Raw genomic sequence first — 144179 nt, 5'->3', positions numbered from 1 at the left:
TTAATAAACGAACAAGCATGATTCGCTGAGCGACTTTGTTTTATTAAATGTCTGAAAAATGACTTCGATAAAACAAGTATATTAATAAAATGGCATTTTTTATTGTTTGACTGAGTCAGTGATTGATTGATTGAATAAATGAATGATTGATTGATTGATTGACTGACTGACTGGATGAATAAATGAATGATTGAATGAACTAATGAATGAATGAATGAATGAATGAATGAATGAATGAATGAATGAATGAATGAATGAATGAATGAATGAATGAATGAATGAATGAATGAATGAATGAATGAATGAATGAATGAATGAATGAATGAATGAATTAATGAATGAATGAATGAATCGATCGATCGATCGATCGATTAATTGATTGATTGATTGTTGATCTCAGTCATTTTGTTTGACTGAATGAATGAGCGATTAAATTGATTGAATAGATGCGTGAATATGTCATTTGACTGAATGGTTTATTGTTAAAATATATAATATGAATGATCGATCGATCGGTCAATATTTTGATTGATTGAATGATTATGTGTATTGTTCTTCTTTGAACGTTAAGCAGTGATTATGAACGTTTTTCTTTTTGGTTAATGTAAAATTGAATGCCTCAATATGAAATTGTTTCGATACGCATGGAATGTTTGACAAGTACCCGCTAATTTTATTAATCCGTTACCGTGATTAATTATCTCATGCCAGTGTTGTTTCAACGACACGTGTTGATTAAGTGTCAACTCAAACATCCCGAGTCGGGGTGTCAACGCTTGGCACGATAGACTTGTGTATTCCCTAAACGTCAATATATAAGCTCATGTTCTACTGCAAAACAAATCATATTCATCTTGCAATAGCTTCATACCTATTGAAGAAGATACATTTCAAAATGCGATCACTCGACAAGCGTTTCTCTCTGACGGAAGCTGAAGGGCGTTTTCAGAAGGCCTGCGACCAGATTGTTCTGCTGAACCACCGTCTCGGCGAAGTTCAGAAGCGCTACAAGATGGCCAAAAGAAGCAACAACAAGGCATTTCGCTACAATCTGCGACTGAAGCTTGCTGTCATCGAAGGTGTGCGCAACATGTACTACGACTTCGCCTACAGCAAAGCCGACCGCGTTGCTGAGCTTCGACGTGAGCTTTTCGACGAATCCGTCGAAATCGTCTCCGGATCTGACTCAGAATATTCTTCTGATGACCTGGAGTAGACACTGGATATAAATCCATAGTCGTTTTCCACAAAACGGCCCTTTTCAGAGCCAATCACATAACCCGAAAGGAGTTACCTTACAAATTGTCACATTCAAATCCAACATTAGCCCAGCACAAATCTGGCCCACATACACAACTTTTTATTCATCTAAATAAAGCCGAAATACGCCAAACCATGACCGACTGACTGATGAAGTATCAATACATGTTGACTGATGAAGTATCAATACATGTTCACTCCATAATGGACCATACTTACTAACTTAATAAACGAACAAGCATGATTCGCTGAGCGACTTTGTTTTATTAAATGTCTGAAAAATGACTTCGATGAAACAAGGTGGCCTTAGATCACACAAATATTTACTGTTCAGTTATTAGTTCATAGTTTTACTCATTTCAGCTCAGGTTATTGATAAAACTTATTAGTAGGTTGATATAGCAAATACAACTTATGCGAAGGAATGAATGTATTTCTGATATATGATCTCAACAGAAACAAACAAAAAATCACTTACACCGTTTTGGCTTTGCTTTCGGTTACAATAAAACTCTGGCAGTATTTCAAATTTTGCGGTAAAAAGTAAAAATGCAGTTTTTCATGAAACTGACAATCTCTTAAAAAAGATATACTCTCTCACAAATAAATTGATACTTGCAGTATTTCGTTCAGTAAAAAATCTACAGTAATTACGGTAGGACACAAACGTGTGCACTAATTTGTGTGTAATAGCATCCGGATCTTGGTCAACGAGGGGCAGATAACTGTGGTATTGATGCCATTTGTGTTGACTGTTTCTTTTATACTTTCACTTTCGGGAACAATTTGGCGGTGACAAAAAGTATCATTTGGATTTATTTTCAAGTTGATAATGATATTGAAATCATTGTTTTCTTTGCTCGAATTTTCTTCCTTTAACTTATAATAGCCCTTTTACAAAAGTAAAATTATGATTGAATTATTTCCCCTGGAGTAGCATCCGGGTAATTTTATATATATGTTATATATGTACAGGGACGTAGCTAGGCATGCTCCAGTACGCTAATGCGTACACATTATTAAGGTTCCCGCGAAATGGCCAGTAAAAAAGTCCAACGTCAGGGGATATCGGTCCCGCTCCAACCCTATATATCACATTGGGACCAGAATATAGAAGTTCCTTTACTTTTTTTCACCGCTTTCAAGAGTGCGGGTGTACATTTCAAAATGTTTCAGGTACGCCCCTAACGTCTGCTTTCGCCGATGTTGTATATATAAATATCACAAGTACGAAAATACCGATCTGCAGAAGGATATTTGCCCCAATCAGAGTGGCAATAAGTGGCATTTGGCTTTCATTGTGTTCAGTTCTTTTGCCAGGCTGTCATAGTATTTTATCAAAGATTTCCCATTGAAGTTGAGTATTAAAGGGGACATATTTGTGCCTTTTCGACCAACCCCTGCAAAATCATCATGCTATCTCTTCATATTATGTTTGTCAAACACTGACTTTCTTTAAACTGCATCTTCATGTGTTGTGGTCATTGAAAACACTATGTGCAGGAACCGGAGTTTTCCAGTCTCGGCCTGTAACGATAATGCACCAGTCAATTGTAACCACACACCCCGGTCCGGGGAATAGCGGGAACTTTGACTTTCGGTCCAGCCAACCCCGGCTAAAATCCCCGCCCTGCGGGTACGAACAGATGGAAAAATCTCCACCAAATGCCCTTACACCACAGGGACCGCTATATTTAAAGCGAGGACAAAACCGCCGCACTCACCCGGCACTGCGGGGCCACTTGAAAGGTAAAAACACGGCCCATTTCCCCGGCTATCCCCGGTATACCCCCGACCGTGGTTGCAATTGACTGGTGCATAAAATGGCAACACATTTCGATCTAAATACCCATAGAAATTTTAGAACATTTACTACATAAATTGTTCTTGTAATACAAATTTTTAACTTTTTTTAAGAACTGAATAACTCGAACGATTTCTGAATGATACATTTATGCTTTATAAGACTAGAACGCCAACACAGACACCAAGACTATGACTCAATTAATAACTGATCTGGAAATATAACTGCATGTGCTAGTACAATAAAGCAATATGCTATTTACAAATACAGGCATAACATGTTATGTATACATTTGTTTTTACTTCAATAATATTTTGATATAATTTAAATATAAAACAAATTGGAGGATTATTCCTAAATTGCGATTAAACCTTGCTGAAGAAGTGGTGAGGAATCAAATGATGCCCATAAAATGTTGAAGACGTCATCGGATTGTCTGTCATCCTGAGACATAGCAGCCCATAGAGGGACCACATGAAATGTGGTAATAACCGAGGAGGGCGCCTCTATGTCCCGAATGGAAGAAATTATATATAAAGAGTATCTTTTACATTGTAATTATTGAATTATAGAGGACGTAGTTTCCTACACTCAACCTGATATTATAAACATAGCAACTACTGGGATGTTCTTCCAACGTTTTTGCCAGATTTGTTTTTCATGGAAATAAACTAGTATAGTTAACACAACTAGAACTGAATGCGATTTGTATCCCGGAACGCCGCCCTAATAGGAAATGGCAGAGAAATATTTAGAAATCCCACCTAAAATGACAATGATGGGGATAGAGTAATGGTTCTAGGACACTGCACTTCACTCATTGTGCGTTACTATTGAAATTCAAGTGTTCAAGTTATATCCGGAAAAGAAAAAAATAACTAAGGACAATAACACTTCTATTTGCTAAATAGAGTCATGGTATAGTCAACTGCAATTTTTCTCTGTGTGCTTTACCATCATATGTAGTTTAAACACATATTATAAAGTAGTTTTCAAGTTATGCCTCAGACAAAGAAAAGGTAACAAAGGGCAATACTCTGTAGTTTGCTAAAATATGGTTATGTTTCTTGTTCACTGCACTTCATCTCTTTGGGCTTGTATGAAGTTTGAATAAATTCAATCCAATAGTTTTTGAGTTATTGTCCAGACAAAACAACACAACAAAGCGCAAAAAACAGTAATTTGCTTCAATTAATTATGGTTATGGTTCTACACTTATTCTCATTGTGCTTTACCATTGTATGAAGGATTAAGCTGTGTGAAGTTAGCTAAACATACGACATTGGACATTGGACATTCAAAAGCGAAAGTCGTGCTAGCACGACATTGGACATTGGACATTCAAAATCGAATGTTGTGCTGGCACGACATTGGGCATTGCACATTCAAAAATGATTGTCGTGCCAGCACAACATTGGACATTGGGCATTCAAAAATGAATTTCGTGCCAGCACGACATTGGACATTGGACATTCAAAAATGAAAGTCGTGCTGGCACATTCAAATTAATGCATGACATGGTTTATGAATGAATGTTTTCCACCGACTTTAAATAAATTTGGATGGCATGCAATTTTCGGAATTATTTTTTTTGAGATATTGTCTTATTTCTTTTTAAAAGGGTTATAAATCACAAAAGCAATGAACCATTGTAAAATTTATTAACACCAAGAGAGCATTGTCATTACGATTCCATCGCAATATTTGAAACTTAAGCATGATTCAGATAGATATGATGTCACATATGCAGAGAAAGATTCAAATGAATATACTTATGAATGGTCGTGGATTATATGTAGACAATCAGTGATAATGCTTTCAAAATGGAATATTCTTAATAAGCTTAATTGTTTACACACCACTGCTACACGTCCAGTACCATTTATAAACGAAGTGAAGATAATTATATTCACAGTATATCATGACATATGGAAAATATACACATGCATTGATTATTCCAAGTATAAATGTAATCGTTCCTACATCTATTTTATCTGGTTTTACCTATTCTAACACGAAATATTGTCAATGAGTCGATTAAGTAACCTTTTACTGCCTGTCGACTTATTTTTTATCGACTCAATTAGTCGAACATGCTACGCCGTCTTCATTTCGTCAAGTTTATATGAAATAATGTGTTTGATAAACCATTTTGAAATTCATAAGTCGACAGTATTACACAAAGCGTTTTATAATCAATCGCATCGACATTAAACAATTCCAAATGACATCTTCATCACATACGACAGAAGTTCTTATAGGTTTTACAGAATATACAATTTATACATGTAAAATGTGACACCAGAGCCATTGGAAATGGCATCTCGGACAAATCTGACAATTTGAATAACAAATGAGAAACTGGTTGAAAGGAAACAAAGCGCAAATAATTATATAAACCCAAAAAATGCCTACGAAGGAAGCACGACTTTCACTTTTAAATGTCCAATATCGTGCTAGCACGACATTTATTTTTGAAATTCCAATGTCCAATGTCGTGCTGGCACGACATTCATTTTGACAGAACAACTTTCACTTTTGAAAGTCCAATGTCCAATGTCGTGACAGCACAACATTCATTTTTGACAGAACAACTTTCACTTTTGAATGTCCAATGTCCAATGTCGTGGCAGCACAACATCCGATTTTGAATGTCCAATGTCCAATGTCGTGTTAGCACGACTTTCAGTTTTGAATGTCCAATGTCCAATGTCGTGCCAGCACAACATTCGATCTTGAATGTCCAATGTCCAATGTCGTGCCAGCACAACATTCGATCTTGAATGTCCAACGTCCAATGTCGTGCCAGTACAACATTCGATCTTCAATGTCCAATGTCCAATGTCGTGCTAGCACGACATTCATTTTTGAAATTCCAATGTCCAATGTTCAATGTCGTGATGGCACGACATTCATTTTTGAAATTCCAATGTCGTGCTAGCATGACTTTCACTTTTAAATGTCCAATGTCATGCCAGCACAACATTCGATATTGAATGTCCAATGTCCAATGTCGTGTTAGCACGACTTTCAATTTTGAATGTCCAATGTCGTGCCAGCACAACATTCGTTTTTTAATGTCCAATGTCCAATGACATATAAGCACGACTTTCAATTTTGAATGTCCAATGTCCAATATCGTGCCAGCACAACATTCGATCTTGAATGTCCAATGTCCAATGTCGTGCCAGCACAACATTCGATTTTGAATGTCCAATGTCGTGCTAGCACGACATTCATTTTTGAAATTCCAATGTCACATGTCCAATGTCGTGCTGGCACGACATTCATTTTTTTGAATGTCCAATGTCGTGTTAGCACGACTTTCAATTTTGAATGTCCAATGTCCAATGTCGTGCCAGCACAACATTCGATTTTGAATGTCCAATGTCGTGCCAGCACAACATTCGATTTTGAATGTCCGATGTCCAATGTCGTGCCAGCACAACATTCGATTTTGAATGGACAAATAACAAACTGTCATAATTGGAGATTACTTGGTAAGTGTGAATAATTAAAGCCGTTTGTTTATGTTTTGGATTGAAGGACATTTTTTGTCCAAGCTAATCATTGAAACGCACACGGACGCCGATGACATCCTCGGAAAATTCGACAACATTGAAAGTTACGTGACGATAAATTTCTTAACACTGCATGTAGAAAACAATCCGGCATAACATACTTGTTTTAACCAGTAAATTTGACACAAATAATTCATTTTTATTTCACTTTATTTTTCAATATTACATATTGTTTAACGACGAAACAAGACCATTCAATGGCAGAAGTCAGTGTCGGACATAATTCAAACTGAAATGTGTTCGGACTGATGATATTTGTTTTTGAAATTCGGATTTGTCGAATGTTCGTTATCTCGACTTTTTTTCCCTAGGTCCCGACAAAATCGACATAACGAGTTTCGACTGAATATACGAATACTTGTTTTCTGTGTGTTTTTCACAAAATACAAAGTTCCAATGTTTTCTAGAGACTGACTAACATAGTATAAATAACTGCACATTATACAGATCTATTTTGCAATTTTGTAATTAACTTCTATGTTTTAAAGGACTTGCTTTTAGTCAGTGTTGTCCGATTCTTGAAAGTTTTGTATGCCCTTTCGTAATCATCAATAAAATTCACTGTATATTCTTCTTCAGTTTTGAGCGACTTGATATCTTCATCTGGAATTTTAAACACTCCTTCTATTTCGCTGTCATCACCTGCTAGGAATTCATCAATGTCAACGACTCCATCAGGAAGTACGTTCGTCGATTGCTCTTCTTCCTTCTTTGACCTTTTCTTATTTCTTATTGAACTCTTTTTCACCGACATGGCGGATGAAGCATCAACCTTCGAAACCCATGGTTCCATCAGATTTCTGAAGGAAGAATTTGAAGGACGAGAGTTGCCGAGTATTGGATACATTGGGTTGGTTGAATTATTGCCACCCGGGTAGGGAATCAATTCAGATGCTTGTAATGGTAAGTTAGATAAATGAACGAGCGTTTCTTGTCCATTGTCACGAGAGCATTTAGTTTTTTCCGAAGTTAATTGTCTCAATGACATAGCAGACTTGGGCCTTTCTGGTATGGTTTTCGAGCCCATTGTTTCGGTCAGTTTATTTGGAGTCCTTGATCTCCTTGTTAACAGCTGCTTTTCGGTGAAATTGTCCGTACTGGTATACAGTGAACTTACGGTTGGTGTCTTTGATCTTTGTTGAAACGAACTAGCCGATGGTAAACTCGGTCTAGTACCGTATGTCGAAACTACGAATGGTTTGTTTGTTCCATGTTTAACCATATTGGAAGAGAACACTTCGATTTGTGGTCGATGTTTAGTGTTACCATTTAGGAAATTTTCTTTCTGTTTAAAAACAGCCTTCGCGGGCTCAAAAAACATCCTATCATCTAGATATTCGGTTCTTGGTGTTGGAGTTTTAGAGCGAGGACGCACTGGCTGTCGATCTGCCAGGTTTGTGCTAGGTGTTGGCGTCTTTGAACGAGGTTTATCCAAAGTGGAACGTTGGCCTCCGTTGGCAAAGGTCCGTGGTTGGAGAGGATTTAATTTAAGACGTGTTGTTTCTATTTGTTTGTCTTTTACTGAAAACGATTTAGATCTATTCTCAAACAGTATATGTCTATTTTTCTGCGCAGACTCTGTATCGTTCCCTCGCTCAGTTACCGGTGTTTGGTATTCAGATGTTTGGTATTGAGATGTTTTGTCTTCGAAGTGCCGGATGTTTGGAGTTGGCGTCTTAGATCGAGGTTGAAGAAATGCTTGTTTGAACTCCGCATTATGGGGTGTTGGTGTTTTAGACCTGAAAGTAGCTCCAGCAGATGGATCTTTCAGTTTTTGTAGTTGGTTTAGGTGCATTCCAGCTAGTTTACCGCTTTTTACTTTTTTCGTGAGTTTCTCTGCTGTTGACTCTTTTGTGTCATTGAATTGAAAGGGTTCTCCAATTGTATTCTCTTTAGGTTCTTTCAAAGGTCTTGGACTTCTTTCGTATAGTGTATAACATTTCTTTACATTGTCTCCTTCATTATAATGTATTTGTTTGAAATCATTGACAATCTCTGTCGCTGAAGTTGTAGATTCTTCCCATGTCCTGTGTTCTTTAATAATGCCAGTCGTCAGTTTTGAAGTAAGACTTAAAACTGTCTTTGAACTCTTGTCGCTGGCAACGGGCTGCTTTCTTTCCACAAACCAACGATTATCATATCTTACATTCACTTTAGGGGTTATCGTTGACTGTGTTGGACTGACTGGCCTTAACGTGTTTGCACCTGATTTGGCAGTTGCATGATAGCTAGAATTTGTACCCACTGACTCTGGTTTTGACATTCGAAGTCCTAAAGACGACTTTGGTCTTGGTAAATTCCTTGAAGGCTCAGCTGTTTTGTAAGTAGGCATATTTGAACAATACTCTTCCTTTACATGCGTCGGTGCTATGTACATGTCATCGTGAGCACAAAGACGGGGATAATTAAAACTTCCGAGTTTACCACCTGGTGTTGGCGCAGATATTATCCTTTTTGATTCAGTCGTGTCAGTTGAACGAGATGTGTCAGCTTTAAACCGACCTTGAGCATGTGTGATTTCCGTTTGCAGAACACATGAAGGCGAAACATCACTTTGATGTTCTGTGTTTATCTCGGTCCCATCTAATGTTCGTTTGATTTCCGTTTCCGAAGAATATGAAGGCGATGCAATGCTTTTATTTACGGTGTTCGTCTTAGTGCCATATGAAGTTTTATAGACATGAGTTGTCACAGGGCTATTCAGTGTATTACTCTTAAGATTTTTCGGACTACATGTATCATGTTCAGTAGTATTTACGTTTGCAAAAGAACGACTCTGTGCCTGGTCTTCATCGAATTGAATATCTAAACACTTTAATTTGTGTTCATTAGGAGCTATACTTTGGGTATTGTTTTCTATCTCCATAACAAAGCAATCGATGTTATCTTTGTTATCGCAGTCTTCATTTAATTCCGTTGTGTTGCCCTTTACTGTGAAGATAGAATCAGCATTATCAAGCTTATTCAGTAGTTTAACTTCTGTGTTTCTTCGTTGCTCTAATACACGTTCGTGCATATTTGTATCATCATTTGCTAGTTCAATAGGAGTATCTCTTTCAATATGCTTTGCAGTTTCTCTTGCACAAACGTTATGTTTTAAACAGACGTTGTTTTCTTTCGTTTTGGAGGTTGTATTTTTACTTTCAGCTAGGTTTGAAGACAGAATGTCAACTTTATAACTGTTGCTAATGTTATCTGTAAAATCAACAATATTACTTTGGATGCATTCCTCTTTTGATGAAAACGTAAAGGTTTCGTTCAGGTTTGCTTTACCAAGTTTGCTTTCTCCGGGCAAGGAATTCTTTGTTTTATTAACCTGCCCCGATGTATCTTCGAATGCACTCTCACTACAACCGATTTTCTCATCTGAGCTAGTGTCTTCATGATCATTGTTACTATAACGGTCTGGTACATTTAAGGTGGGATTGAGTGTGTTGTTTGCAATTTGAACATCGGGCTTCTGGTGTTGTAGATAACATGCAGGAATAGTTTCATATGAATCCGGAATGGTTGTTTTAAGAATTCCTTTCATTGGCATTGCGTTTGGATTGAACATTGATTCAAATACGTCAACTGTGTGCCTTCTTGGCTGTCTTAAAGACTGATATTTTCGTTTTCGTCTGTTTGGCTGCACATTATGGTTCCGTCTATTAAAGCTGTCCATTTCCGTCAACGAAAATGAGCGATTTAAGTTAGCCTTTCTTGGTGTTATATTTAGTTCTTCTCCATTATCCAATATAACATCATCGCTGTTACCTTGATCCTGTTTGTGTTTTGAATTATCGTTCTTGGCAACTTCATTCACTTTCATGTCACTGTTTGCTTTTCGATACTCACATTTAAATGACGATGATGCCAATGGCCCGTCTCTTTTCGGCAAAATCTCATCATCCAAGTTTACACACTGGTGTATTGATGTTTGCTGTATTGTTTGTATGAGTTCGGCTCCGGAAGGAATGTTTCTTCGAGACACTTTTAATAACTCAACATTTTGTTCGGCCTCCGCGAGTTCGTTGAACAAATGCTCGCGTAAATTTTGTCGTTGGAATCGCCTAACATTAGCTTTGATAAATTCTCGTGATGATTTTGAAAGAGTGCTGGAGTTGTCATCCGAAGTTGAACAATCATTGCCAGAAATGTCTGCCGTCCTGCCACTTACATCTGAATACAAATCATGTTGTTCACTTTTGAACGAAGAATCTATATCACTCTCACTTTTGTCACTGCTTGTTGAGGATACGTGTTTAAGGTTTGGACTATGTTTGTGATTATGAGCTGTCGAATCTGCACTTTTTTGCATATGTCCCAATTTTGTCGCTATACTTTTCTTCTTTATCTTTCTTTGCATCCTTTTGTTATCGGGTTCAGTATTTTCTTTTAACTCGTTTTCTTTCTGTGCTTGAGTAAGGGCAACAACTAATCTTTCTATTCCCTTCTCTTCTTCATCAGACCTGAACATGTTTTCTTTAGCTTTATGTGTATTAATGGAATTCACATCTTTGACTCTGCGATCATGGGAGAATTTGCTGCTTTCAGAAACAAGTAGCGCCGAGTCTCTGTCACTCTCAGAGAGTGGTCTTGAATGCGGCTCTACATTGTTCTGTTTGAGTATTCGAACCCCTGTGCTTGGTACGGCCAGGAAATATTCAAATGTTTGTTGCGTTGCCGTCCCGTTGTTCAGCTCATTGCGGAGACGTCTGCTGGCCTCACCAGTTGGCAATGGTTTAACCACTCGTTTTTGTCTCCTGTAAAGAAAGCTCTCATTTATGTTCTACGTTTTTCAAAAATGTTTCTTATTCTCAATGTGGAAACTCTAGTTTTTTTAAACATAATCACATAGCTCAAACAAGTGCTTACTTTTTCTTCCAGCGGCAGACAATCAGCGTTACTATAGCCATCACAACAATGAACAATGAGCATGCGAGTACGTATATAGACCAGACTGGAAGTACGATCGTGCCGTTTGCAGCGGCTTGCGCCCGGGGGCTGACTGTTGTAGTAGCTGAAAAATCAATTGAAACAATTGCGGTGTTAAGAATTAATTTTCATTGCCCTTATTTTTGTAATTCTTTCAATGAAACAAAAGTTAGTTTGACATAATTATAAGCATTGTTTATAGTATCATATTAATAGAAACGTTGTAAACATTTTTTTCCCTTTATATAAATATTGATAAAAGAAAACATACATGCCATAAAATGCAAACACGAATATCCACTTTAAGTCACATATACGGCTACTTTTAAAAATATGTTTTGCTAATGAGAGCAAGATAAACAGATTTGTGGCCTGTTTTCCTGTCGTTATTAACACAGTTTTTCTTTTGTCCTACGTTGTTATAATTGCTATTGGGAAAGTTTTGGAAACAATTATCAGATAATTCGAAAGGAAGGCTACTGTGTAAGCAATAGTTCACGAGGTAACTTGTATAGTTTACTACAATTTATATCTATTTTCTCTTGAAATTGTTTAACAATCGTATCCATAGGGTAGTTATTTTGATGTCACCTTTGTTCTTACACATAATAATATTACAAATTGTACGCTAAACAAGCAAAGATAAGTATCAAATAACAAAAAAATAAAAACGATTTTGCGTTGATGCGAATAAGTTTTCAACCAGTTATGCATAAACAGTCGAAACCCGTTTGCTCGAACTCGTTTGGCTCGAAATCCTCGTTGGCTCTAACTAGATGTTAAGGGCCGATTTCTTTATACTGAAGGTAAACCATCCCGCTTGGCTCGATTTTTCTTAGGCTTTAAGTATTTTTGCTGGTCCCTGTGAGTTCGAGCCAACGGGGTTCGACTGTATGTGCACCTCTAAGGGTGTCATAATTAAAGTACAAGTCTCCTTTATTACGTTTTTTTCTATAAATTTGAACAGCAACTCAAGCGAATGCCAAACAGTCATCCTTTTTCTGAGTTATGCTTCTAATAAGTAGCAAGTTGCTTTGCATGTGGTTATCGCTATAGTGAACATAGTACCTGAGACAAATAACAAACTGAGTTTCATGACAATGTTTTCAACATTTTAAAGTTGTCAACAAGCTTTGTACAACAATGACAGCGACAACAAAGCTGGCAGTAGGAATCCCAGTACAGACAATCGACAATGTCAGTGACGACAGCCCTGGTAGTAGGAGTCCCAGGACAGACCGTCGACAATGTCAGCGACGACAAAGCTGGCAGTAGGAGTCCCAGTACAGACAATCGACGATGTCAGCGACGACAAAGCTGGCAGTAGGAGTCCCAGTACAGACAATCGACAATGTCAGCGACGACAAAGCTGGTAGTAGGAGTCCCAGGACAGACAATCGACAATGTCAGCGATGACAAAGCTGGTAGTTCGAGTCCCAGGACAGACAAATGACCATGTCAGTGACGACAGCCCTGGTAGTAGCAGTTCCAGGACAAACTGACGACCTAAATGTCGGTTTTACGGAAGAACTCTTCATGTAAATGTCCGTTTCATGAAAGGACTTTTCATTTTAAGTAGCTAAATATCCGGTTAACGAGGGGAATCTTCACATTAAGACTTCAATGGTGCCACAAACAACTACATTGATATTGCACTTTTTATTTCATTACATATTTTGAATATATTCTCAACAATAATTCAACATAATCAACATTTTATATACAGAGACAATATGTAAAATGTTCACATAGTCCATAAACTATTGGTGATAAAAAATGAAGTTAATTCTTGGGTAAATATCTTTGTTCATTGGACAGTAAAAATAGTCAAGTTAAGCTTAAGATCAAATATCGTTGTGATGATGATGATGATGATGATGATGATGATGATGATGATGATGCATAAAAGTATAAATACAAGAAACATTGCATAAAATGTAAACTACAACCAATTTTGGCAAAGTCTGCTCGATTGGTACAAAATTGATTTTGTACTAAAAAAAGATAAAAATTAAGCATTATGTATAGCAAAAAAAGAAATGATCATGAAATACCCGTCATCGTTTCTTGTGAATGAGTAAAAACATACATAAACCTGAAAGATCTGATGCATCAAAACCAAGTTTACAATACACACAAGGATGAGATTTCAACCAATTAAATGTAAAATAATTGTGAAACTTGTATGATAATGAAGTTACTAAATTAAACCACTCTTACCAAGATTATGTTATAGTCCAAAAGATCATCACAATTTCTCTACCCAGAGCCCTATAAGAGAATAACACACTGTCTCACAAATCTGGGGTCGGGAATGTACCAGTAGTTAATTGGAAGTTAATTTGCACAATTGTTAGTTTTTAATAATGATAACATAGTGTGATTTTTTAAAACAAGAGCACTGCCTGCGAGTGCTGAAAGCTCGTCTGATTTTATCCTTTTACAATTTATTTATTTCATATATGATATTGAACAGTTGATAGTGAACAGGTATTCCAAAGTTTGAAAGCGATAACTTTTATAGTTTGCTTGTAAGTGACCCAAGCACAAAACTTAAAAAATCAGACTACCTAGCTAAAAATTACAAATTCCAAAAATACTTAAATATCCAATCAGCCTCCACCTACCCTTCCAAATGTGTGACTAAAAAACCTGTTTGATATATTGGAGGCATTATCCATTTACTAGGACAATGTGATTTTTTTTTAAATCAATCCAACAAAAATTGAAGAAGTTATGTCCAATTCTCAAAATCAACCAAAATCCATCAAAATTCATGTTTTTACCCCAAAAAAACAGGTGAGACTCAGCATCTGTGAAGAAGGGTATTAGATGAACAAATTCCTGAAGTGACAGCTTTGATAGTTACCATGTAAGTGACCTAATCGCAAAACTTAACTTGAAAAATCAGACAAGCTAAAAATTTAAAAGTCCATAAGTACTAATCAAACAAAGTTGACTTGAACAAGACTGTCGCAAAGAATAGTAAGTCTACATGGGGTAAATTAAGTATCTGTTTTTTAAAAGACAAAAATAGCTTACAGTATTTAAAAAAGATTCCTGCATGATTATGTCACAAACTCTTACAAAATAAAAAAAAAACCATCTGAATGCATAAGAATATAATTACAAACAACCTACAGAAAACCATGGAAGAAAATATAGCACCAACAATACAGCACAACCTTTCTGAGGTGACATGTGACAAAGTCTCCAGGGGACATAACTCCGCATATTGTACATATTCATTTAGATTTTAGTACGGTACAATATATGTGGCAACCTGCCTGGAGCCATCGAGGAGAAAGTTTATCAGACATGTAAGAAAGCCTAACATCACTCTTACCAGCTAAAAAGCTTTCACAACCAGCCTGAAAAATGTCATAAAACATTGGTAGATTTTTTTTTTTCAAAATGATTTAAATAACTTTCTTCAAAACTTGAGACATCAGTTTTAACCATGACAAAAAGTTATATGCAAAATTGGCAGTTTCAGTAACAGATATCAAAAAGTCTATCAAGCATTATACATGTATTGATCTTATCATTGCAAGGAAAAAACCATCACAGCAGACTTATAAGCTTTGAATTATTTACATGTTTTGATTTTATAGTTCATCTTCCCCTCTCTCTGTTTTTCAAGCACAATATCTGTGTCTATTCATGTGTTGATATGATTATATGTAAACAGGAAACAACACATGTGCACATACATGTTTATCTTAAATAGAAACCTTTCATGATTTAGAGATAAAAATAATGTAAGATGGAAACAACTGTATGTGTATGAAACAAACATAAACTGCCAATTGACGTTGCAACAATTAAAAAACAGTAATAATATCCTTTTGCCATTTATAAAATATCAATGATAAAATAATGATTAATAAATAAAACAATGAATGCAAAGTCAGATCTATTTAAAGCCAAAAATACAGAAAACTGTTTTACATATAGACATTAAAGTATAAGAAAAAATCAACAACAAAAAGCCTTAAAGCGCTGTTTTCTCCTAGAAAATATTCTTTGAATTTCCAAAATAACAATTACCTACAAACAGACTTTCAAAATAACAAATTATTATATAACCTACAAATAGACAGTGTCTCAGTGGTCCAGAGCACGACAATATATCTCATATTTCATTGGCTTGGGTTTTCCTTAATTATATTCATCGTCTATAAATAGCTCCCAATTAATACATGTGCCATCAGTTACCAAAGAACATTATCATGGTCGTTACCGAGAAAAATTCAATGACATCATTTCCGATTAACTATTTCCAGCATCACATTGAAAATCATTGAAAATGACATCAATTAAAAAAATACTACTATTGGCGCGCTTTCTTCCTTCATTATAAATAATTAAAGCTTACATTTTTTATCTGAGTGTTCATAATGAATTATGGATATAAAACTACCTTTGTCATGTAATAAAACAGTTGACTAGGAAGCCATATGATAACCTCTGATATTCACTGATTGCATGGGCTGTGCCTCAGTTTATACCGGTATCACTTTCTACCAGTGAGAATATCAGATCATTTTCAATGACTTCCTAGTGAATAATATTGCACAGTATAGTTGTTGTTATTGTTGATAGTTATGTAATTGAAAACTGTTATACATTATGATTTTCATGAACATAAGCTAATGAAGTTTTAAAATGTTACAATACTGTCTTTAAATTGAAAAATCAACTGTCTTCGAAGTCACAGAAATGTCTGATAGAACCATAAAAATTTATTGTTTTAATACAGTGACGTGCACAAAAAGGCAAACATAAAACAATTTATTAGATTCATAACTGCAGAGCAAGCAATGTTAACTATGTACACAATAATCTCTGCATATCAGTAAAGTAAACAAGAGATTAGGAGGAGAACATATTGCAACGCCCCACCCTACGTATAGTTCAACACATTTGGGCTAAGTATAACATTGTACCAACAACATGCTGCATATGGACAGCAGGTAGATGTTCTACATCATGTTTTGAAAGGTATAAACTCCTTCAAAAATCAATAAAATCTTTTGTATTTAAGTACCGTATTATACTATGTATAGAACGCTAGCATAGATAGGACGCAGGCATTTTTTTTTAAAAACCCTTAATACAAACGATAGGATGCAGCGGAAAAATGCCAAAATCGGAGCCAAAAAGTTTAGGTTGGTGAGGCATTTACAACATATTTTGTCACTGCTCAGAGAATTTCGGCCTGAAATACTCAAGATTTTTTTTAAAACCTAAAACATAAGATAGGACCCAGGCAATTTTTTCCCAAACATAGAAATGTGCGTCCTATACATAGTATAATATGGTACAATGCAAATCTTGTACAAACAAGATACCAAGATGGTAACATAAATGAGGCAATCTACGAGAAAAACTTCAAAAAGTATTTTTTTTAATATATCTTAATATGACAAGATATCTTGATTAAATGCACTTGTCTATCCATATGCTGCACAGTATTGTTATCACAGTATTGTAATGTTTAACTGTACATGTAAACAGATTCATGTATTACACAGGTTCAGTGTTAGAGGGTACGGGACGTAACTCCTTCTTGTTTTATATGGAGTTCTGTCGGTCAAATAGCCCTCAAATATGTATTTTACTTATATATCAAGTATATTCTATACACACACTTCACATAGTCATACTTCTATGTTTTTAAAACCAGTAATTATCCTATAGGCATTCATTACCATATGAATAGTCTCGTTATTTAAATATAAATAATATAAACAATTTCATTCAAATTTGTCATAAATGCTGAAATTTAATGTAAATGTAGATTAATTTGCAACAACAGATGTTGAAACTGCAAAAGATATTTATTTAGCTGATATTTTATTTAGCTGATATTTAATAATAAATAGATTAAACTTAATGAGTTGTGGAAGAGAGCATATAAATGAATTTTGTGTATATTGAACCTGTTATTTAACACAGACCTTTCCTTAACATCGTACAGAATACTGTACAAATCATTAGCCCTAACATAAATAAGATGCCATTTCACGTTCCAAGCTGAAAGCACTAGTTTACCCATAATAGTTAGTCAAACTTCTGTCGCCAATATCACTGCGTAATGTACACGTCGCAAAGTCTCGACTATGCATAGGATTAAATCTCACAACCTCAATACGATCAAGTGAGTCTGTGCGGTCCAACGTAGGAACCTCTATGTGGTTCGATGGGATGGTGTGATTTTCGTGCACAGGCTCTGACACATCAAGCTTTGCCCTCGACTTCCGTTTATTGATTATGGCAAGTCTTATTATCACAAGGAAGAGAAGAGAGATAACTCCAAATGCCACCCCTAGCACTAAATACAGCAATGCTTTCTCTTTGTTCTCTGTAAAGAAGGAAAAATAATCCAAGTCAATAACACATATAGCCTGTATCTAAAATAATCGGCTTATTTCTTGTATTTTGTATAGATATATCCTACAGGCATAGCATACCAACAGTGAGATATTATTCCAATATTTTGTTGATAATCTCAGGTGACAGGCGATACTGTTGTTCACTCATAACACAAAATAATAAGAGATGACCTCTCGCCCAAGAGCTCAATAGTTCAGGCCCTGCTATAAGCATGTTCACATTGCCATTAAAAAATGACACCATAAGTGTAGCTAATAAGACATTGTTTCATGTTACTGAAAATCGAAATGCAGTGCCGATCATGTGACATGTTTTTATGGTCACGGGTATCTTCGTTTTTTGGTGTTTTTTTTAGTAAAACATATTTGATATTGTGCTCAAAACTGATCATACAAAATTTAACTATATGGCCAACGCTCAATGTGATTCATATCTCCTCATACAATACCTAACTGGCAATCAAGCTAAATGAGATAAGTGTCGACTGGCAGCCAATCTCATTAAAATCAGATCCCCAATACAGGCTTCACGACGTTACGTAATGAAATGAAGTGAACGTCACAATATGATTTTAACGAGATTGACAGGCAGCAAGATTACCTCTCATGAAGTTGAATGTGTTGATCCAGTCTGTGAGAAGGCCCACGGCAGACGGTCCATTTGGGCTTCGAGACTTGGTCTTATTCATGCATGGTGTAGTAGTCTTCCCTGAAATTTTTTAGAACAAATCTCAATTTCAGATATTAAAAACAGCAATAACACTTATAACTTGAGGGTCTGTTTTTTATATTTTAAAGACGTTTTTTTTGTTTATAGAATTTGCTTTAAGACCTATTTACATCCACAAAACATATGCGCAAATCTACAAACAACATCAGAACAAAAATCAATGACAGCCAAACTCTTTGTCTTTCTGAACTATTCATCAGAAGTATTTTTATAGTGAGTTAACAATGCCAACTTTCCCTTACCGGGTTCAAGATTGCTGCCTCTTGAAAGACTGTCTTCAAACTTGCCCCCATGTTTATCCCCATGCGTGTCCTTACTCTTCCCGATCACTGGGTCCCCCGGATACCGGTCACTGGGGTGGCGCTGAATGTCATTGTTCTCACTCGTTGCTGCGTCTGAAATGGTTCATGGTTCATCATGCATAATCATAACAAACAATTTTTGTCAATGCAGTTGAGCAATCAAATGGTGGTTAACCCCCCTCCCCGCCCCCCAAGTGAAATCCTCTGTTTTAAGGCGGTAACATGTACATTTATTGGTAATGGTATTCTTGTTTGTTGTTGGTAATGGTATTCTTGTGTGTTGTCAAGTGTGCCTCTTATTTTGCTTGATGTGTGATAAATAAGGGATTATAACAGATAAAATATCTCAATCATGAAACTTAAGTTTGACTATGAGGGATTCAGGCCAAAAGCAGGGTAAAGGGGCAAAGACCCTGTTGACCATTTATAAACATATCCATAGCATCTTTAATGAAAATATCCAATAAGAACTAACACATTAACTGTAGAATTGTCTGTATTTGCAAGCTCTCAATCCAGATTTCAGCTATCAATAATAGCATTACGAAAAATACATTTTAGCAGCACAACTACCTGCCGGGAAGACATCGTCTATCCGCTGTGAGGTGGTTGTATGAGGCCCTGGTTTGTTGTTGGATGATGAGGACTCAATAAGGGCAGGGGGAATGTGGTCGCTATGCTCCGTAACACTACCCCCTTCATTCTTACCCCCATCTTTCTTCTTGTGCTTTCTGTTACTCTTTAGCACCTGTTTTGGAACTGAAATATATCATTTGTTTTGTGTTATTATTGCAAAAATAACCTCTTGTATCAAATCAAACTTCCCTTAATATAAACTATACACACACCAAGCTGTTGTTCATGATTCACAATTAACCAACAATAAATCTTTCTAAATCAAAACTACACTTACAGTTATTCCTAATTAAAAATTAATTACTTCATAAAAGGCTAAACAGGACTCATAGCTAAAAACTTATGTGTGGCATAAACTCAAAGTGAAAACAAAAACAATTGTAAATCACTCATTTTATCATCAAAAATGTCATTTATATTTTGAATTAGCTTGATAATGGAATTTTTTATTAAGGAAATATGTCATCTCAAGATAAACTTCAATGAAGACAATATGAATATACCACTAGAATACTCTCAATATTGGACTACAAGAGGGCCTGAACTTTGTCAATCTGTATTGAAACTGTAAAATATGTACCTACATCACTGTAAATCTCGGAGTTTATGGCTTTCACCCGGAGGTTAATCTATACAATGCATTTTAATTGCTCATTAGGAGCAATTTTGTTTAAATGTTTACATGGCAGGTAAAATCTAACCTCGTAAACTTAGGCAAGTAAAACCATTAAACCTATAATACCCTATATCTGTTCCTAACCTGATATTCACATTTTCCTGATAAAAATGTCTGTCCTTTAAGAACAAGCATACCACAACAAGCCATGAGATTCACATCAACATATCTTTTTAAATACTTTTACATGTTCTGAATATCTGAAGTAGAAGAAATTGAATTGTAATCTAGCTTTTCACCTCATCAATTTTTAGAGTTTATAAATTGCCATCAATGTCCTTTTATCTTTTGTTGCTGCAATAAAACTTGGAAATAAAAGCCAAATTAACCATGAATTATGGCCAAGGTTAGGTAAAATACTTAACTCTCTCTCACTCCATGCAAAGTTGACTTTCAAGTAAAGGAAATAAATAAGGAGGTCAACCTTCTTTGAAATTCCTGTTATTGGTCATAAAAGCTGCCTCAACAGACCAAGGGAATTCGTGTGTTCACAGTAAAGGCTGTTTTATTACCAATCATTGCAAAGATTCTAACCTTACCAGAGGTTTGATAACGATTTTCATGTCTACTTTGAAGGAAAAATCACAATACAAAGCCTTCTTACAATGCTAGTAATTATGTAATTGATTAAATGAGAATTTTCTTGGAAAATGACATCAACTGTATAATCAATACTGAACTCACTGCTGACTAAGTCAAAATGATTCAACATCATACTTTCTGTGCAGAAATTGGAATTTTACACTAGAGAGTGATTCTTCCTCAAACACAGCTATATGTATAATACCATGTAACGTAACACATGTGTAAACTACACAGCTATATGTATAATACTATATAACGAACCACATGTGTAAACTACACAGCTATATGTATAATACTATATAATGTACCACATGTGTAAATTACACAGCTATATGTATAATACTATATAACGTACCACATGTGTAAACTACATTGAGGTATTTGTTGACTCCTTTCGGGCATGGGTTCCCGAAAACGTATTCTTCTGCGTATATGGTGCATGACTTCCGCCCGTGACATATCTGTTTTAGCTCACTAACAGCTGTTTTGGATCGGCATGCTAAAAAATGAATTAATAAAGGTGATAGTTGAGCTTGTAGGAAATAAAACTTGAAGAAATAAATAGGGTCCCCGAAGACCATGGAACTGTAAATCAGTCTCATAAAGCCATGGAATTGCAAATCAGTCTCATAAATTCATGGAAATGTAAATCAGTCACGTAAAGCCAAGGAAATGTAAATCAGTCTCGTAGTCATGGAAATGCAAATCAGTCATGTTAAGCCATGGAAATGCAAATCAATCTCATAAAGCCATGGAAATGTAAATAAGTAATGTAAAGCCATGGAACTGGAAATCAGTCATGTCAAGCCATGGAAATGTTAATCAGTCATGTAAAGCCATGGAAATGTAAATCAGTCATGTAAAGCCATGGAAAAGCAAATCAGTCAAATAAAGCCATGGAAATGCTTATCAGTCTTGTCAAGTGATGGAAACATAAATAAGTCTCCTAATGTCATGGAAATGTAAATCAGTCTCGTAAAGTCATGGAAATGGAAATAAGTCTCATAATGTCATGAAATGTAAATCAGTCTAGTAAATGGATGGAAACATAAATCAGTCTCCTAAAGTCATGGAAATGGAAATCAGTCTCATAAAGTCATGGAAATGGAAATCAGTCATGTAAAGCCGTGGAAATGTAAATCAGTCTCGTAAAGTCATGGAAATGTAAATCAGTCTCATAAAGTCATGGAAACGAAAACTCATGGAAATGTAAATCAGTCTCGTAAAGTCATGGAAATGTAAATCAGTCACATACAGCCATGGAGATGTATATAAGGCATGTCAAGCCATTGAAATGCAAATCAGTCTCATAAAGCCATGGAAATGTTAATCAGTCTTGTCAAGCCATGGTATAGGAAATCAGTCACGTAAAGCCATGGAAATGCTTATCAGTCTTGTCAAGTGATGGAAATATAAATAAGTCTCCTAATGTCATGGAAATGTAAATCAGTCTTATTGTCATAGTGAACATGACTTTGTGTACCAAGTTTCAAGGCCAACATAAGTGTTTGCATGCTTGTGTCACAAATGACAAAACAATGACAATACCTATATTTTTTTCTGAAGTAATGATATCAAAAATACTGAAATTAATAACAATATCATTAGTATATATTTCTGCATAAATTATGATAATGTATGTAATTAAAATGGCCTTTTCTTTTCATTTCAATATATCCATTTGACATTTTTGCCATTACATAATTCATCATAATTACATTATAAATCATTTTCTAAAACTGGCCACATATGACGACCGTATCATCACCCTTCAGCAAAATTATTACAAAGTGTAATACATACAAGGAATAAAACATCTACAACAAAAACATTCATTTAATATAGTTTTAATGAAACACGCCAAGGGCATTGGCATGAAAATTGACTTCTCTTGATGTTATTATATCATTGTTTTTTAAACAATCTGAAAAGCACAGAAAGTGGATGCCAAAGTTCATTAGTGTCTCCATGAATTACCTGAAGCCTGATTGACCATTTAACACATGTGCATGTTATCACTGGCAACTTGTGTTTACATATTCAATTAAATATTTTAGTTTTATTTTAGTTTAATGGTTTTGCATGCCTACATCACCAAGATTATCACAATAACCTTTTTCTTTAAAAAATATATAAGCTAAAAAAGTACCCAGCTGCTTGAGATTAACACTGTAGTCTACTTTACATGTAGGTTCACTCAAAAAAATGCCTAACAGTTGCACTTTTACCAATTCTCAGACAAAATTAGGCTGACTGACTTGTAAATTGGCAGTGCCAGACCTAATCTTAAACAATTTATTGTTCTGCTGTCACTTGTAGTTCTGGTTTCTTGTCTCGTTATATGCCGTATGATTTTAAACACTTTTTTATCAATATGTGGCTGTAAAGTGTGGGGTTGAGCATTCACAAACCTGTTTTAACCCCAGTGAGTTCATACTAAGATTTCACTGACCATTTCATGGCGGTTACCCCAACATTTACTTATTATGATATTTCAATGTGTGATGTTAGTTGTCTTGTGATGTTGTGTGTCTTTGGTTTAGTGCTTGTTTAGCCTTGATCTTTGTACACTTATACTATGTTGGTTAAAACAAGATTTCAACTAATCTGTTGCTGTAGTTTTCATTGTATGATTACATTGATTTGTTTTTCCACAATAATGTTATACTTTTCAAATTTCAAATATATACTGACTAGTTTGAATTGCTGAGGTATTTCTGAGTAGCTCTGGGCACTTGAGGTCACCGACGGATGCGCGGCCAAACATTCCTGTCGAGATTGCGATACGTGTAGACCTGCTACATCGCAACTCCAACTGATCGCCCTCACACACTGTCTCGCTTGAAAACTCATCTGAAATATATATTGGTCAACGTTGCCAATGATATCTAAACAAGATTTCTCAATGAGCAGAATTCTACAAACCTAAACAGCTTCATCTATAACAATCACAAACACTTGTAGATGTAAAATACTGATATTATTATTATTATTCAACAAACATCCCATGAAAATGTCAATGTATGATGAAATAAGGCCATTTTTTTATTAATTGGTAAACAGATTTTTTTGAAAAAATGTTGGACGGGTGGTGCAAAAAAAAACCCCAAAACCAAAAGATCAAAATAACAACAAAAAGGGAAGACATGTTCATAGAATGAATATTGATATGTTCAAATGCTCACTTTGTCATGCTCATATGTTTGGCTTTATAGTCCAATTTTCTCTCCTACCAATTTCAAATTCAAATTAATGTAATCATCAAACATGTGAACTCTACCGGCTTAAATTTTTAAATTCTATTGAACCAAAACTACCGCTTTTGAGACCTAAATCTACCTCTCTGCCATTGCAAAAGGTTCACATGAATGGTAATCATTATATAAGCATTTTATACACTTCCACCTTATAATAGTCTCACATTTTAAGACAATATTATTACAAACATTCAGTTTTACGGTCGCTTTTTGTTGATGTTTTTTTTTGAAGCACATCCTGACTGCAAGAGTTTTCCTATTAGCAACACTATTTCCACATATCAACATTACAATGAATATCCTGCGTCTCCTCATTGCTGGGCACTACTTCTTCTCAGCAGAAAAAGCATAATGTAACAAATTTCACTGACTCAATTATATATATTAAATGGAATATGAAATGTAAATAATAAAAATGACTTTCTGTTCAGTAATGAATTTGTTGAAGTTAAGATATTTCTCTGCAGCTTTAACAAAATTTAAGTTACCACAGATTTTGATTACTTGAATAGTAGTTTCCATATAATTTGTTTAACAATGTATGCCCCCAAACACAGGACAATATAATTTATCAATTACTATGGTTTATATGTGATTTGTTACGATTGATACAGACATCAGCCTTGATATCAGTAATTCCAGAAAAATAGTTTAAATGCAGAGAATTAATTTTTTTGTACGATCTCAGCTCAATTCGATTGAGGCCGCCATTTTGAAAACAAGTTTTAAAACTGTATCCTTATTTTGCAAAGGAACTGGAAACAGGTTTTACATTATTCATGTGCGCAAAAAACGAACTGATTTACTTTTTTCAATATTTAAAAAAAAAAAAAACCTTTTTTTGTTTGTTTTGGACTTCTCGAAAATATTGGGCGGTGGATCCGTTAACCAACTTATTAAAAAAAAGGCCTAGAGTCTCTTCCTGCAATTGAGCTACAAATTAATCATTATTTCAAGAAGTGACATGAATCACTAATGTAAATGTTCATTACAAATATCCCCTCTGAGCTTTCACATCCCTGTGTAACAAGAGACACTTGATGTGGACAACTAATTATGCATACAAACTTTCAAACAAGAATAGTTCACACAATAAAAGTATCAAATTTACCAATATTAAAATGACAAAACTGCATGCATTGCTACCTGATGATAAATAGGAGAGTGCATGTAAAGGCTTTCAATAGGGCATATTGTCAAACTATAGATCATTTATCAAGTACATAAAAAAAGATGTTAACATTTATTCGCACTCACACCTTTTTGAATTAAGAAAAACATTGAAACCAGATGCAGGTGCTCGAACATTTTCATCAGTAATATATAGGGAAATAACTGGTCAAATAAAGTTTATAAAGTTATGGGTCTTGCATGACATGTGTGTATTGTCATAGTGCTACTGTTCATGTATATGTATTTTTATGCTTTTAAAGATAAAATATGGCAAACATTTAAGATTTTATAAAATGACGATGACGAAGCCTCAATGACAGATATCATAAACATGATAAAAAAAACTTTAAGAGATGACTTTCAGTATTTGAATGATATACAGCATGAATGTTTTTGACAAACAACCACCATTAGTCAATGGTAAGTCTAGTCAGAGGAAGAAAATCATTGGAACACGTAGTACTTACTGGGCCTACACTTATATGCGACCTCAAGGTATTTGCGTGTGCCAGGACACGGATCCTGCTCAAATGTCTTGGTGCTGGCCACCAGGCTACATGACTGTCGGTCCTGACATGCATCCAAGATCACCTGAAAAGTATACATGTATTTGTGAAAATTGATTAAGCATTGGCGTGCACTTAGGGTTGGTTTCTACATTCCTACCGATCCAGTAGCGCTATCTGATCAATAAATACTCATCCACGTTTGTTGTCATTGCATATTGGCTATTATCAAAATACAATTTTCTGCCTCAGTGCATGTCAAACACCAATTAATAAGTACATTGCTACTATAATATAATATTTTAAAGTAAAATAAAATAAATAGAAATAAACCATTTACAGGGACTCTAATTTTCTAGAATACCTGCCAGTAGGTAGTTTATTATTATGTTCTAATTTATCGCAAAACAAAATTGAAAAACATCTTTTCATGACGTTGATTTAGAAGTCTTTCAATGGCCCTAGATTACAAGATGTACTGATTGGTTCCACAGACTTATATTAAATGATAAAATGCAGAGCTTCATGCACTTGACATTGAAGTAGTTCTAGTGTATACATCACCATGAATTACATAATTCTCCATGAAGCTTTCATTCCCTATCTACATATCAGGGGGTATTATCATTTCCTGGTCATGAAGGACCAAGGAAGGAGATTATATATCAGCACTTACTTTGTACTCACTGCCAATAAAATGCACTTTTTGCATAAGCCAAGAAGACCATGAGTTTGTATTTAGGATAACCTTCAACAGATTGTGTACTTTGATCATTTATAGTTTATATACTGATTAATTTCAGCCCCATTGTGAAGACAGCTGGAAGCGAATAATAAAAATATATGAATCACTCCTGTGTCTGTTCCTGCATTACTCAGAAACCAGAACTGGTGATGAGAAAGTACCCCTGATGGGAATTGAACCCATGACCTGTGGGGGGAGGGGGAGAGGGGGACACCTATACCACTAGACCACTCTCATCATTACTTACCCTTCTTTGATCATTAATTTATGTTGTTTGGAAATACCTATTCAAGGCTATATATAACTATACACACCCACAATTTGTGATTCCAAAATAAATCATTATAACAGACAGAGTAATATGTATAAAGTGCTATGGCAACAAATAAAATCATGTGACAGATAAAACAAAGAGCACCACATGGAAACCAAGATTTACCTGTCTTTCAGGCCCCAATTTCTCGAAACTTCTTAAGTCCCTTATAACAGGATTAAGCTAATCTCACTATTTTTGTTGTTCTATAAAATGTGTTATATTTTCTTCTTCAAGATTTTTTAGAAATTATGTAGGAATAATCTATATGATTATCAGAATAAACCATTTTTCATTTATCAAAATCCATTTTTAGTATGTATTTTGGCTAATTGAAATAAGCGACTTAAGCCTGTTAAGCTTAAGAACTTTCGAGAAATTGGGGCCAGATGATCAAGGGGAGTAACTCTAGAAGTGTATTAGACTGATAGGACTATATCACAGAATTATGGCATTATTTATATGATTATAAAGTTTCATGTAAATATCTTTGGATGACAACATTATTTTTACACCAACAACAACTACAACATCAACAATGGTAAAATAAATAAATGACAACAACAATATTTGTGTTGAACACAAAGACATTTTTCTCTGCAAATTCTATAACCATCTGTGGAGTGTTTTTTTTTCTTTAATAAAAACAAGCACCATGATTAGCAGGAAGATGGGGCAATTAATTTCCTGGATCTCAATTATCTAGGATGAGAACTAATAAACAATGTTCTAACAGGATCTAATCTGCTGGCACCTGGCTAAGGATGCTTCCACTTTCCCTGCATTGCAGATAAATCTGGTCCAACTTCACTGACTTGTTCAGGAATGATTGCTAATGTTTCAAGTGTACTTCAGAAATTTTGAAATCGAAATTGAAGTGCCCATTTCTGAGAATGTATTTCTGAATGCAGTCTTCAAATAAATCATAAGACTATAAATTATTATGTGTATTGATGAATTAAGTAAAGAAGGCCATAATTATAACTGACAGCCTTATTATCATAATTATCTTATGATAATGATCAACTAATAGATCATGTCCATATTGTTTGTATATCTGGTAACGGTAATGTTAACAAGACACTATACAACTTTGATATAAGATTCACATTTCTAGGAACAAAATCTGCAAGTAATTTCGATGTATTAATTGAATATGCTAACAAACTACCAATGAAAACTGCCAATCAAATTAGATGTTAATAAACAGTATCATACAAATATATAAAGCATTGGAGAAAATTTGACATGAAAACCTTTATATGTAACAGGATGATAAAGGAAAGAAATGCAGTCCTGAAAAGTAGTTTGAGTATGATTGGATTCAAGCCAAAAGCAAGATTAGGGGCATAGACCCCTGCTGAAATTGTTATCAAAGCCAAGTTTTGTACACATTTTGAGGTGCTTCTTACTATTATAATTGCATATATGGAACGAAGAAAACAAAACATAAAATAGTCTGATATTGAAAGCTTTCACTCCTGATTGCGGGATAAAACCTGAAATATTATCACCCCTGAATTGTGTAATGCAATGATACATTGGGAGACAGACCTGACTTCAATGATACTTTTAAATCCTGTATAAATCTGTTTACAGAAAGTATCATGTATCACAATGTGACTTATTTTATTATCCATTAATGCCACAAATTTACTCAGGTTTACATTCAATTAGACTAATATAAATATTTATACAGTAATAAATACCTACCCATGATAAGATAACTCTGACAATCCAGTGTCCATAGCAGGAAGGAGCGGTCATTATTCCTCGTAAATCCAGGAATAAGTCATTCACTGATAACACACGCTGGTACATCCATATTTTATCAAATATCAAAATACTCAAATTGAACAGATTAATTTGAAACCAAATGTCAGGATCAGTATGTTAATCCTAGGACTTTAATAAGTATCCCTGTATAGCCCCGCTTATCAGCTATTAAATTACTTTAGAAATGACCTTGAACCGCTGCTTTACATTTTCCTTTTTCCAAGGGATTTTCATTCATTCTGATTTACACAAATAAATTCCAAAGATGCCTATTCAGGATAAAAAGCTGAAACCGTCAATAGTAACTTATCTTCAGCTTATCACAACTTAAAACACCTTGAAAATGAGCTGTTTTTAAAAAAATCATGAATATCAAGACCCTGAATCCCAAGAGACCATCCCCTATTTTTCTGAAACCCCATCCTGTAACAGAATGCTTGTGTGTTGTGAATGATGACCTGGGTTAAGTGCAGAGCAATTACTGTAATTTACCCCTGTACAGTGAGTCCATTATGAATAATACATGAAAAATGGAGCCACAGGATGTAAAACAGTGATTCCAGCTGGACAATGTTTCACAGATGTCAAAATACAAATGTAATGTATATCAGGAATTGACCATTAAATTTCATCAAAGATAAGAAACACTTAATCCTGTGAAGTCCACTAAGTTCAAGCAAAGAAACACCATGAACAACCCTTATCATAAAATATTCCAAAACATAGAACATGTCACTGTATAGAATCCTGAGTTCCTCAAGTGTACCAAATCACAGCAGGAAATGGACGGCTATGCACTTGTGATATTGACCCCTACAGTAGTGCACCATTAAATCCTGGGTCATAAACAACAGTCATAAACAACATTAACAATCTGCTGCCCTGCACCAACTGTACCACTTGTGAGGAAGTATGGCTCAGCTGATGGTGTGAAGATGGGCTGGGGGGAAATGTGGCTTCAAGCATCAACTATCTCCTCCCATCTGCCCCATATCAGAACATGCAGCTATTGTAGGGAGGGCAGGATGTGCCTCATTATCAATACAGAATAACATAACACCAATAAACATCCTCATATCACAACTTGCACTCAAATGATCAACATCTCATGGTTAACATTCCCAGAATACACTGATACATCACTGACATGAAACTGCTCCTGGCACTTTTTTTTACATGGAATCTAATCAGACATAATTTCCAACAAACATACACAGGTAAATCAATTGCAATTCACATAATTTGAATAACAATATTATAATGGTTTTTGATAGTAATAAGTTTAAAGGTTCAAGCACAGAACATGAAGTGGGACAGATTGATCCACTGTCACTGACTACAAGACTGAAGCACCCATTGAGGACCGCCTCCTGTCTGCCACCTGTGATAGACTATAACTGGAATCAGAAGTTGTGTGCCAAGACTTTTCAATCAATCTAATGAGATCAAATGATATGATTTGTGCCAGTTCTGTCAGAAACTATCAGCTATATCATTCTGCTAATTGAATTTCCTGTATTTGATGTGTTCATCTTGATGGAAAACTTTCAATTAATGGTCAGCTTATAATGGGCATCAGTCCCCATCATTCTATATAATGATTTCAATATTGCTAATTAAACAAACATTGAAAAGACATGAAATAGATTTCAACCATTTCTAGTATAGGAATTCTACATGCAAAGGATTAGAAAATTATACTACAAATACTGGTAAATGAAGAAACATACAGACAGTTTAAACATCCTGTAGATTTGCCTGGGTGAAACTCTCATTAAACCAATGTCCATCAATACCAGGCTGTAATGAGATTCAAGATGTAGCTGTCATCAAATGCAGCAAAACAAAGCCCATCTTCTGACAAGTCATTAGCACAAACCAGACAGCAGAAACACCATAAGTCCTCCCATGAATATAAGCATAAGAAGAAAGGAAGAATCGATATAACTGTAGTATCCTTAAATTTCTCTGCCACAACTTCAATCCCAAGCTTTATATTCAAATTTGAGACTACATTAATGCGGAAATGTGACATGATGACAGCCTGGAGGAAGCGGCGGATGCACATACATCATCCATGTGTTACACTTCAGACAACAACCATTTGTTTATATACTAAAAGACTATGAGAGTCTGGAATCGTCTTGACATTAACAGCAGTACCTCCTGGAGCAACACTGTCTAACACGGTATGACAAACGTTAACACTGTAGTGGTGACAAGGGCCAAGCTTTCGTACAAAACTGTCCAAATTTATACAATTGTTTAACTTTAAACCGTTCTTTTTTGATTAAAATTGTTTTACTTGCTCAATGTGTCAAATTAGAGCTTTATATTCTATTTGAGATGCAAGGAGTGCATGTTATGTGAAAACACAAGCATTGCATGATGGGCGTTGGTTGTCAAGTGTTGTATGCTCACATGCTCACAACTTTCACAAAATCCTGTCCCTCTGTCACTCAACCTCCCTGACCTTGATGACCTGTTCATAGTGACAACCAGCCTCGTCTCCATGGCTGCATGTATTATGGGGTTTGTACTACATTTTTGTAATTTGTATGCTGCAATACTTTAATTACTTATAATGCGTTGATGGTTTGTTTCATCCATTAAATAGAAAGGCATCACATATGGAAAGACACATTTAAACACATACAAATTAATTATAAGAATATTTTTTGGTAACATCAAAGTAATTGTCTAACTATCCCTTCTAAGATTGGTATTTTTTATAACAAAATATTCAATCAGTACAAGTTAAGAAAGATTTAGTTACTTAAATTGAAGTGGTACCAAATGAAATCATGGCTTAACCTGATGTTTTGGGGCAACAAATGACCCTTTGACAGAGAAACCTTTTATCAGTTAAATGGCCAAACCTGTATTTGAACAAGTCCTACATCAAAGACGTGGACAGAAAACATATCACTTTTTAATAGAGGAATTACTAATAGTTCTTACTTGGGATGAAACATTATATCCCATGAACAAACTGTGACAAAAAAGTAATTTGAATTCTTGAATTAATCAAGAGGTTTAAACACTCTCGTTACCAGTATCGAAAATGACAAGTGATCATGAATAAATTAAGCCCAAGCAAAATTGTAGTTAATAGTCTCTCCATCTTGGACCTTGAAAAGATTACATTATACTGAACATTCAACAATAAATATTGAATTCATCCACAAACAAAAAAACTGAAAAGATATTATATTAAAAAAAAAATCTTATAAAAACGTCACCATCAGATGACACTCATTTACATTCCTCAATCAACCAGTGAACTAACAATCAACAATCATTCAACAAGAGAAATGGGTGTGTATATATTGTCACTGTTAACATGGTTACTTAGTTTCATGTAATATTGAGTTAAGACCTGAAGGTGAATGTAACATGTATTCCCATTCCTGTTTCCATCTATCTATTCGGAAACCATCATAAAATCATCAATTACTTTTTTGAGCCATTACCTTGAGCGATGTCGTGGCCATGCAATTTGTGTCCTCTAACACTGCACCGGTTCCGCCCCTCCTTCCGATGCCTGGGTCGTCATTCTGCACATTGCTAGGACACATACGTGAGCTTGGCACCTGACGTCCGTACTGCGCGAACTGGATACTGACAAGCAAGCCAGGCGGACATGACATCTTCATGGACTCACCGTCACAACTCATCTCATTGAACGTGGTCAACGTGCTCGATAATAAACCTGAAAAACAGAGTGAACATCGGCATAAGACAGGAAGATCAACTACTCATTGTTGCTTGACAACTAGGGATGTGCATATTATAAAAAAAAATGCAATATGGATCAGAAGTGATCAATAAATAGTTGCAATCATATCCATATCTTATGTTGTGATATATGACACAATTGTGCCCCTTCTGAATGCATTTCAATTGTTCGTCATCACTATATCCTAGATGATGTTTGTCATAAATAACAAAACAGCAATTTTTTGTATAAAGTAAATGTTTTATAAATAGTAAAATGTTTCAACAATTATACTTGTCACTAAAGTATTATTAAAGATAAACATGTCACAAAAATTGCCAGCAATGGTGAATAAATACATACACTTTACAATAATCACTACCATCAATGGCAATCGATATCATATTTACAGGATTTACTTTCAAAATAGAAAGTGGAATGACAATTTGTTCATGAAATATAAATTATCTTCAATACTTTGTCTTTTTTTCCTTTTCAAACAAAATATATATATAGCAATATTTACTGCAATACGCTGATGAAATATCTTGAGATCATTCCATATACTTTTCATACCTATCCCTTAGTAATGGACAACTGAGAGTAAAGCACTGTTTCATCAAAGTATATATGACACAGTTTAAAACAAGACATGATGTGATCCTGAGGACATTATATGAATTTACTTTAAATAATGCTTTTAATTTTTAAAACTTTACACAAAGGAATACATTTTAGGAACTGGACAGTAGTTTCACATGCCGATTATTCATTGATGTGGGTGGAGAATTTACTCCAATACTACAGCTACAAGCACAAGCACAACCACAATAACCACAAATAGCTCACATTAAACCACAAATGATTCTGTGGGAAAATTTCTTAACCTTTACCTCATGTTACCTTATGTCAAACCGAGCTAATTTACATTTTAATATTGTAATATTATTCTTTCGGTATCACCATGCATATCTTCTTTTTAACAACTGTAAGTGTTCAGATTCACACAATCATCTAGTGCAAATTTGAATGAGGCTAATTCATCTTTTACTTCAAAACAAATTACCTTTAAAGTTACTTATAATAAAGATGTTTTACATTATCTGAAATTAATGGGGTCATTAGGCGTAAAAATATGATTGTTTCAAGCTTCCCGACCCTATTTTTTGCCCCAAACCTAGACCTTTCTGTTGCCTTTTGTTTTGTTTTTTATCATTTGTTTGATTTTTATTCTTTTACAAGTTAAAAACGAAGTGTTTTGGGCTTATAACAATACCAGTCATGCCAGTACTGATTGTTTAGATGTTCTAAAGCATATCATTTCTAGTTTTTGGCAACAGAAAAATCTCAAGAAACAATTTGCCTATCAAATAACAATAAGAAATATAACAATCCCATCCAACCTACCCTAAGTTTCGAGGGGGGGGGGGGGCATGCAACTTGAAATAAACCTATTATTTTATAACGCCTGATGTGTGAACATAATAATGTTTTGGTATTTTCAGACTGGGTTCAATTAAAAAATGTAAATTGAATGCATGAAAGATGTTAAAAACGAGCTGGGACATTGAGGTGTCACTTTATAATGACTAAGAAAAAAAGCGAATTCGAAATACCGATGACAAACACCTAAATTTATGCATGAAATTCAATATTTCTGTAAACACTGAACAGAATATGTTACAATCAAATGCATGGGAAAACAAATTGTTACATAGATCTTGGCTCAGACCTTGATAGTTTGATTTGCGTTACCTGACCGACTTACAAAAAAAACACCGCAATCCAAAAGATTTTTTAGTCTCTCAAATCTTCTGATCATTTTTTTCTTTCATTTTTTATTAACAGAAATAAGATCTTTGAGAGTTAAAAAACACAAATGCAAAAAAGCACCGCAAAATGAGTGTCTGGTAGCACCAAACAAACTACTTTTTGATTGTGGCCTCATGAATATTTTTTTTTAAAGTGTACTTTAGATCAGGAGTACTTCATCATTACCAAGAAAACAAAACTGAATCAAGGTTGAAAATGAAATACAGCATGAAGAACAAAACTTCTTTTCTTCAGAAATCTTAAACCGAAGCACTCCAAGATAGCCTTAAATCATCACTGAAACTACTGCAAACAGTTTGTAACTAATGTTACATGAGTTTGTGGCATTTGGTGACCCGGGTCTTTCAAGTTTAATACCAACAAATCTTACATCAAACAAAATATCTTAGCTTTATGCAACCCATGTGTAAACAATACGAAAATGCTGAACTTGAGTCCAATTTAAATTTCGCTCAATGACAGCTGTCTTTTCTTTCAATCCTAAGCAGACAACATTCAGCGGAATATCAACAATCTCTTTTCAATTAAAATGCTATCTTCTACAGCACATAACAAGATCTATGTTCTACCATTAACAACGCAAGCATTAAAGGGTTTCAGTTACACAAAATGAGATCCTCAAATAGGGAAGAGATATATTTGGTAAATTAAGCAGAAACTCAAATGGGGCGCTAAGATCCTCAATGGTTTTAAGGATGACTCAAATTCCTAGTATGGGCAATATACATTGAAATATCATTTGTCAATGTCAAATAAAATTTGAATTTAAATATTTGACTTCTAAACTAGAAAAAAAATCTATCAATCAGGTGCTTGACTTACATACCATAAGGCCAGGGGATTATTATTTTTATTTTTGTTGTTGTAAAAAAAAGTATATTGAATCTAACTAATCTTACCCATCCAGTTATCATGGTCTGATGAAATTTTTGACTATATTTTCCACTATCTCTACCAGGGCTGTTCAATAAAGCTCCACCAAAACAACCATCGTCAATTAGAACACAATAATTTAAAAAAAATATGGTAGTTGATATAATTTTCTAGGTGATTGGTAAGGTGACAAGACACAATGAGTCAATATGAAAATTATCTGACCAATGAAGATGGGCAGCTGACTGCTCCTTAAAATGTCCACAGTTGGTGGAAGCCGAAATCAGCAGCTGTTGAACAGGTTTAAAATCACCAAGCACTGTGGTTGCTTGTTTTAGATGTTGAATCATCTTGATGGTTTGTCAGTGATCCAATGGTAATTTATATAGTTGTCTATTGGTTACCTGGAAGCACTGTTGCCGAGGTTGACAGACAGTGTTATTAAACTGCTTGACAAGACTGTGCAGCCAGCAACCACTCTAGCTCATAAACAACAGGTGCCAGAATTGTCTACCTCCATCCTTAGTAGCATACAATTATTGCCAAAGGGTTGGCAAAATCATGAAGCAGCAAAAAGCTTAAACTGACCAAAATGCCAGGGCACACATGCACTAGCTTATTAGCTTTTTCAGACTCCTAAAAACCTCTTAAAGACCACGATGGGCGGAAATTGGTCATTCCTTCTGTGTGACTTAATTGGCCCTAAATGCCAAAATAAATTATAGGAACGTTACAAGACATATAAAAGACTTGTATAATTTCTATTAACATCATTATACAAAGTTTGCATTCTGTACGACCATTTATGGTTAAAGAACTGTGTCGCCAAGATGTGTTTCAAAATGACAAGATATTAGTACCACTTTTCCATTATTTTTCCCCCCATGCTATTCAACAATATTCAATGAGCGATAATTGTAAGATGTTCAAATATCTTCCCATTTCACCCTTAATAACTGGTTTGAAAGCGTTGAAACCTTGAAATGGAAAAAAAATCGCAATGTTTACTTAATGTCGGTAATCCATACCAGCTTTTTTGTATCCCACTGTTCATGTCACCTTTTTTCATTACTTTAGGTTCAAATAACTTACGGTTTTCTCAAATTACATCATAAAAATGTACTTGCAAATAAGGCTCAATACTAAATATTTCTTTCTATTGTATACAAAATGGACAGTTCAGAGTTCAGTCATTGTCAATAAAATCAAAAGATGTGTAGCTGCATATGGCCTTGAACATTGACTTGTAATGTTCATAAGTGGTTTCATATAATATGCGTAGTGACAGTTCCCAAAACTGTACTCATCAGACAAGAAGTCTCCTCTTCCTTTCTTAAAGCCCATATTTTAGTTGATGGAAACATCACTGCAGGCATACCGTCTCTGTGACCTAGTGATTAAGGCATCTGCCTACGGAGCGGGTGGTCGGGAGTTCGATCCCTGGGCCTCGTCATAACGAAAGACGATGAAAGTTGGTACAAGTAGCTCCCTTGCCTGGTGCTCGGCATTTAAAAGGTAGTGCTTGGAAATGTGGTGTACTCAGTACTGGTTTAACCCAGGAAAGTTGTATCCCGTGTATCGGTGCTTTACAGCGAGCACAATATTAAAGAACCATGAGGTTTCTTCGCAAGGAGCTAGAGTATCACACCCAGATCTCTTGTATCCCTTCCAATGTCTGGATTTGACTGCGATTATTGCCGTCACTCCTATCTCCTGTCACTTAAGTTATGGCATTAAATCACAATTTAAGTCGTAATAAACTCAAATAACAAACAAACATTTAGGCATAGCCTGGTCAGCATCTTCTTTTAATAACATCACAGACCACCAACTCAGTGCAGACGAACACATGAACATTCATTGTTAAAAACAAACACAGCCTTTACTGTTTGATGGGGGTGGGGGAGGGGGTGTTGTTAGGTTACAATAATTATCAAGGATCAAATCATTACATTGTATATGAGTAAGAACTTGTCTTCAACCACTCAGCCTTTTCTTATATCATGACTATGTGTTACAGATAGTATCAGGATTGACACAATGACAAAAGTGCTGATACAATATGTGTCTCACAGAACAGACTTTTTGCCTATAACAGGTTACGAGCAATTAACCATTGGTATATTGTTTCAAAGATTATCAGAGGGTCACAGAGACATACAAGCCAGCTGTATTGGTGTCAACAGTCACAGATTACCCAAAAGTCATCTGGTTTGGCAAAAGAAGTTTATTTCATTCTAATTAACTAATGGCCGTCACTCAAAACTGCCAAACAACACCGCAGGTCAAGTCCTAAATACTAATCATAAATGCTTCCTTCACGAACACAGTGTGAATACAAGCCACAGTGACCCTAGAGAAGAACTTGTACACAGTCACATCAAGATGGTAGGGGACAGCAAATAAGGCTATCAAAATCTATTAGAATGAGCCTAAACAATGCTATGGAAGAGATACACACTTGTCACAAACCAAACCCAACCTGTTCTGCAAATAAAGCATGAAAACGTAGGCCAATGATTTCACAACAACCAAAAAAACATGTCAAGAGCTAGAGGGAATAATTATAGTCATGCAGGCAGGAGGTGTGATTAATGGAGCAGCCACCTGGAAACCCTCGGCTCTTCTTACAGACCACCCTGGAAATATGAGTCTTCTGTAATCTCATAAGAGACTGAGGGGAATGCCCATGTTTACCCATGCCTCACCTATTAAAAGAAGTCTAAATAAAACTGGGACTTGATTCTTATTTTATGTCATAATTTAGGATAATTGTATGGCAGCAAAAAAAAAAAAAAAAAAAAAAAAAAAAAATATTAATGAATTACTGATAATTAATTATTGCAGTACATAGGTAAAGCGACAATACGATCTAGTCAACAAAATAACATTAAGTATTATATAACTGTCACTATAACAGCTACAAACTGTCAATCAAAAACATTTTTATATGAACTATCTCCTGAAGCACACATACATTTTTGTCCTATTGTATTAACAACTAATGTTTCACCTACAGCCCGCCTTTTGGAATTTGGCATAACCAAAAAAATCATAACAACATGTATATGAAATCAAAACGTAACAGTTTCTGCTTGAAGTACAGAGGCATGTGATCAAATTATTCCGCTGTTAAATTTAGGGCCATTAATAAATTGAATTAAATTATTTCTGTAAATATGATATTCAATAGAGACCTAACTGGTCTAACATAATTATATTACTGTTCATTTTTAAAACATTCTAACCTGAAACACTTCTTATTTTTATAAAGCAGATTAAAAAAAAATGTGGATGTTCAATTGTATATGCCAAAGATAATGATTGGAGGGGCGGTGTTGGCCAAGGGGGATTCAACTCCATCAAGGCAGGGGCACGGATGGTAGAGCAGAGATTCAACACCATCAAGGGAGCTAGGGGCTGTGATGCTGAGAGGGGCTTCAACTCCATCAAGGGAGGGGCTGTGATGGAATTAAGAGCGGGCATTCAACTCCATCAAGGAAGGTGGAGGGATGGTAGAGTGGGGATTCAACTCCACCAAGGGAGGCGCAGGGATGGCCTTGTGGGGATTCAACTCCATCAGAAGAGGGACATGGGAGGCGGAAGGGGGTTTAACTCCATCAAGGGAGGGGCTGGGATGGTAGAGCGGGGATTCAACACCATCAAGGGAGGGGCTGGGATGGTAAAGCGGGAATTCAACTCCATCAAGGGAGAGGCAGGGATGAGAGAGCAGTGATTCAACTCCATCAAGGGAGGAGCAGGGATGGTAGAGCAGTGATTCAACTCCATCAAGGGAGGAGCAGGGATGGTAGAGCAGGAATTCAACACCACCAAGGGAGGGGCAGGGATGGTAAAGCAGGAATTCAACACCACCAAGGGAGGGGCAGGGATGGTAGAGTGGGGATTCAACTCCACCAACGGAGGGGCAGGGATGGTAGAGCAGGATTCAACACCATCAAGGGAGGGGCAGGGATGGTAAAGCAGGAATTCAACACCACCAAGGGAGGGGCAGGGATGGTAGAGTGGGGATTCAACTCCACCAACGGAGGGGCAGGGATGGCCTAGTTGGGATTCAACTCCCAACAAAGAATGGGCATGGATGGTAGAGCAGGAATTAAACTCTATCAAGGGAAGGACATCGGAGACTGAGGGGGGATTCAACACCATCAAGGGAGGGGCAGGGATGGCTGAGAGGGGATTGAATACCATCAAGGGAAGGGCAGGGATGCTTGAGGGGGATTCAACCCCATCAACGGAGAGGCAGGGATGGAAGAGCAGGGATTCAACTCCATCCAGGAAGGGGCAGGGATAGTAGAGCAGGGATTCAACTCCATCAAGGGAGGGGCAAGCAAGGCTAACAGGGGATTCAACTACACCAAGAAAGAGGCAGGAATGCTGAGAGCCGATTCAGCTCCATCAAGGGAAGGACAGGGATGGTAGAGTGGGGATTCAACTCCACAAGGGAGGGGCAGGGATGGTAAAGGGGGATTCAACTCCATCAAGGGAGGGGCAAAAAGTGCTAACAGTGGATTCAGCTCCGTCAAGGAAAGGGCAGGGATGGTAGAGTGGGGATTGAACTCCACCAAGGGAGGGGCAGGAATGGTAGAGTGGGGGTTCAACTCCATCAAGGGAGGGGCAGTAACGGTGGAGCGGGGATTCAACTCCATCAAGGGAAGGGCAGGGATGGTAGAGCAGGGATTCAACTCCATCAAGGGAGGGGCAGGAATGGTAGAGCGGGGATTCAACTCCATCAAGGGAGGAGCTGGGATGGTAGAGCGGGGATTCAACTCCATCAAGGGAGGGGCAGGGATGGTAGAGCGGGGAATCAACACCATCAAGGAAGGGGCAGGGACGGTAGAGCGGGGATTCAACTCCATCAAGGGAGGGGCAGGGATGGTAGAGCGGGGATTCAACTCCATCAAGGGAGGGGCAGGGATGGTAGAGTGGTGATTCAACTCCATCAAGGGAGGGGCAGGGATGGTCGAGTGGGGATTCAACTCCACCAAGGGAGGGGCAGGGATGGTAGAGTGGGCATTCTACTCCATCAGAAGAGGGACATAGGCGGCTGAGGGGGGTTCAACTCCATCAAGAAAGGAAAATGGGATGCTGAGGGGGATTCAACACCATCAAAGGATGGGCAGGGATGGCAGAGCATGGGATTCAACTTCATTAAAAGAGGGGAATCGATGGGTGAGGGGGATTCAACTCCATCAAGGGAGCGGCAGGGATGCTGAAAGGGGATACAACTCCATCAAGGGAGCTGCAGGGATGCTGAGGGGGGATTCAACACAATCAAGGGAGGTACAGAGATGGCAAGGGGAATTCAACTCCATCAAGGGAGTGGCAGGGATTGTAGAGCAGGGATTGAACTCCATCAAGGGAGAGACATGGGAGACTGAGGGGGGATTCAACACCATCAAGGGAGGGGCAGCAATGGCTGAGAAGGATTCAACTCCATCAAGAGAGGGGCAGGGGTGGCTGAGGGGGAATTGAACTCCATCAAGGGAGAGACATGGCAGACTGAGGGGGATTTAACCCCATCAAGGGAGGAGCAGGGATGGCTGAGAGGGATTCAACTCCATCACAGGAGGGGCAGGGATTGCTGAGAAGGAATAAACTCCATCATGGGAGGGGCAAGGATGGCTGAGAGGGATTCAACTCCTTCAAGGGAGGGGCAGGGACGGCTAAGAGGGATTCATCTCCATCACAGGAGGAGAATGGATAAGATTATTAAGTCTAAGGAGATTCAACTCTATCACAGGAGGGGCAAGAATGGCTAACAGGGATTCAACTCCATCACGGGAGGGGAATGGATTGTTCAGTCTCAGGAGATTTGTTCAACTCCACCAAGGAAGGAGCAGGGATATTGATAGAGGATTTAATTCCATCAAGGGAGTGGCAGGGATGGCTGAGAGCAAATTCAACTCCATCAAGGGAGCAGCAGGGATGCTGAGAGCGGATACATTACTCCATCAAGGGAGTGGCAGGGTTGCTGAGAGGGTCCATCAAGGGAGCGGCAGGAATGGCTGAGAGGGGATACAACTCCATCAAGGGAGCAGCAGGGATGCTGAGAGGGGATTCAACTCCATCAAGGGAGCGGCAGAGATGCTGAGAGGGGATTTATTGGATGGTGCAGGTGATTTAACTAAATAACTGTATTATCTAAAATTTATAAAAAAATCTTGCACCTATTTGTTTTAATCATCCATATGCTTCCATGTTCTGAATGGTCGATAGCAATGCTAGCCTTAGTTTTTGCCTAATTAAAGCATTTGAAAGATGGAATGGGTAATTTTATGAGCATTAATTTTATTTAATATTTTATTGGGATGAAATCTTTAAGTGATCTTTGGCCTTTATCTGTATATTATTACTATATTTCTTACAAAATATTTGTCATACTTGAGCAAAATAATGTCAAAGAGCTTGTATCAAACATTAATGGCTGTCCACATGTTTACATTTGATATAACCAGATAATTATGATATAACATTCAGTTGTGTCAACAATCTGACCACAGAGACCACAGACCTCACACATCACATTCCTTATATGGGGGAACTACCACCATTTGGCCTTTAGAGGGAATATCGAGCGGATGCTAGGAATTGGTTCACTCTGCCAAGAGAATTAAAGCAAAAAGCAGTTCTCGATCTGTACAGTACTGTCTCACACATTGGATAACATTATTGAAGGATAAAACATATGAATCTCATTGTTGGATTTGTTGTGAAACACTTTAAACAAGTTCACAAAATTATCTCTCTCTGTTGATTCATTTTATGTTTGTATTTCCCTCTATCAACAATTGACCAAGTCCATTGAATGGGTCATATTATAAACAGGCAGCAGTTTACCCAGGTTTTCACCCCTGAGTCTCCATCAAGGAGTCTCTGAATCAACTGGACTTTCCATTTAACTATCCACTGAACAGGCTCTTGAAGCCCAAAATACAAACAAAGGCACATGCCACTAATGACAAAGTCAATATTTTGGATTTGAGACAAAGCAATTATTATTGAATTATAACAAGAATTTCTGTTTGCTTTACAAAATCCAAGGCCACCTGCATCTAGAGCAACACAACAACTGATGCTGGCTGGAAATATTCAACAAATGATTTAAATCATCCAGTTTTAGATCACTGTCATCAATCAGAGTAAAGAAAAAGATTGTCAGTAAAACCTGCAAAATACTACACCAGGGCCTGAAGGACCATGTTCATAAAGTGTCATTTCAACTTGGTAATTTTTTTTTCGATTTTTTTACAACAATTTTCTTAAATACCGGGTTCTATCATTAAATTTATTCAAATGCCTTTATTATTTGGACTTTTTTTGCTTCATGTCATGCTTTGGTGTGAAAATATTATAACTTTTCATTGAATTCAACTAGGGAAAAAGCAGTTTTTCATTAAGTTAAGTCCTTCACTATGATTGCAGCTTTACGAATACAGCCGAAAACAATTCTAAGAGACTAGTATACATCTTATCAAACAATACATTCTACATAGTAACAATACACTGCAAATAAATCATTGCAAAGAGCAACCTTGCATATGACACAAACAACAATGAAACAATGGAGAAGTTGGTGTAAGTCATCAGCTGTCATGACTGACAGAGGCATGGTCACGCCAGCCAGCAGCCCGGTCACGGTAACATCATACGCATTTCACCTTACAAGGTTATATATACAGGGAATCTTCACTTACAAATTGTTATAGTCTACACAATGACACCATTGTTCTGGCATTATCCGCTTTTAGATTTAAAAATAATTGTATGATATTACGTGGTTTTTTGAAAAGAGTAATTAAGCAAAATGACATTTTGTAGCCCTTCAATCTGCTTGCTGTCCATTCGCCAGTATCTATTCTCCTGCTAACCTGCAAGCTGCCCACTGCCAGCCTGTGCCAGTGTGTGACATGCTGACAGATCGCATGGTCAGATCACATGGACAGGATCACATGATCACCACCAACTGTCATTACACCCTAAGCCCACCATCTTGCTCCACTTCAAAGACTCCCGATGTAAGGGGACACCAGTTGCTAATGGACCGGGTTTTATCACATCATAATGCAGGACCTCTGACTAATAACAGTCCAATGATAAAGTCCTTCCTTAATGGAATTATTCATTTGCTGTTACTGCTATCCTATTCATGATAAAATTTGTCCAAATTTGTCAAATTAAACAAAATCTAGCATCAAAGGGGTTGATTTTTCAGTAACTAGCAAGAGAAAACTTTAAGTTAATTGTGATTACTGATAAAATGACAATAAAATTCACTGTATTTTTTTTTTTTTTACTCTAAGTGTTCTAGTCATGAATTACCACTGCATATTGTTCCAACTTAAATACTTATCGAGTTAATGCCCCTTGGTCAAAAGGTGCAAGTTACCTCCCCTGTGTAAAACTTTTCTTAACTACAGCCTTTAAAATAACATTATTGAAATTAATACAACTGTAACATTTTATTTCCAATTCAAAACAGCCAATAACAACTTTATCATATGATTACCCGCACCTAATGTCATTGAAAAGCAAAAATGATCATGAAAAGCAAGATTTAGATTTTTAAGATAGCACAAGATTAAAAGAACCTGTTATCTGTGAACAAATCCGATTGTAATATTTGTTGCTTTTAATCTTGGTCTACAATCTCATATTACCATAAAAGGTTACATCTATTAACATTTTTATCCTGGCAGGAAAAATGGTTGCGAAAAAAACAACTGCTTTTTGTATTAAGTTTCCCCGTCTGTCAACTGTGTCGGACAGTTACAAAATATAAGACAATGACGTGTAATAGGAACACAGTGACCAGACAGCGCCAGTAGGGACAATTAGATACACGTTGATTGCATTCGAAATTGGCCATTTTTGCATCAAAGTGCATTTATTTAAAGAAATTGAACATATTTGAATACATTTCAGAGTTTAAGTTCTCAACAAGCATTACATAATTATATTTAATTGTCATTCAAATCATCAAATATTTGATAAGAAGGCAAATCAATTCTGAAAAACACCTTCTTTAGTACGACAGTAATAAAAAGACAAAAAACACTTTCATTTCCCATCCATTTGCATTTATATGTGTACAGAAACGGCAATATTAAACTCCTGTTTGCTTTGATACCAGTTTACCATCTTAATTCTCACTAAAGAAAACCTCCAGGTTATATTTATACAGCAAAAACCAAAAGGTTTTCTACAATTTAATGGTGAGAATATCGTTAACAAATACCTTAACGTTCAATTGATAATGATGCAATGGTAATTTATGGGATGCATGTTGCATATCTCCTAACAAAATCAATGAGGTAAGGGAAGGGAAATGTGAAAGATAATAATGTGCAAGCTATATAAAGTATATTTTTGCAATATTTGAATAAAATATGATGAATGACCGAAGTATTATTTCAAACATATTAAAATGTCCCCTAAAACCGCAGAATTAAACAAGAGCTCAACGGAAGGAGCGCCAACATTTTTCAGTGTTTTTCTCCATCAATCAAGAGCAATTGACTCAACTGTCATAAAGGCCTGAGAGTTATCAACCTTGCTAAATATGGGTACATTGCCATATAATGGCAACGTTTTTTTTAAAAAACAACAAACGAAACCAAGGCTATCACGATACCGTGATGTTTTTTTAATTGCAATGAGAAAACTGCATAACATTTTTATAACTTCCGAAGTGAAAACCACCTTAATTCATATGTAGCATACTGGTATATTGCCTGAATCTGCTATCAACTGTATCATATTTTGGGTGGAACAAATGACAGAAACCTGAGACATACATTTGTTCAAAACTGGAGGGATAAGAAATTAGGTCCCTGCTTCAAGATCTTTGATGGACTTACCATTATGTTATTCATATTTTCAATCTGATTCAAAAGTAGCATTAGCACTTTGGAAAGTTATTCTTATAAGGTAGAAATACCTCTCCAATACCAGCACGGGATTACAATGAACAAGCAGCATTCTTATCTAAGTAATGACCTTTCGATTTTACATACTTGAAAGTCATCATAAATGATAGAGTTCCTCTGGCATTGACTTTCCTTCCATGATGTGTGATATATCACAGTTAATATTGATTTACCACCAGGAAAGGTTGAAATTAAATCGTTTAAAGATCAAATGGGTCATGCCCGTCAACAGTGACAAAATCGGGAAATTCGACAGGCTTGGCATAAGTTATCAAGGTTTCGCAATCAAACTGAGCCTTTTGGCTGCAGTTTTGACAACTTTTTGATAATAAACAGTGGTAATGTAAGAAATCAATGCCAGATTAAATGTCTTAAGTGCTAACAGGCACGCACATAATTCAAAATTGTACAGGGTATCAAAGTTCAGTGAAAAACATTCAAATTTCCCAACCTACCACATCTATAAATGTTGATGTTGTTTTGTTTTTTTGTCATTTGTTGTTTTAGAATATAAATATCAAGACAATCGGTCAATTAAACAAAACTCTTATGATAATATGATTCAGTTTGTACATTAACAATCTTGGTAAATTACTTGGTAAAAACTGTTTCCCTTTTAAGGCAGAATTTCTTTCTGATTTGTCCCATGAAGCTTCAGCAAAAATACAAACATTAAGTTATCTATTTGAAGTCTTGGCATGCAATCACATGATGTTGTTTATTCAAATTTTCCCATGAAAAAGCCAGGCAATTTTAGTATTTGAAGAATTCAATTTCTCATTTTAAATAAAAAACCTATCCTGCAGTTGACAGCTCTCGTTGAGAAAAACCCCATGGAGTCCAGGTAAATTACTTTACACACAAATGCCCCTCCAGCCTGTAAACTTATACTCATCTTAACAACCTGTCCAAGCAAACAAAACATAACCCTCAAACAGCTTGCACTGAATTATCTATTAAAGTGCATTTCTCAACCCTGTCTTCCATGAATTATGAGAGAAAACTCGGATACAGCCTGTTTTTGCAATTTTTCTGGTGCAACAACAAAATCCTCCATCTCCAGGATGTTTACAAGTTTATATGAAACCTCTGTCTATAAGTAAGTCGGGTAATAAAAACTGGGGGAATTTTTCAATACAAATAAACATAAAAAATATCAGATAATTATATAAACAGTCATTGCCCTTACTTACTAACAGATTTAAAAGTGTGCTGTAATTTAAAAATTTGTGGTTTCGTGCAATATAAAAACTTAATTTTGATTATCATAGAGGAATAAACGTAGGTAAAAACTTCTTTGAATATGGTATGGAAATAGGGGGTGGGGGTCTAAATAGTCCCGACGTTATAATGTTGTTATGACAATATATGAGCATGATACTAAAAGGTCACTTGCGATACATAATTTTTTTACATTACAGTATAAAATTATGTTTGTTTTACCAACTGAACTTGCAATACCACTCAGAAATAATCAGGTCCAATATTTCATAAAGGAACAAAAATAAATATTAACACTCGGAGTACACTCTGCAGATCATAAATTTAATGGGATGTTTTATATCACACCACTCAAGACATTCAATAAGAACTGATATTGAAATTATCTCATGAAAGAACAAATACATTAAGTGATGTATTTTATTTTCAAAAGAGATTTAAAGCGTTCTTTCCAAACTGAACACCTGTTCTCATTTCAAAACAGGGACATTCATGGCTTGATAAGTATCGTTACTTTATCTTTAAGTCACACCATGTCCCATTATGTATTTTTTTTAACTAAAATTTAATCCACCAACATTACCCAAATTTCAATTTGACTTTACAGTTATGTTGAATAATTGTTCTAAATATTTGAGAGATCACTGCGATCTGTGACCAATACAGACCGAGCATTCTTTCCAGCCTGTCCGTTGTCAAAACTCTTAATCCTGATGTCTTTACTCCATGGAAAATTCTAATGTTGACAAGCATATGATTAAGCTATTTCATGAATTTTGTTTGCTAATATGTTAAGTTCACACGCGCAAAATGCCTGCGCAAAATGCACGGATAATTTATAAAGCCCTCATGATGGCTGAAGTTAACCATCAAATCATCAGAAATTCATTATATGAAAATGTGTTATACAAATATCTTAAAATTGTATCAATAATTCATTTCCATTTTTAATATTTACAAATTAATGACACGCATGAATCTGTTTAAAACTAAATGATCCAGAAATTAGTGATACTTATATTTCCACTGCATTGCATTTCTGGAGTCCATCAGAGGCCAAATACATCAAGAATTCATAAGAAGGGGGATATGAAATAGCAATGAACTTAAATTAGATCATTTTGATAAAGAATGAATGTGTTTATTAAATCATATTATGACAGTAAAATTCTGTTCAATGATCAAAGAAAGGAGACCACCATCTTGCCCTTATAAAAAACATTATGTTCACCTTTGCCATTGAAATTTCATTACGGGCAAAAAAGCTCTGCCTCAATGTAACATAAAAGGAAATTAAAAACTATAAATAATGAATGCAGGTAGACATTACATTTTTATGATTAAAGTCAGATTCTTTTTAAAATTACAATGAAATTTCTTTTGAAGCATATTATCTTTGGAATAACTATAATTGACGTTTAGTCGAGACCCGTAAAATGATAGTTTAGGGTTCAGTAACATTGTCTGTGACAGTCTAAGATTTTTAAGGCGATTGCTTTTTTTCAAATACACTAACAGTATACATGTCATTATGAACTATTATCTTCCATCAAAGGCATAATGGGAGGTGACATTCATTATAACTGGTCATTCCTTACAAGGAAAGATACCAAACCCACTGGCCATTAAATTTCTGAGGTCTTTTGTGGCTTAGTAGCTTATTTTATGAAGCAAAATTCTTTACGTCATCTTGAGTTTACTAAATAAAACTTAATCGAGAGTGATTATCATCAAAATCATTTCTTTTATTAAGTTCAAAAAATCATAAGCATGTAAATCTTGCACATATTATACCAACACAGACAATTGGGCTGTTTTAAGGGACTCAGTTGTGAGAAATTGGGGCTTCGTCAAATTCAGTCATGGTCAAGCGGCTCAAGCCAGTTTAGGTTGAAAAAATATGGTCAATTAGTCTTTCTGGCAATTTGAAATTACCAGTACAGTATAGTAACAGTCTAGAAATCATACCATATGTTTTCCTTCATAAAAATGCTGATCAAAATCATGTTTTATAGGACACATGCATCAATATCCATACAAGCTGACCAGCCCAAGGCAGGCCTAATTAATTTCATTACATGTACAAGGATGTCATCACTTTACAATGCTGTAGGTTGTACAATATACAATTATCTTGTAATTGATAGCATGACTATAAAACATATCAATTTGTCAGTCATTTAATGTAATGGCAATGTAAACAAATATCGCCTTTACAACAAATTTGACACCTGCCCTCTAGCCCTTTGATCATGCCGACAAATACCGTCTCCATCAACGTGCATGGCCAATATCTATACTGGTAAAATTATGTTTAGAAATGTTAAATATTTGATCATTTTAACGCAAAATTATAATAGTTAATACAATATTTTATCTTACCTGAATTAGCTGCAGAGAAGTGAACAAAAATGGCAATCAAGGTGAGGAATACTCCGCTGTCCTTCCCCCATGAGTGGGGCATGTTTACACATTGGAAGAGTTACACTTCTGGGGATCGGACCAATTTATATATCTAATTTTCAGTACAGAAACAAAACCGTCACGAAACCTTGAAATCCAATTCATTCTGCACATTTAACACAAAATGTCACACCTGTTAATCCATTTACCGGTAATTAAAAGAGGCAGTGTAACGTCAGTAATTAGTGTTTAACCACACAGCACCATTCATGAATTTGACATGTCCGAAATGTCGCGTAGTATACAACTGGCTTTTCGCTTTGATTGACATCACGTGTTATTTACATTCTTTAGAGGGCGGAGCTTAGTGTTTACGCGCGTAAATATTTGAATTACAGTGCAGTTCATACAGGCAATTCTAACTTATGAGTTGCTTGAATTACATTAACCTTTTCTTTTGCAATATATATATTGCAAAAGAAAAGGTTAATGTAATTCAAGCTATAATTGCTATAACCCTTTTCTTAACAACAACAACAACAACAACAACAAAACTTTTTTGTTCAAGACATTAAGAATATACTGTAAGTCTTTAAATCAAAGCATAAAACTGTGATAGAATCTAATGAAACTTGTTGAATTAATATAAACAATCAATTGAACTTTTTTTAATCAATTGTATTTCATTTTCAAGTATTTAAGAGTGAAAACAAAAATAAATATGTAAGGCTTTAAAAAATAATGTTTGTTTCAAATTACCCGACTGACTCTATTTTTCTTTGATCCTACACTTTTTTCAGAATTGTGAATTTTTGTACTTTCCTAAAAATGTGTATTTTTGAGTGAACATGTTAAAATTTTACCTTTTTTTCATCTAAAATTTTCTATAACAGTGATTTAATAGGATTATTAGTACTGTGTTTTGATCCAGGAGGTTGTTTTCGACTCGAAGAAGTATTTTTTTACAAACCTTGTTAGACGGTCAAGTGTTAAATGGTTTAAATTTAAACACTATATTTTGTACTTTCTGATGGAACCTTTTCAAGTCATGGTAAAAAGCTTAAACAGTAGAAAAGCGGTGCCTTCTATAAAATTCAAAATGTTGCATATCTTGAAAAAACTCAATGGGAGATGACTTGCTTACCGTTAATATGCGATTTTAGTGGGGTTTGCTTTTTTATTTTGATTCAAGTCAAATCATCACAAATAAGAATAGAAAAATATTGTCCAATGACCTATGAATACAAGAACATTTTAATTTAGATATTATTAGTGGAAAGGTTTCAAATAAAGCAAAACAAAACAATATACACATGGTTATTGCATTTGGAACTCCATTGAATGAAAGTCAAGGTCACTGTTACTAAGATGACCACCACCACCCCACCCATAAAAAACAGAATGTTGACATAAAACATATTTGTCTCCCTTCTAATTTGAAAAAAAAAACAATATTGGGCATATCTTAAAAATGAGTTTGTTTATATAACGATGATAATAATTATTAAAGGGCCTTTTTCAATATAGCAGGAAAATCCCTATTGGGACCCATTGAATTAAGGTCAATATCATTGTCACTAGAAAAGACACTACTTTTTCCTTCAGTTTCATACAGATCATATATCTTCAATAAGGAATGTTCCATTCTGACAGGCTACCAAACTTGTTCTACATAGTATGCCTCTTAACAATTCCATTAAGTTTGGTAATCATAAATAAGAATTGATTGATTAAGCAGGGATCTGAATGACCTTGCAGCTGAAGGGCTTAAAGATGCACTATTACTCCCAAATAAGATTTACCACAATTAATGATATTGTTTAATATTCCAAAAAGGATGAACAAATGTCGAAAACAATGGTTCTTATGAAGGATACCAAGTTTAATTTGAAAAAAATGAGCATAAAACACGGTGTTTCTCCCTAATGAGACTAAAGTAGACCATAGTAAATTTTTTAGCATTCACCAATCATTTAATATTTTTGCGCTTTCTGCTATAAGATACACGGCTACAATCTTGTTATCGGTTATTAATATTTTCCATAAACACATTATTTAGTAAGTAGTTAAATGTTTATCAGTCAAAATTGATGTTTGTTATACATGTTTATGTATTGATTTTGAATAAGAGTGTCACTAACTATTTCAGCGAGCGGTTTGGGTGCCGCTTTTGGTCCCTTATGGGGACAAAGGGGGCAGGCACCATGTGAAAGAAGTAAAACTGGCTGTTTAGATGCCTGTTTGAAGGCTCTCCTGTTAATACTAACAACTAACAAATTAACAAGCCAAAGTAACCAGTTAACTTTTTTTATCAGTTTAAAACGAATGTTTTTTTAATTTTATTTTTGGTCAATGGAGCCACCAGAACCATGAAAATCTGCCAACAAATCACAGCCCTAATGTATGGAAGCATACATGGTAAATTCGGTCAATAAAAAGGTTGTAACACCTGGATGGAGGTTGTTTATTGAAAGCAGTTTTAACACTGTGACAACATTTTAATCAGGATTGGTAAAGGAATGCTCAGGTTAGATAGCGGTCAAAGAGATTTGGCCAATTCATCGGCTGAAAACAAACTTCTGCTAAAAACTTTTATTTATTATATAATAACATGATACATTTTATCAATACAGATCTATACATTAAACAAACTATCTTTATCCAAGTATATATCACAATATACAGAAATAATACATTAAACATAATTATAAGAAAAATTAATTTACATTAAAAGCAAACAGAGTAATTTTTTATAATCAATGAACAGTATCTACATGATAACCTCTCAATTTGGGTAACTTCAATTGAAATAAACAACCACATCTTTACCATGATATTAGTTACTAGTCATTATTTCACTATGTAGGTAAATTTGGTACCAAGTATCATTATTCACTTTAATATAACGTTACACTGTAACCCATTTATTTGAACTATAATGCAGACTGTTACACCAAACAGCCAAAAAAACATGCAGAAGAAAGTAGAAACACATGAATACAGTCAAAACTTCAACAATGAAGGACAAGTAAATCACAACAGCAGAATCAAAGAACATGTCTTACAGGTAATGCCCTCAACATCTATGTTTCCTTTTGTTTTTATAAATTCAATCCACTGTCTGTGTAGTTTTTAAATGTATCCATCATTGATTCCATAGTGCAACAAAATCTTAATTAAATCCAATACAGGAAAATAGAAAATGGGAAATTTACAAAATGTTTTAAAAATTGAGAAAAACAGTTTCAAAAAATATAATTTAGCATGCAAAACTTTGTGGTAACAAGGCTTTGTAAAAATTGTAATAATAAATACTTTAAGCAAATATATTTCATTAGTTTGCTGATAACAATCAAACCACTTCACAGCATGCAATGTCGCAGACACTTAATTGTGTTCAATGTTCATAATTTAATATCTATTGCACCACAAACAGCACTTCCATATTTACTACCAGTAATTTCTTTCTGACGACACCTACCGGTAAAACAGCAATGCCCAACAATATAAGTATAAAAGTGTTACCAGTATAGGTGGGAAAGTCCATGCTGCATTCACAGCAGTCAGTACTGGAGTTTCCCCAAGTTCTCGGCTATGCAGAGAGCCGGAGTGTCAGATTTCTCCCTCCATCTGATTGGGTAACACATGATTGATACTTTTTTTTTGCGAACCTTTAACTTTAAATTTTTGAAGATTTTTGATGTTGGTAACAGTTTTTGCACATATTACCAAAACACATTCAAGTCATTGTCTACTAATGTCATGACACAACATTATTTGATGTCACAGTTTATGTCAAACAGTTGCAAAGAATATCACTATCTTTACAGCCTTTGAATATTTTTGCAATATTTTTTTCTTATGCCCCCACTTTTGGGGAGGGGGGATATAGATTTGCCCTTGTCAGTCAGCGCGTCCATCTGTGATTCTGTCCGTAAGTATTATGCGAACTTGTGTCATTCAAAACTCCCAAACTATTTGACCTAGAGTCTTGGAACCTCAGGAGAATGTTGTTGAGATGACGAAGTTGTACATTTGGGGTTTTGTTTGCAGCTGCACATAGTAAGGGGAGAGTTATGGTCCTTCATTTACTAAAAATTGACATTTTCGAACTATTCTGTTTCCAATAAAATGTGAGTGACTGAATAATTTCTATGGATAGACTTTCAGTTTGGTTGGAAATAGATTTGAAATGGTGTGAATATTTCCTCGGTCACGTAAGGCAAGTGGGGGGGGGGACCGGAGTCCTATGGACACATTTTTAGTTTTATAATTATGGCTTGTTGTTGCATGTCACTCATCTCACATAGGGGTTGTGAGGGGTTCAAGCACTAGTCATATGACCAGAAACAGTGTTCTAAAGGTCTGATATGCAAGAAAACCGCAGCAAATACTCCGCTATTATTATTAATTGGAACACAACTCAATCTTATTCTTCCTAGATGAAACGTAAGTTGCCTACGATCTGTTGGGTTGGTGTCTGTTGGTTACTATGACACCCTTCTGCCTTTGAACCATCGACTGCCTATGGGCCAACAGTTCAGCAGATGACACAGGCTGAGCATCACTGCTCATCTGCTGTATAGGTGGGTGTAACCCAGGTTGGCCCCGCCTCCTCACCGCAGCAACACGTGGCGACATCATCATAACTTGTGGACTCTGCACATGTGGAGGCTGAGGAGGTGCAGGGGCTATTTTCACCTCAATACTGGAGAGTATTTTGGAGGTGCTTGACTGAAGCTGCTGTTTGGTAGGTAGGGATTTTTTCTCCTCACTCTGGTCATCAATGTCGGGTACGACTTGAAGTGTGCCCACGGGAGCATTCATAGCCCGCCTGCAAGGTAGGAAAAATAAATGCTAGAAAATCCCTTGCAAAATAAAGTATAATATAGTTGAGCTTATTATTTTGAACTGTACTTATTTTTATCTTATAACACAACATTTTGTGACTGTCAAATCATTTTATTTTTTTGCAAATACATATCGAGTGGTGAAGGGAAATAATTCTCAGTGACATTTAAAGCAGAACTTGTTCTACCAGAGAATAAAATAAAGATTCTTTAACTTTGTACAAAGCCAGCACAGCCATATTAATTGAAGCATAAATGAAAATATGAATTTAAGAGCTCTTTACCATCTGGCAATAATGGTTGACAGTTGGTCGAGGACTTGGGTTGCCGAAAGCCGCTGCCGGGGGTTCATCAGCAGTAATCGGTGCACCACTGCCTTTGTGTCCTCTGACACGCGCATGTCACTGGAACAAACACAAATAACAGAAATTATGAGAAAATTTCAAACATCAAGAAACAAGGCATTGCACAAGAAAAATATTAAAACCATGGCTCTTAACTGGTATCACATAAAAGACATAGTCATAGGGCGAAATTAAGAAATTGAATTATGTGTTATTACACTTTTATTTTAGCTTAGTGTTTTTATTTGATAACAGTCAAACTTAACAAGACAAAAAGTTAACACAATAAGCAAAATGAAAGAACATATTGCAAGAACATATATGCTCCTACTAAAACAAATATTACTTTGGTATTTTGAAGTCTGCTGCCTTGATCTTCCTAAAGAGTTCTTGTGGCACGCTGTCGTAGAAGGGGAACTGGCCGTACAGCATGGTAAACAACACAACACCCAGAGCCCACATGTCACTGGGCTTACCAAGGTACGGGGAACCTGAAATACAGAGGGGAACCATGAGATGGTTGGTTTTAATGACAGCATGGTAAACAACACAATACCCAGGGCCCACATGTCACTGGGCTTACCAAGGTACGGGGAACCTGAAATACAGAGGGGAACCATGAGATGGTTGGTTTTAATGACAGCATGGTAAACAACACAACACCCAGGGCCCACATGTCACTGGGCTTACCAAGGTACGGGGAACCTGAAATACAGAGGGGAACCATGAGATGGTTGGTTTTAATGACAGCATGGTAAACAACACAACACCCAGGGCCCACATGTCACTGGGCTTACCAAGGTACGGGAACCTGAAATACAGAGGGGAACCATGAGATGGTTGGTTTTAATGACAGCATGGTTAACAACACAACACACAGGGACTACATGTCACTGGGCTTACCAAGGTACGGGGAACCTGAAATACAGAGGGGAACCATGAGATGGTTGGTTTTAATGACAGCATGGTAAACAACACAACACCCAGGGCCCACATGTCACTGGGCTTACCAAGGTACGGGAACCTGAAATACAGAGGGGAACCATGAGATGGTTGGTTTTAATGACAGCATGGTTAACAACACAACACACAGGGACTACATGTCACTGGGCTAACTTAGGTACAAGGAACCTGAACTACAGGGGTGATAGGGGATCCATGTGATGGTTGGCTTTAATGACAGCATGGTAAACAACACAACATCAAGGGCCAACAAATTACTGGGCTTAGAGACCCTGTCAAACAATGTGGCGGGATATAGTGTTTTATTTGAAAAGCCAGCAACCTGTAAGGTATCTGTTGATAGCTAATACTTAGTACATAAATAAATAAAATTCTTTTGAAATTGTTTCCAAAGTCATTTATATTCATTTCAAGGTATTTACTGCTGTTTTGATGCAGATATCCTTGCAGAAGACAATCTTTACAACTGCACAATAGTCTGTAGTTAAAAGCTCTCAATCCTTATTTCAGGATTAATCCTAAACTTTAGAACCCCTGCTTTTTAGGCAAACCTGTTTTTGAACTAGATCAAACACAGTCACATGCTTGGGTTAAAGATATTTTAAGCCAAGAAATATAACTTATCCCCTGAATTAGATGTAAGGCTATTCTGTAATCAGACTTGCCTTTCTTGTGCTATTTGGATTATGTAATTATACAGTACATGTATATTACTGCCTTAGGAATTAATGCCATTACATACCACTGAGGACGTCAGGGCTTATGTACGCGGGGCTACCTCGCTGGTCCAGGAGAAGGTCATTCTCAGACACAAGATGCTTGCCCAGACAGAAGTTTGTGATTGTGATACGCCGGCTACGCTTGTTCAGGACCATGTTACCCAGCTTTAGGTCTCGGTGAACTATGTTTTTCTGTATAACAGTTTGCAATAGTTATTACTAAATACAAATTAATTAAGAACTTAACACTTAATTATGAGATAATGAATATATATGAAAATATATAATGAGTTTTGGAGCGAAGTATTATAACTATAATATAATTTGATAACCTTCTTACTCCATTTGTATATACATACACAGAAAAGAGTTAAATATTTCTGACAGTTAAAAGTCTCTCAAACAGAAACTGTTTATTGTGAAATTGCCAAAACAATTGACATGCTGAAAATGTAATTATAACTCTGTGAGAAATATCCAGTTGCCAAGATCATTGCTAAGGCTTTTACATGAGTTATGATTGTATACCATTTGTAGCATTCAGTCTTGCAAAAATTGAGTATTATGGGATAGATTTGACTTTGCCAGTTTGAGAATTTGATGCTGGTTTAAAAACCAGAATCAGTTTGTACAAAGTAAAATTATGGTGCATTTTTTTATTTTTCCATCAATATGATATACATAGCCTTCATAATTATATTTGACAGATGCTTTAATACCTGAATAAAGCTGTATTAAATATATTATTAAATATTAGATGATCAGTTGTTACCTTATGGAGACACTCGACCACCCGTACGATGTCATAGAAGATAACAATAGCTTCCTTCTCTGACAACTTCTTCTCCTTGATCACATAATGCTGCAGGTTTATGAGGTCACTGTTCTGGTCGCTGAACTCGTGCGGAATGAGACAGTCAAGCACAAGACAAAGGCGTTTACGACGACGTCCAGTGAATTCAGTCTTCCCGCCACCGCCATCATGCTCCTTCTCCTCCCAAGCCTCATCCTGAAACATGGACAACCATTATGACGACATACAATTATACAATTTAACAACAAACTAGACTGAAGGACTAGAAAATAATCAGAGAATAAATTATCGAAAAAAAACAACACAGCTTGAGTATACAATTATGAAAATAAACAAACATTTTTATAAGTAATATTGTTCAAATATATACCAAATAAAATTGATAATTAAAAGTGGACCTCAACAGGAAAATAATGTCAAATGACAAGTAATTCAAACTTTCTTTACTTTTCCGAAACATATCTTATGATAATCATTTGAATGCACCACGTGTTCACGGCTTTACCTTGAAGAGCCCATGGTGATGCACAACGCCATCTTGGTGTCGCAGCAGACACAGCAGGCTATACTCTGTGTGTATAAGCATCTTCCCCTGTCGATCGTCTGTACGCTCACGACCCCCATTCTCCAGAGTTAAGATCTGAAGGAAGCAAGTTTTAAGCAAAGCCTAAAAACCATTGAAATGCCAGTTAGCAGCACTTGATTAAGATTTAATTCTATAATGATGAAGTATAACCTATCATATTACACACATACTCATTAGTCATGTTAATCAGGAGATAGGGGATTAAATAGACCAGGGTATGGATCCAGGCATTACCTTGAGCGTGTAGAATTTGTCTGTTCCGTCCTTTCTGGCCAGGCACTGCACAATACTTTTCACTGGGGAGGAGCCCAGACGTGGACCTGTAACAAACCAACAAAATGTACATATACCGTTATACAAATGAAAATGCAAGACAATTAGGTGAACTTTTCCAGTCCAAGAGAGTTTAAGAAAGATCAGTGATATAAATACATGACATCATGTTTTCTCCACCTTCACTTACTAAAACAATACTTTTATGCCTTTATTAGTTTGCCTTGAAATGTGTAGTATGTGGAATTTTCACCCACCTAAAAGGTAAGGTCCTGCTCGTTTGATCCCACCTGGAGTTGGAGGCCTTAACTCCACCATTCCATCTTTCTCTTCCCCCAATCTAACCCCATCGCCCCCTCGATGGGGTCGCTTTAAAGGGTTCTCCTCACCTAACGCATCTGCTGGGGCTTTCCTGTGTACAGGGACCGAAAGACTTCGGGAAGGTCCTGCCCCATTGGACGCCCTAGTTCCTGAAGCAAACCTTATGAGAGGGAAAGATTTATCTGTGGGTTTTGTGGCTGAAACACCCTTTGCAGTATTTGAAGCACCAACAAAAGAGTCTGTGCTCACAACCCGTTTCTTTGCACCATAATTTACTATACCAATCTGTTCATCACGTAACAAAGACAATTGTCTTTGCACTGATTGAAGTTCTTGTTCCATCTTTTGTTGAATTATTAAGTTTTGTGTAAATGGGTTTGGGATTTGTAGACTTCTTTCAGACTCATGAGTCCTTGACCCCAAACTCAGTGGGGGTGTAGTGGTGGTGTGTCCCTGAGTTCTCAGTGGTGGAAACAGTTCCAACATTGGAATCTCATTGTCCACAAAGTAATCTGTGCTGGTAAATGGGAACGCAGCACCATTGTCAATACATAGAGGACTCGGAACAGGGCTGGATGAGGTGAACACAGTATCACTATTACTGAACACAGGCACCTGATAATCTACTGGAGTACTTGTTCGTGCGGCACCTTCTACACGCAGTGAACCCACGTCATACGGTTGGCGGTGCCTACTTACATGTAATGAGCTGTTGTTAATGTTGTTGAACTGATTTTCTGACATCAGAGTGGCTGGAACAGATTTAGGCCTGATAACATTCTGTTTTACAGATTCTGAAGATAAAACACTATGTGATCGTTTCATGCATGGTATAAGTCTTGCTGAGCCTTGATTAGACGCTGCTTGGGAATCCGGTATATCTGGTTGATGGATGTTGTTCAATGAAGGGGTGTCATTTTGTGCCACTCTCTGTCGAGACTTAACCTGTGTATATCTTAGTGTTCTCTGCCAATCACTGTTGCCATCGTTCAAGTTGGAAGAAACACCCTCGCTACTGTTGGGTAGGCCTTGCCCGTGTCCTGAGGCCAAGGCTGATAGAAGATATGGCTGATGCAAATGGATGCGGCCATGTCTACCAGTAGAACTGTGGTCACCAGGAGTGGTGTGGAAACTGGATCCTGTCACTGTCAAGCATACAAAATATCTTGTCATTAGAATTATTTCAAAGACTGCTCTCAGTGAGAAAACTAAGGGTATGACAGCTCCAAAAGCTAAATGCTGTAAACCTGTAAACTTCTTACAAGAAGTGAACAATTCACACTTTGTTATTTAGTGTAATTAATACCAGTGATGCTGTTGAACAATTTTACATAGGTCCTTAAACTGAGATATTTATCAGTGATAATTATATCCCAATTAGGCAAACTAGCCATATGATACATATAGTAGATATACATAGTATGAAGGCTATGAAAACTTATTATAAAAGGCAAATAAAATCCACATGACTTTGTATACACATATCGCAACTTTAATTTTGGTCTAAATAGATTAAAATAATATTATAATATATAAAAATAATTTGAAGGAGTATGATTTTATTAAAATCTTTTAAAATGCAAACCATGTGCTTGTTGTCCAGTTCTTGCAATGCACGGCCTTCTCTGTTCAGCAGTTGGTGCCTTCTCCTGGCCTCCCTCAGCAGACCCAGTACCTGACTTCTTCATGGGGACATTATTACAAGACCATACTCTGACCGAACTGTAAAAACAATAGTCCACTTTATGAAATTTACATTTAACAGAAAACATACATATAATGCAGAGATATTTCAATGAAATATTTGGAAGAGGCCAGGCCTTTTCATTTTGGGAAATTTTAATGCATTAATGGTTTCAATTGGGAATATTTAATGTGTACATGCTTTAATCCCATTTACCGGTATATATAATCCCTGATTTCACAATCTTACTGTAACATATATATATATATATCAGGGCCTTTTCTATAGTACCCACGGGTCCGACTATCGGACCCATTTCCAAAGCAAAATATAGATATTTTTCCCAAACTTCAGAAAAAATCCCAATCCAAATATTTTTTTAGAAATTCTTTTTACCTGTACTGGTTCATTTTCAACATCCTAATAAATCATGTGAGGTGAAGTTTTTTTGGTAATTGAACTCAGAAATCATTTATTTTTATCATTATCTTAGATCTGAAATATGAAATATCATCTGTCATGATTTATTGCAATAGAAATTTACACCCCAAGAATTGATATTTCAGCCATTGTGGGTCTTTTAAAGGGATTAATAAACATTTACTAAATCATGTCTTAATTCGCAGGAGACTAGAAAGCTTTTTTTTTATAACTAAAATTTCCCAATATCAGCATTTTTCCCGACGCAAAATTTCCCAAAATGTCTAGGGTCTTTTTCCCAAAATGGGCAGACAAAGCCCTGTTTATATATATAATAATTGAAAATTGATTAGAAACAAACTCAGCACAAAAAAAGGTTCCATGAATATATTTATGAACAAGAATGACAACTGTCATGAAATACGACCATCCAAATTTAAGGACCAAGTTTTGTGATACATGTAAGTACTGGTAGTTGAATATTAACCATTTTTTTTTAAAAAGGCAGACACTGTAAAGACAGTTTTTGCCTATTCAAGGGTCATAATTCTGGAGTGATTTAGGTGAACAGCTGGTTTTCGAACCTGACCAGATATTCTTCCCATACACATTCTGATCAAATTTGGTGAGGATTGGACAAAAGCTTCTAAGGTAATCAAACAAGACCAATTTTAGGTCATTCATATTATTCAAGGGCGATTACTCTTGAGTGATTAAAGCGATATGGCTGGTCAACTACCGTGTCAAAGATATTATTCCCATACACATTCTGACCAAATTTAGTGAGGATTGGACAAAGGCTTCTTAAGTTATTCATCAAGTAAGAATCAAAAATGTGTAAGCCAATGTTCAATCATATAGTATGGAAATCTGTAGGTAATCAAATTTTACAGCTCTATGTATATATATATAGGCAGTAAGTAGTAAATATGTATATATATATATATATATATATATATATATATATATATATACATATTTACTACTTGAAGGAATGTTAATAGAGGTTTGAAAATTGCCATCGGCATTGTCAATATTTATCTCAGGTTGAGCTGGACGGCTAGTAGTTATTGCCGCAGCAAGCAGTGAATTATTTTTTAATCCCTTTGGACAGATTTTTTTCTGATTTTTCCACAATAAAACTTTCTATTGTGCAGCACTTTTCCTAGTGTGGATCCCTTTCACAATCAAAATACCATTACCTTAGCCTGGGTGTATGAATGCAAAAAGGGAACCATATGTTATTTGGTTGAAATCAATAAAGAAATCTGAATGCAGTATTTTCAAAAAATTGTACTATTTATTTTTCCGGGTTCTTGGTACTGGAAGATGATATTATGTGGCTCTGATTTTGGATATTTTTTTGTCCAACTGGGATAAATACCGTATAATTGGGTTTGGGAATGAGTCCCATTGTCAAACCAGTCTTGATAATCAGACCTATGGGAGAAAAAAAACCATGGTCAAATTTCAGTCCTAAAATGGGCTCAAAATATATCCCTTCAATGTGAACCACGAAATGCAAGTGTAACTCACGCCTTAAAGTTTATATAAACTAACTGCTAACATGTCTATTTTTATTTGCCGGTTAACATTAAAAATCCTTAAAGGCTATTCAGGACAACCATACAAAGTACTGGTAGTAAAAGTGTCAAATCCACATCAGCAAGAACACTACCACATCATGTTACCAGGTTTACTTTAATGGTGTTAAGAATAAAATGCATGAACGCCTGGATAAGCTCAAATGGTTAATTAAGGGGCAGAGTATAGTGTTTGTGGGCAAGAACCCACTGTCTAGTGTGGATAGGGGAGCAAGACAAATCGGCCCCTTACCAAATCGGCCTACTACCAAATCGGCCCCTAAGACGTTTCGGCCCTGCCATTTCGTCCCCTTAATTAAAATGACTCGAGACGTTTCGGCCCCTTAGTGATTTTCAATAGAGACATTTCGGCCCCTTAATTTTATTTTATTTTTTATCTTGAGTATAAAGAAAAACATTGTAGGTCGTCTTATAAATGTCAATGAGATCTGTAAATAAGTTGTAAATAAAATCTTTAAATTTAAAAATAGACAGATATGCATGAAAAATATTGATATGACTGATATAAAAATATGATTAAAATCTAAATAACTATTAACCCTGATTTTTAATATAAAATGTTAGAAAATCTAAGAAATTTTATTTGTTGTAACTGTTAATTATTAATTGATCATTAAAGACTTCAAAGAAAATTTGTCTTTAAACCATGCGTTCTTTTTTGCAAGGCAAACTGTTAGTGTTGTGGGTGTGAAAAAGACATTCAAAGACGTCTGAATGAATAATTGTCTTTAATTTGTTAATGTTATTTAGAGTTGATTGAAGAAGATTTGAGTAATATAAACAACGTAAGTATATATATTAAATCGTTTCTAAAAGTGGGTACCATTTGTTTTAAACGTGTTGCGTTTTTTAAAAATGCCTTTACATTTCAACCATTAATTTGTTATCTATGTGGTATACTATTGCTCCAGAATAATTATTAATTATTATTTTTGACAATTAGTGTTTTATCTAAACATAATTAGGAAATAATGTTTGTTTTATAGATATGAATTGCAAACAAGATACAACTTGATAGTTCAAATGCATTTTAAAAAGAGTAAAACAATATATACGTAATAAAAAAGTGAAATAATATTCTGTTTGAGGTGCGAAGAGATAATTGGTAATAATCTTTAAGTGTGAGAATTAGCGGTTGGGAAAGTCGGAGCAAACCTTGTAGACGTATTTATAAGCTTGTAAACACAAAGTGTCACAATTTCAACGCCTGATACCTCTGTGGAATGTGACAATTCGCCAAAAGACCGTCTGTCTAAAATCACCGTTTAAGCCAGTATGGTTTTGCATACGTATTCAATATAAGATTAATAATAGTTGTTTTTTTCATCCTTATATATACCTGATTTGAATATAAATAACTGAATTTCATAAAATTTATAACTTATATTGAGAGCGTTACAGGGACATCAACGCCAGGATCATGGATGAGTGGGACTCATACGATTCGCATAAGGTCACCTGCGAGGAGTTCCTGAAAAATGTTGATGCCATCTACGGCGGGCGATAGGTGTTTGGTCAAGACTGATGTTAGACAATGGACATGTCATTATACATAGTTATGTATATTATTTAAAGATTATTTAAAAAAAAAATGAAGTTTAAACATTTCTTCTTCAACTCTATTTCGTCTTATAAAAATATCTCGTGAATAAATCTTTACATGTTTTCAAGTGTACAGATATTTTCTTTAAATCTATTTTTATCTATATCTTTGTATGCATGTATATAGCTTTGTCTCTTAAAATAAAAAAATAAAAAAATACATGTTTTTTACTTATATTTAGAAATAAAATAAAAATATGTTTTCAAGTGTACAGATATTTTCTTTAAATCTATTTTTATCTATACCTTTGTATGCATGTATATAGCTTTGTCTATTAAAAAAATAAAATGAAATTACATGTTTTTTACTTAAACAATGTATTTAGATATAAAAATAAGGGCCGAAACGTCTCGGTAATCAGGGGCCGAAACGTCTACGGGATGGGGACGATTTGGTAAGGGGCCGAAAAGGTAACCGTTTGAGCTAGGGGCCGATTTGGTAAGGGGCCGATTTGTCTGGTAGCCGTGGATAGCAGCTAGTGTTCTTTGAGCCCCGCAACTAGTAGTTTTACTCCTGAATGTGTTGATGGCCATTGGATGGCCATTAGACATCTGGAATAATGAGTTGTTATTAATGTCACAATGTCAATTCCAGATTTCTACGCATGAAATTTGTGACATTGTCAAAACAATCTTAAATGTGCTAACTGAGCTAACCGGGCTTCTGCCAATAACCGCCGCCACCTTTAAAGTAAACATGGAAAGAAAGGTGTGCCCAGTGTAGGGCTCGAACCCATGACAGCACAAACACTAGCTCTAACCAACTGAGCGGCTGGTTCTTACCACACACTACAGTTATCTAAACTACAGGCTGGTTGCTGTACATGTTAAAATAGAAAATCAGAATCAAGTAAACGAGTAAAATATACTGTACTCAAACAAAAAGCAATACTGTACTCAAACAAAAAGCACTAAGTTTTTGTAATAAATATCTATTTTTCACTACCTTTTCCAATATTCCAATGTACATTTCAACAAAATCTATCAAATTTTGACAGATCTTACCCGGAAATGATCCGAGACGGTAGAGTGTTTGCACATTGCTTGATTAATCAATTATAAAATATGGAATTTCATTGATTTTGAGCATGATTTTCGATAAATGTATGAGAGTATTAAAAATGATTGTAGGAATAAAATCAAAATTTTGATTTTGTATGAAATACTTGTCTTCCATTTATTTCAGTTATGCTTTAATCGACTAAAATTTCAATGTCATCAAGCGTCTGTTACATCTAGATGAAATAAGAAGAATGCAATCGACTAAAATCAGCAAATTAACCCCGGCATTATTGCCACTGATTAGTTAGTATCTTAAACCTTTGGTTTCTTTTCTAACAGTTTACAATGTTCACATTTATTAAGACACAGCGTTAAAGCATAAGTATTATAATACGGAATGCAATATATTTTCGCGACTATTCATGTTAGTTTAGGTTATAGACAACTAAATAATGTTCTTATACATATTCTATGCTAAATAGACTGATTTGCATTCGAAATAACACTGATTTCAAGAGTTTCACGTCCCTCAACATCATATATGGGACATAATCCACCTCAATGTCCGTCAACGAGTCTTCTGAAGATATTTTTACTATGGCAGACTCGTGACGTCCACTAGCCCAGCAAAAAATAGCGAACAATCCTTGCGCAGAGAATCCCTGCGCCCACAATTTTGAAAATATCTCGGCTATGAATTCAAATTTCTACGAAAATATTATTGCATTTTATTAAACACATATTTATTTTAATTTATGTCGTTATGCCAAAAAACATGTTCAGATATTAGTCCACCTAAATGACCGTCAACCAGTCTTTTGACAATTTTTAGACTATGGCAGACTGGTGACGTCCACCATCCCAGCAAAAAGTAGCAAACGGGCCTTGCGCAGAGGATCCTCGCGGCCACAATTTTTAAATTATCTTTGTTATAAATTCAAATTTCTACGAAAATATCATTGCCTACTATCAAACACACATTTATTTATGTCATTATGCCAAAAAAACATGTTCAGATACCATAATGCACTTACATGCATCGATTGTATCCATTAATCTGTAAATCTAGGACAAATCTGACAGGTTGTGTACATGTATGAAACGGGGTAGAGGATTTAGAATATTTTGGTCGTTAATAGGCTCGGTTAAATAACACTATTAAAATGCAACCATTTCAATGCGCTGAACGCTAACGTGTTTGATGGGTCAAGTTGGGAGAAGTTGATGATGATGATGTTCGTGATGATGATGATGATGATGATGATGATGATGATTAGGTATCACCATTTTTGAACACTGTTGCGTTGCTCTGCACAATACATAGAAAAGGGAGGATAACTGTGACTGCGCACAGGGTTAACCATCATTGACGGATAGGTACAAATTTATTCGATAAAAATCAACATGTATAAAAATGGTGGCCTGCTACGCTCATTTCGTGACCCAGAGTATATTTATGTGAAAATAACGACTCTAAAGACAAATCCAACCCAGTTAAGATCACTGTCAGGTACATTTCGAACAATTATATCATTATTATTCAACATCGATGCATAATATTACTATATATTGTTTCGTCCAGTGTTAAATGGTAGAGAGTTGTAGCGTTACAGGGATACACATGAAATGTCAAAATAATAAAAAAGTATCCCTGATCGCTCATTATTGTAGCTAGTTCAGATATGATAAAATCTTACATTTGTTGATTGTTTATCAAGTATCCCGATATCTGTAAATCAGGGACAAATCTGACTGGTTGTGTACATGTATAAGATGGTATTCGTGACTCTAATGACAAATTCAATCCAGTTTAGATCACTGCTGGTATATATTGAACAATTTTGTGATTATTATTCAACATCGATGCATAATATTACAATAAATTATTTCACCCGGGGTGTTAAATGATAGAGAGTTGTTGTGTTGAAATGTCAAAATAAAAAAGTATCCCTGATCGCTCATTATAGTAGCTAATATGGGCAGCCTGGGCGGTGTTGATTGAATTCAGTTTGAAAGAAAAACAACACCACCATTGTTGAGTATTGTATCTTCTTTTTTTGACAAACGGATATAGTTATTGTACAAAAAATAAGTGGATTTTGGTACGTTTAATAACATGCATCTGCTATTTACATGAAGAGGTTGCTCATTTATAGATGTTGCAGATGTTGGGCACTAAAATCATAAAATTATCGCAGTTGCAAAGTTTTATCTTTGTTAATCTTGTAGATTCCCTAGTCAATTGGCTGTAGTGATCCTGTTAAAATATAGGTGTCTCGGGTCCCTGGGTTACTGCTAGTGTCTAGCCTGCAAACCATGCTTTAATTCCCTGTCATGTGTTAATTAAAAGAAGAAAAAAATGCATGTAACACTGATAAGTTACTTCCAAATCGGGGTAATGTGCCCTTAAGGTAATATTAAACTAATACTTGAATTAACTGCTAAAATCTGCTTACAGACATATAACTTGTAAAAATAGAGAGACAAAAACATGAGGTGCTATATATTCCAGGATAATAAATCCGAATGAGTGTGTATTTTTGTTGAGTTTATATGTTTTTTTAACAAAAAAAGATATCCTACATGTGAATTATAAAAAATAAGTCACTTCTTTTAACAAAAAGTGGTGACCATTGTTTAAAAACCAATTATATCAAGAACATTTTCAGATAGAAAAAACAGCAGAACAGACCTAATAAGCAGAAATTGCTCCGAAGCTATGGTGCATCTGCTCTATACAACTACACGAAACTTTCCAGTACCAGGTTGTGAAAGGGAAAACTGAGATTCTGAGGAATTAACATTTATATTAAACTACATGCAAACAATTAAAACTGCCCTGATTTCCTAGTGTTAGAGCGTCCACTTTAGGAGCAGGAGGTCCAAGGTTCAATCCCTGGCCATGTCACACCAAGATGTTATAAATTATACCATAGCTTCCTTGATGTTTGATGTTTGAGTAGTACTTGGAATGTTTGAGTTCCAAGTACTAGGTTAATGCAGGAAAATTGTCATTGCTTAACAAAGGGCATGTTTCAAGAACCAAATCAAAACAAAATAAGGGTATCTCACCCAGATCATCTTGTATCACACTCTGTTTCTTAAATTCTGCTGTCCTTTTAAGAAAAACTTGTCTACATCAAGGGGTTTCACATTGACAGAAGATAGCGATCTTGAAGAAAATGGCATGTATGGAAATGAAAACACCCTGGTTGTTTTAACTTGCATATCGGTGTATATTCAGGTGATGGCTGCTTGTGTCCACGCCGCTGCTACCAGTCACACAGAATCCGAAGCCAGACCCTTGAACGTCATAGAACTTCTCCATTGAACGCAGACAAAGAAAAATATGTACCAGAAACATTGCAAAATGTTGATAAAAGACCTCCAAATGCAAAATTTTTGTGCGTTTAATTTTAGATTTGAACTATCTTAAAAGATAAAGCACAATATTGAACACTACTAAACATTTTACTTTGTTTTGCATTATATTAATGTTCATACAATTAAAAATTAGTTCCAAACATAGTATTATAACAAATTGTTTCTGTGTTTTGCATAAAATTATAAATTCTGCCTATAATTTGTTATAATTATGCCCAAAGACCCAAGATCATTTGTCAAATAACTTTATATTTTATAAGGGAGCAAAATCCGGAGTTCTTGCCAAGACCAGACTGGGCTTACCGAGATCGGCTCTGTGAGATGCTAGAAAGACGAGACATGTACAGCCGGCGACGTAACATCATTATACCCGAGTTCTATGTTGGTAAGCATGCAGTGCAAAACTAGAAGTAATTTACCCCCGGTATGTGTTTATGTTAAAGGTGATATATACGTTGTATAACCCTCCTCAAAGATTTAAGAATAATTATTTTGAATAAAGTCTTTCTTTGTACTTTTGTTGCAAAGTAATTAAATCAAATGTTGAAAGGCAATGAAGAAACTGTTCAACCCATGTAAAAAAAAAATTAATACATTTTGTTTATGATCCTATTTCAGGCAGCGTTCTGGCAGTAACAGTTGCAGACAAGAATGAGCCAGGCAAGTCGTCCCGGTTTCTGGGCATCTGTATACATAGAGATGATCCAGGCCTTCACCACAAGATCATCCTCAGAAATATCATTGATGGACAAGGCAAGAAAAACTTTGAAATTTGTCGAACTGATTTAGAACTTTTAGAAATAGTATTAATAGTTATTCCATAAAAATATGATTTTCGAAAAGAAATATTCTGTACATTTTTTTCAAATTTATGGGATAAAGTTCAGAAATGATACTGTATTATACTGTGTAAAGGATATTTCTTGTGGAGGTTCAGAGGGGGCAAGACCATTCTACTTCAAAATCACACATATTCTCGCCTAGTTTGTAATATAATCAGTAAAGAAACGGAAAGTCAATAGATGCTGACCACCATATTTATGAAGTTTAATGTGATAAGTTCCAATACTTTTAGGAGCCTTATGGGGCACACATTTCAGACCATGTCAAAATCCAAAACTGTTGTAGGACCTGGTGAAATGTCTAACTAAACTTCCAATGAGGACCAACATTCCTATGAAGTTGCACGAGTGTATATGCAATACATTTTTAGCTAAATGCAAAACAAGATAGTCCAGTGATCTATGGTATTAAGCTTTTTTCCCTGAGTTTTCACCTGTTTTTTTGACTGCGTCCTGTCTATGCTAGCATCCTATACACAGTATAATACAGTAAAAACAAATAATGGAATGTCTTTAACCGTTGAACAAAAAGTATGGTTTATTTATTTATTTGAATGCTATGACTTATATTAAGTATGTCTCATATTGATGAAGAGGAATGTTTGTCATCAGGTATTGAGGTGATGTATGAGATCTACAGCCCAGTTATCCAAAAAATTGAGGTTATCCGACTTGAAAAGCGACTTGACAAAGAGCTCTTCTACCTGCGTGACTGCCCGCATGAGTTTTCATATTTCCCCCAGGATATGGAGCCTGCTATTATTCACAAGGGCATGGATGTCCCTGTCAACCAACTCAAGGTCAGTTTATTGTGTCGCGTTCAAAGTATCACTTTGTCCAGCAGCTATGTTTCTGTTTGTGTCACAATTTTGTTTATATAGTAACTTTGAATGACACATTGGTGATGGTGAGTAAATGACCCTATTTTGGGCATTACTAAGTTGGTCAAGGTCATTGTGACCTATTCTAGAAGAAAATAGTTTGTAAAGTTCACAAACTTTTATTCACATTGGTCATGGTCAGTAGATGGCCTCTATTGATTTGGGGATCAAAGTCTGTAGGAACTCTTACTAGAAATAATATTTCTGAGGAAAAAACTTGTCTGGACACTCTGTAAATGTAACTGTCTTTTTACTAGGGCATTCCCCATACGTGATCTGAATGTTGTAGGTTAAGCTGAACATGCGTCCGTGGAGCCAGCGTTGGGAGAGGCATGAACTGCAGGGGGTGGAGCCGTTCACGGGCTGGAAGGACAAGAAACAGAAGGACAAGATTGAGAGGCTGAAAAACCATCCTCAGGTGCAGAAGCCCTGGGAGAAACACGACATCATGAAACACTACAGAGAGTCCATCAATCCTGTGGACACTAAGAGCATATACGCTGAAGTTGAGGAGAACTCAAAAGACTGGAAAGTTAAGACTGATCCTTCTGACACTAAAGAGGATAAGTGATTTATAGTTAGGATTTGTTTGTCTGTAATAAATGCTTTATGACTTTTCTTTGTGGTTCAGTAGTTATACAACCCAAATAAGAAAGATAATTGGAAGCCACAGTGCATGTTGGTTGGTGTGTTTATTTTGTCTGGGCTGCTTATTGTTAATGGTTCAATGAATCATGGTACAGTAAAACTGCGATCGTTCGAACAAGCGGTCGTTCGAGAACCGGCGTTCCCTCGAGGTCGGAGCTTGGTCCCTAACTTTTTCCTTCTATTTTCATATAAGATAAACCTACGCTGCATCGAAACCTAATTATGTCGAGGAGTCGAGCAATATTCTTGGTCCCAAGTACACAAATCATGCACAAACCTTATGGCTCCCTCGAGGTCATAATTTCACACTTTTTCCCGAACGCATGTTCCAAAATAAACAAACAATTGCTAGGTATTTAAATTTTCGCAAGTTGTAAAAATTGCAATGACAGTTGAAAGGCAATTTATAAGGTGTGAACAACCGTTTAACAATGTTAACGCATGACCGATATTAGTTGATATGGGCAGTTTAGAACATAATTATGAGAAGTTAATGACGAGCAGTTAATTGTGAGAAATGTAAATGAGTAATAAAAATATGAATAAACACTACGATATCGATCCAACATCGGAATATCTGAAAATATTACCTTTTTGACACTTTGCTTTGCAATATGGGTATTTGGTAAAAAAAATCGATTTATTGATATTTCTTTTACATTTTATATTTAAGTATACATAAAGTAAACGACAGCCTTTGAACATATCAGCGATTTCCACAACGCAACACATAATCGTTGTCTTAGTAAACAGACTACTTCATACTTGAAATACACTGAAATATATTTTATAACAGACTGGAGAATTGAAAATCGGGTCGTTCGAAACATCGGTTTCCTCGAGGTTTAGGCTCGGTCCCCGGCGACTTTGAGCGATCGCAGTTTTACTGTATTTAAAATTTTAGGAATTTAAAAAAACACATTTTACATGGAGCTATTATGGTCCCCACTGCAGTTTCACATCATAAGTTGGGCCATTTTACTCATTAGTAAGGTCACCATTGCAGTTTTTAATCGTAAGTTGAGCTATAAGTAAGGTCACCACTGCAGTTTTCCATCATAAGTTGAACTTTAAGTAAGGTCACCACTGCAGTTTTCCATCGTAAGTTGAGCTATAAGTAAGGTCACCACTGCAGTTTTCCATTGTAAATTGAGCTATAGTTAGGTCACCACTCAGTGATTTTTTTTGGTGCGATATACTACCTTCTAAAGGCTGTTTCCCCTTGCGAAAAACTGTCCATTTTCCCCAAAATTTTATATTTTTTTCCCAATTTAATACATGTCCATTATGTGAATGAATAAAAAATCAATGAATTTCATTTAATCTAAACAAAATCTTGACATTACTTACTCTTTCACAGCATTTTGTATGCATTATAAAGTTAAAACATGTATATTAGCCATTATATTAGCTATTTTGGCCTGATTTTGTATTTTTCCCAAAGGCAAAATATTTTCCCTATTTGCAAGGCACAGGCGGTAAAAATAATTCCAAAAAAAATCACTGCCACTGCAGATTTCCATTGAAAGTTGAGCTATAAGTAAGGTCACCACTGCAGTTTTCCATTGTAAATTGAGCTATAAGTAAGGTCACCACTGCAGTTTTCCATTGTAAATTGAGCTATAAGTAAGGTCACCACTGCAGTTTTCCATTGTAAATTGAGCTATAAGTAAGGTCACCACTGCAGTTTTCCATTGAAAGTTGAGCTATTGGTAAGGTCATCATTGCAGTTTTCCATTGAAAGTTGAGCTATTGGTAAGGTCATCATTGCAGTTTTCCATTGGAAGTTGAGCTTAAAGTATGGTCACCTCAGCAGTTTTCCATCGGAAGTTGAGCTTAAAGTATGGTCACCACTGCAGTTTTCTATCGTAAGTTGAGCTATTAGTAACATCACCATTGCAGTTTTCCATTGAAAATTGAGCTATGAGTAAGGTCACCATTGCAGTTTTCCATTGAAAGTTGAGCTATTAGTAAGGTCACCATTGCAGTTTTCCATTGAAAGTTGAGCTATTAGTAACGTCACCATTGCAGTTTTCCATTGAAAATTGAGCTATGAGTAAGGTCACCACTGCAGTTTTCCATGGTAAGCTCATCTATCAGTTTTCCATTGGAAGTTGAGCTTAAAGTATGGTCACCACTGCAGTTTTTAATTGAATGTTGAGCTATAAGTAAGGTCACCATTGCAGTTTTCCATCGTAAGTTGAGCTATAAGTAAGGTCACCACTGCAGTTTTCCATCGTAAGTTGAGCTATAAGTATGGTCACCACTGCAGTTTTCAATTGAATGTTGAGCTATAAGTACGGTCACCACTGCAGTTTTCCATTGTTAGCTCAGCTATCAGTTTTCCATCGGAAGTTGAGCTTAAAGTATGGTCACCACTGCAGTTTTCTATTGTAAGTTGAACTATTAGTAAGGTAACCATTGCAGTTTCACGTAATAAGATGAGCGTTTACGGTCACTATTGCAGCTTGGTATCTGGATATATGGGGTCCTACAGCATAACTTCATACTATTGGAAATACAGTCAAACCTGTATTAAGTGGATACCTTTGGGAAAGGGTCAAAGTCAATGCTTAAGACAAGTGGCCACTGAATCCAGGTTGGAAATAGCGGTAACTTAAGCCTCCATTGTATGTTCAGCTATCAGTTTGATTTTAAAACTGTATGGGGGAATTTGGGGAGGCCCGATAAGGATATTGCCCTTGACATATTCCTGCTACCATTTTTTGCAAGCCACCCCCTCAAATAGACGGTTCGACCTTGAACTGCATACATGGTAAAAGGCCTTATGATAGGTGGTTTGACCTTGAACTGCATACAATACGGTAAGCTTGACGCCAAAAGGTTAATTTTCCAAAAGGTTGACTAAGCAGAAAATAATCCCAATTTGGTGTTTTTTCCACTGATCTTTGTTTTAGCTTGGTTTAAAATCTCTTACACTACACTGTGCAACACCATTCTACTTCAAAATCACTCTTATTCTTGACTAGCCGAGTGTAATGTAATTAGTAAAGAAACGGAAAGTCCATAGTTCCAATGCTGACCATCGTATTTATGAAGTTTAATTGGATTAGGTCCAATATATTTGGAGCTGCATGGGACAAACATTTTCAGACCATTTTTTACTATTTCAAAGTCCATAACTTGTTGAACCTGGTCAACTTCCAATGCTGACCAACATTCCTATGAAGTTGCATAAGGGTATGTGCAATACATTTGGAGCTAAATGCAAAACAAGATTGTTCAGTGATTTGATGGGACACGATGTGACGGAAGCAATATGACAGAAGCAACTTCCGATAATATATTGGGACGTACAATAAACAGCGAAGTTGTAAGGAATATTGTTTATTTTTTATGCAAGTTTCATCAATGGCAAATGATAAAATATTCAATGTATCTACCTCCAGTAACATCTACATATATATGCACAATATATGCCTAACAGAAAGAAACAAGAACAGATAAAGAGCCATTAACAACAGGCTAAAGACATATTTAACCAAATAAATTTTAAGCACAGAGAGGAGAGGATTTACATGTTAATTTGTTCATTAAACAATATCATAAAGATAACACTGTTGAACATTAAATTTAGTTCCACTTAAAAAGCTTAAACACACTGGCCTTATTTTGTTCAGAACTTTGTTAACAATATGATAAACAAATGGTTGTTAACTTTTAACAATGAAATATTTTATGGTGTGTCATATATTTTAAAGGGGCTGTCTCACGTATGATAAAATAGCAGAAAAAAAGAAAATTGTCGAAAACTGACATTAACTTGGCATTGATGTGTACAATGCATTGAAACTTACTAACCCAAGTACCACATAGTTTACAATTTATTTCAGTTTAGCAGTTATTTTGTATTTTTCCATTAAAAAAGATTACTGGGTATGTCACCTGGTAGAATTCATTCCTTATGCCTGATTGGCTAGTCGGTGTTATCACGTGATATTACCGAGATAGGTGTATAGCTTAATTATGTCGACCGATTAGAATAAGCCTTAGTAGCTCAGTTAGTAAGATGCTGGGCTTCAATTTTGGCGACGCGGGTTCAGACCCGTTTTTTTTTTACATTTTGGTACTTTTTTTTACAATTTATAATGATATCAAAGCGTAACACATTCTATTAGATAATTGTCCTGAGATTCGTTACAGAAAAAAACCTTTTTTTGGTGCCAATCTGTGACACAGTCCCTTTAATACATGTAGAATAAGTATAGCTCAAACAGTTGTCCCAACTCTAGTTAGGAATACTGTGAATCATATGCATATCCGTGAAACTTCCAGAGCAATATAGATTTTAAAGATAACAACAATGACATCAACGATGTTGTTAACTCTAACTAAGTACTGAAGAAACAGCCCATTTATATGTTAACACTTCCACTTACGCTTTGACACATTTTTTCTTGTAAAAGCCAGCAGTTGAGAGGTGTTTTAATGGCTCTGCAGGAATAATTCCCCATGTTCAAAATATTGACACGAGTGATTTGCAGATATGTCTCCGAAAGTGTGTGATTTGTTGCTACATTAAATAACATAGATATCACAGGAAAGTGTATCACATCAGCTGAATATGGATTGATCCCTAAACATTTAACAACATAACTAATCTTGTGAAATACAACTATACAACCAACGTCCTATCCAAAAACAAGACGCAATTACAACATGTACACTTGAGAACAAGAACAAATAACCCATTATGAACTACAGTTAATCTAATAATATAAAAAAAATAATGAACACAACATGTAAATGCCTAAAAGCATTTGAGATATAAATGCAATTCCAGTGAAAACGCCCAAATATCCCAACCCCCATTGTTCACAGGTAAATATGCCAAGTAATGAAATGTACATATTTTTGTTCAATACTCTGCAACGACAACAGGATTATAAAAAAATATTATGTGTTTTTCTGAAGTCATTGAGAGAGTTCTAAAAAAGCTGTATTTCAAACTGTGTATAAAAGCTGCATTAAAGCCCCAATATCCATGCTCAAACACTTGATAAACAGCTAGTGAAAACATGTTGCATTGTCAAATGGCAGCCATGTACGAGTGTTCCAACCGCAGGAAGAGCGCACAAGGTCACGTGGCAGAGGAAGGTAGTCTGTTTGGCCGCTGTAACTGGGCGGCCGATATTATAGGGACATGTGAGTGGTTGGCAGGGCTCCGGGAACGAGACCGTGTACGGTGGCGTCTTGTCGGCGTTGTTGGCACTGTGATGTCCTGCAAGGGAAATAATGACAAGGTGAAATCATTATCATAAAATTGCAATATTATTCCAGGATTTTTTTTCTTTATCACATTCCTTCTAATGACTGTAGTGCATTTTTAATATAAATTGCTATAATACATAGAAAAAATATTGGATGCAATAGTTTGAGTCTTTCACATCACCAGAGAAATATGTAAGGAAAGATAACTTTAACTACACCATCAATATCAAAATCCATTGTTAGGAAATATTCATCAATCACCTGATAGGATGAAACCTCTCAGAACAAAATGATTATGTCCAGTACAAAGATGGTAAGCTATATAAAATATTGTATTTACATGTACTACCATACTCAAAATCCCAATTGTAAGTAATAATGATAATTTTACTATATAATTCTATGTTACTACTTCTGAATACCAAATGTGACAAAAATATGGAAATCAAAATCTACAGATACAAAACATATGAACATGTTTGTCTCTTTTAAGTCTACGTCAACTAATGTTTGCCATTTCTATGATAATGATTTTGACCTTCATATCCATTTCTAATAATGATTTTTAAATTCCAAACATCTAAAACCTATTAACCAAGAGAGACTCTAAATCACCGATTCTGGATCCGGTGGGTACATTAACGAAGCAGTTCTGTACATCCAATACTGTCTTCGCTGTAAATGTTGTCAGGAAGAATTTAAAAATTATAAAACAGATGCTTAAATTATATCAGAGCTAATTGTACATGTAACAAAAATGCATGCCAATGCTCAGAGCACATCTCTAAAGACTGGTATGTCAATATGAGTCTCATTTTCCTGTGAAGATCTTGATGTTTAACAAGCATTAACTAACAGTGAATTGCCAACAATGCAATGAAAAATATCAACATAAGCAACTTTCAGCCACATTGAGTGCAGCTGGGTTAGGATGACATTCGGCACATACAAGCATAAGTTGTAAACAATGGCTTTTGGTCCTATTCATTATATTATTATTATGTACTAGCAATAATAATCAACTTGCAAAACAAAGCAACAAAAACAAGTTTGTAATCCAGTAAATCAATACATACTGATCAACCCTGTGAAAAATAGAATGAAAACAAATAAACATATATCTACAGAAATATAACATTATAACTTTTAAAGTTAAATTACCAAACTTAGTAATACTGTTGTACACATGTGTTGCAATACTGAAATTAAATATAGCGTGAGAACTATGTATGGAATAATAATAGAGCATATATATATATATAATCACTTAAGGGCATAGGTGGTGATGTAAGAGGTGGTGATGTAAGAGGGGAATGATGGAGAGAGGGATCTGATTTCTGACATGCACACAAGGAACACACAGGCAACTGTTGTGTTAGTATTAAGATGAACATGGCGATGTTAGTTGAACATGTTTAGTGAAACAAACTATATCAACAACAAAAAAAAATGTCATAGGCATGGGAAAAATGACATTTTAATATCCTTTTTTCAGATTTACAATACCTTTTTCAGATTTATTAGTCTTTCCAGAAGTTTTATAGTAGCCCTTTAAGAATTATAACAGCTTTTTTCACATTTATGATAGACATTCCTGACTAATAATTGCCTAGTACCATGATTTATAATAACCTATCCAGATTTATAGTAGCCCACATGTATTAAAGCTTTCGAGGTTTATAAAATCCTTTCCAGAATTATAAAATCCTTTCCAGATTCATTAAAGCCTTTCCAGATTTATAAAAAGCCTTTCAAGATTTATAAAAGCATTTTCAGATTTATAAAAGCATTTTCAGATTTATAAAAGCATTTTCAGATTTATAGTAGCCCAGATTTATAAAAGCCTTCAGATTTATAAAATCAAAGATTTATAGTAGCCCGGATTTATCAAAGACATTCCACATTCATGAAAGCCTTTCCAGATTAATAGTAGCCCAGATTTATAAAAGCCTATACAGATTTATAGTAGCCCCCATTTACAAAAGTTTTCCATATTTATACAAGCCTTTATAGAATTACAAAAGCCTTTCCAGATTCATAAAAGCCCATTCAGATTTATAAAAGCCTTTTCATATTTATAATAGCCCAAATTTATAAAAGCCTTTCCAGATTTATAAAAAGCCTTTAAAGATTTATAAAAGCCTTTTCAGATTTATAATGCCGGTAGCCCAGATGTATAAAAGCCTTTTTAGATTTATAAAAAACCTTTCAAGATTTATAAAAGCCTTTTCAGATTTATAGTAGCCCTGATTTATAAATACCTTTTAAGATTATATAGTAGCCCAGGGTTGGTATTCATAAAAAATCTTAAAGTCATTTCTTAACTTAAGTTGATTTCTTAAAATGTTCATTGTCAAATTAAAAGAAAAAAATAAGTGATTTTAGAATAAAATATGCATATTCAATAACATCAATGACAATTAAGTATTTTAGGATATTATTAAGTTATAATATCGAATGACTGCTGAGATACTTAACTTAGGAAAATGACTTAAGTTAGGAAATGACTTAAGTTAGGAAATGACTTAAGATGTTTTAAGAATACCGGCCCAGATTTATAAAAGCATTTCCAGAATTATAAAAGCCTTTTCAGATTTATAGTTGCCAAGATTTAAAAAGCCTTTCCAGTTTATAGTAGCCCACAATTATAAAAGCCTTTCCAGAGTTATAAAAGGACTTTCAGATTTATAAAAGCCTTTCCAGATTTATAATAGCTTTTTCAGATTTATAATAGCTTTTCCAGATTTATAATACCGTATTTTCTCGACTATAAGACGGGGAAATTGGGTCCTGATTTTTACCCCAAAAGTAGGGGACCCGTCTTATAAGCGAGTCGATAAAATATTAAAAAAAGATTCAAGTCAAAATCAGTAAAATTTTACATAGGGTATTTGTCTATCCAGTATATCGTCTGCCGATACCAGTATGGGGCAATTAAGTAAACAACAACACGAAATCTCTTCACCGCGCGTGCTCTGACGTCACACAGTGTACCGTTATATCTGCATTTTTTCTCATGGCGCGTGTCAGTATAATTAGTTTGACAGATATATCAAATCAATAAATTGGAATGATGTAGGGTACCTAACTGTCAATTTGATTAAGCAAACAAATGACAATGCGAATATGAATCCTTTATGTTCGTCGCCAATCAAGGGACAATTATTGCCTAAAGCATTATTGCTAAACAAACACCTATTCATGCCTCGGTTTTTCGCAGTTATGTTATTGAAGCCATTTATTTTGCCGAAGAACTTCATTGGTGTCTTCAATAAAAAAATAAACTAAAACAAACATATGTTGTTATTGATTAATTATTAAAATTCCGATAAGTAACGACCTGCAAACTTAAACGCGTAACCATGTACTATTTTTTAACCTACATCCAAAATAGAGAGCTCACAGCTGACCGCCATTTTCTTTGAGTAAAACAAAAACAGTTACCGCGAAAGTCGATAATTATCCGTTGAGCTTGAACATTTTTACACATTAGGAAGAATTTTAGCATTTTAGATTTGCTTAAAAATTGACACCGTCTTATAAGCGAGTCGAAACAAAAAGCACCAGATTTCATGGGCAAAGTTAGGGGGCCGTCTTATAAGCGAATCGCCTTATAGTCGAGAAAATACGGTAGCTTTTTCAGATTTATAAGCCTTTCCAGATTTATAGTTGCCCAGATTTATAAAAGCCTTTTCAGATTTATATTAGCCCAGGCTTATAAAAGCTTTATAGTAGCCCAGATCTTTAATAGCATTTATAAGTTTCTGTACATGCAAAGTTACAGGCCCAGACCACATTTCGTTGACATAAGTTGCAGCACTCACCGTTATTACAGTTAATTTACTCTGCTATAGAAAGCATATGTCTTGAAAAGAATAGCTTATCAATCTTATACTTTCTATGATGGGGATGCATGAGAAACCTAGAACGATGCTGAAATAAAATGGAATGAAGTAGGTTAAATGCAAACTTGATGATGATGATGATGATGATGATGATGATGATGATGATGATTAATAGGGTAGATGAAGGTTTAAGATAAACATTCTGTACATAAGCAACATGGTTACGTGAATAGCCAATACAATAGTGAAACTGGGCTGAATAAGTTAGTCAATGTCAAAATGGAAACTAATGAAATAAATGATTTATGCACAGGAAAGCAACAATATGTTGATGCAGTAACTACATGAACGTGATTTCAATATGTGGACAGGCAGGAAGGGGAAATGTTCTGTTTGTGAGCCACTTACAATGTTTTGCTGCTTGGTAGATGATGGTACTTTCTCTGCTAAGTTTTCCTGAAACAGTAAAACATGACATTGTCACCATCAAAAACAGAATAATCCACATTTTTTTAATCATCTTTGATTTTTTTTCTCAGAAACCATTGACAACATTAAACAAATTGAATTACAGTGAAACTGCGTTCCCTCAAACAAGCGGTCGTTCGAGAACCGGCGTTCCCTCGAAGTCAGAGCTTGGTCCCGAACTTTTTTCCTTCTATTTTCATATAAAATATACCCACGCTGCATCGAAACCTAATCATGTCGAGCAGTCGAGCAATATCCTCGGTCCCAAGTACACAAATCGTGCACAAAACCTTATGGCTCCCTCGAGGACATAATTTCAAACTTTTTCCCGAACGCGTGTTCCAAAATAAACAAACAATTGCTAGGTGTTAAAATTTTCGCAAGTTGTAAAAATTGCAATGACAGTTGAAAGGCAATTTGATAAGGTGTGAAAAACCGTTTTTCACTGTTAACGCATGAACGATATTAGTTGATATGGGCATTTGAGATGATAATTAATCGCCTAGTCTTATCATTTTGATTAAACATGATGCTTTGACAATAACATGATGAACAAGTATTTATAAAAACCATAAAACAGTTAGTCTAAATTTAACACCATGGTTAAGGCAATGAGCTAAGAGTTAACATATTTACAGTGGAACCACTGCGGGCAATGTCCTCTTTCTTTGATGGCAAGATGCCGTGGAAGGATGCGTGACGTTTAATGTTGTTGGTGGTGGATGGGGTACTGGAGGGTGTTGGGGTCTTGCTGGAGTCGCGAATCACGGGGGAGTGGTCCGCACGGAGGCCAGGGGATGGGGGCTGCTCCGCACTTGACTTCACAGGAACTCCTCGGTGATCAGATGCAGTCCTACACACAATATAAAAGAGACTTGTGTGATAACATAAGAAAAGGTCAAATCATTTTTATACATACCTTGAACAAATCAGAATGGTTCCCATATCATCTTTTATCATCTGCTTCTTATTTAACAAAAAAATACAAATAATGTAAGGAATTTGTATAAAAATTTGTATATGAACAGGAATCTGTACATTTTAAACAGACCTTGATTACACGAGATTCACATTTTTTTTATAAGCAATGTCAACTGTAAAATATTGAAGAAGTAGTTCTCCATTAGTAACTACCTATATTGGCACACTCAAGACATCAAGGCAATCTCAAGTCAATCCATGTAACAAGTGCATTCACAAACCATTATCAACATCACAGTCACAAACAGTGTTTCCTTTTTTCCATGAGTACATAGTACAACATGTACATGAGTGTTACACCATCACCATACCAAAATACTTCCGATTAACAGTATGAAGATTTTATTTCCATGCCAATTATAATAGATTTTATTTCCATGCCAATTAATATGTTATTTTACTTTTGCGTAGCCTATTCAATGTGTTTATTAAATTGTTTGTCAAAAAGATTGCACACTGCAAAGTGATGGTAATTACCAATATAATGTAAAACACAAGATGAATGATCATTTCCCCTGTTATGTATGGCATCATGACAGTTTATCCAGATGATACAAACTCAAGTGCTTACTCAGGGGCATGCCGGATCTGTCGGATATATTGTGACAATAAGGTTGGGTTTATAAGATAGTGTATGTTATGTTATTGGTTGATGAGGCCTGGTAGCTATAAAGAAAGAAAATGGACTAGGGAATATGAATATTTTTATAATACCGGTCATGGAAAAAATCTATTCTCTATTTATACTTTATACTACAGTGTAGGTTTACCTTCTATGAGTGCGGTGAGGTGGTCTATGGACCTGCTGGCTGTCATCACTGTGTGCCCCAGAACTGTCGTTATTCCCTGTTGCCACCGCAACCACATCCCCACTCTCACTGTCACCGCTTGCCTTCCGTCCCGGCTCCTCACGGTCACAGGAGTTGCGCTTTATTTTGGTTGTTCTTAACGAGTCCTCCTGTGTTTTTGAAAAGTTTTGAAGTTTTTGCAACAGTTTTGCAACTATCCCGGTGTTGCTTGGGTTGGGATTTGCATTTTTAGCGTCCATGTCAATGGCTCTAGCTGCACTCGAATTTGCTGGGATATCGCTCTCTGAACATGTTGAGTTGTTTCTACTGCGTCGTCGTTCAGAGCTGGTGGGAGAGTATCTCTCTGTAGGGCTTCTGTTGTGGTCATGAGATGAACGTGTGGATAGGTTCTCAAGGCTCGAGTATTTCCCGTCCCGTTTGGGAATCGGTGGTGGCAAGTCACTGGTGCTGCTATCCACCTGACTCTGTGTTAGAGTTGCCGTGGAAGACGCATTACTTCCTGCACTCTGTCTCTGCCCCGAGAATCTCTGCTCCAAGATCTCACCCATTGGCAACCTCCGCCTATCCCCCTGTGCCCCAGAGGATTTAGGGTCAAGGTTATCACTGAGCGCAGGACTTGATGGTCTACTTCCTGAACCATGCCTTTTTCTGCCATCAATCACAGGAACACCCTGACTGCCAGCAGTGGGGCTGATTTTTGCACTATTACGTTTACTGTCACTGCGCGTCAAACCTCCTGTGTCACTATCCTCACGAGAGTTGTCCTTTGAGCGCCTCCGTCGCACAGAGGGACTCTCTGTACCACTGAGGTACTTTTCACCATCGATTGTCCTGGTATGAATAATTGCACTAGAAACTGACGAGGAACTGTCAGAGATATCCCCTCTACCCTCACTCCTCTCTGATTTCATATCTCGACTACGTCGTCTTCTATGACCCTTAACATGTTGTTCCTTTTGTTCAACACTATTATCAATGTCAATAGATTTCCCCCCTGTGCTGAGGGAAAACAACACTGAGTTTTGGCTGTCAATAGTAAATGTCGAGGACAGACTCTGGTTTGTCTCCTTAGCCTGTCCACTCTTGTTCACCCCGTCATAACTGAAGCCTTGTGACTCCTGTGTGTGGGATTTGGGCGACCTCATTACAGGGCTTTGTGGGGTCTCCTGGGGCCGCAGGCTGTCATCAGCCTGTCTGCTCTGGTAATCCTTGCTCGAGGTACGTTTATGTTTGTGCAGCCTGGGCTGTGTCATAATGCCCTCTGCTTCTAACTCCATTTTTGAAGGTGGTCGCTCAGTCTCCTTCGGTGAGTGTCCACTCCTTTCATGTTTATCATGTTTTCCTGATCGTGGAGATTTAGACTTGCGATTCCTCCGTGAATCCTTCCTGTGTGGCTGTTTTGGGCGTTCACTGCTCGTTGACTCGCGATCACTGTCATAGGAGCGGTTACTGTCACTGCTAGATGACCGCCTGCGTGAACCTTTCGACAGGGCTGCCATGACAACATCTGAACTGTTGGACTCACCAAGGTCAGACACTGCTTTCACATATATTCTGCAAATGGAAGTTTAAGATGTTAGGATGTAAACAAAATAAAACAAATTAAATTTATTATTATACTATTGCAGAAAAAATGTTCATATGAACTCAGAGCTCTTCAAGCTAATTATGTTATATACTGCCATGAAAGGGAAAAGCACATTTCATGTTTGACATTTGTTTACTTTCAGTTCTTGCAGTTGTTTGATTGTAAAGTTCAAATAGCTTGTACAGTTTGTCATATCAGTCATTTCATTGTTGAACTACAAGTTACAGTACAGAAGTCGTACTTGTATGTGAGTGTTGGGTCGAGCCCTTCAATCAGGGCTTTCTGCTTCGTCCCAGCTATCATGGCCTTTGCCTTGTCATTTACAAACACACGGTAACCTGCAAGCAGAAAACGATATGCATAATTATAACCAATAAGTTTTGTCAGTTGATTTTACAGTATGTTAATTAGGCGTGTTACCAATTTTACAAACCTTCATTTTAATTAAACTGATTCAGAATAGAAAATATCAAACTGAATACAATTATGCTAGCAATAGTAACAATTGTAAAACCTAGACCTAAATACCATTTTAATGCACAGTCAGCTGACATACAACAGGCAAGCTCCCCGTACATACCAATAACAGGCTTGTTAAGCTCACGTCCATCCCCACCCAGGATCTTACTGGCCTGCCAGCGCAGCACTAGGGCGGCAAGCCCCCGGTTCTCCAGCCTCAGGCCGCGAGGAGGGGTTGGGAAGCCAGGCTGGGGCACAGTACGAAAGTATGTGTCCTCCTCCTCGGACGGGTATGGGGACAAGGAGTGTGGTACCGCACCTGCAATACACAAGGGTGTGACCATACTGTGGCAGACTATCACCAGTAGCAGGATACCACTCCTAATTAATAGAATAATGTACAAGGACAATCATTAAGGGAAAAGTTACAGGGTCATATTTGAATGTTATAAATATTTAACCAATTTTAATTTGAGAACATTCCTTTAAACAAGTTTGAAACACAAACATAATAATGATACAAACTCTTCTTTGATACATCAACTGATAGTCAAATGTAACATTCTATGAAGCCTTACTATATTTATGCTAAGAAGCAAATACCACATAACAAATAGACTGCAAGTAATCCTAATTGTCAAGCCAATGTATTGTAACAATAACCACTATTTGTCAAGGTGTGCAGAGCCTATTTTGCAGTTTCTGTTCTGTTTGCAGACTTGTTATAAGCTCATTGTTATAAATAGAAAAAGACTGAATTCAATCAATCACAAGTTATGCTAAATCGGCATAAGTAATTTAACATCAATTACTGTTTTTCCAATGTGTGGGATATACCCTTAGAATAAAAGCATGTTCAAAGACATATACCATAGCCACAGAAACTAGATTGGGTTACGGATGGTGATCTAAGTTGTTAAAATATACTACGCATCAGTTAGTCATAGTGGCATGCATTATAACTGAAAAGTATGATATACTGCTATGCATAATGTAGATGCAAACCGGCTACATGAAGGCAGGGTATACACATGCAGGAGTGGAGATGCAGCCAATCACCATCTAGAAAGGAACCTAGACTAGCATGCATTAGTCTCAACCGCTAAATCAGGGCTTTCACAAACAATACATTCATAGTATTCATCTGGCCTTCAACTGATCTTTATTTTATCTTGCAGCATAAAATATGCAAGTGCTGCTATACATAAGTATGATTTAAGTCTGAATTGTCTCATTGGCTTATTGTAAATTTGTAAGGTTGAAATAAAACAAGCCCATAAGCTATGTACTGGTTAAAGGCTTTCTGGGCTTGCTCAAATTCTAAACAAAATCAAGCAGAGGTAGTTCAAAACTTAAATTCTAAGTACTAATTTAAAATAAAATTGAGCTTATTCACCGAAGTCTCAATTTAAAGATTGAGAAAGCCCTGAAATGATCAATGGATCTATAATCCTTGTTAATCTTGAGACTAGAAATAAAAAGAGAAACGTAAATCAAACACAGAATGCTCTATAAAGCTATTGTCTGATAACAAAGTTACAATACTCATGAGCTCATCTAAAGTTTACAGTTTGATGATTATTGAATTAGAAGTACTGGACCCAATTGAGGTATAGTTTAATTATTCAAATACATTTTACCAAACTCAAAATTCAGATAAGCACTACAAGACTTGCCATATACTAGTAATTAATTGTACTAACAGAACCGATGTTTCTGGTTATTAATATTTTCACAGAAAAAATATTCTCTGTGAATATATTTGAAAAAAAACCCCATATAGATTTGCTTTTTTATAATTTGAAAGTAAAGTGCACAAAAACTAAATGCCAACACATTTTCTCAGGCATAACCAACCAAGTATTTTAGTAAAATATTGGACATACTACCCATATGCACAATATCATTGTAACCATGTATACTTAAGTTCCTGTTAATACCTAGAATAATTATTGTTTTAAATTATAGCTCAAGGTTTTATTTCATTGACACTGTAAGTAATGCAAATTTCATCAAGGTCATGACAATATGGGGACCTTTTTATTTACCCACACATAGATATGTATGGACATAGCCCTCTCTGTGTGGGGATCTGTAGCATGGCAAGTCTTGTGAGACTAGAGTGTTCAGGCAGACAGGCAGGCGGGTTGAGGAGTACAACAGTGAACATGCTGACCCCAGGAGGGTGGGGCACCCACCACGGTTACACCAGTCTTACCCCAGTGGGAGCCCGTGAGGGACTCATACTCTGATATTTCTAAATCTGAAAAGTCTCCCGTCACCAGGACTTCCTCCTGCTCATCTGTGTTCACAAAAATACCAACATTCCAAATTGTGAGAAATAATATTATGTGACACTTAAATGGTAAATAAATCATAAGATATAACCACAATGCCCTTGTACTAACTACCAGTAATGAAAAATACTATAATCTGTGCAACATATGAGATGGTAAGATTTAACTACCAGTTATCTATAATCAGTATTCCCTTATTTTGTAGTAATCATGACTCAACACCAATTACATATCTTCTTTCTCAGGCAAAAAGCTACATAATCTACTTATATCACTAAGCCGTTGAAGTATATGCACTCCAGAAGTAAAAAATGGCCCCTTGTACATTTTAACTTTTTATTATTCATTCCTTATTATTTGTTTTGTTTTTAACTCCTACCAAATTTAATATGAGTGCATTTACTTCTTTACACAGCATGAAATCAAAACTACAAGATAAAGTTAAAAGAAAAGTAGAAATGTATTGTGGCATAGAAAACCTGTAGACTGTTGCAACATTGGAGATTCATTCTCCATTATCATCCAAAAAAATACATGTTTTAGATGAAAGAAAATTTCATCAATGTCTTACAGAGAAGCTTAACAAAAATCATTACTCTGCACACCTCTATGAAGTATGTATCATATGGTCGTGGAAGTATATATGACGTTATAGAATTATTTTAAACAAAGTCAGACCAAAAAATGTCAGACCAAATACAATACCTCAAATTTAACAACCAATCTCCTAACAATGCTAAACACCCAATTATACACACTGCTCACCTTTGTTGGTGTTGTTGGTGGTGTTGAGGCTGGAGTTGACGCGGGGGGTAGCGGGCAGGGAGCCCGCTAGAGACGCCTGGGTGGATCCCCCGCCCTGTAGCACGATACTGGACACAGACTTCAGGGCCTCCTGTAGCTGGCTCACCTGTAGAAGGACAAGCCAAAATGCTTATAAGCAGTGATGGACACAAACATGTCATCAATTTGTTTTAATTTCCTGCATTATAACAGCCTTTCATCTTCACTTGTTTGTCATCAAGTTTATTGAAATTGAAGGTTGTTAAAGAAATACAATTTCAACAACTAATTTCAACAATGGTGAAACAGATGAAAACTTGAATCTATGAACACGGGAATTATTACACCAAAATCACATAACACCACAGCCAATTCTGAGTTTTTCTTTCCATCCACAACCACCAACCTGTGACTGAAGACTGGCACATGTCTTCTCCAGCTCCAGCTGTTTCCCTGTTTCCATTGTTACACTCTGCTGTGTCGCCATAGTGTCGCTGCCCATCTTGTGGAGCATCTCAGCGCGCGCAAGGGTGTTCTGAATCTCCAGGCTTGAGTTGTACGAGTTGTACTCGTGTTCTCGTTTCATCTCCTGGGTGACGAATGTCTGTGATTGGAGAACCTCTGTCTTCCAGTTTTGGAGAGACTGCACCTGAAGGCAATACCAGCATGTGTGTAGTTATGGTCATAACTATCGTCACTCATTATTTTGGATGAATTAAAGCATTACCCCTTTTGGCTATTCAATCATTCCAATGGATTTGAGTCTTATAATTATTGAGTTATAAACAAGAACATACCTCTCGCCAAAGTTGCCTAATTGCCTCCAACTGGAGAGTCCTCAACTGTCGCTCCTGTTCATATAACCTCCGCTGTCTGAAATGTAACAAAAATTAAATTGAAGGTCTATAATTTTAAATACAAGGGGCATTTAATATGAACTCACAAGAGGATGTCAAAACTGCTCCTCTCAGTAATCAAAGGGATTAACTCAGTAGGGGTTTTAGGCTTAAGTAAATGGCATTGCTGAAAATATGTGCACACTGTCATACTTCAGTACCAAGTTTCATATCTATATATATCTTGAAGCATTTCAAATATATCATTAACACAAGAGTTTCATACCAACAGCACTAACCATGGCTTCAACAAAATCTCAACTTTTTTATTATTGAAAAGGATGAGCTAAAACCTCACTCACTTGTCGAGTTCAGCCCTGAGCACAACAATGTGTTCCTCTGCTCGTCTTGCACGTATTTCTCGGCGTACACGCACACAGTCCACGTTGTGTTCCCGCGTGTAGTAGCCACGCCAGAAACTCTGGATCCTCACTGCTGCAGACGTATATTTCATATCTGAACATAGATAGGGGAGCAGCTCTTTATCACCATTATCTGAGACATGGAAAAACTCTGCATTTTACAGTAGAAACTTGTTAATCTCATTATAACTCAATCAAATCAGTGAGAATTACATCAATTAAGTAATATGACATTAATTTAATGTTACTAGTTTGTAAAGACAGCTATTCGCTGATATGTTTTAGGTCCCATTGTGTATCATCGGATAATGGCAATTTACTAACATAAACAAGTTACATAATGCTACATTCATGAATAGATTATCCCATCTATATATAGAATATCATTATTGGAAAGTGCAGTTCTTAATATGATATGCAACACAAGGAACAAATCAATGGCACATGAAAACATCAATCACTTTATTAATAACAAATAATAGATTTTCAAATAACATAAACAATAAACTTCAAACTGAAGTATCTTCTGTTTAGATATTTGAGCCATATTTGAGTGTTTTCTTTGTTTTCATCAGCACTTCCATATCGGAACTCTAACAAATAGAATGGGGTAACCATTCTATGACTACCATGTGGAAAAAATCAACGCTATTCACTTCTACTGCTCAATATTAAATAAACATTATTACATCACCTGTGACCCTCGTATTTTAATTTCTACACTCGCCCTAAAGCGCTCATGTATAATCTCTATAACTCAGGTTGTGGGTGCTGTAATTATTACATATTTAAAGAGTATACTTCAGTAAATGTTAAATACACCTGTTTCGGTGAACAATATTTAGAAGTAAAACCTTATATCAATGCCCTATGTAAAATGCCCATATTTTTAAAGTGATTTCTATAAAGAGTATAATATTCCTGGTAATTTCCCCACACAACTGCAACAGCTACCAGGTATTGAATCTTCGACATATATCAAAACAGTTGCCATAGCTTTTAAGTTTTATTCCTTCCAGAACGCCAATAGGTCTTATGTTCAGGGAAATTCCTCCCTTACCAGACATAAAATACCTTCTAAGTGAGACTTAATCTTGACAAAATGAAATCAATAACTTAAGCTGATGTTGCTTCATTTCCAGCACTTAATATCAGAGGTTTATCAATAATGGTAGTTTATTAATAAAATGTTCAAAGTATTTCGACACAATGATTTAAATCTCATTGAAACAAATTCCTGACAGATTGCCAAAATGTTTTAATATTATTATAAATAGTTTAAACTTACAAAGCATGAACATGTTCAACTAATTACTAATCTTTAGAAACGGTGAATAAAAGCTCAATAAGAATGTGTAGTAATAAATGTTTGTGACCTTTATCATGGTTTGGGAGTGTTAGGTGCCTTCAGAGTGCAATAGGTAAACCATACAATCTTGTAAACATGAACAGCAAATCAACCCTTGACATAGAAATATAGTTAAGAAGACCTCACAGCCTCAATTGACAACAAAAATACATTACAATGTGCCACCAAAGTGCTAAAGATAAATTACAGTACAAGATCATGAAAACCCATCCTTGACATATATTCACGAAATCTTGCGCTCAACTTCAAATCGTATTACATTGTATATCAGAGTATAGAGTGTCTTATGAAGTAACATAATCTATGACAGCAAGATGACCTTGGCTTTTATCAGTACATCAACAAAGATTTGTGTTTGATTCCCATAATGTAGATAGTCAGTACAATAATAGTTTTTAATAATCATTATCTATTTATAACTGATACTCAATTTTCAGATCATTGAGCACAAGGTTTTATCACTGAGTCAATTAAAAAAATGTTATAACTTACCTAATCATACTTTGTAAAATATGTTTTAAAAATTTGAAAAGCTCACCATTAATGCAGCAAAATTGTGTGGAAAACTTTTTATGTCAACACTAGTTTGAAACAAATGTACATTAATATGTACATTAATTGACTTCAACATAAACAATTATAGGGCTTACATTGTGAGGATCAGACACTTTTAGAAAAGTTAGTGAAGTGCAAAACGGGCTCTATACAAACCTTCAGCCAGTATAGCATCACTGTTGGGTCGGGAATATATGCCAGAGTCCCTGAAACTATCGTGCTCACGCTTAGAATCACTCTTGTTAGTCCGGTCAATGGTGATAGACTTAATGGTTTTACCCTTGGTGCGATGTTCACTCTCACTCGTGCCCGGACGACGGGCTGTGCCATATTTACCAGGGACGTATTCGGAGTGTGTGCGAGACACTGTTGACTTGGAGGCCACAGGGATGGAGGTCTTATTTCCTGTGTGTGCGTTCACAGAATCATGCCTCTCCTTTTTCTTATCTACCACTTTAGTTCTTTGATCATCAGCTTTTGACCTGCTTGAAGCGGATTTCCGCGCTTTTCTTGCAATAGCATCTTTTATCAAACTTAACTCTCCTACTGGAATGTTTTCAACATTTTCCTTTGGCATGTCATCCATCTGTGAGGCATCTTGGCTTGTGTCACAGTCCACAGCCTGGGCTGTTGGGGGAACCTGCTTCTTTATTCCAACCATTGGCTCATTGCCCGACATCTGTGGAGGGGACACTTTAAAGTCTGGCCTAAACAGGCCCTTAAATGTTTCCGCATTCATTGGCTTCATAGGTCGTTTATCATAAGCATCATATTTATTATCGCCAATAGCGGTGGCTGGACGGTGATCCCCGCGTTGAAGATTCTCAAATATTTGCTGGTTGCTAGGGCTCGAGATGACGGCACTCAGTGGGGCAGTCATAGGGCGTGCGGGTGTCACAGGGGACTTGCCGTCTACAGGCAGATAAGCAGTCTCCGATTCCAACATGCTGGTTGAGCTTCTCTTATCATAGTCTGAAAATAGAGGAAATAGGATGTTTAAATCCCACAAAACAACCTAATGTCAGCCCATATAAGGATTAAAAGCAGAGTTTCACCAATGTATCAAACCATCAGGCAAGCTTATGTCATTGCTTTGTAGAAATGTCCACATGTCTGATCAATGTTTCAATTACTTTTTCAAGAGTTTTCAGTGACATGAGCAGTTATTGTTTGTAATCACTCAGAAATTAACATTGACAATGCTGCATTTCACACTGTAAATACATTTCCAAGTCATTTATCTGTGTGTACTGTACATGAAGAAATTTTACTATTAAACTGTGACAATTGTATAATCCTAATCAAACAAACTAAATTGATCTCAACTTAAAGCAAATATCTTTATAAAATATGCAAACAACAATTCTCTATATGGAGCAAAATTATAAGTGAAATACTACAAGGTTCCACTGATATGTATCTTGAGTTCAGCATTCTAGGTGACGTACCTTCCGATGTGACGTCCTGGAGTGAGAGGTCATTCAGGTTCTGACCTTGTCCGTGACTGTGGTTGGAACCAGCTGATGTGTCACCTGCAATATACACCCATCATAGTAAGTCAGGCATTCACAGTTATTACACAAGAGCCCAAAGTGGGTGATATAACTTTTACAGATATTTTAGTATAAATGGTAGCCAACATTGAAGGGTGTTTTTTTGTGCACTGAGCCTGCTCTTGACAACAACAATATCAAGGCTACAGAAACACCTGAGCATTTATTTACAGACAAGCTTGAAATTGAGGCCCTGGTTCATTAATTATAATACCTATAATACCTGTTTAGTGTCAATCAGAAGACCCATTGCATAAATAATCAAATACAAATGTTAATATTCCACAATACTCATTCAACCTTATATGCAATTAATACATATTTGCATGTCCTGTTGTGCCGTAATGAAATCCATAAGGGAACTAAGGCCTCATGCATGCAACTCTGATAGGTGACATTCTCCTTGATCATATTCACACACCCTTGACCAGGGCTATAAACTATCAGCAGTTCAGTTCCAAGTACGACTAGGAACAAGTCATTGTTGTGAGGGACATTCCTACAAAATGAAATCGCTCAATCAATTTGCATGTTAAACAGAGTGGTGATTAACTTTACAAGTCTCCCATGAATAGGAAAACACAGTCTGCAACCTGTGCTTCCCAAAGATTTTCCTTCATGATTTTTTTTACTGGTAAATCATGTTTATGTTGGGCGTTGCTTTTAAGACATTACAATATTAGACTTTTTCAATGTGGGAAAAAACACACACACTTTATTTAGGATTATACTTGAACAGCTGCTGATGTAACTGTACCCATGTTGATTTTGTGGTCAATACCATTCTACAGTACTCAATTGTCTAGCATTGATTTGGCCTTGCAGAATCAAATAAAACAAACACAGACCCGAGACCTGGAATAGGAGGTGAATTTCACTTCCTTTCCGAACAATAGCCTGGGTCAATACACGGTGCACTCGGATTCATAACTACCGCTATTTGTCATGAAAATATTATCATTTACATTAAACAGATTTAAAACATTGTGAAGAAATTCACTTAAATCTGCAATACTTTGATATTTCAATTCAAGCTGCAATTTATTTACCTTCGATAAAACAGACAGTTATCCAGCCTGGTACTTAACAAAGCAAGAATAGATCTCTTCAGACTATAAAGTCACATTCAGTTTTATATCAGACTAAATAAACTTCCAATCCAATGTGTCAGAAAGGTTTTACCTATTACATTTTACAAATAATACTAGCTTTATTGAAATGTCAATATCATTATGACAAGAAATAATAGTGCCTTTGAAACAGGTAAACATATCAGAAATCTATATGACCTTTGTCACCGGGCTTTCTACAAAGTTTTATATGGCTGTGTTTGTATGTCTTATATTGGAAAAACTTTATTTAATTGAAATGAACTACACAGTCTAGTTTAAGCCAATGTGTTGATCACTCGAAATTTTCCAAATCTTAGTTTGTTTTGGTCTAATGGAAATACTTTACAAAATCTCAAGATCTATTTAATCAGAAAAGGATTTTATAAACACATAGAAAACCTAATTGGTCTTAAGACTTTAGCAGATTATTTTATGGTCAAGTTGACCCAGAATAAATAATAAATGTTTATCCTGTACACAAATGATACTTTTTTTTAAAGCCATGCTCTTCCACCCATTTTTTCAAATGTGTACCAATGCCTTGAGAACCATGTCAATTTTGAAAATGTTACAGATTACAGAAGTATTTTTCATTGTTCATATGATAATGAAAGACCAAAACGTATGTTAAATGCCATACAATACATCATTTTATGGTGAACCCTAAGCTTTCAAAGTATATAACTGTATCTTCAGCAAAGTGAACATGTTGGCGATGAGGGGGGTGGCTGGTTGGTTCTGTTTATAATGTCCATTGTAGGGGAATACCTCAGGTTTTGCAAAATACTAACTAAAAATGCCTTATTTCAAGGACTTTGTGACCTTATTGCATGCTTTCCTGCAGTTTATTGAAAAATAATGGTGGATTATAACATGATAAATACATGTTATCAATGTATATTTTACCTGTTTCTAACATTTTAGCCTGTTTCACAATGAAAAACGAACATACATTAACAACACAGTGCTGAGAAAAAAAATCAATGACATAATGGCCAGTATTTATGTCATGAATCTAAAATTTGTGCATTTTTTACAAATAAATGTTAGTAAAATATCATTCGTAATGAAATGCAAGCATGAAATAAAAAAGTGTTGTTTTTTGTTGCAGTGTAAGATTGCAATATATTTCACCTCATAAACACTGCAAGGGAATATTTGGTAATAAAACCACTCATGAAATACAACTTTTGGTATTTCATCAGTGAACTAATTGCACTTGCATCTTACACTGAAACCACCAACTATCCAAAAAATATTTGTGTAAACAACAAAGAGGTGTACAATAGACAGGTTACCTGCGTGTACTGTCCAGGCACGGACGGGTCGGTTTTGCTGGGACGGTGAACCAGTCTCACTCACATTAGAGTTGTCGCCTGAAATGCATGTTGACAGAATAAACAAATTTAATACAATTATGTCACATTTAACATTTTGCAAGGTGAAAGCAACACAGTTACTATACCGGTACTAAGAGCCTTCTCGATTTAACCCTTCTAAATTTTACTCATACTCATAAAATGTGTTAAACTCTTTCACATAGTACACCAAATTACTAATTTCATCAACAGTTATAGACTGATTTGAACTTTGTCATCTATTTATTTTTATACTGGTTTATATAAATCAGAAAACTCATCAGAAGGTACCCCTAATAAAAGTAAGTCTTTAGACCCCTTGGGTGAGACGAAAACATCTATATCACTAGCAGATTAGACTCATCCCTTTTTACCACATATGATAACCTTTAAAGGTTCATAAAGATATATTATCATAAAAGCAATTATCAAACATGAAAATAGAGACACAGGAAACCAGTCTGAGACATGAGAACACTAAACGACAATCTAATATTGAAATCTAGACAGCCTACATGTATATCAACATGTTCACTAAGACAACAGAATCTGATCTGGGAAATAGGAACCTGCAGATGGAAAATTGGTTTCTATTTCCCCGTCAACAATCTGTATCAAAGGTATCTGTTACATAAAAAGTGATGTGGAAAACATCTTATTTAGTGAGCAGCAATTTCATTCCTGACAAACATTTTGTTGCTACAATTACATCGAGCAGTTTCTCAGACAAGCATATACTACAAAAAAAATATTCTAATAGCCAAGCCCTACCCATGTCTTTTTTTAGACCCTCTAACACTAAAAATATTTTCAAAATTTGTCTGTTAGAATTAGTGGTGTGTAACCTCAGGGTAGTACACAAAGGGTTTATAGTAATGGTGAAAGCAGGCTTGCTGTTTACAAATGGTGACCAATACAAACTGAATTATTTTATGTTGGGATAAGGATAATCATAACTGTACATGTCCTATTAAACGTGCATGCTGAGGATCTTTTCGTGGGTCTATTTCCCGATTTTTTGACATGAACAAGGATTACCTTAACTCTGAACTAAAAAAAATGCAATTTACATCAATGAAAAAAATCCATCTGCAGTCATTTAACAGCACCTACTGACATCATGCATGCACAGATTTTTTTTACCTATTGTATATAATGACAGGTGCGTCAAATTCATTCCTCATTCATGTCAAAAGTTGTGTATTGATATATTGAAGCAATGTGTTGAGTGGATCATTTTATTGATTTACACACGAGGGTCACTGTATAGAGCCACATTATTTTATATTTTTGACTTGAATTTAGCAGATTTTAAAAAAGTTGCTGACTGTGGAAAAATGGGTTTTTTTAGCGCGCAAGGCTCTTAAAAAGACTAGCACCCTCCCCATTTGATAGGACATATACGGTATTCAGTTCCAAGCAAAAGACCTCCTTTTTATCAATTTGGGCATGCATGTCTATATTATAAGGATGAAAAAAGAGTCAATCGTAACAACTCAGTCATCTCTGGCAACCTTGTAAATAGGCCCCAAGATATAGGAAAATGTAATGAGGCTGCAGGCAATTAAGTCAATCATCATGACGCTATGTAGACCCATTCAGTGCTCTGTATTTTCAAAGACCCATATCATTTCTGAGGTCACAACTTTTGGATAATGGCTGAGATGTTCCAATTGAAAAGGTTTATTTGTAGTAATACAGTACCTTGAGGGGGAGACTTGGGAGGTATATTCCACTGTGTGGATGCATGGCGTGGCGGGCCTGTGTGAAGCTGTTGTTGGTGGTATCGCTGCTTTGACAGGATCTGGCTCAACTTGGCATCCTCCGCAGATTCCAGCTGAAAAATAATCACATACTCGGATAAGCATTCATAGCATAACTTTGTTATAGATTTACAATCATTATCATTATGGTGAAAATAACCAGTCCTTGTAAACATGGTTTGTTCAAAGACATGCACCCAGATTAAAAAACAAACAGTAATTACCCAAATATATGAACATTTTCATATCATGATTCAGCTGAAACTTGTTGGATTCTGCCAGTAGTCAATAATTTTACAAATTTGACTGAAATTATGAAATCTATTTCAATAGCTTATGATGGTTATAATTGTATATAGAACGTAGCAATTAAACACAAAATAATTTCATTTTACAATAGCTGTTATTCTTAAACTTGAAAACCATATATATTATTTTTCTTTACAAATTGCAAACATCTTAAATGCTATATCATTTTCAAGTTAACAAGTATTAACTGTTAATTTTGTACAAAGGAGTAATTATTTACCAATTTTCTAATGCGATATATATCCATATTTGCTTTAAGCTCAGCATATTTCCGACTATTGAGCCCATTGGCCATTTCATTACTTGACTATTAAATTTCTAATGGAGAATGTATCTAATTTCAAACTTCACAAAAGTCCACAGGCACCATCAAACTACCGTTGAGAACAATAATTCCATCTGCAAATAATTAACATATACTTAACAAAAAAGTAAATCATCAGGCATAAAAGCCTCCAGACATGATCGCTCCGTTTAAAGTAGTCAACAAATGTCAAAACCCGGTCACTGTCTCTAATACCCAAACTCTTTCACACTAAGCACTTCAACAATTAGAAATAAAGAATGATTTTATCAAAACTTGAATTGAGAATTTCTTTTATTTACATTTCACATAAGATATCCAATGATATCGACTGACCTTGAAAATAATTAACAGTCGGTGGTATGGTTCAAGTTTAAACACAGCTAAACTAATTTTATGAGTGTCTGCATTTTTTATTCATAAAAAGTGTATCAATTTGAAATCATGAAATCCTAAGTGACGAAAAAATTCTGAACAAAAACTCTAAAAAAATTAAGAAAAAGGCAATGCAATAATATTGTTTGCTAAAATTGCACAGCATTTTTTGATGCATATATAATCTCTTTACTACTATCAGATGAGTTGTAGTAATTTCTGGCAAACTACAAAGGCATGTTATCTGTATTTAAAGATGCACAGCGGTCATGAGGACCTCCCCATCCCTTCTGTATCTATCTTGATTTCACCCTCCCCCATCAATGTTCATACAGAAACCTGCACCCTACCATTCCCCTATCTCAACAAGCAACCCAAAGTCCACCGCCCGCTGTCTTAGCCTAAATTCATGTCCACACATCTCTGATAGATGTGATAGCTTGTCAACAGTGAGTAACAATGAGCAGAACAAAAAAAAGAAACTCGCACACCCGTTCTAACATGTTTACTTTTTATCTGATGAAAACCACGCTCATTATGGAAAATCCAATAACAGGTCTTAAATTTGCCTAAATTAAATATAAAATAGCTATTTTTCCATCCAGCATTCCTATTTCTTTGTGACATTTCCTGGTCGTGCAAGAATTTTTAATTGATTTCAGGTCTTTGGCTGTAATACCATCATTGAATGGATTTTGAAGGAGAGCAATCTGGTTGTAGCTTAATTGTTTTCTGGAATAAAATTAGGTCTAACACAGAAGCACCCCAAATGTAAGCTAAATAGGACTGTAAAGTCATGTCCCCCTAAGTTTTAATCATTTTTCAATAGAAAAAATGACAGTTTAAAATATAACATTAATATGCAAACAATATTTGAGATGCTCCATAAATATGACCCCAGGCATTTCAATGGGACAGACGGCATGAACGTTCCGATACATTTGCTATTCCAGGCAGGCAATCCTGCAGCCCATTTCTTCTAGCATTTTTCTGCTTGAAATGGATTAATATTTAAAGACTTTAACAGTTAAAAGCAAAGGTTATGAGTAATATAACAATATTCCCCCCTTGTGAATACATATACTGTCACAGAAGTGCACACCAGGGCAGTACATGTACACTATGTATATTGGAACACAATGCCTTATTTTGAATTTGCTTCAAAATTAAGATGTTAAAGGGGCTTATACCGTATGATGAAATTGCGAAAAAAAAAAATGAAAATTGTCGAAAACTGACACATGATATTACCAATTCGGTATATAGCTTAAGTATTTGAACGGTTTAAGGTAAGCCTTCATAGCGCAGTGGATACAACACTGGACTGTACTTTTGGCAACACCAGTTCGAACCCGGTCTCTGACTCAATTTTAATTTTTTTACATTTTGGTATTATTTTTTTTACAATTTTGATATCAAAGAGTAAAACATTTTATTAAATAATTGTCCTGAGATTCGTTACAGAAAAAAACTTTTTTTGGTACCAATCTGGTGTATATATAGTCCCTTTGATGCTTTTTTTAATTCTCATACCAAAGATGTTTTGCAACCAATAGAAAACAGGTTAATTATGGATGTTTCATGTGTTATTTAATGAAATGGTAAAAGAATATCCAATTAAATGTAAATGATAAGTGCCATGATATTTCACCATTAGCAAGCTTTACTACTTACAATCAATGAGTGATCAAATATTCACTAAAATCCAACACCAATGCAGCATTAACTCTTCCTGATGGTCAATCTGAGTCCACAATGCATGCCTTTGTCCACCAATCCTGCACTGACCTTACAAGGTGGACCTTTGTCCAGACCAGCAGATAAAATGCCAGGTAGAGGAAGGTGGGAATAGGTGCTAATGGCTCAAAGGGGCCATAGAATACCTGACAAATACCTGGACTTTCATACACAATGGAATTTCCAATACACTATGAAGCAATGTTATGTCACAGAGAAAACATGTATGTCATAGAGAAAAACATGTATTAATGAGAAACAAATAGGTGACAAGTAAAATCAAACAACACCATTCTGCTAAGATTGAAGATCAAAATAGCATCAAAGGCCTTTTACAAGATTTGGAACTTCACAAAAATAAAAGCATTGTAAACAAATCCCTTTACGAGATACAAGAGACATCTAACTAAATATATATAGACATTAAGTTGGCTAAAAATAACAATTACATAAGCTTGATGAGCTATTTACCAGCAGCGGAATAAATGCAAAACATAACAAAGTTTAATACTGTTTACTGAACTGAACATAAAAAGCATTATATACATGTAATGTATAAAACCTTTGACAGATTATAGGTTCATTATACATGTAGATACAACTGGGTAGCAGCAGATTGGGCATGTCCCATCGCTTGATTTCTCTGATACTTCTAATGTCCAGAATAAGCTGGTAATAACTGTAGGGTGATGATTATGACCAAGTCAATTTGCTGAGGAACAAAAAGGAGGTCATTGGTCCCACTCCAATATGAGGTTGTAGGCCGGATATATTGCTCAGAAATCTTAGAAATATAGACTAACTCCAAAATCAATGGTAGCAGAATGCAATTTTTTATGCTTTTATTCCGAAACATCCACTGTCTATTTTGTTGATGACAATTTGTTTGTTGTCCCTCCCTTTCTTGCTTTGGAACATAAGTATGCAGACTGGTATAAGTACCAGACAAAGTACCAAGGGTAAGGGGTTAGGGTATTCCTAGCAAACAAATGCTGGATGCATGCCTTCTGAATGAAACCAATTGTTCATTCGCTTTCTTGGCATTGCCACTAGTGTCATCCTTACTCAATTAACTGTTAATTATATTAATATGCACTGAAAATGGTTACCAAAATTGCTTAGTGTTTATAAGCTCATTTTTCAACCAATGGAGTCGCTGGAAGGATTCTGATGAAAAGGACTGCCAAATTACATCTAATCAATGATTTGTTTTATAAAGCAGGTAATTAATCAACATTTTTCGTAAATGCACTGGCTAGCATATATCTGCCCCAATACTAAAGCTGATTGACCGGTTTAGTAAAGGAAAAATGAACCATTACCCAGTAATATTAAATAATATCACATAAATATTTGAAGACAAACGAAATGTAACCAAACTTACAGGAACACGCATAATCCTTCAGTCACACTATTCCATGATATTTAACATTGAAATTAAACTCTCTGTCTAAACATTAGCTTGGCACTATTACAGACTAAACATAAATAAAGCCAGTTAAGAACTACGCAGTGAAATCACCCAATACTTCTACGCTTAGCTTAGCTATATCGGCTCTAGACTTTATATCAATATTTCTATTATATGAAGCTCAACTTTTACAAAGGACATTACTTGTATTGATGGGTGATTTACTTTTGATAATCTATAAGCTCAGACCATACACGATCATGGATTTGTTTTGGAGAATAAAAACATCCAGTAGTTAACTGAGTCAAGAAAGTCGTAAGATTTATTTTGAAATAGAATTGGATAACAAAAAGAAATTGAAAATGATGTCATTAATTGGACCACCACAAGGATGTAAACATTGATCAACTGGAAACCTGCCAAAGTCAATTTAAATATCAAGATATGACGAAATACTCCCTCTTACTTTTGCTTACATATAGGAGCACATAACACTTGCATTCTGTAATTGTTTTTTTATATTTTTTTGAATGTGCCCTATACTTCAAAGCGGACATAAACAACTATGGTCTGACAAGAATCCAAGTGTGTTGGATGAGTATATATACTAAAACCTTATGGTTCAACATTTTATTCACCGGTACATCATAAGACTTCCGGCATTTACATGTTGTTCACCGGTACATTATAAGACTTCCGGCATTTACATGTTGTTCACCGGTACATTATAAGAGTTCTGGAACTACATGTTGTTTGCCGGTACATCATAAGACTTCCGGCACTTAGACTACATGTTGTTCTCCGGTACATCATAAGACCTCCGGCACTACATGTTGTTCACCAGTACATCATAAGACTTCCGGCATTTACATGTTGTTCACCGGTACATCATAAGACTTCCTGCACTACATGTTGCTCACCAGTACATCATAAGACCTCCTGCACTACATGTTGCTCACCAGTACATCATAAGACTTCCTGCACTACATGTTGCTCACCAGTACATCATAAGACCTCCTGCACTACATGTTGTTTGCCGGTACATCATAAGACTTCCTGCACTACATGTTGTTCTCCGGTACATCATAAGACTTCCGGAACTACATTTTGTTTGCCGGTACATCATAAGACCTCCGGCACTACATGTTGTTCTTCGGTACATCATAAGACCTCCGGCACTACATGTTGTTTGCCGGTACATCATAAGACCTCCTGCACTACATGTTGTTCTCCAGTACATCATAAGACCTCCTGCACTACATGTTGCTCACCAGTACATCATAAGACTTCCTGCACTACATGTTGCTCACCAGTACATCATAAGACCTCCTGCACTACATGTTGTTTGCCGGTACATCATAAGACTTCCTGCACTACATGTTGTTCTCCGGTACATCATAAGACTTCCGGAACTACATTTTGTTTGCCGGTACATCATAAGACCTCCGGCACTACATGTTGTTCTCCGGTACATCATAAGACCTCCGGCACTACATGTTGTTCTCCAGTACATCATAAGACCTCCTGCACTACATGTTGTTCACCAGTACATCATAAGACTTCCTGCACTACATGTTGTTCTCCGGTACATCATAAGACTTCCGGAACTACATTTTGTTTGCCAGTACATCATAAGACTCCTGGCATTAAATTTTGTTTTTGCCGATACGTCAAAAAACTCACTTCTAGAATACTCCCTTTTCGAGCCATGACAAAACAAGCACTGGTTACTTATCTAGGTCCCAAACTCAGGAGGAAGCAGCATCAGTAAAGACTTCATATTTACATTAATACTATGGCACCTTGGCAATCATCCATAAATGTTCATTTCAAGTATAATTCCTTTTATAATGCTTATATCAGACGTTAAATGGAAGGTCAATAACATAAGGCAAAAGTAGTGCGCTTTAATGTAAAGCTTTCAGTCAAAATAAGGTTACGAAAATTGTCATAATATGGTAATAAATTAAAATCTGATGAAGACTTTTTGTATACTTATGCATTGCTGTGTATTCTGATATAACTTGTCCATTTGCTGGAGGGGGACAGATTTCTGTGACAGATAGTGTAACAGCGATCAAAGGCTAGACTGATGGCAGTCGAAGGTCTATAAACTAAATGTTGGGACTACCATTGGTGCTCTAAATGTTCTCTAGCAGTCCAGTACAAGGACTGTACCACAGGGACACAGTACAAGGACAAAGGCTTGAAGTAAAGCAGTAGAGTAAACAAGTTTCAAATGCATTGTTTGCTTAAGATCCAGTCACACTAGAGTTATTGCCGATGGATGACTTTATATGTAACATGATGTCGCTAGTTGGTTGAATGAGCTTGTAGAGGAGTTTTCCATTCAGTGAAATATTGTTAGTCTTTGGCAAGTACATGTTACAGCATTTTGGTAGGCTGGTGGTACTCATACACACAGGTGCATTGTTTACAAATTGTCAACCAAACTGTCAATAGCAGGGTTTTTCCCATCTTGATTGACCGAAGGAAGCAATCTTCAGCAGTAGAATGGCAACCAACTGTTGGCATCAAGCACTGACCAGCAATTGTTGGCATTAAGCACTGACCAGCAAGGATGGGCATCAAGCACTCCACCAGTGACCAGCAAGGATGGGCATCAAGCACTGACCAGCAAGGATGGACATCAAGCACTCCACCATTGACCAGCAAGCATTGGCATCAAGCACTGACCAGCAAGGATTGGCATCAAGCACTGACCAGCAAGGATGGGCATCAAGCACTCCATCAGTGACCAGCAGGGATGGGCATCAAGCACTGACCAGCAAGGATGGGCATCAAGCACTCCAGCATTGACCAGCAAGCATTGGCATCAAGCACTGACCAGCAAGGATGGGCATCAAGCACTGACCAGCAAGAATGGGCATCAAGCACTCCACCAGGCACCAGCAAGTGTAGGCATCAAGCTCTTACCAGCAAGCAATTGCATCAAGCACTCAGCCAATGACCAGCAAGCATTGGCATCAAGCACTCCACCAGTGACCAGCAAGCATTGGCATCAAGCACTCAACCAGTGACCAGCAAGCACTGGGCACTTCGACATGATGCAGTTGCTGAGAGACAGCCATCGGTCGTAATACTAGTTTAAATGGGACTTGCTCTAACTACAATTATGTAAATGTTACTTGTTACATCAATGCATACTTGCGTACATCATTGAAAACTATCAAATTAAATGGACACATTCAACCTTTCATACTTACAAATCATTGATCAATCAACTTGCATCATTAATTCAGGGACACGGGCAATTATCTTGTTAAAATCCAACATCCTGATTACTACTGTACACATGTATCATGCTCTGCCATAAATGGCTGTCAGGAAGTGAACCATTTCCTTTATTAAAGTTGTCAGCGCCATGTAAAATATTCCATGTATTAAGTAGCTCTAGGAATATCTTGACAATCACTACTGAATGACATGCTCAATCACAATTTGTTGAAATCACTAGAATAACAATTACATTTGTGGGGTAAAACCAAAGATCAGTCATCAATTACATGCACTTTGAACCAAACAACAAAACACATGAAAATCTGAGCCAAACACAGACAGACTTGCATGAAGAAGATATTTATCAATTATGCTAACAGGAACATACATTTTTTTAGATAGAACCTGCTTTTCATACAGATAAAAGGCTAACTTCTACCATCATGGTATCTAGCAGCAAAACCATGCATCAGTCATACCCACATGATCTACAAATAGCCATGAAAACCAGGCTGCCTTCTGCACATTATGCAGGTTTAAATTCCACCTCTGTAGTAGGGAGGTTGGCAATATCCCTGGGGTCTTTCAAGAGTTCCAGCCATAACCGTGGCAAACCAGGCTGCCTGCTGCACATTATACAGGTTTTAATCTGAAGTATTCCACCTCTAGAATGGTGAGGTTGGCATTGTCCCTGGGGTCTTCCAAGAGTTCCAGCCATAACCATGGCAAACCAGGCTGCCTGCTGCACATTATACAGGTTTTAATCTGAAGTATTCCACCTCTAGAATGGTGAGGTTGGCATTGTCCCTGGGGTCTTCCAAGAGTTCCAGCCATAACCATGGCAAACCAGGCTGCCTGCTGCACATATACAGGTTTTAATCTAAAGTATATCACCTCTGGAATGGTGAGCTTGGTATTGCCTCAGGGTTTGCAAGACTTCCAGCCATTACCATTGCAAACCTGAGGCTGCCTGCTGCACATATACAGGTTTAAATTCTACCGGAGCACGGAGGTTGGCATTACTCCCTCCATCACAGTTAACAAGAGTTCGTGGCATATATACATTTTTAGGATTCAGCAGAAATGCAACAGTTTCATTCTGTATGCTAGGATCTTGTTTAAACAAATGTTTTATAGTTTTATACATGTGTACCACAACAAATTGTTTTGATGTAGTTGAAAGATTGTCTCATCCAGCTGCTGTCCCTGTTTAATTGTTATCTGTGACATCATCTATAGTGAAGATAGTGTCCCTGAAGATCGTACATCTTGTCACAGATGGCATCGTAATTGTCCAATATATATGGCAATGGTGTGACTCTACATCTTTATCGTTAAAATGTCCTATGCCCCATTATTTTCAATTAACATAAAATAACATGTAAAGAGCAATGTGATTCAGGTTCAAGTGATTGTAAAATGCATGTTTGAGCCCGTCTCAATCATGCACAAAATATTTATGCTCATACTTTATATTCTTGTAAAGCTATTCATTTTAAGTGCCTAACAATACAAGTTGTAAATTTGAAGTAGGACAGTAACTGTGAAGGAGGGCAGTTATTGTGAAAGAGGGCAGTTACTGTAAGGGAAGGCAGTTATTGTGAAGGAGGGCAGTAACTGTGATGAAGGGCAGTTATTGTGAAGGAGGGCTGTTACTGTGACAGAGGGCATGAAATGTGAAAAGGGCTGTATTTGTGGACGGGAGTAATTGTGAAGAAGGGCAGTTACTGTGAAGGCGAGCAGTAACAGTGAAGGAGAGCAGTAACTTTGAAGGAGGGCAGTAACTGTGGAGGGCAGTAACAGTAAAGGAGGGCAGTAACTGTAAAGGAGGGCAGTAACTGTAAAGGAAGGCAGTAACTGTAAAGGAGGGCAGTAACAGTAAAGGAGGGCAGTAACTTTAAACGAGGGCAGTAACTGTGGGGGGGGGGGGGGGGCAGTAACAGTAAAGGAGGGCAGTAACTGTAAAGGAGGGCAGTAACTGTAAAGGAAGGCAGTAACAATAAAGGAGGGCAGTAACAGTAAAGGAGGGCAGTAACTTTGAAGGAGGGCAGTAACTGTAGAGGGCAGTGACAGTAAAGGAGGGCAGTAACTTTAAAGGAGGGCAGTAACAGTAAAGGAGGGCAGTAACTGTAAAGGAGGGCAGTAACAGTAAAGGAGGGCAGTAACTTTGAAGGAGGGCAGTAACTGTAGAGGGCAGTGACAGTAAAGGAGGGCAGTAACTTTAAAGGAGGGCAGTAACAGTAAAGGAGGGCAGTAACTGTAAATGAAGGCAGTAACAGTAAAGGAGGGCAGTAACTGTGAAGGAGGGCAGTAACAGTAAAGGAGGGCAGTAACTGTAAATGAGGGCAGTAACTGTAAAGGAGGGCAGTAACTGTAAAGGAGGGCAGTAACTGTAAAGGAGGGCAGTAACTCTCAAGGAGGGCAGTAACTGTAAAGGAGGGCAGTAACAGTAAAGGAGGGCAGTAACAGTAAAGGAGGGCAGTAATAGTAAAGGAGGGCATTAACTGTAAAGGAGGGCATTAACTGTAAAGGAGGGCAGTAACTGTGAAGGAGGGCAGTAACTCTCAAGGAGGGCAGTAACTGTAAAGGAGGGCAGTAACTCTCAAGGAGGGCAGTAACTGTAAAGGAGGGCAGTAACAGTAAAGGAGGGCAGTAACTGTAAAGGAGGGCAGTAACAGTAAAGGAGGGCAGCAACAGTAAAGGAGGGCAGTAACAGTAAAGGAGGGCAGTAACTGTGGAGGGCAGTAACAGTAAAGGAGGGCAGTAACTGTAAAGGAGGGCAGTAACAGTAAAGGAGGGCAGTAACAGTAAAGGAGGGCAGTAACAGTAAAGGAGGGCAGTAACTGTGGAGGGCAGTAACAGTAAAGGAGGGCAGTAACTGTAAAGGAGGGCAGTAACAGTTGAGGGCAGTAACAGTAAAGGAGGGCAGTAACTGTAAAGGAAGGCAGTAACAGTAAAGGAGGGCAGTAACTGTGAAGGAGGGCAGTAACAGTAAAGGATGGCAGAAACTGTAAAGGAGGGCAGTAACTGTAAAGGAGGGCAGTAACAGTAAAGGAGGGCAGTAACAGTAAAGGAGGGCAGTAACTGTAAAGGAGGGCAGTAACAGTAAAGGATGGCAGAAACTGTAAAGGAGGGCAGTAACAGTAAAGGATGGCAGAAACTGTAAAGGAGGGCAGTAACTGTAAAGGAAGGCAGTTACATTAAAGGAAGGCAGTAACAATAAAGGAGGGCAGTAACAGTAAAGGAGGGCTGTAAAGGGCATTATTTTCTGAAAAGGTCGCAGGAAGCCTCACACAACCGTTGGCCCTTGAATTGATTAACACACCATTTGTTCTATTGGTCTTCAATATTTCAACAGGTTGTTTCAGTTGAAATTGACAGTTTTTGCTAACAAAAAGGATAAAATAGTTAATTCAATTAAGAATTGCTATTCAGAGATAAAGCAGTTCCTATCAGTCTCATAAAATCTCATCAAACATGAAGTCTTTTCTGTTTGTATTTCAGCATTATCTTCAATATCACTTGAACAAGAGATTTAAAGTCCAACTGATCACCTCCCAATCTGGACTTTAAACAAAGTCAGTCATTGAAACCTTAAACCATACTTGATTGAAGTGTATGGGGGTAGTATCTTCTCACTGATTTACAAACATACTACATGAATCTACTACAAAATAAAACGATAAATCCAATACAAATGTCCTAAAAGTCTACATACACAATCATTTATTTGCATGCAAGAGACATACAGCTGTGATACATGTATACTGTTTAACACGAATACAACTTGTATGATCAATGAAAGTAAATTTTTAAATTATCAAAAATTACTTACTCATTAATATGTTTTAAAAAGAAAAAAACAACACGTCTAGATTATAAATATAGTTCCCTACCCAGGTTATTGTAAATAGTACAGTATTCCAAGTGTTATATATTTCCAACAATCAATAAGTAAACAAAGACTACATGTAATTGTAAAAAAGATAAAGATTTTATAGAAATATCTGGTTACCTGCCTTAATTAACTTTGTTAGTGACTTACAAAATGTAATGATAATTTAGTTAATTTCAGTCACCAAAAATGTTTTTTTTTCTTTGAAAACCTAACACAGATTAAGAGATTAAAATTACTTTAAAAGCATTAATCCCTCTAACAGTAGTGGCTACATTGTGTTTCACAAAGAACAAGGAAGGCTACATGCTCAATAATTAGTATACTTTAGCCTTTTTTACAAGTCACACTTACCCTAGATACAAGGGACTTAACTTTGCCCCTTTTCACTGGAGGCCGATTCTGAAAAGGTTGCATTAATCACATGAAGAACAGAAACATTGGTAATATTCAATGAACATATACCAAACCTTCATGATTGAAATCTTAAATATGATCAATACAAAAATTGTGACCGACAAATACAACACCATCTTCCATAATGCAACTTGACATAAATTGCAATACTGAATTGTGTAGCAATTATACCAATTAAAAACCTCCACATTTCAGCCATAAATTGACGCTTATCTCGAGTACATATAAAACTTAACACTGACTGCAATGTTCGGTATGACTGGTCAGTGTCTGGTCATCTACCCCACTGGGAGGCAAGGACAAAATGTCAGGAAGAGCCTTGGTTGTGTGAACCGGTTGTCACCTCACGGCAAATGATCAATCTCTTGGATAGAACTAATAGTGACCTTAAGTTGAGTCAATGATCTCCTGGAAATTTGACCTTTCTGATCTGGTAGCCTGAGCTGGTCACAAAGCTTCCTGTTTCCATTTCAAAAGATTCTTAATGTCAATCAAAATATTTAGAGGGTTACACCATTTGAGATTCTTACACCATCAACAGGTTGGTCCAACAGTGGCAGAACTACATGTTCAGTTGTACAACATCCCCACAAAAATGAAGGTCTGTCAACAGTGGTAGAACTACAGGTGTGCAACATACCCACAAGTATGAAGGTCTGTCCACAGTGGTAGAACTACAGGTGTACAACATCCCCACAAGTATGAAGGTCTGTCAACAGTGGTAGAACTACAGGTGTGCAACATCCCCACTAGTATGAAGGTCTGTCAACAGTGGTAGAACTACAGGTGTGCAACATCCCCACAAGTATGAAAGTCTGTCAACAGTGGTAGAACTACAGGTGTGCAACATCCCCACAAGTATGATGGTCTGTCAACAGTGGTAGATTTACAGGTGTGCGATATCCCCACAAGTATGAAGGTCTGTCAACAGTGGTAGAACTACAGGTGTGCAACATCCCCACAAGTATGATGGTCTGTCAACAGTGGTAGATTTACAGGTGTGCGATATCCCCACAAGTATGAAGGTCTGTCAACAGTGGTAGAACTACATGTTCAGGCGTGCTACATCCCCACAAGTATGAACGTCTGTCAACAGTGGTAGAACTACAGGTGTACAACATCCCCACAAAAATGAAGGTCTGTCAACAGTGGTAGAACTACATGTTCAGAAGTGCAACATCCCCACAAGTATGAAGGTCTGTCAACAGTGGTAGAACTACAGGTGTGCAACATCCCCACAAGTATGAAGGTCTGTCAACAGTGGTAGAACTACAGGTGTGCAACATCCCCACAAGTATGAAGGTCTGTCAACAGTGGTAGAACTACATGTTCAGGCGTGCTACATCCCCACAAGTATGAACGTCTGTCAACAGTGGTAGAACTACAGGTGTACAACATCCCCACAAGTATGAAGGTCTGTCAACAGTGGTAGAACTACAGGTGTGCAACATCCCCACAAGTATGAAAGTCTGTCAACAGTGGTAGAACTACAGGTGTGCAACATCCCCACAAGTATGAAGGTCTGTCAACAGTGGTAGAACTACAGGTGTGCAACATCCCTACAAGTATGAAGGTCTGTCAACAGTAGTAGAACTACAGGTGTGCAACATCCCCACAAGTATGAAGGTCTGTCAACAGTGGTAGAACTACAGGTGTGCAACATCCCCACAAGTATGAAAGTCTGTCAACAGTGGTAGAACTACAGGTGTGCAACATCCCCACAAGTATAAAGGTCTGTCAACAGTGGTAGAACTACAGGTGTGCAACATCCCCACAAGTATGAAGGTCTGTCAACAGTGGTAGAACTACAGGTGTACAACATCCCCACAAGTATAAAGGTCTGTCAACAGTGGTAGAACTACATGTTCAGGCGTGCAACATCCCCACAAGTATGAAGGTCTGTCAACAGTGGTAGAACTACAGGTGTGCAACATCCCCACAAGTATGAAGGTCTGTCAACAGTGGTAGAACTACATGTTCAGGCATGCTACATCCCCACAAGTATGAAGGTCTGTCAACAGTGGTAGAACTACATGTTCAGAAGTGCAACATCCCCAAGGCCACTGGGATAAATACATACTCTGCCCTTTCAGCTGCAAATGTACATTAACCTTCAAAATAGCTTCCAAAATTACACCTTAGCATTTTTGACCAATAGTTTGTTGATTACATCTCAAGTCAATAAATGACTTAACATCGAAGACAGGATAAATCCAAAACTTAACCATTGTTTAAATATTGACACAATGTGTTTTTTATTTGTTTTATTGTTTGCATGTAACAGCTTACAGATTGAATTTTCACACGTAACAGTTGAAAAAGCAACCAATTGTCTCTTTTTTTTCCTTTTCTCCTGAAATAAGCGAAGTACTTCTAAAGATATAAAAAACGTCTGATCAATGAATCACACGCAACCTCAGTTGATATTTATGTTTTATATATTATATAATATTGATTTTGAAACTCTATCAGACAAGTCACATCTTTCCAGACATTAGTTACTGCATCAAGGACAAAAAATAAAACTGAGGCCATAGTTTTAATGATGATCATAAAAAACAATTGACACGTAAAGAGGTTTGTTAGTTATAGCCCACCCCCTACTGAGTTCTCAACAGGTATTTGTGACGATTTACCACCGCTACAGTCCCCGCAATTCGCCGCACAAAAGAATTAAATCAAACTGTTAACTCAACGAGTGTAACAGAGAATATAAAAGACAATCAATAACCTGTCTAGTGCCACTCTCTGGTAATAGCTCTAATGACGTGAGAAAAATAAAATGCTTTCTTAGTCATAATTCAATTGTATCCATTCCTTGCAGAAATATAGTAAGAGAATCTTAATGTAAGCTTCTAAGAATGGTTGAAGTTTTAGATTGCAATCAAACAAACTAAAAGAGGGTGAGAGTTGTCTAGTGGTAAATGCATCTGACTCTCACCCAAGAGGTTGTCTGTTCAATCTCCACTAGTGGTACTGGGTACCTTCACATTGCCTCTCAAAACGGGGGCCAGAACTAGACACAGAATCCACTTTATAATGATTCTATAAACTCTCAGCTTTTGTCACAATCAAATTAAAAGAGATAAGTATTAACTAGAATAATCCACAAAACTGACAAAAATACCTCATTTCTTTACTGAAAAATAATTTAAAATTACTTGGAAATAACATTTTAAGTCTCTAATGACAAGGCATTTTGTCTCCAATTATTCTTTAAATTAAGTAATTTAAAGTTAATCCAACCCGTCTGTTCTGTTTGAAGTGGAGTTTATTTGGTACATAAAATGACAAATTCCTCAGGTTGATTACTTATTCATGACAGCAGAGGTGACAGGACAGCAGATTTGTGCCACCTTCACACACACTTTGGGACCTGTAGGTTACCCACAAACATTAATAACTCCATCAAAAGTCCTCATGAACTTTTGAAAACACAGGAATATAATTATAACTGAACATGCAACTTCAAGCACTTCTTTAAAGTGTATTTTAAAAAATCTTAACCCACAAATTGCGCTGATATCACCACTAGGTTCTGACAACATATCAGGGCTAATTTTTAGAGCTGTTCTGGAATCATTTAAGGTCTTATATTAGGATTTTTAGGACTCCATTACAAATATTTAGGGCTGTTCATGTATAAACTTGGATTCAAATAATGGAGACTAAATCTACTCACATTTAGTATTTGAGGTAATAGTATTGGCTGTGAATGCAAAAATCAAATATTTGTACAATTCCCACAGCTAAAGCTAGCAATCGACTGGCAACTGATTGAAACACCATATACTCTTTTTTTTTAAAACTAGAAAAATATTGTAAACAAGAGGCCCATGAGGGTCTATGCTCTACTGGCATGGCTCTTGTGGTAATTTTCAATCCAATGCATATATATATGGGTAACAGGCAACAAACATATAGTTAACATTTTGTGTTTGGGTTAGCTGAAAACGTTGCATGTTCAACATCTGAGGAAAGTGTTGTAAGCAGATATTCCCTGTTTTGACAGTATGCATTCCCTGTTTTGACAGAATCTATTCCCTGTTTTGATAGTATGTATTTCCTGTTTTGATAGTATGTTTTCCCTGTTTTGATAGTATATATTCCTGTTTTGATAGTATGTATGTGACAGTATGTATTCCCTCTTTTAACAATTTGAATTCCCCCTTTTGACAAGTTTGAATTCCTTGTTTTGACAGTATCTATTCCCTGTTTTGATAGTATATGTATTCCCTCTTTTGACAGTATCTATTCCCGGTTTTGATAGTATGAATTCCCTGTTTTGACAGTTTGCATTCACTGTTTTGACAGTACGTTATGTATTCCCTGTTTTGACAGAATCTATTCCCTGTTTTGATAGTATGAATTCCCTGTTTTGATAGTTTGCATTCACTGTTTTGACAGTACGTTATGTATTCCCTGTTTTGACAGAATCTATTCCCTGTTTTGATAGTATGTATTCCCTGTTTTGATAGTATGTATTCCCTGTTTTGACAGTATGCATTCCCTGTTTTGACAGAATCTATTCCCTGTTTTGATAGTATGTATTCCCTGTTTTGATAGTATGTATTCCCTGTTTTGACAGTATGCATTCCCTGTTTTGACAGAATCTATTCCCTGTTTTGATAGTATGTATTCCCTGTTTTGATAGTATGTATTCCCTGTTTTAGATAGTATGTATTCCCTGTTTTGATAGTATGTATGTGACAGTATGTATTCCCTCTTTAAAAAATTTGAATTCCCCCTTTTGACAAGTTTGAATTCCTCGTTTTGACAGTATCTATTCCCTGTTTTGATAGTATATGTATTCCCTCTTTTGACAGTATCTATTCCCTGTTTTGATAGTATGAATTCCCTGTTTTGACAGTTTGCATTCACTGTTTTGAGAGTACGTTATGTATTCCCTGTTTTGACAGAATCTATTCCCTGTTTTGACAGTTTGTATTCCCTGTTTTGACAGTATGTATTCCCTGTTTTGACAGTATGTATTCCCTGTGTTGACAGTATCTATTCTATCTTTTAACAGTACGTATTCCCTGTTTTGACAGTATGTATTCCCTGTGTTGACAGTATCTATTCTATCTTTTAACAGTATGAATTCCCTGTTTTGACAGTTTGTATTCCCTGTTTTGACAGTATGTATTCCCTGTGTTGACAGTATCTATTCTATCTTTTAACAGTACGTATTCCCTGTTTTGACAGTATGTTTCCTGTTTTGACAGTATGATTTCCCTGTTTTGACCGTATGTATTCAATCTTTTGACAGTATGTATTCAATCTTTTGACAGTATGTATTCCCTGTTTTGACAGTAAGATTTCCCTGTTTTGACAGTATTCCTGTATTGACAGTATGTATTCCCTGTTTTGACAGTATGTTTCCTGTTTTGACAGTATGATTTCCCTGTTTTGACAGTATGTATTCAATCTTTTGACAGTATGTATTCAATCTTTTGACAGTATGTATTCAATCTTTTGACAGTATGTATTCCCTGTTTTGACAGTAAGATTTCCCTGTTTTGACAGTATTCCCTGTTTTGACAGTATGTATTCCCTCTTTTGACAGTATGTATTCCCTCTTTTGAGTTATAACAGAAAATGCCAACTTGGCCTAAAATTTTAACTGCACACCAAAGACGAGGAGAGTTAGGTAAAGCCTCCTGATTCTTCAAAAAAGTAGATTCTTCAAAAAAGTAGAGCTGAAAAATACCTTTTTATCAATTTCAGAACAGTATGTTTACACCGTTTTTACAATTAATGGTTGCTAATAAGGCAAGCGCCTGTATTAATCTAGATCATTTAATAATTGACAGGTGTTCTGGGTGTATTCTGTTCAGATTTGGGCCCTCAACCAGTAGTGTATCTTTTATCATAGTTCATAATAGTAGTTTGTATGTTCTTTTTTCCCTAAAAATCACTTGTTATAAACATAAGCAACTGATGAGTTTATGAAGATAAGGACAATATAGTATGAGTTTATGAAGATAAGGACAATATAGTTTTTCAACACTTCACACTGTCATTTATGAAGTGATAAAAAACTTCTTTAAAATGGTGCATATTAATCAGATATTTGCATATTTCATATATCAGTAAAGAACACTTTTTCTAAATAACCCCCCCCCCCCTAATTTTATGAGATTTACTTAAAAACATATTTGCCTATTTTGCAACAAGTTTTTTGGAGAAAAAAGATGTGCATATTATAACCATTAGAGTTGAGACAACAGCCATTGTGGTTGGGACAAAAACTGATAGGGCTAAGACACAAACTTTACCATAATTATATATATAATTATACATATATATATATATATATATATATATATATATATATATATATATATATATATATATATATATATATAATAATATAGATATACACACTGAGGAAAACTGCCAAACACAGTTTAAAATCTAAATACCTTCTGACACAGTATGAAACAGGTCATTAGCAAACTGTTAGGGTTTGGCCAAATATCTAAGGATACATGTTATAGCACTAAACACAGGGCTTTTTTATCGATTATGGCGTAGAAATATGGCTTATGTACTGCTTAAAGCAATTATAAAGTAATTAATGTTGAAGAAAGTGTATTCAAAAGTATATGATTAATAAACTTGTATAAAAGCTGTCATTTGGTCAATCCACAAAAGAAGAGAAAACATATTTTTATAGATTTTTCAAAGTATTGTTGTTGTCATTATCTTCTACATGCATTATTAATGTTTATTAATGTTTTCAATAAACACTGGATAATTAATCAATCATGCATATGCTTCATTATATGTTGTCATTATTATGACATGTTAAAATGGTCACTATTTCATGATAGCACAAGCTGTTTGGTACAACATATTCATTAACTGTCCAGCGATTGACAGGAACTTACACATGAACTTATCTGAGTGTGAATCTAAAAACTAAACATTTTATTTATCAATTTTAACACATTTTCAGAAAATCAAACCAAATGTTGGCTTAAACTTTGAACCTGCTATATATGAGCAAGGGAATACTTTTGAACTGAATATGCATGTGCCTTGAAATGGAATGTGACAATTAGGATTTCGATGGAACAGTAGATCGTTTTAAAGTTTTTATACCTTTTTTAGGAATTTTAGGTCTGTTGAAAGCCTGTGATGAATAACATGATTACCTTTCTCTGAACACTAGAACAATGAATACCTGGGTCATTGTTCACTAACATCTGGAGTATGAGCTCAGACAAGTGAATTGTAATGTGCCACAAAATATCTTTATTAAATATCATTTTGTTTCACAAAGATGCATAAAATATTGTTAAACATATTGTGTATTTACCAGAGATCCTACATGTATAGCAAAGCAGCTGGTCAGTGTCCAGAGATCCTACATGTATAGCAAAGCAGCTGGATAGAGTCCAGAGATCCTACATGTATAGCAAAGCAGCTGGATAGAGTCCAGAGATCCTACATGTATAGCAAAGCAGCTGGTCAGTGTCCAGAGATCCTACATGTATAGCAAAGCAGCTGGATAGAGACCAGAGATTCTACACATATAGCAAAGCAGCTGGATAGTGTCCAGAGATCCTACATGTATAGAAAAGCAGCTGGTCAGTGTCCAGAGATCCTACATGTATAGCAAAGCAGCTGGATAGTGTCCAGAGATCCTACTTGTATAGCAAAGCAGCTGGATAGTGTCCAGAGATCCTACATGTATAGCAAAGCAGCTGGTCAGTGTCCAGAGATCCTACATGTATAGCAAAGCAGCTGGTCAGTGTCCAGAGATTCTACGTGTATAGCAAAGCAGCTGGTCAGTGTCCAGAGATTCTACATGTATAGCAAAGCAGCTGACCAGTGTCCAGAGGTTCTACATGTATAGCAAAGCAGCTGGATAGAGTCCAGAGATCCTACATGTATAGCAAAGCAGCTGGATAGTGTCCAGAGATCCTACTTGTATAGCAAAGCAGCTGGATAGTGTCCAGAGATCCTACATGTATAGCAAAGCAGCTGGTCAGTGTCCAGAGATTGTACACATATATCAAAGCGGCTGGCTAGTGTTCAGAGAACCTACATTTATATCAAAGCAGCTGGCTAGTGTTCAGAGATCCTACATGTATATCAAAGCAGCTGGCTAGTGTTCAGAGATCCTACATGTACATAAACGCAGCTGGCTAGTGTTCAGAGATCCTACATGTATATCAACGCAGCTGGTCAGTGTCCAGAGATTGTACACATATATCAAAGCAGCTGGCTAGTGTTCAGAGATCCTACATGTATATCAAAGTAGCTGGCTAGTGTTCAGAGATCCTACATGTATATCAAAGCAGTGGCTAGTGTCCAGATATTCTACATGCATAGCAAAGCAGCTGGACAGTGTCCAGATATTCTACATGTATATCAAAGCAGCTGGCTAGTGTCCAGAGATCCTACATGTAAAGCAAAGCAGCTGGTCAGTGTCCAGAGATTATACATGTATATCAAAGCAGCTGGCCAGTGTCCAGAGATCCTGCATGTATGGCAAATACCAAAGCAGCCGACTAGTGTCCAGAGATCCTACATGTATAGAATAGCAGCTGACCAGTGACCAGTGCATCTTATTTACTCTGCACACTAAGTCTCTAGCATGCATTTATTACCTAATAATAATACATCACAGTGACATTCAATATTTCCCAATAATCAATCATCACTTAAGCTTCTAAACAGTGCTGTTATGGTCACATGTTTAAGGGCCCCAAATGTCATACAAATTCAAAATAATGCAGCCAGTCCAAGGCTCGAACTCTGAACAACCTGCTTAAAAAGCCAGTGCCCTATATACTTACTGCACCAATTACATGCCCATGAACTTCAAGTTGTGACAAATTCTCGTGTCATAACACGCTTAACACACTATTTTGGACAGTACTCCTGACTGATCCAACACATAGATAGGTTATCTTACCTGTACAGAGGCGGTGAGGGGGCAGACACTGGCCAGGTAATGAAGGGTCTCTAGGTGCTGGCCGACCTTGAAGTGGTGACCTTTACCCTGGCTGTACAACCACTCTGCCTTCAACCTGGAAACAACAGACACATTTTCTACCATATATAGGAACATCATGTTAATCAGCGTTTTATAATGGGACAATTAAAAAAACTAATTATGATGTTCACATCTCTAATATTTGACCTTGTGACTTATGAACATTTATTTTTTTGTTTCACCCAGACAGCAGTAAGCATAAACTGGACTTTATTGATTGATAGCCAACAGTCCCAATTTTGACAACCCCATAGGGACTGCCAACCAGTATTGTAACATCCTGGAGCATCATTGACCCCAGAAATCACCTTGATCCGTATAGATATGGATAAACACAAAATTTGCAATTTCCATCCCTCATTGAGACAAAACATTGATAGTTGCATGAATTTTCCAAACTATCTACACTCAGTCAAGATTTCGAATGGAAATCATTTGACCAAGTCCTATGATTTTATAATGTGAATAAGAAATAATTAGCCTCTTTCTTACTGCAACATGTATACCTACTGTTCTTTTATTTCTTTTTGAGGCCTCGAAGACCCCTTATATCTACCCGTAATAGGGACCATTGGGTCGGGGCCATCCCCATGGGCCCTTACAACATACATAAACAGTAATAGTCCATACAGTGTGCATCCAATTATCATGTTTCAAAATAATAATTTTAACACCAATGTTTACTTATTTAGAATAGTATCACCTATATATTGTTCCTTGGTTATCGATGTCTATGTAATGCATATATGTTTAATATCTATATCTGAGATTGATCTACTTTTACCTTCGAAAGCAAAAGTGGTAAAAGCATAGCCGTAGATTTAATGTACTTAATAGTGCCTATATAAATGAATAAGATCATTATAAAAATTAACATTGTACTCATATTATAAAAATTTTCGAAATAAAATATTATTTTACCCTCAAAAGGAAAATGAGTAAAATAAAGCAATGTATGTTTATCAGCAATAGATAAGTAAACATTAGCTACAATTTATTAGTATACCAGGTCCTGATGAATACCATGAAGGTTTATATCTGACTATTGTCATTAAGGTGTTTGACGAAGGTCAATAAGTGTCACATATTCTAAAGAAAGAGACAAAAGGAGACATCAAACAATAAAGTATTCTTTAACTAATTCTACTGACCGTTCATTGTCGGACCATTTTAATTGATCTGTGGTAGATATTTTAATGTCCAGTACCATTAGCTTAATATCTGTGAATTTCAGTTCATAATTTAAACAGTTTCTACTTACTGTTCTTTATCGTTGACCGTATAGCCGTCCAGTATCTGCAGCATGGGACACCAGTTCACAATGAATGGACGATGGTCAAACTCTCTGGTATGTGGGTAAAGGAAAGACACAAAACATAAAATGCATATGACTTGCATAGAACTCCTTTGGAAAGGGCACCAATATTTTTCTGATTGTCTCCAACCTCTTTACACTCACATTTTCAAAGAAAATATTCCACACCTCCTTTTAGCACATATAACTTTGGTAATAGCATACAAAAACTTTTGAAATAATACAAAATTAATCACATGAACAATATTAACAACCATTTTTTTTACATGCTTATGTATGTTGTATAAAGGATACGGTACAGAGGCAGTCATGAGGACACATGGGTTGTTCATCACAGACAGCTGCTGGAGCCCGGGCAGACAAGACAGAAAAGATACCTGAAACAGCAGGAAATTCTCATCATTGAAATTCTCATAACATGCAGATAAAAATATGATAGTTTAATGTGGTGTGCATGAATTAAAGAATCAAATTTATGCTGGAGAAATAATAATACATAGATATGTGTACTCACATTCATCGGAAATATGTGTACTAACAGTCATTCGAGATATATGTTCTCACATTTATTCAAGATTTGTGTACTTCAGTTCAATCAAGATTTGTGTACACACGTTTATCAGGGATATGTGTACTCCCATTCATCTCAGATTTGTGTACTAACAATCATTCGAGATATATTTTCTCACATTCATCCGAGATGTGTGTGCTAACAATCATTCAAGATATGTGTTCTCACATTCATCCGAGATGTGTGTGTGTGCTAACAATCATTCGAGATATATGTGATCACATTCAGCTGAGATGTGTGTGCTAACAATCATTCAAGATATATGTGATCACATTCATCCGAGATGTGTGTGTGTGCTAACAATCATTCAAGATATGTGTTCTCACATTCATCCGAGATGTGTGGCTAACAATCATTCAAGATATGTGTTCTCACATTCCTGAGATTTGTGTACTAACAATCATTCGAGATATAATTTTATTATGTGCTCACATTCATTCGAGATATATGTGCTAACATTCAACCAAGATGTGTACTCACATTCATCCGAGATATATGTGCTAACATTCATCCAAGATGTGTACTCACATTCATCTGAGATATGTGTGCTCACATTCATCCAAGATGTGTACTCAAGTTCATCCGAGATATATGTGCTAACATTCATCCAAGATGTGTACTCACATTCATCCGAGATATATGTGCTAACATTCATCCAAGATTTGTACTCACATTCATCCGAGATATATGTGCTAACATTCATCCAAGATGTGTTCTCACATTCATCCGAGATATATGTGCTAACATTCATCCAAGATATGTGTTTCATGTTCATTCGAGATATATGTGCTAACATTTATCCGGGATATGTGTACTTTTCGCTATCTTAGGAAACCTTCATTTTAAAGGAACCAAAGAAAGAGATGTTTTAGTTTAACCCAGAATAAGTTAATTTGATAACACCTTACATGAATTGACTTTGATTAATATGTTTCTGCTTGGCAGTTAATATGAAATTTGTAAATACAAATTATACAGTTGTTTGAGTTAAACATGTCAATCAAACCTACAACAAAATGTATTTCAATAACTAATTCAAACAAAAGTAGACATTTAAATACAGGTGACATCTGAAGGTTGTATAATAGCTGTAAACATTGCATTAAAACAGCCAAACAAATTCATTCAACAATATCAATGGTATGAAGTGTGCCAAAATGTGATCAGTTATAAGACTTTTCAATGTGACAGATCTAAAATGATGCCGAAACATTAGGATATATGATTGACTGTAATGGCCTTGTAGCTAGTCTTTACTGCAGCCCAAGCTGCCTTTCTTTATTGCCATACATTTCAGTCTGAGAAAATTACCCAATAGTGTATTACGGTTGTAAGGAGTATTAACAGGCCAATGTCCTTCTTCAAATTAATCTTATTTTGATTAACAGTTGGAGAGACAGACAAACAGACAGACAGCAGAAAATGTCTCATATAATTAAACAATAAACAAGTAGCCATACATTTAATATAAACAAAATATACATTTATTACAATCCAACAGATATTGTCGAATGACTCCATTGGCCTACTTGAATATGAATAAATAGAGGTTATCAAATTGGCACAAATAAGCTAATTCCAAACCCATCCTTGCACAAATACACACCTCGTTGATGTCCCCTATCTCGTTCTCCGCAAGCGAGAGAATGGTGACAGACTTGGGCAGGAAGTGAGGTGCGGTTCGCAGACTTGTCACAATGTTCCCGTGCAGCAACAGGGTCTGCAAAAAAAATGTTGTCACTTTCTCATTACAAAATAAATATATCTGTGTTTTACTGTAATATTATTACAGAAACCACCTCGAAGACTGGACAAAAAAAACTACGGCACTGCTACACATCATGATGGTAATGCGCACCATGCATTAGAGTGATATCTCTAAAACTATTGTAGAAGTTTGTTCCACAAAGACTGAAGGGGAACACAAATACATCCCCCTACTACTTTGTCTGTTGGAATCGAAAAATAAAACTTCACAATTAGATCCATAACTTTGCTACTCCCTTTTATTTTATAATTCACTCAACCTAATTTATTATTTCAAAATTTAATTGAATGCATGAATCGAAACGAACACTTCTCCATATTTTATCAGACAACATAACATGGTAACACCACTATTATTTCATAAACAATGCTTTATGCTTGAACAAGTTCAGGTTGCAATACATTTTATTAATTTGAAGGTGCATATCCTTCTTTGTTTAACTGGCTTTTGTGTTAACTAAGCCATGAGAGGAATCCACTTAAATTTAACCACAAAGGGTGGGGATATGGTGTAATGTAATCAAGCAGGTGGGGATATTGTGAATTGTAACCATGCAGGCGGGGATATGGTGAAAAGTAACCAAGCAGGTGGGGATATGGTGAAATGTAACCATGCAGATGGAGATATGGTGTATTGTAACCAAGGAGGGGGATATAGTGTAATGAACCCAAGCAGGTGGGGATATGGTGTATTGTAACCAAGGAGGGGGATATAGTGTAATGAACCCAAGCAGGTGGGGATATGGTGTAATGAACCCAAGCAGGTGGGGATATGGTGTAATGAAACCAAGCAGGTGGGGATTTGGTGTAATAAAACCATGCAGGTGGGGATATGGTGTATTGTAACCAAGGAGGGGGATATGGTGAAATGTAATAAAGCAGGTAGGGATATTGTGAAATGTAACCATGCAGGTGGGGATATGGTGTAATGACACCAAGAACCAAGCAGGTTGGGATATGGTGTATTGTAACCAAGGAGGGGGATATGGTGAAATGTAATCAAGCAGGTAGGGATATTGTGAAATGTAACCATGCAGGTGGGGATATGGTGTAATGACACCAAGAACCAAGCAGGTTGGGTTATGGTGAAATGTAACCAAGAAGGTGTATTGTAACCAAGGAGGGGGATATGGTGAAATGTAACCAAGCAAGTGGGGATAGGTGTATTGTAACCAAGGAGGGGGATATGGTGAAATGTAACCAAGCAGGTGGGGATATGGTGTAATGTAACCAAGCAGGTGGGGATATGGTGAAATGTGACCAAGCAAGTGGGGATAAGGTGAAATGTGACCAAGCAGGGTGGGAATATGGTAAAATGTAACCAAGCAGGTGGGATATGATGTAATGTTACCAAGCATGTGGGATTATGGTGTAATGTAACCAAGCATGGTTGGGATATGGTGAAATGTAACCAAGCAGGTATGAATATGGTTTAGTCCATATAAACAGCTGCTTCAGAGTCTTCGACATTTTTTGTTTTGGCGTCCATATCCAATTGTTGTTTTCCTAGCCAAGAATGACATATCCAAGCGCTAAGTATATTGAGCGGAAAGATTAAGGGCACCTGCTAGATAGTTAAAAAATGGCGTTGCTTTGTTGACAGATAGATCTGAATTTGTGTTCCATAAAACATGTAAGGGTAATAAGTGAAAGGTATTGGCTACAAAGTAATTTATGTGTAACTTTTGTGTTTTTATTTAACAATATTGTGTTAAATATTATGGAGTTATAGTTGAAAAATATATTTTACACTGATATGAATCAGTTGACTTGTGGCGTTTAGGGAACAAAATGAATATCCAAATGTTTAAAAAAAGTTCCCTATATATGCATTATTGTGGCTAGAATATGGTGTTGTGTGAATAAGCAGAAGGGTTTACCTTCAGGTTGACGAGATGGTGAATGTCGCCGAGTGAGGAGATGCTGTTGTCAGAGAGGTCGAGGTATCGCAGCCCTAGGTTGCTCCCCAGACCCTCCATCACCTAAAATACATGGATGGGGAATAAATGAAATATTGTTACCCTTTATTTGCATCATTATATCATATCGTAATAAAACAAATCGGAAGACATTAGGCACTTCAGAAAATGCTAGTTTTCATCATCAAATTACCGGTATTCAAGAACAGACAACATGTACAATGTATGCAAGACAATTACTTTAATCAAGTATGGTTTATGCTGAAAAACTGACTTAAAGATTATCTGTAATATTATGTATGTGAATATGACATATGCTGTAAAACTGACATTCAATAAAAGAATATCTTTATTATGTATGTGAATATAACATGACAGATATGTACCTACCTTTATGCTGTTTCCAGACAAATTGAGGAATTGAAGCTGGGACAATTCCTTCAGGCCTGGAAATAAAATAGGTTCTTGTATTTTTTATTAATTGACTGAAAAAGTATAGAAATATTTGTAATTTAATAAGAACACATAAAAGAAAACAGTGGTCAAAATTAGCATACACCTGCAGGCCCTGCACTGGTATAATGCTTTTAGGGCTTGCTCAAATTCTAGACTTTATATGGCAGGATGTGTTGGCAATTTTAATGCCTAACACTAGTGAAGGAATTCGGGCTTGTTCCATCAGAAGTGTTACTTTAATGAATGTGTATTATAAACTATGAAACAAGTGTTTCATTTGGGGAAAATGCATCACTGACATTTTTTTTTTAATACACAGTGTCCTATATTTATCATTATGATATATATGTTATTTGCAGAAGTAAAAATAATATTCAAAATTAAGGTTCAGACTCCAACCCTTTATGTATCTAACCTATCTTCTTTTAACCAGATATTGTAAAATAGCTTTCAACAAAAAAATACCAAAATTTTTCATTCATCCAACTGACCATCTGTTATGGCAAAGTACAGACGCTTCTAGACGACGGGTCTTTAAAATTTATAGAACAACATAAACCTTACTGTCAGAAACGAATTACAATACATTTATTTCCTTAAAGTATGACCAACTAAAATATTCTGACAGCATATATATATAATATTTCAGCAATTTTCTATTACCAAATAATAATTCTTCCAAAATTGAAATATTTCAAAGTTTCGTAACTTTTAATGGTATTTTCAATAATTTCAAGACAACCTTTCCAAACAATGTGAAGGTATTCGCTTGAAATGTAGGTAATTAAATATGTATAGCCTGACCTTTTCAAATAAACCGATAATGTTTGAATAGTTTTATGATTCATTTCAACTGGACATGCTTGGCAGTTCAGGGCTGTTAAATTAGTTCTCAAGGGCTTATGTATTTACATTATTAATATATACCAATGGGAACAAACAACCATGATTAACCTGTTATCAGCAAAACTAATGACTAGTGGACGTATATCATTTAGTATTTTCAAATTATATATTGATAAAAAATACTATTCAAACTGGCTAAAGACTCATTTTCAACCATTTTTGTCAAATACCGCTATAACTTCACTAAGTTGTTAGACTCTAACTAGAATTAGAAAGAGAATAAAACATCTGTGTGGTCAAGCAACATTAGCGCATACCTTCTATGGCAACAATGCTGTTCTGGGGGAGGTTGAGGACAGTCAACTGACGAAGTTTTCCCACACCAGACATGTGAACAAGCCGGTTACTCTTCAAAGACAACTGAAAACATAAAATTATTGATAGGGACCTTGCAATGGAATGTTTTATAGGAGAGACACATCACATAATCACTTCAACCAATGAAACTGTAACAAGCAGCAAATAGAAGTACTAGTAATTCAAACTTACAAGGCCATATCCTGACATCATGCAAGTTCTTACTACAAACCAGACACTGAAGTACCTTATAGTGCACTCCTGGATCTTATCCAGCAGGAAAAAAACTCCCAGGGAGGCAGATTGTCTGCCAAGACCCGTGCTGCAGGACAGGCTACCTGATAGTTTTACCCATGACAGGAAATGGCACCCATGTCACAAACAGATGAAGCATGGGCTTGATTATGAGGGACGACAATATTTCTAGAAAATCATGGCATTTATCTCAAAGAATGCAGACATTTATGAGAAGATAATTGTCTGGCAGTTTCCGTCAGGTACTAAATACACTGTCAGACGAAGCCACAATTATGGGGTAATGTTTAAGTGACTGTAAAGATAAAGGGCTGATAAACGTGGAACAGGAAATTACGTGCCCATTCATAAAATGAAAGACTATAATCACTGTCCTGAATCAGCGTCCTGATATGTGCAGTTGTGTCATAGTTTCATGTCACGAGACACTGAGTGCCAGGATCTACCGGTACCTCATTTTTATTTTTATTCAGAAAATATATTCCTGATGTGGTTATGTGGTATGCTTTAATATTGTCACTCACAAATGGACTTCCAAACTACCTATAATTGCTCTGTATACTGATACAGCAAAAATTTTATTGTATATAAACAATACAATTTTAATTGCTGTGGCCAATGCTAAAATTGGCATAATTATGATTTAATTTGAATGTATACCAATACAGCATGCCAATACAGCATGGGAGTGATTTTCTTCTAATATCTTTCTAAGGTGTACCAGTTCACTTCTGCCCACAATTTTGATTTGATAAAAGAATATAATTCAAAATATATTTTTGCCATATAGAGGGACTTTCTACAGAGAAAACATGTATCTGTAGTTTATACATGTAGAAGTTTTTAAGTTATGGCCAAGATTTTGCATGAAAAAGGCAATGAAAAATTGTCTCCAGCAGAAGTCGTTTTCTGTACCCCTGGATCTAAAGTCAGCGACCTTATCAACTGCACCACTGAGGTCATGTACTCAATTTGATTTAATATAGGATACGAGCAAAGTTCCTTAATTGCAGCAGAATATGTCAACTTTTGAATGTTTCTGTTGTAGGTGAATTGAAAATACTGTAGAACAGAGCTATAATGTTGTCTGACAGTTTATCACTATCAGCTGTATAAGATGTGTTCTCAAGACCTAATTCAACCTGTTATTTGGTTGTTCAACAAAAGTGCCTAAGAGCAAATATCAATGCTTGTCTGTTGTTGTTTCCTAAAAAAGGGTGCGTAACTGAGTAATAATTAAAGCTCCAGTATAGAGTATGGCTGAACATGAACTTTATTATCTCTGGCAACATGTGTTACAAGTTTCAATTAAATATCTTGCACCATTTCTGAGGTATTGCCAATGTATTTTCTTTGGCATGCCAATGATGACAATGACAAGAACATCAAGGCTATGACAATAACTCCCCTTATTTACTATTTTTAAAACAACTGGCGACCTAACGAATGAACTCGCCAAAGTCTTGAAAGAAAATAAAAGCCGATGTTTGGCCAATACTAATGAGTGAACTGACCTGTTTAAGCCCCACACAGTGGTCGAGGCCATCTATGCGTGTAATGCTGTTCCTGTCAGCAATAAGGGCTGTTGGGCTCTCTCCCCCGGGGACCTCGAGCCGACTTAGACCCCGGTCTGATATGTCCACCAACATACCTTCCGAATCTGTAAAAATTCATTCATCTTTATCTATTGATGATGAGTTACCCAGAAATGAATTATAAGCAAAAGATATACGATGACAAATCAATAAAATGTACACAACACAAGGGCTCCAATATTTCACTGGCTCTATTCAAATATTCAACTAACTCAGGCAACGTATTCATCTGGTTTATTCAAAGTAGTCAACTGATTCAGTTCAAGTAGTCAACTAGCTCATTCTAAGTAGTCAAGAAGCTCAGTCTTTGTAGTCAACTAGCTCCGTATAAGTAGTCGACTGTCTCAATGTAAGAAGTCAAGAAGCTCAACCTAAGTAGTTAACAAGCTGAAATGCAATTAGTGAACTGGCTCAGTCTAATTAAGAAACTGGCTCAGCTCAATTTCAAGTAGTTAAGTTGTTTCATACTTTTAGTTTCAACCTTGTAAACCAAAGCAAGGCTTACATGAAAGAAATATATATATATACCAGTACTAAATATATTGCTCAATCATCCCAATCAATCATAATATGGCTCAATAACAACTGTGCCAAATGCATGAAAACTATTATAACTTCAGGCAATTCATAAATTGTAATCATAACATTGGAGACAATGGTTGTTGGCATTTTCTCATCATAACTGGGCTGCTTGAAATTCCTTGCATTCTATGAGCACTAATATTTTTTGTAGTCAAAAATAGCTTCCTTTCAAGTACACAACAGGATTAATAACTTTGCTTATCACTTTTGCCAATATAAAAACTTCATGATTAATTTTATATTGGCCTAAATGCTAGCATGTTTAACCATAAACAAATATTTTGTTTTTTCAAGTTCTGACTCTGACTGTTTCTAAGTAAGTAAGCGCCAACTTAATTGTTAAAACAAATAACCAAAAAGTAGCTTAGACTGCTGTACCCCCAACTAAACATCTCTACTTACTGGAATTCCTCCTTTTAACTTTCATTTTCCCAGACCCACTCATGGGCACGACTCACACAAGAAATGTTTATGCTGATTAATTTCTATCATCCCAATAGATCAAGACAGAAAGAGAGAGCTGTCAATATTTCTAGCAATTGTCATCCATTATTCACATCTTCAGCATCTGTTAAATACATATCCTCACGCACATATATATAAAACCACACTCAATAAAACCCTCTGACAGTCCTAATCCACCAATAGAAAACTGATTATTTTCTCAATATCCGTCAAATTTTATCACTGAAAATACAAAATGAATTATGACAAAGCCTGGATATATAGTAATGTATCAGGTGGTGACAAAGAAACTTGTATTCATCTTGGTCTAGAGGAAATCTGGCACAAATTCAAGTCCATGTTTACAATTTAACTGGCAAACTGCCATACCTGTATTGAACTAGTCAATGCTACCAAAACAATTTTAACAGAAACTGTAACAATTGTTGTCCTAGTGGAGCAGTCAATTATTTGTCCTGCCATTAAAATAATTGAGAAATAATATAATGTGTACAATATAATACCATACTCATTTCATATCAAAATCAAAACAGATGTTACTGGTGCAAATATAATATTAAGAATAAGATACATTTTAAGTCATGAACGGAATCATAAGAGCCATGACCTTGTTCCATTTCCAATGTAAACAGTCATCATTTATCAGTTTTTTTCAATTGCTTTATTTATGTTACTAATCGACTGTTATGGAACCAATGGCTTATGCTAAGACCACACATAGGAGACATGGATAAAAGAACATTTTCCAAAAAATGCTAAAACATGTATTTACTATTTAACCAAAATTTATATTCTTTTCAATGGCAAAGGAATAAATCCATATTATGTTCAACATCACTAAATAAGTACCACTAATAATGTAAGCCAACAAATACATTTGATCAGAACACTGCAAATGACTTTGTCTTGCAAGTGGAAGGTATGTAACGGCTTCCATTCCTTTACTGGCTACATACCTTCCTTTATATTATTCAAATGCATTACTTTTCAGGATATAAATCAGGATGAATGTATACTTGTAAGTCTTGATTTTCAGACAAATGTGTCAGAATTATATTCTAAAAGGTATCTGATGCCTGATTATACAGGTTTTTTATGTGTGTTGACCCAATCTTATTTGGGTTTTGTTTGAAATGGTTATATACATGCATGAAGAGAATAAAATATAAAAAAAACACATGCTTTTTTACTTGAAAGATTAAAATACATGTAGTTCACGCCAAGTGTCAGTTAAAATCTGGAACAATTATAATAATAACTTTAGTTTATCTATTATAATATATTTTAGGTCACTCACTTTATATATTTGTAATCCACAAACACCACCCTTTTAATATTACAAAAAAACAATATGGGTACCCGGTAGTCAACAGGCATCAAATTAACATTATTGCCAATGGCTGACTCAAAAATGGCAAGCTTATTTTTATATTAGATATCTTAATTCAGGTCAAATCATGATCTCCATCAACTTTCAAATTTAATTAATTTTGCAGCCTGCATCGATTGTTCTCATAACAAATGATTATAGCTATAGATTTATTAAGTAGAATACCATATTATACTATGCATAGGACACACTTTTTTACCCCAGATTGTTGTCTTAAAAATTGCCTGCATCCTATCTATTGTATAAGGATTTTATCAGTTTTTCTCAACCCGATTTCAGGCTGAAATGTTGGACCAGTGACGAACGCGGTAATGGTTACAGGTACCAGTACTTTGTCCACCGAAGAGAAAAACTGACGTAGGTAAAATCACGCAAGTTACCACATGCATGACAGGGCTTTTTCACCTTCTTTGCTAGGGGCCGAAATAAGGCTACTTCACAATTGGAAAAAATGGCATATTTTCCCAATTTTCAGATATTTTTTTCACAATTCCCAGATAGTTTTCCCAAAAAGGAAGATCTTACTTCAAAAATTTCCCATTTTGAGACGTTTACGCATTTAAATTTCCCAATTTGCAGAATTTCACGCGTTTAAATTTCCCAAAATGAAAAGGCTATACCTCTTCACAATTTTTGGTGAAAAAGCCATGCATGAATATGTTGAATGTTTACTTTAAAATGATTTATTGTGAAATAAATTGAAAAATCGGGATATAAGGTAATTTCAATTAAACGTTGTTCAAGATTTTAACGTTTCAATATTTTACAAAATATTTTGTTTTGTGTTACTGTTTCAAAATAATAATAAAGGAATGTAAAAAGATAAAAACTTACCAATTTTACATGTCATTGTTGCCGTTGGGAATCTTTTTTACACTTTGATACTAGAATATCCAATTATCCATGCCACTTTGTTGTGAAGATCACTCATCTATGTACATGTATATGCATATGAGTATTAGATATTTTATATATATACTAAAAAAAGTATGGAAAGATAAAGCACAATAAAAAAAATCTTGCTGAAGATAATCATGTTCTCAATAATTCATACTGAAAATCAAACTACTATGAATTCTTTTTTTTTCTTTTTGGAACTGCTTAAGTATAACAGTCTGTTTATTCGATCATAAAAGCAACAATGTCACAGGTAATAAAGTAATACATAGACAAAGATTTAAAAAAATATATATACTCAAAGTATCTATTGAATGTACTTAAGGTTTTTTATGAAGTCATTCTACTATGGAATCTTAGTACAGGTTTATAAGTTACTCATTCATCATTTTTAAAATTAGGAAAAATTTGAGAAACTTCATATTTTATTCAATATGTTTAATTTGATCATTGTGAAAGCCAATGGTATTGTTTACCCTATTGAAAATAAATTATATGTATAGTGTCAAGATCCAATTATAAAATCTCCCCATTGGCAGAATTAGCAAACGAAGTGCCATATATTTATTGGCATATATTTATTTATATCTTATTTTCTTAACAGCAAATGCCATTGATAATGCTTGATGGCGCTAAAATACATAGAATCTATATGGCATTGCCTTAACAAAAAGGAATATCAATGATATGGCATTAATTAGGTCTAAGAAAATCTTTATTTTACTGATAATCAGTAAATAAAATTTATATATTGACAGACACTTGAACCTATACTTAATTTGGGTCTCTAAAAGCAGTAGAATTTTTAAATCCCTTGAATTTTCAGTCAAAAACATTGATAAATACGATGTTTACAAACAAACACCTGATGACTGTTGAGATTTTGGGAAAATATGCCTAAAATATATCATGGTTCAGGGTCTTGTCTAATGTCAGCTTTTTTGATTGAGAAAACAGAAGGAATATTACATTTGGCTTGTGAAAACTTATTTTTACTAGAGCCGCTGATAAATCAATCAGTTTGCCCAAATAGGTCTAGTGCAGAGTCTAAGTGCAAACCACTACAGAATTGAGATTGTTAATTTTCACGCCAAAATGTTGTAATATTTTATACATTGAAGATGATTGAAAACACTTTGTGAATGCTATTTTTTTTTTTTTAAAGCATTCTAATATGTCTTTAAGATTAACAAAGAATACTGATTAGTAGGATACCAATTAATAAAGAATGCTGATTAGTAGGATGCCAGTCTTTTGCACCGTAACTTGGAAACGATCTTGCTTCAGATGTTAAGTGATTTGACAAGTTGTATATTGCACAATATTCTTTAAAGTGACAGATTATGGGGTATTTTAGCATTATTGATAGACTTTTGAGGGTTTTAAAATAAAATTATAAGGCCAAATATTGTTTTGATTTTTCGTCGAAATAACGCTAGAGGGGTCTCAAGAGTGGTAGATTTTACCTAAAGTTGTTTATATGTCTGATATTTTATTCCAAATTTAATATTCCAGGTGTAGACTTATTTCAAGCTTTTAGCATCTGACAGTACATTTATCCATAAATGTATTTTTGAAGCTGCAAAATCCATTTTAAAATGATAATACCCCACAAAAACCCAAATTCATTGGACTCATTTAAAATATGAAAAACCTAACCATGTCTGGGTTTGTATATTTGAAAATATTTCATATGTATTGAATAAAATAATAAATATGTGTAAACCTTGTGATTTAAAAAAATCATATTTCTATTGATTTTTAGAGAGCTGGGCACTGTGTTGAAAAATGAAGCTACATTTCACTTTTTACAAAGCAATATTAAGTGACTGGTGATCAATTAAATACAATAAAGGGACTTTCTGGACCTACTGATCAGTTGTCATTTAAATGTATCCATATCCGAAGTTTACATTAGCAACATCTACTTTGCATGATTTTGTACTTTAAATCTGTGAGTTGGATGAATTACCTACTAAACATAAGCATTTCACAGATAATATACATTAAATACTGCATCTATATAACGGAAACGGTTGACAGTAGAGTCATAAACTGAAAATAGCATGTTCAGTCATGTTCAAATTTACCTTTATCCGCCATTTTACTTGTTTACTAATTAATTTGTAAGACGTAATTTCATTGGTAGGTCGTGATATGTGCAGCAGACAACATGTCTGCTTTACAGGGTTTAGTTGTACCGAAACTACCCACCTTTCTTAGATGAAACTTCGTCGTAAATGCTGTTCAATAAATTATGGACAGTACTAAAATGCGGTCTTTGCAGCGGACGATGTAGAAAGCGTTGAATAGTGCGGACGACATTATCAAAGAAGGGTTTTGAAAACTGCGGCCAATATTGACAGAGAAGGAAATTTAATACTTGTGTTTTCCTTGATTCGCGTAAGCTAAATGATGCAAATTTCAATGTTTTTTTTTAATTAGAATTGATATTTAACTTGAAACTTGAAACTTGTTTATTTGCTTAACGCCTATTTCTACATATAAATACATATTTAATGGCGTTGTACAATAATGAATTAGAAGATAATGAAAGCAATACAGCGATACAGACACAAACATTAAATAACCAGTAATCAATGAAAAAATCACGAATATTTGCACACAGTACATTAGATCCATAGTTCAATGCATAGTATATAAATTATATACAACATGTAATTACATGATGGGTGTACACCAACATCTTATAAGAGCTTTTATTTGGCTTTTTGTGGCAAAAATAAGATACTATTGGCAAAAATAAGCACATATAAACGTAGTGCATTCATTTACGAACTCACTAACTAATTCATTCATTCAACAACACAAGGGACATTGCATGATCGCCTCCACTTGGTATGGCCTGGATGTAGATGGATACTTTATATCGCTTATGATTAGAAAAGTAATTCATATACAACAAAGCGTTCTTACAATATTTTATATTGATTTAAATACTACTACTTACAATGTGCTTATTTTTACCAAAATTATCCTATTTTCGCCACAAAAAGCCGATTTTTCAATAATAAGATCATTATTTATACACAAATAAAAGCTCTTTTAACATGTTATATATTAATTATAATAAAAAACATACACATTTGTAACATTAGCTTACGCGAATCAAGGATAAATTATTGCTTGTAAAATAAGCACAAATTTGAAATTCATTTTATAACATAATTCACTTACGGTCGAAATCTGGGTTAAAGTTTTTCTAGTAATACACATTCTCGTGTCGTATTGCGAAGAAAATAACATTGGGTGTTTTAAGACTGCTTCATCCGTAGGAAAAAAAAATAAGCTCACATAAAGACATTTTATTTACAATAAAAAAAAAACATACTTTAATTATTAACCAATTTTCAAAGGTTTGACCTAAAGACAAAACAAAAATACATATATTAATCCCATTATGTCAACCAAATTAAAATTAAAGCTGCACTCTCACAGATTGACAGTTATGACATTTCGTTTGAAAATGTCGGAGAAAAGCTTATTTTGGTATCAGTGCCATGAATTAAGTCATAAATTATCAATTTCGGACGTAAATATGAATTACTGTGATCTGATCTTTTGTCAGCAGTCTTCTCTCACTGGTTTCCACATATTTACACAAAATGGCTCATTCCGAGACAAAAAAGTCAAAACGGTCAATCTGTGAGATTGCAACTTTAAAGGCAATGTCATATCTGCGTGACGTCATCAGTAACTGGGACGTTTACAATTCGTTCTCCCAGTGAGTAATCACGCAAATGTGTGTATATATATATATGTCATTTTGTGGTTAAAATTAAAAAAAAAAGTTAGTTAGTGTCACTGTCGCTTTCAATGGAATGATTGATCAGTGACTGTGTGAACTTGAGCATTGCTGGAGTATTGCCTAGACTGAGCATTTTGCATCGAAGGAGACGGGAGTAGAAGATGTTGGATATTTTCTCGTGTTGACTTGAAGTAATAAGCTATAGTTATTAAAGGGACTGTACACCAGATTAGCACCAAAAAAAGTTTTTTTTCTGTAATGAATCTCAGGACATTTATCTAATAGAATGTGTTACGCTTTGATATCATAATTGTAAAAAAGTACCAAAATGTAAAAAAAAATGTGTTCGAACCCGTATCGCCAAAATTGCAGTCCAGCATCGTTTCCACTGGGCTACGACGGCTTACTTTAAATGGGTGACATAATTAAGCTATACACCTACCTCGATAATATCACGTGATAACACCGACTAGTCAATCACGCATAAGGAATAAATTCTACCTGGTAGACATACCCAGTAATCTTTTTTTAATGGAAAAATACGAAATAACTCCTAAACTTAAATAAATTGTAAACTATGTGGTTCTTCAGTTAGTAAGTTTCAATGCATTGTACACATCGTTGCCAAGTTTATGCCAGTTTTCGACAATTTTCTTCTTTTTTCGCTATTTTTATCATACGGAGTACAGCCCCTTTTAATAGGTGCAATCTTCTTGTGTCCCGATATTCATAATCAGGTTACCCTCAATTCACAATCATATCACCGGAACATTGTTGTCATTCAATTTCTGGACGAGGTATTCTGTGGGTGTCAGGTCAACTCGGTCCAATTACCTTCTCAAGTTTACAAGTTTATTGGTACACCTAGCACATACATACATGTGATAAAAGGTTATACAACAGTATACTAATAACTACAATAACCAGGCTGTGTGTTGTTACTATCAGAAGGAAGAAATAATGCGGAAAAGTGGCTACACATTTATAAAAAAGGGAAATACATGCTTCTATGATTATCTAACGTTTTGTGTGTTTGGAATGCCGGGTGGGTTTTTAAAATGATTTAATATAATAGCCAAAAATTTGCCTAATTGACGAAATATTTGTTCATTGTTTTCATTCATAAGAGATTCGAAATTAAGACAATTTGTGTTTCTTTGGAATCGCTCTGGAATTTGTTTTTTCGTAATTGATTAAAAATCTACATTTGAATGAGTAATGAAATTCGTCTCCGACCTCTCTAGAATTACAAACATTGCAAATCCTATCGTTACGTTGGACATTTGCCCATCTAAGTTTTTCAGTAGGAAGATGATTGTTACACATTCTAAAATTAACTAGTTGTTGTACAAGGTAGGGTGACAATTTATCAAAATACTGTTCATATTTATGTTCGTGTTTGTACATACGGTAATTAAGGCATTTACTGGAATCAAAGACCTTGCTATCCCATATTTGTGAGTACTGATTTTGAAGACTTGATTCTATTTTCTTTAACAACATATCTCTAGAACCATCAAACATTTGTTTTATCCATACAAAGCTTAAACCACATTCATCTAGAATAGACTTCACAAATGTTAACCAGTTAAACATTTTAGAACTATGAACATAGTCTGAGTACATGAATTTATAAAACAACGAAGAAAGTTTATTAGTATTTGATATCGTATTATACCAAAAGCCAATGATTCGTTTCTTGATAACAATAGAAATGGGATATCTCCCAAGGTCTCCATATAGCATAATATGAGGAGTACTACGTTTAACATGTAATATATTTTTCATAAAGTCTGTATGCACTTTTTCTAACAGGTTAACGTCTGAATACCCCCAACGTTCGCATCCATAAGTAAGAATTGGAAGAATAGTTGAATCGAACAGTTTAAGTTGGCAATCCATAGATAAATCTAGATATCTTATTTTGCTGTATATACTAAATAAGCCTTTCCTTGCCTGTTCAGCTATATGTTTTTTAGCAGATGTAAACTGTCTGTTTTTAGAGAAAGGAATTCCAAGATATTTAAATGTATCCACCACCTCGATTTGGTGGGTCCGCCCGGTTAGCTCAGTCGGTAGAGCGTTGGACTGTTAATCGGACAACCAGGGTTCGATTCCCGGGCGGACCAGGTCACTTCTGTTGTGATTGGTTATGAAATCCTTTCTACGACCATTCGCACTATACCACTGCCCCTGGCATGTACAGAAACTGAAGTTGTCAGTTCCTTGCAGAAGTGAAGGCACCTAGTACTGGTTCACCACCCAGGATAGGTGTGCGGTGGCTGAACTGTCACTCTGGGACCCTTCAATGTGCTCACGCCGGGACCCGGAGTATAAACTACTAACACCACCACCGATTTGGTGGTTATTTATGAGTTTCTTTTTCTACGGAAACGATCTCCAAATACCATTATCTTAGTTTTGTCAAAATTTATATCTAATTTCCATTGTGTGCAATATTCGTTAAAAGTATTAAGCACTGAAGTCAGATCCTCCTCTGTGTTTGCAAAAAGTACTGTGCCATCAGCATATAATATAACAATCAGTTTTATATATATGTCGAAATTGTCATCAGCTCAGACTAAATGTCATTTTTTTCTCGGCCTGGTCCAAATCGGCCTAGTCCTTTTCGGCCTACTTTTAAAAGGAAGCGTACCTATGGAATGCCGATTGGTAACATGTTGTTCACACCTAATTTACGGATTAATTTGAGCCGTTAATGTGTTACTGTAGAGTGTTAAAGTAAACGCCGAAATCACCTTTGATAATTGAAATTTTTAAAGGATGTTAATGATGTATAAAATTTTATTAAAACTACTAATTTATATTGCTAAAACACACCTTTTAATATTGAAAATATATATAGAATCACAAAGGCAAATGAGTAAAAAGGAAGAGCAATGTATAAATGTGGTTAAAATATCAATATTTATTGAAAACTCATTGAAGTGAAAGTAATATCATTTTTGTTTCTCGTAATACATGTTTAGTTATTATCATGTATCCATGTATTATGTGATCGAATGAAGTTACGCACCGTCAGCACGCTATGTACTGTGACTGGTGCCAGTGATGAAAGCTCAGAACTTGTGAAACAGAAGCAGTGGGTTTTTTTCGTGAAAATATTTATATGTGTAACTACATGTATTCAGACGATGTACAAATGTATAAGTCTAATTAACTCTCTGTTCTGATATGTTTATAAAAAGACTGTTGCTAAGGTACTTTAAGTGCAGTGTTACTTAAATTGCACGATCATAAACGAATATGTATTGCCAGGTGTCAGCGACAGAATGTCACTTCAATATTGATGCCGCAACTTGTCAAAATACAAGGGGCAGGGACGCCAAAATTGCATGTTTCACCTGATTAATATTGAAGTCAACATTAGAGATCAGTAAGAATTTTAAATAAAAATACATAAAACAAAGCTACTTTTAGGGATCTCCCAGACCGTGTACACACAGCTCGGCATCTTAGACCAGTGGAGGTTTGGCGTTTGTCTGTCGACCATGCCTGGTGTAAACGTGAATTCAGAGAGCGCCTCAAATGCCTACTCTCGAGCTGAGACATTTTGTATCCCTTTGGACTTATGCGATGTGGTTGATTTCAGAGTAAATTAGTAATGCAATAATTATTATAAAACATCGTATTTCTCTTTCTTTCTGAGTCCAATTTCTCTCTTGAAAAAATAACATGTTTGTTAGTGTTCTAAACAACATTGATGAATATACATACTTTGGGTATTATATATTATCATTTCATGATATAAATAAAAATGATAAGTATCAGAATAATAAAAATAAAAGTAGGCCGAAATGGTAACTAGACTGAAAAGGATCAGGCCGAAATGGTCATTGGGCCGAGTTGACCCGGAATTTTGAGTTGCTTGAGGCGCTTTGATTTTGAGTCCTTTTATATATATAAAGCCCAGCTTTCTTAACCACTAGTTTCATCGTGCAGCTGAGTTTGTTGCCAACGACGGTAACAACACTGGTACTGTTGCCATCTTTTGGCACATTGTCGTCGACAAAAAATCGATAGTATATGCGACACCAGCGATTTATTTATCAGCCAATGAAAACGAAGAAAATGCTGATCCCGTTTCTTTCGATTTAAATTTAAAGGTCACGGTATGATAACTTATATTTTTATTGGAAAGGGATTCTTTTTAACAAACATTTATGATTATTTGAGCCATATTATTTATTCGCCATTAGCTTTTAATCATGAACCAAATTTCCTATGTTGCTGATTATCGTTGGGTTATCCGATATATTTGTAGGTGTCTGTGAGAGAAAAGGTTTAATTATCGAAAACCTTTCCAATAAATTTCAAATATCTTAATGTAAATGCATGGAAAATCAATCATATAACCGTTTTAAGTCAGTGCAATTGGTGTATATTAAAACAACATGCACTTCTACTTTTTGTGCGCTTAAAAATAGCAGGAAGCTACACGAAAAGGGGAGGTAACGCTGCGTGAAGTTTGTTAAACCTATTGACCGCTTCATATTCGACAGGGTCAGAAATTATTCGTTATATTGATTCTCTCTCTATTTCCGGTTTCAAGATGAAGTAATGTTTTTGTTGAGCAATTGAAAAGAAATCGTGCTATATCTTTAACATCCTGATAATAATTCGATATATTTCATGGCAAAATGTTTCAAAATATAGTTTTTGTTTATATTTTTTGTATATTTTGATTACAGGATCGAACTGTGTTCGTACAGTGGCTTCAAAATTTACCCTGGTCATGGTAAAAAAGTCGTCAAGACCGATGGAAGGGTGAGTTTAAATTAGTATTTTAGCTGTCCATATCCTTCGGAAATCAGACAAAATACATTGCATAATGTCTTAGATCGGGAGTATGGTATGATGTTGAAAATGCCTAACATTATCGATAGGATCATAAATGTTGTAATTGTTGACAACTGAAGTTGACATTAAAGTTTGTGTGTTGACTGCATACAACACTGTCAATTATTAACTGTTTGGTAATATCCTTTAGTGGTCAAATAATTTTGCGATGTAGTTACACTGTGAACCCTTTATAATCACATTTCCCCGTCAAAATTTTGAAATATATCTGAGATTACATTTAAAGCTGCACTCTCACAGATTGAACGTTTTGATAACTTCTTTATTTTTTGCCTTGGAACGAACCAATTTTTGCGAAAGTCCATGAAAACCAGTTATATAAGACTGCTGACAAAAAATCAGAATGCAGATTTTTATATTTTAGTTCAAAAATTGATGTTTTATGCATTTTCCTTAAACCGTTCATAACGGTTTAACCGCTTGTGACAATTTAACCTTTTGTAAGGGTTTAAGCCATGAAACATTAATTTTCATCACGGAATAATGAAAATATACAAACTGATTTTTTTGTCAGCAATCTTTTATAATTGGTTTGCAGATATTTACGCAAAAAATTTGCTCTCCAAGACAAAAAATAAAAAAGTTTTAAAAATGATATATCTGTGAGAGTACAGCTTTAAACCAATCATGTCCTCTTTTCACCAGTGTTATTTAATAAAGATGGCTCGGTAAGGTTCATATTGTCCTCTAATGAAATTAAAGTGTCATAGGCCAGATATAAACTTTTTAATATATCAAAATGACTACAACTTGAAAAAAAAATCAATTTCAAATAGGTATTTTAAAATGATTTTGGGCTGATGTTTTTTTTTCTACATACAGGTTTTCCAGTTTATTAACGGCAAGTCTGAGGCGTCTCATTTCATGAAACGTAACCCACGTAACATCAACTGGACCGTGTTGTACCGCAGAAAGCACAAGAAGGGTCTGATGGAGGAGACCGCCAAGAAAAGGACACGCAGAACAACTAAGTTCCAACGTGCAATCACTGGCGCCACCCTCAACGACATTCTCGCCAAGAGGAACCAGAAACCTGAAGTGAGGAAAGCCCAGCGGGAACAGGCCATCAGGTAGGCTCAATGTGGAATTACCTGCTCTGGGTGTTTTCAGTCGTCTTGATTTTTGTTTCTCGTGTGTTTTATCACACTTAAACAAAACATACTGCAATGCATGAATTTTTGCATCAAATGTTCAGACATAGTGGTGATTTTAATGCTATATGGAACAGGTGAATTTATTTTGAATGATACAAAAAATGATAATAATACTATAGCAAAAATTATAATTTAAATGGCATTTCATTTGTCATACATGTATTAACAGGTCAGTGAACAGTTGTTTGATTTTGGCAATATAAGAAAATCAAGTTAAAGCCATTTGTGACGTGTGGACAGATTTAAGATTATTGTAGTTACAACTTAGATCCTTAAATCAGTCTTCCCGAATTGTGCTGGTCCGCCGGACATATCTGGCAAATTTTGTACGGGTCCTGCAGGTCTTCCGAAAATGACGGTCCAAAGGACCGACATATTTTGCGACGACTAAATAGCGAAAAGGTATTTGAAAGCGAAATGTCTATAAAAACTTTCGCTGATTATTTGCCTTTGCGGTAGTTAGTCGATCCCATACTGATATTGACGTCACATAAGATGGCCAAAAGTCGGACATTTCGGATTTCCTATATGCAATCATGATGTTGATTCCCGGGGATAAACGAGTAAATACGATTCATCCGTATCAGCATTTAATTACAACTGTTTAGATTGATCTTTGGTTTGCAACAAAGTAGAATCGTCTGCACTCAATTTACTTCGTCTGCAGTCAAAATGGCGGCGGTTGGTGGAATTACCGGACGACCGAAAAACAGAAAGCACCTAAATGGCGGCGTCAATGTAGTGTTTATATGTTGTTGTTTTTTTGTGAACTAAATAAGGAAAGCATTAAAACAGTTGACATTCATTTTTTTTACTCTTTATGTATACTATGTATGACATTGTTTGGACAGGCAAAAACTTCCAAAATGCCTGTCGGGTGGACAGGCAGAATTTTTATAATTTCGGGAAGACTGTTAAATGGTACTCATCCCGAGGATCGATTTTGATATTGGGTCACCTTTGTATAATGGTGTTTGCCATCAAAATATTCACACAAGCACTCAAGCCTGAATCAAACCATGGCTTGTAAAAATTGAATGTTCAAGGACAATCTTACAACTATACGAACATGTACATGCTTGTTCAAGAAAATCTTATTTTTGATGACTAGATGTTTTTTATTCAGGCCTAAAATATTTCAACTGTGATGTTACATGTATTACACTTTGCACCATTGTGATAGTAGAAAGGTTTGTAAGTATCTATTCTAACATGTCCTTTATGTTGGTAATCATGTACAATTTGTTTCCAGGGCAGCCAAGGAGAAGACTAAGGTTAAGGATGCCCAGAAGAAGGCTGTAAGGGTAAGGACATGTTTTGAAAATTTACATCTCCACATGTAGATAATTTTGTAAAAAGGGTCAAGCGATAGAAGTCAACCACTCACTCATGAGAATTTGGGCTCATGACTACATGCTCTGCCTCTCAACAAGGGTGCAATGTCTCCCAAATGCACCATTCTTCAGCCTTGATTCATTACTTTACAACATGGCATGATTGGCATGATTATGAATTATAAATGTTGATTGTTAAATTATTTTTGATTATGAAAAGTGATTCTACTTATAATGTTGATAACATTGTTTCTCAATATGCTAAAGAAAAGAAATTTTAGAGCAAAAAAATGTACAAAAGTAGCAACTGAAAATAGTAGCAATTGTTAAAAGCATAGTTTAATGTGTGTTTTTGTTTGTTTGCATTGCTGTTTGTTTTTTCTGTGAAGGCCATGTTGTGGTTAAGTATGTTACATGGTTTAATGTAAACTTCAGATATTAATAAAATAAATATTATTCTGTTATTTGGTACCATATGTAATCAAAATATTTCTTGAAGATCATTTATGGATTTAGAAATTATTTCTATAAATACATATATAGGATGAAAGGTTTTGTCACACCTTAGTTAGGTAATCAGACATGTTCAAAACTGGAAGTCGTTAAAGCTGAAAAAACACCTCTTTAAGAATAATGAGTTTCTTTCGGGGAGATTGAAGACAGAATTCACAAAAAAAAGTAATTACACAAAAAGGCTGCTAGGCCTTGGAAATAATGAACATTTATAAGCAATAGTAATTACCTTAAGATTCATCTTAACAATTTTTGTTTTCCAGACGGCAACTCAGAAGTCTGCACCAAAACAGAAGTCCGCCAAGAACGTTCAGGCCAAGGCTCCAAGAGTTGGCGGAAAACGATAAATTATTTGTACGGCTAATGAATAAAATCTGGAAAACCCAATATTTGTTATGCTCCTGTACGGGTGCCATTAAAGTTGTTTACACAAAGTTGCATTATTATCCATTGGTCAGTCCTTCCATCTTCTTCAAGATTCCTCAGTATGTGTCTAATGTACCGTGTTGACATGGTCACTTTCAGTGAGTGCATGCTCAAGGCCCATCCTTATGTTAAGGGGTCAAATGTACAAAAGCAGGGATGTGATTTGTTCGCGGAATTCCGCGGGTCAAATAGCACCAAATATGATTATTTATTTTTTTCAGCTGATTTAAAAAGTTACTAGAGTGCTTTTGGTTGTTAGAGTTGATATTCCAGTTAGCTTCAACTTTAAAGTCAGAATAACCCTCAAAAGAGCTTCTATAAAGCCAGTTTTTCTTCTACAGCAGTGTGCTTTTGATCCCAAAAGTGCCCCGAGGACCCATGGCCGAAATGGTTTCAGCCCTCCAGTTGCAAGGTCAATCACATCCCTGAAAAGCACTTGAGTGGTCAATTGAATGACAACCATGTTGTGTTTATTCTAGCCACGTTACTGCAAGGTCTGTGTGACGGGAAATTGTGTGGAATAGTATCTCCAAACTTTGGGAGTAAATTCATTGTGCTTAATTTTTATGCTCGCCAGAGGGAGAGCATATGGTGGCCGCTTTGGCTGTCAGTTCATCACACCCTTGTCAGAATAAGAAATACAAAACTGCTGATGGGATTGAAAGAAAGCTTGGTATATAGAAAGATGACCAGGAGAGGGTAGTTCAGTGCACAAGAACCAAACTCCTGCCCTGCATATAACTGGTTATCTCCCCTTTACCTGATATTCTTCGAAAATGGATTCTTGTCCGGGCCATATCTTTGAAAATACTACTGATGGACTGGAACTTGAAATGTAGATAGCTTGCAATAAGAGGAAGTGCGGTACCTAAGAACCGTAATCCTCTGCATTTATTATTTTATTTTTTGCCTTGGCCAATAGTTTTTGAAAATGGGACTTTGTCTGGGCCATATAGTGGAAAGTACCGGTACCAAAGGGAATGAAATGAAACTTGAAATATAGATCGATGAAAGGATGTGCAGTGCATAAGGACTTATCTTGCCCAGCTGATGTTTTTAGTAAGCTTATCTATATCTGCCCATGACCTGATAATTTTTGGTAATGGGTGCTTGTCTGAAAGCACTAAAGGGATTGAAATAAAACTTGACAGTAGAGAGATAGAAACAAGAGGCAAGTGTAGTACCAAAGAATCCTTATTTGTCCGGTTAGCGCACTTGCTTCTCACCAAGGTGATCCGGGTTAAATTTCCGGCCTTGGCGCATGTCAGTTTTGATAGTGGTAATCAAGTGGGTTTTCTCTGGGCACTCTGGTTTCCCCACAACACAAGACCACACACTCTCGCAACATCGTGCCAACAAGAGTGACATAGTGTTAGTTATCATAATTTTCTTCACAGTCCTTATTCTATCCTTCATATATGGATGCTTGTCCAAGCCATGTCTTGAAATGTACTAGAGATATTCAAATGAAACTTGGTATAGAAATAGTTGGCAATAAATATACTACCCTGCTTATTAAGTTCTCTCCCCTTAACCTGATATTTTTCCACAACAGGTGCTTGTTTAGGCCATATTTTTTAATGTTCTCAAGGGACTCCAATAAAACTTGGTATATAGATTGATCGCAATGACATTATGAAATGTTTGAAGATCAATATTCAGACTATCATGCATATTCCTCTTCTGCTGATAGTTGTGAATTTCAATAGCTGCTTTTTTAGCTCGACTGGCCAGAAGAGCTTGTGATGGCTTGGTGTATGTCATCTGTAAATGAACGCTTATGAACCTGATACAATCTTCAGTTTTGATTGTAGCCTAATAAAAATTATACAGTAGTTAGATATCCATGAGAGCTCAGTTCCCTTCGAAAACCAGCAAGATCTGCCCAGGCCTGAATGGATTATTGCCCATGGAATTATCAAAATTTCTTTGTAGCCAAGTCAAAAATAATTGTCTAAGGGAGACAACTTGTCTTTATAGAGGTTTGTGGTTGGTTTTTGTTTTACTCTACTTTGCCTTTTTTAAAGAAGTGAAAATTACAGTTCAAAGCTGCACTCCCACAGATTGAACGTTTTGACAACTTTTTTATTTTTGTCTCGGAACGAGCCAATTTTTGCGAAAATCTATGGAAACCAGTGATACAAGACTGCTGACAAAAAATTAGATTGCAGATTTTTATATTTATAAGTTCAAAAATTGTTGTTTTATGCATTTTTCTTAAACCGTAAGTTAAGGTTTAGACCATAAAACATTAATTTTTGAACGGAAATATGAAAATCTACGTTCTGATTTTTTGTCAACAATCTTATATCATTTGTTTGCAGATATTTCGCAAAAAATTGTTCTTTTCAAGACAAAAAATAAAAAAAAGTTGTAAAATTGGTAAATCTGTGAGAGTGCAGCTTTAAGAGAGGTTGTTGTTTTTAGCCCTTCTGGCCATAGATGCAGTGTCCGTTGTTTATGTGTTCATCTGTACACATTCATTTTTCAAATTATGCCCCTAGGGTCACAAGATCACTGGCATTATGCCCCAGAGCTCACAGTTGTCTTTAGACTTAAATAGTGAAAAGGAAATCTTTACAAATCTTTTTGTCTGAAACCGTACCGGCCAGGGCCTTTAATGTGTATTTAATATATGTAAGTTATATGGTTTTAATATTAAATTTCTAAACTTAGCTGGTAAATCATAAATTGATATGAAATCAGTTATATTCTTAATGGTTTACTTTAACTGATGAAACAGACACCTGTTCTCTATAATGTAATTTATATATAATAGGTTCATCCAAGGAAGTTGTTAAAATTGAACATTCAGTTTTGGTCACATGATGTTAGTTAATATAAAAGCAGCTCAGATTGGTTATGAACGTTTTGTCCTGTTGACGATATAGTATAGGTGTTGTAGTTTTCCTGTTGGTACGTTCTGTAGCTTTGGATAATTAAACATTGTTTTTTGAACCATAATAATTATTTTTAATGATTTGATTTTGTCAGAATCATTGTTAATCAAGTTTACATATTACTGATACATACTTAATTTTTGGGACAAGGCAGTTGGAGAATAGGTTTATAGTTGAATTAAGGTAGCGCAGCTGAGCTAGTTCGGGAAGAAACATTACACAACCGCTTGAGAATAGCTAATCTGCTTACTACATTTCCTGTACTCGCACATTGAACATGGAACTTTGACCACAAAAGCCATGCCAGTCGAGCATAGGCTCTCATGGGTGTCTTGTTATTTCATTGCTTAAATTTTCAAACCTGCCCATATCTGTCTATGTCATTAATATTTCAAACTTGTATATAAAAATTAAAATAAATGCTACAACCGTTCCCATTCTACCAGTCCATTGTATTTCTGCCTTTTCATAGAAAATTGGCATATGGGGAGCATCCCTTGCTTCCAGTGATAATCTTGTATCAAGTTCAAGGTATTAGTAAAAGGATATTATATCACTGATTAGTTAAAAGAAAGTACTAGATTGCTTGGGTCAAATTGTTTGAGATACTAAATCTCATAGATTTATTTTAAATTTAATAGCTAACAAGGTCACCTTGACCTACTGACCTCAACATTAATAGTGATTATCTGCTGGTCATGACCAACCTGCCTTACAAGTTTGAGGTTCCTGGGCCCAAGCATTCTTCAGTTATTTATCATAAACCAAAGGGAAGCTCATACGCAGGTGTTTTTATGAGCTTTTCAAACAGACAATTCTACAGAAAACCACTTAGACCTAAAGTGACTAGAAAAACACATACCATAACCATTTCAGATGATTCATTTACTTCATATGCAGTCTTTGGGTGCTTAAAACTGTTGTGGTTATTCGGACAAACACAATATTGATTTAGTGACACATAAAAAAACCTAGAAGCACCATCAGTTGGAACAATATACTCTTGAATGAATTTTTTGTCATTATTGCTAGGTGACCTTTTCAGATATCAAAACCTGTATTAGGTAC

General features: G+C 35.7%; 5 protein-coding genes across 18 annotated transcripts; 2 read left to right on the top strand and 3 right to left on the bottom strand.

The window, feature by feature from the left end:
• Positions 1 to 13587: 13587 nt before the first annotated feature.
• On the bottom strand, positions 13588 to 48978 carry LOC128238790 (uncharacterized). 3 transcript variants are annotated; one of them, XM_052955040.1, is made up of 9 exons: positions 48634 to 48978; positions 32133 to 32371; positions 25787 to 25910; positions 23584 to 23742; positions 21245 to 21388; positions 19566 to 19751; positions 18933 to 19085; positions 18562 to 18669; positions 13588 to 17929 (listed from the first exon to the last, which is right to left on the bottom strand). In XM_052955040.1, the coding sequence occupies exons 1-9, from the start codon at positions 48713 to 48715 to the stop codon at positions 17616 to 17618; spliced, it is 1509 nt and encodes a 502-aa protein (XP_052811000.1). In that variant the 5' UTR covers positions 48716 to 48978; the 3' UTR covers positions 13588 to 17615. The 3 variants fall into 3 exon arrangements, with proteins under 3 accessions (XP_052811000.1, XP_052811002.1, XP_052811001.1); XM_052955042.1 differs by lacking the exons at positions 32133 to 32371; positions 48634 to 48978 and adding exons at positions 28597 to 29082; positions 29358 to 30236; XM_052955041.1 differs by lacking the exons at positions 32133 to 32371; positions 48634 to 48978 and adding an exon at positions 28597 to 30236.
• A 2271-nt stretch (positions 48979 to 51249) lies between these two features.
• LOC128239352 (uncharacterized) lies at positions 51250 to 63909 on the bottom strand. The gene is made up of 10 exons (XM_052955971.1): positions 63781 to 63909; positions 59110 to 59246; positions 57461 to 58669; positions 57165 to 57250; positions 56850 to 56984; positions 56303 to 56539; positions 55554 to 55722; positions 54195 to 54339; positions 53789 to 53908; positions 51250 to 53488 (listed from the first exon to the last, which is right to left on the bottom strand). The coding sequence occupies exons 2-10, from the start codon at positions 59210 to 59212 to the stop codon at positions 53113 to 53115; spliced, it is 2580 nt and encodes an 859-aa protein (XP_052811931.1). The 5' UTR covers positions 59213 to 59246; positions 63781 to 63909; the 3' UTR covers positions 51250 to 53112.
• Positions 63910 to 64047: 138 nt separating this feature from the next.
• LOC128238151 (39S ribosomal protein L19, mitochondrial-like) lies at positions 64048 to 69561 on the top strand. Its single transcript, XM_052953744.1, has 6 exons — positions 64048 to 64139; positions 67081 to 67240; positions 67481 to 67605; positions 67839 to 67973; positions 68675 to 68862; positions 69233 to 69561. The coding sequence occupies exons 1-6, from the start codon at positions 64088 to 64090 to the stop codon at positions 69512 to 69514; spliced, it is 942 nt and encodes a 313-aa protein (XP_052809704.1). The 5' UTR covers positions 64048 to 64087; the 3' UTR covers positions 69515 to 69561.
• A 3362-nt stretch (positions 69562 to 72923) lies between these two features.
• LOC128238150 (uncharacterized) lies at positions 72924 to 130238 on the bottom strand. 12 transcript variants are annotated; one of them, XM_052953735.1, is made up of 26 exons: positions 130225 to 130238; positions 128072 to 128168; positions 124720 to 124865; positions 122911 to 123013; positions 121682 to 121737; positions 121253 to 121354; positions 119212 to 119325; positions 117329 to 117411; positions 116981 to 117064; positions 115639 to 115753; positions 106647 to 106694; positions 94963 to 95095; positions 93199 to 93276; positions 90684 to 90767; positions 89392 to 90207; positions 87252 to 87405; positions 86851 to 86926; positions 86460 to 86702; positions 86036 to 86180; positions 85192 to 85275; positions 83095 to 83292; positions 82756 to 82852; positions 80888 to 82480; positions 79773 to 79989; positions 79077 to 79124; positions 72924 to 74833 (listed from the first exon to the last, which is right to left on the bottom strand). In XM_052953735.1, the coding sequence occupies exons 2-26, from the start codon at positions 128085 to 128087 to the stop codon at positions 74693 to 74695; spliced, it is 4974 nt and encodes a 1657-aa protein (XP_052809695.1). In that variant the 5' UTR covers positions 128088 to 128168; positions 130225 to 130238; the 3' UTR covers positions 72924 to 74692. The 12 variants fall into 12 exon arrangements, 11 of the variants coding, with proteins under 11 accessions (XP_052809695.1, XP_052809693.1, XP_052809694.1 ...); XM_052953733.1 differs by lacking the exon at positions 130225 to 130238 and adding an exon at positions 130107 to 130187; XM_052953734.1 differs by lacking the exon at positions 130225 to 130238 and adding an exon at positions 130111 to 130128.
• A 6189-nt stretch (positions 130239 to 136427) lies between these two features.
• On the top strand, positions 136428 to 140172 carry LOC128236890 (60S ribosomal protein L24-like). The gene is made up of 5 exons (XM_052952020.1): positions 136428 to 136481; positions 136616 to 136691; positions 137607 to 137854; positions 139191 to 139242; positions 140049 to 140172. Exons 1-5 carry the CDS (start codon positions 136477 to 136479, stop codon positions 140130 to 140132), a joined length of 465 nt encoding a protein of 154 aa, XP_052807980.1. The 5' UTR covers positions 136428 to 136476; the 3' UTR covers positions 140133 to 140172.
• The last annotated feature ends 4007 nt before the right edge of the window (positions 140173 to 144179 follow it).

This window comes from Mya arenaria, chromosome 6 (assembly GCF_026914265.1).
Source record: "Mya arenaria isolate MELC-2E11 chromosome 6, ASM2691426v1".
Taxonomy (NCBI): Eukaryota; Metazoa; Mollusca; class Bivalvia; order Myida; family Myidae; genus Mya; species Mya arenaria.
This window is presented reverse-complemented; position numbering and strand designations above follow the sequence as displayed.

Bases quoted from the DNA above. Each gene is read 5' to 3' on its own strand.
- LOC128239352 (XM_052955971.1), bottom strand. From the start codon at position 59,212: ATGAAGAAGTCAGGTACTGGGTCTGCTGAGGGAGGCCAGGAGAAGGCA. The intron at 56,540-56,849 runs GTAAAGCCGTGA...TCCATGTTTCAG, and splicing joins ATCACCATGGGCTCTTCAAG to GATGAGGCTTGGGAGGAGAA. The intron at 55,723-56,302 runs GTAACAACTGAT...ACTGTTATACAG, and splicing joins TGGTCGAGTGTCTCCATAAG to AAAAACATAGTTCACCGAGA.
- LOC128236890 (XM_052952020.1), top strand. The intron at 136,692-137,606 runs GTGAGTTTAAAT...TTCTACATACAG, and splicing joins TCGTCAAGACCGATGGAAGG to GTTTTCCAGTTTATTAACGG. The intron at 139,243-140,048 runs GTAAGGACATGT...TTTGTTTTCCAG, and splicing joins CCCAGAAGAAGGCTGTAAGG to ACGGCAACTCAGAAGTCTGC.
- LOC128238790 (XM_052955040.1), bottom strand. From the start codon at position 48,715: ATGCCCCACTCATGGGGGAAGGACAGCGGAGTATTCCTCACCTTGATT. The intron at 19,752-21,244 runs GTACGTTATATA...GATATATTTCAG, and splicing joins CAATGTAGTTTACACATGTG to TTCCAAAACAGGTGCTAAAG. The intron at 18,670-18,932 runs GTAAGGGAAAGT...AAAAAATTTCAG, and splicing joins AGGCAGCAATCTTGAACCCG to GGAAGACTACTACACCATGC.
- LOC128238151 (XM_052953744.1), top strand. From the start codon at position 64,088: ATGCAATCGACTAAAATCAGCAAATTAACCCCGGCATTATTGCCACTG. The intron at 67,241-67,480 runs GTGCGTTTAATT...ATATTTTATAAG, and splicing joins CCTCCAAATGCAAAATTTTT to GGAGCAAAATCCGGAGTTCT. The intron at 68,863-69,232 runs GTCAGTTTATTG...TGAATGTTGTAG, and splicing joins TCCCTGTCAACCAACTCAAG to GTTAAGCTGAACATGCGTCC.
- LOC128238150 (XM_052953732.1), bottom strand. From the start codon at position 125,827: ATGAGTGGGTCTGGGAAAATGAAAGTTAAAAGGAGGAATTCCA. The intron at 121,355-121,681 runs GTAGGTACATAT...CATGTATTTTAG, and splicing joins TGTCTGGAAACAGCATAAAG to GTGATGGAGGGTCTGGGGAG. The intron at 74,834-79,076 runs GTAAGTGGCTCA...TTTCCCTTGCAG, and splicing joins CTACCAAGCAGCAAAACATT to GACATCACAGTGCCAACAAC.